General features: G+C 42.1%; 5 protein-coding genes across 9 annotated transcripts; 1 reads left to right on the top strand and 4 right to left on the bottom strand.

Moving 5' to 3' along the window:
* Positions 1 to 28,017: 28,017 nt before the first annotated feature.
* Positions 28,018 to 34,257, bottom strand: LOC139408642 (UDP-xylose and UDP-N-acetylglucosamine transporter-like). Of its 2 annotated transcripts, none has more exons than XR_011634309.1 (10): positions 34,008 to 34,257; positions 33,660 to 33,773; positions 32,119 to 32,221; positions 31,935 to 31,984; positions 31,578 to 31,659; positions 31,286 to 31,346; positions 30,594 to 30,703; positions 30,219 to 30,294; positions 29,538 to 29,871; positions 28,018 to 29,229 (listed from the first exon to the last, which is right to left on the bottom strand). XR_011634309.1 is itself a non-coding variant. In XM_071152797.1 (10 exons), the coding sequence occupies exons 1-10, from the start codon at positions 34,133 to 34,135 to the stop codon at positions 28,963 to 28,965; spliced, it is 1,050 nt and encodes a 349-aa protein (XP_071008898.1). In that variant the 5' UTR covers positions 34,136 to 34,250; the 3' UTR covers positions 28,018 to 28,962. The 2 variants fall into 2 exon arrangements, 1 of the variants encoding a protein (XP_071008898.1); XM_071152797.1 differs by having other exon boundaries at positions 28,018 to 29,212; positions 29,796 to 29,871; positions 34,008 to 34,250.
* A 345-nt stretch (positions 34,258 to 34,602) lies between these two features.
* LOC139416547 (vesicle transport protein GOT1B) lies at positions 34,603 to 46,341 on the top strand. The gene is made up of 5 exons (XM_071165298.1): positions 34,603 to 34,833; positions 38,296 to 38,387; positions 44,424 to 44,602; positions 44,865 to 44,946; positions 45,245 to 46,341. The coding sequence occupies exons 1-5, from the start codon at positions 34,809 to 34,811 to the stop codon at positions 45,281 to 45,283; spliced, it is 417 nt and encodes a 138-aa protein (XP_071021399.1). The 5' UTR covers positions 34,603 to 34,808; the 3' UTR covers positions 45,284 to 46,341.
* Positions 46,342 to 53,611: 7,270 nt separating this feature from the next.
* LOC139408635 (L-lactate dehydrogenase B-A chain-like) lies at positions 53,612 to 64,946 on the bottom strand. Of its 2 annotated transcripts, none has more exons than XM_071152783.1 (8): positions 64,877 to 64,946; positions 61,696 to 61,832; positions 60,947 to 61,064; positions 60,526 to 60,699; positions 59,875 to 60,048; positions 57,246 to 57,363; positions 55,896 to 56,019; positions 53,612 to 55,702 (listed from the first exon to the last, which is right to left on the bottom strand). In XM_071152783.1, the coding sequence occupies exons 2-8, from the start codon at positions 61,822 to 61,824 to the stop codon at positions 55,535 to 55,537; spliced, it is 1,005 nt and encodes a 334-aa protein (XP_071008884.1). In that variant the 5' UTR covers positions 61,825 to 61,832; positions 64,877 to 64,946; the 3' UTR covers positions 53,612 to 55,534. The 2 variants fall into 2 exon arrangements, with proteins under 2 accessions (XP_071008884.1, XP_071008874.1); XM_071152773.1 differs by lacking the exon at positions 64,877 to 64,946 and adding an exon at positions 62,385 to 62,538 and having other exon boundaries at positions 54,196 to 55,702.
* A 587-nt stretch (positions 64,947 to 65,533) lies between these two features.
* Positions 65,534 to 86,158, bottom strand: LOC139408628 (solute carrier family 25 member 3). Of its 3 annotated transcripts, none has more exons than XM_071152748.1 (8): positions 85,824 to 86,158; positions 85,404 to 85,567; positions 82,025 to 82,149; positions 78,079 to 78,258; positions 75,471 to 75,652; positions 71,457 to 71,629; positions 67,125 to 67,235; positions 65,534 to 66,179 (listed from the first exon to the last, which is right to left on the bottom strand). In XM_071152748.1, the coding sequence occupies exons 2-8, from the start codon at positions 85,549 to 85,551 to the stop codon at positions 66,019 to 66,021; spliced, it is 1,080 nt and encodes a 359-aa protein (XP_071008849.1). In that variant the 5' UTR covers positions 85,552 to 85,567; positions 85,824 to 86,158; the 3' UTR covers positions 65,534 to 66,018. The 3 variants fall into 3 exon arrangements, with proteins under 3 accessions (XP_071008849.1, XP_071008840.1, XP_071008860.1); XM_071152739.1 differs by lacking the exon at positions 82,025 to 82,149 and adding an exon at positions 78,605 to 78,732 and having other exon boundaries at positions 85,824 to 86,096; XM_071152759.1 differs by lacking the exon at positions 82,025 to 82,149 and adding an exon at positions 78,605 to 78,732 and having other exon boundaries at positions 85,364 to 85,567; positions 85,824 to 85,871.
* Positions 86,159 to 102,599: 16,441 nt separating this feature from the next.
* On the bottom strand, positions 102,600 to 110,450 carry LOC139408623 (lamina-associated polypeptide 2-like). The gene is made up of 6 exons (XM_071152727.1): positions 109,816 to 110,450; positions 107,871 to 107,985; positions 105,830 to 105,988; positions 105,471 to 105,583; positions 105,183 to 105,286; positions 102,600 to 104,975 (listed from the first exon to the last, which is right to left on the bottom strand). The coding sequence occupies exons 1-6, from the start codon at positions 110,044 to 110,046 to the stop codon at positions 104,582 to 104,584; spliced, it is 1,116 nt and encodes a 371-aa protein (XP_071008828.1). The 5' UTR covers positions 110,047 to 110,450; the 3' UTR covers positions 102,600 to 104,581.
* Between the last annotated feature and the right edge of the window lie 33,729 nt (positions 110,451 to 144,179).

Genomic DNA, 144,179 nt, shown 5'->3' with positions numbered 1-144,179 from the left:
CTAAGGAAGTCTCTAGATTTTGCTCGCCTGAAGTAGAGTATATTGTGATAAATTGCAGGCCACACTACTTGCCTAGAGAGTTCTCAGCTATACTTTTGTGGCTGTTTACTTACCACCACAATCAGATGTGGGCACTAAGACCGCACTCAGTCAGCTGAATAAGGAAATAAGCAAACAGGAAACCACTCACCCAGAGGCGGTGCTCCTAGTGGCCGGAGACTTTAATGCAGGGAAACTTGAATCAGTTCTACCAAATCTCTATCAACATGTTAAATGTGCAACCAGTGGGGGAAAAACATTCTAGATCACCTGTACTCCACACACAGAGACGTGTACAAAGCTCTCCCTCACCCTCCATTTGGTAAATCCGACCACAATTCTATCCTCCTGATTCCTGCTCACAAGCAAAAATTAAAGCAGGAAGCACCAGTGTCTATAAAAAATGGTCAGATGAAGCAGATGTTAAACTACAGGACTGTTTTGCTATCACAGACTGGAACATGTTCAGGGATTCTTCTGATGACATTGAGGAATACACCACATCAGTCACTGGCTTTATCAATAAGTGCATTGAGGACGTCGTCCCCACAGTGACTGTACGTACCAACCAGAAGCCATGGATTACAGGCAACATTCGTACTGAGCTAAAGGGTAGAGGTGCCGCTTTCAAGGTGCGGGACTCTAACCCGGAAGCTTACAAGAAATCCCGCTATACCCTGCGACGAACCATCAAACAGGCAAAGCGTCAATACAGGGCTAAGATTGAATCATACTACACCGGCTCCGACACTCGTCGGATGTGGCAGGGCTTGCAAACTATTATAGACTACAAAGGGAAGCACAGCCGTGAGCGGCCCAGTGACACGAGCCTACCAGATGAGCTAAATAATTTATATGCTCGCTTCGAGGCAAGCTTCACTGAGGCATGCATGATGAGAGCATCCGCTTTTTCCAGACGACTGTGTGATCACGCTCTCCGTAGCCGACGTGAGTAAGACGTTTAAACAGGTCAACATACACAAGGCTGCGGGGCCAGACGGATTACCAGGACGTGTGCTCCGGGCATGTGCTGACCAACTGGCAGGTGTCTTCACTGACATTTTCAACATGTCCCTGATTGAGTCTGTAATACCAACATGTTTCAAGCAGACCACCATAGTCCCTGTGCCCAAGAACACAAAGGCAACCTGCCTAAATGACTACAGACCCGTAGCACTCACGTCTGTAGCCATAAAGTGCTTTGAAATGCTGGTAATGGCTCACATCAACACCATTATCCCAGAAACCTTAGACCCACTCCAATTTGCGTACTTACTTACTTTATTGTCCCCATGGGGAAATTTTGTTGCAGTGTCATGTACACATTTAAAGTGGCATTTAAATACAAAACAAAATTGACAATACAACTTTCATAGCAGTTACGTACCAAAAAATAATAATAATAAGAAATAAGAAATAAAACATTTAAAAAAAAGAAAAGACTAGGCTGCTGGCCTTACGAAGTCGATGGGAACATTCGCCCGAGCTATTTAGGAGGGATATCACACCTGGCACAAATGATTGTCTCGTTCTGTTTTTCCTGCTGAGGGGTGCCCTATACCTGCGCCCAGAGGGGAGTAGTTCAAAGTCCAGGTACAGGGTGTGGCTTGGGTCTAAAATTATTTTGTGAGCCTTACGGACGGCCCTGACCTTAAAGATCTCATCCAGGCCTGTCTGTTTGACTCCAAGTACCTTGCTTGCTGTGGTGATAATCCTTCTCAGCATATTTCTCTGGCTGACAGTGGCATTGCCAAACCAACAAACAATACAAAAAGTTAAAATACTCTCAATAAAAGATTTGTAAAACAGAGTCAATATAGTACAGTCTACATTAAAAGGTGTCTGTCAGTATGGGAACTAGTACAACTATTAGTGTACAAGATGTACAGCAGTGGGGACAAAACACCTCCCTGAGGAGAGCCTGTGTTGGTATTGCGTATATCCGACACGTGGGGACCTATTTTGACTCGCTGTGAGCGTTGGCTCAGGAAGTCCAACAGCCACAAAACCAGCCCCCCCATCTAAGGAGAAGTCCCAAATGAGTCTCTGTGCCAGAATGTAAGGCTGGATGGATTGTGTTGAAGGCAGAAGAAAAGTAAACAAACAGAACCCTGACATGGGATTTAGCACCCTCTAGATGTCTATAGACCATGTTAAGGAGGGTAAGAATGGCATCTTCAACTCCTCTGCTAGGCTGATAGGCAAACTGAAATGGGTCGAGGAGCTTCTGGGTGACACTGAGAATATGACTTTTCACAATTTTCTCAAGGCATTTCATTACTAAGAATGTCAAGGAGACAGGGCGGTAGTCATTCAGCACAGAGGGATTGGATGCTTTAGGAATTGGTATAATTATTGATTTTTTCCACAATACTGGCACGTGTTGCTGGTCGAAGGAGGATTTGAAAATGTCTGTAAAAACGCCAGCCAATTTGCTCAGCACAGTGCTTTAACACATGTCCACTTATTTTGCCTGGGCTTTTGTATGCGTTATATCCCCTGAACAACTTTAAAACATCAGATTGTTTAACAACAACTCTCTCAAACATTTGTAATGATGCGTCCATTTGTTTTACCTCCGACACAAAGTTGTCTGATTCAAATCTTGAGAAGAAAACATTCAGTTCATTAGCCATGTGCTGGCCCTCATATCCCCCAAGGTCAGCACTGTTTTTTCCCCTGCCTATGTGGGGGGCACTATAGCCATGGATTTAATCCCTTGCCAGGCCACCCTTGCGTTTCCTGAGGAGAGGGTCCTCTCCACCCTTTGCTTGTACGCCTCCTTGTCCACCAGTATCTGTATTTTTATCTCACGTTGTACATCTCTTAAAGCCTGTCTATCACCCCGAGCATAAACTGGTCTTCTTCCTATCAAGTAGTGATTTTAGATGTTTTGATACCCAAGGCTTGTTGTTAGGGAAGATTTTACAGGTCTTAGTAGACACAACTGACTCAACACAGAAGTTTATATAGCCCGAAATCACATCTGTGAGTTCATCAAGATCAGAGCTGCTGTCCTCAAATACCTCCCACATAGTACAGTCAAAACACCCCTGGAGACCAAATACCTCCCATATAGTACAGTCAAAACACCCCTGGAGACCAAATACCTCCCACATAGTACAGTCAAAACACCCCTGGAGACCAGATACCTCCCACATAGTACAGTCAAATCACCCCTGGAGACAAGTGATACTGTTGTCATTCCAGATCCAGATTCTCCCTCTCCAGGAGCCGGCAGTAGGTTGGCCTGAGGTAGTTTTAACTGTGGGTTTCTCCCTCTCCAGGAGCCGACAGTAGGTTGGCCTGAGGTAGACCACATCGTGGTCTGATGTCTCCAGGGGAGGTCTGGTGGTGGCAGAGAAAGCCTTTGGTATCGTCCCATAGCACAAATCAAGAGTCTTATTTTTCCCGGTGTGACATTTCACATACTGATGGTATGTGCGCAAGACTTTGTGCAAGGTACAGTTGTTAAAATCCCCTAAAATAAATTTGGGTGCGTCGGGGGAAATGGATTCCAGTTTCTGTGACAGATTATAAATCATCTCTGATGCCTTTACGTGTATTATATTAGCTTTAGGTAGAATCTACACATCGGTAACAAACAATTGGGGGAACTCACAGGGCAGATAGTAAGGCTCGCAGTGACACAGAAAGCAGTTCAATGTCGGGGGTACAGAATCTCTCTCTTACCAGGATCCATTTACACCACTGGTCCCTGACAAGCAGGCAGACGACCCCTCCGTGAAGTTTCCCTGTGACTGTCAGATCACGGTCTGCTCTGACCAGAGTGAAGCCGGCCGGCTCAACTTCTCTGTCCGGGACTCTGCCATCCAGCCAAGTCTCAGTAAATGCCAGCAAACAGGCCTCCCGATATTCGTGTTGGAAGCGCAGATAAGCTGACAAATCATCTGCTTTCCACCTCAGTGACTGGGCATTAATCAGCAAGGGAAGTTTGTTCTTAATTTTTTAAGTCTTTGTCTGATTCCCCCGCGTTTTCCACGTTTGCATTTGGGTTTGTAATCCACTCGCAGACAATCAGGTATTAGATAGGCCATTGGGATATCCATCGCGTTTGTGTTTGAGTTGCATTGTAGTAAGAACTCCCTGCTCTATTGGATTCCGCTGCCAGCAGCGTTTTCATAACTTAGTCCGTTCGTAGCGGGTATGTACACCATCAACAAGATCAGTCAAACACCCCACCACTGTAAATCCATGGTTGGCAAATTGTTTGTAAGCTAAGTGTACAAATTAAAAACAGAAAATAACGCCACACCAAACGTCACACTTTACAGAGCTGCGCCCCCACACCTCTCTCTACCTCACACACACACTCTATTGTCATCAGGAGCAGGTGTACCGCCCAAACAGGTCCACAGATGATGCAATCTCTATTGCACTCCACACTGCCCTTTCCCACCTGGACAAAAGGAACACCTATGTGAGAATGCTATTCATTAACTACAACTCAGCGTTCAACACCATAGTACCCTCAAAGCTCATCACTAAGCTAAGGAACCTGGGACTAAACACCTCCCTCTGCACCTGGATCCTGGACTTCCTGACGGGTCACCCCCAGGTGGTGAGGGTAGGTAGCAACACATCTGCCACACTGATTCTCAACACTGGAGCTCCCCAGGGGTGCGTGCTCAGTCCCCTCCTGTACACCCTGTTCACCCACAACTGCATGGCCAGGCACGTGTCCAACACCATCATTAAGTTTGCAGATGACACAGTGTCAACACAACAGTGCCTGAACACCGACAACGTCGAGACAGCCTATAGGGAGGAGGTCAGAGACCTCCTCCCTATAGGTGGGGTAACATCTCACAGCAAGAACTGGCGTATCTGGTGCAGTCCATGAGGAGGAGATGCACTGCAGTACTTAATGCAGCTGGTGGCCACACCAGATACTGACTGTTACTTTTGATTTTGACCCCCCCTTTGTTCAGGGAAACATTATTCCATGTCTGTTAGTCACACGGTTGTCTCAGTTGTTGAATCTAATGTTTATAAAAATATTTACAAGTTATGTTTGCTGATAATAAACACAGTTGACAGTGAGAGGACATTCTTTTTTTGCTGAGGTTACATTAGCATACAGTGCCTTCAGAAAGTATTCTGACCTATGGCTTTTTCCCACATTTTGTTGTGTTACAGCCTGAATTTAAAATGGATTATATTCATATTTTGTGTCACTGGCTTACACACCATAACCCATAGTGTCAAATTGGAATTATGTTTATCAAAATATTTACAAAATAATAAAACATGAAAAGCTGAGATGTCTTGAGTGAATAAGTAGTAAACCCATTTTGTTATGGCAAGCCTAAATAAGTTCAGGAGTAAACATTTACTAAACAAATCACATAATAAGTTGCATGGTCTCACTCTGTGTGCAAAATAGTGTTTAATGATGATTTTTGAATGGCTATCTCATCTCTGTACCCCACACATACAATTATCTGTAAGGTCCCACAGTCTAGCAGTGAATTTCAAACACAGATTCAACCACAAAGACCAGGGATGTTTTCCAGTGCCTCATAAAGAAGGGCAGCTATTTATAGATGGGGGAAAAATCTGACAATGAATAGCCCTTTGAGCATGGCGAAGTAATTAATTACACTTTGGGCGCTGTATCAATACATCCAGTCACTACAAATATACAGGCGTCCTTCCTAACTCAGTTGCCGGAGAAGAAGGAAACTGCCAATGGTGACTTTAAAGCAATTACAGAGTTTAATGGCTGTGATGGGAGAAAACTGATTGTTTTAACAACATTGTAGTTACTCTACAATACTAACCTAATTGACAGAGTAAAAAGAAGGAAGCCTGTACAGAATAAAAATATTAAAAACATGCATCCTGTTTGCAATAAGGCACTAAAGTAATGCTGCAAAAAATGTTGCAAAGAAATTCACTTTTTGTCCTGAATACAACATTTTATGTTTGCGGCAAATCCAATACAACATATTACGGAGTACCATTCTCCATATCAAGCATAGTGGTGGCTGCATCATGTTATGGGTATGCTTATAGTGTAATCTTTAAGGACTGTTTTTCAGTATAAAAAATAATTGGAATGAAGCTAAACTCAGGCCAAATCCTAGAGGAAAATCTGGTTCAGTCAGGTTTCCACCAGACACTGGGAGATGAATTCACCGTTCAGCAGGACAATAACCTAAAACACAAGACCAAGTCTACACTGGAGTTGCTTACCAAGAAGACAGTGAATGTTCCTGAGTGGCCGAGTTACAGTTTTGACTTAAACTTGCTTGAAAATCTATGGCAAGACTTGAAAATGATTGTCTTGCAATGATCAACAACCAATTAAAAAATAGCTTGAAGAATTTTGAAAATAATCTAGGTGTGCAAAGCTCTTAGAGACGTATCCAGAAAGACTCACAGCTGTTCACCTGCCTCACCTAAAGCCTATTATTGTGGGAAATTGCTATAGACCAACAAGTGCTAACAGTCAGTATCTGGATAATATGTGTGAAATGTTTGATAATGTATGTGATATCAACAGAGAGGTATTTGTTCAGGGTGACCCAAATATTGACCGGCTTTCAAGCTTCAAACTGTAACCAGTCCCTGAAACCAGGTTCGGGATATCATATACCACGATACAAACAGGAATGAAATCATCCAAATATATTGATCACATCTTTACTAATGCTGCAGAAATCTGCTCTAAAGCAGTATCCACATTTATCTGATGTAGTGATCCTAATATGGTAGCCATCTAGGAAAACCAAAGTTCCAAAGGTTGGGCCTAATATAGTGTATAAGAGATCATACAAGAGGTTTTGTACTGATTCATATGTTGAAGATCAGTTAATATTGGCTGGTATGTTGTGTGTAATGAGGAGCAACGAGACACTTCACTTGACATATTTATGAAATTGCTTATTCCAGTTACTAATAAAAATTAATCCATTAAGAAAATGTCTGTAAAAACTGTTAAATCCCTGTGGATTGATGAGGAATTTAAAAATTGTGTATGGTTGAGAGGGACAAGGCAGAATGAATGGCAAATAAGTCTGGCTAAACAGCTGATTGTCAAATGTACTTTAAACTGAGAAATCATGGGACTAAACTAAACAAAAAGAAGATGAAACTGTGATATAAAACAAAGATAAATTATATAAAGAAGCTTAGCAAAAAGCTTTGGAGCACCTTAAATTACATTATGGGCAAAAAGTCAAACTCCTTCATTGAATCAGATGGCTCATTCATCACAAAACCCACTGATATTGCCAACAAACGCTGAACCTATCCATCCATAACAGACCAAATTATGGAATACATTGTAATTTTGAATTCCGTAAAGTGAGTGTGCAAGAGGTACATTTTTTTACTGTTGTCTGTCAACAATTACAAGCCAGCTGGGTCTGAAAACTTGGATGGAAGATGACTGAGGGTGATAGTGGACGATATTGCCACTTCTATTTGCAATCTCTTCAATCTAAGCCAACAGCAAAGTGTGTGCCCTCAAGCCCGGTGGAGGGCTGGGCGATATGGACAAAATATCGTATCACAGTATTTTTTTTAAAATGTTGTCGGTATGGAGGCTTTTGACGGTATTTTGTGTTTTTGAATAATAAAAGTAAAAAATGTGCTTTATGAGTATATCGTGTCCCTAGGGTGGCAACACATGCAGTAAGTCAAACGTTGGGACACACCCACTCATTCAAGGGTTTTTCTTCATTTTGACTTACTATTTTTACTATGAACTTATCCTCTGCAGAAGAAGTAACTCTGGGTCTTCCTTTCCTGTGGCGGTCCACATGAGAGCCAGTTTCATCATAGCGCTTGATGGTTTTTGCGACTGCACTTGAAGAAACTTTCAAAGTTCTTGACATTTCCGGATTGACTGACCTTCATGTCTTAAAGTAATGGACTGACGTTTCTCTTTGCTTATTTAAGCTGTTCTTGCCATAATATGGACTAGGTATTTTACTAAATAGGGCTATTTTCTGTATACCACCCCTACCTTGTCACAGCACATCTGATTGGCTCAAACACATTAAAAAGGAAAGAAATTCCACAAATTAACTTTTAACAAGGCATGGCTGTTAATTGATATCCATTCCCCATGAAGCTGGTTGAGAGAATGCCAAGATTGTGCAAAGCTGTCATCAAGGCGAAGGGTGGTTACTTTGAAGAATCTCAAATATAATACATATTTTGATTTGTGTAGCATTTTTTTGGTTACTACTTGATTCCATATGTGGTATTTCATAGATTCGATGTCTCACTATTATTCTACAATGTAGAAAATAGTAAAAATAAAGAAAAACCTTAAAATGAGTAGGTGTGTCCAAACTTTTGACTGATACTGTATATATTTATTATTTCATTATTAGATTTTTTTTCCTACCTCTTAGGCCCAAGGGCTTCAGCCCTGGTAATCCCCTGAATTAATCCGTCCCTGTAAATAATGGAGTCATACATACTGATGGAAGCATAATTATATTTGGTGTACTAACAAATTAGAAGTCAATACAGAATGTAACTTCAAACAGTAAGAACATTATTAGAAAACCACTCAAAGAACACTTGTCATTGTACCTACCGTATACACAGACAAACACATGCAACAACACACTATGTCAATTTCTCACTTTCTTAACTATGGCTTGGTCCGTTTCCATGAGCTGCTATTCTACCTTCCAGAACACTGATTTCATATGGTGCTAGAACAGCGAACACACATCTAAACCACCATAGGAAACCAGCTTCTGGGGGGAGCAATTTAGTGTTTTGTTCAGTGTGTATGAGGTCATTCAACTTGTCTTCATTCTACCAGAAGAGGTCACTGTCTGCACATAGGTGTTGTAGGCTATTTGTGGTTTGAAGAGCAATGCGATGGATGGCCTGGCGTGAGATCAGCTTGTTACGAAAGTAGGATGTAGGGAAGTCACAGGTTACCTAGGTCACGGGTTGGAGAGAGAAAGAAACTGTCCTTTATCTCATTTCACTTGTGCATGCATGTCTGTCACATTCAAAAAAATTAACAGCAGAGGTTGTGGTCTGGTCTAATGTAGAATTCAGAAACCAAATCCTTAGTGATAAAAAACAACAACATGAACAGGGAAACAAGGAGGATGGGGTCTTGGAGAAATTCCGCAAGCTTGCACTCTAGCAATACAGTTACAGTGGGTAGTATTTCTTACATACACACAAGAACAGGCTACAGTTGACTTCCAACAGGAGGGTGAAGCAGTACATGGATATTTTGAAAGTTTGCACTTTAGCAATACAGTTGGCAGTATTTTATACATCCATACAAGAGTACAGCTTCCCTGAAGAGGAGAGAGGTCCAGCACAGTACCGTTGCAGCATCAGCAAAGCAGGGCAGGAAGCTCTGGGGTGTTTGGGAGGTCTTCGCCTGCGAGGAGTAAGAGAGAATAGAAAAGAGAGTGAGTTTGTAAGAAAGAGAGGAGTTGTGTGTTATAGTGAGAGTCTATTAGCCTTAATGCAAGCATGCGGATGAGGGTTGTGTTGAGAGCGTGGGCACTGTCTTCTCTTTCTGAAAGTGATATTTCTATGACTTTGAGTCACGTTGCGCTCACATCCCAACTAACAACATGTTCCCACATCTTTAGAGTCTCATTGGGTCATTAACTAACGTTTTCATAGGAATGTTCCCGCGATGTGCAAGAGACCATTCCCTTAATGTCAAATAAAACCTACCATGGTTCCATCAGAACTTAAAGATATTCATGTTCTAGATATGTTTCATGGGAACATTGACACGAAGTTCACCAAGGGGTGCAGGAGGTAGTGTCGTTTTTTTTGAGTCAGGATATTTGGTGGTGTCAGAATGAGGGGATAGTCAGGGTCTGTGGAAAGGGAACTATAGGTCTCGAGTTGACTTTGACAGTAATCTCTGCCATGAAGGTGGTTAGTAATTTGCCTTGTGACTCCTATAATGTGTTCCCAACTACCTCCCATGTGAGATGAGTATGGGGTTGTTGAAGATCTACGTACAACCTTGTCCACTCAGGTACCTGTCTATCTTATCATTGCCATTGTTTGAGTCAATCGTGAGCTCTTTACAAGTACCAACAAAGTTGCCACTGGGTACACACTGGTTGAATCAATGTTGTTTAAACTTATTTTGTCAACGTATTATGACATGGAATCAACATGGAAAATACATCGGATTTAAAAAAAGTCATAAACCAGTGCTTTCATCTAATTTCAACCAGCATTGTAAACATTGAAATGAGGGTAAAACTTCAACTTAAATACATTGACTTAACCTGACTAACAGGTTGTTACATTAATCGAATTTCAACATAATCATCAGAACTACTGTATGTATATATTGAAATTGTGGTGAAAATTCCACATAGAAACATTACAAATCTTTTTTTTAATATTCATTATATATTAGGTAGTTGAAATGTCAAATGTTATATCTGATTAATCTTTGTTTCAATGTTGATAGTAAAATGGTATGTTTGAATCGATGTAATTGTTCCAACGTCATGCCATCAACTTAAATAAAGAGATATATTGAAATGCCAGTCCAACTATTCCTGCCTGAACAGTGACTCCTACTGGTATATGAGGGGTAATGTACTTCAGTTAGAACAAGTCTACTGTCCAGATGCCTACTGCTATGTACCCTGCTTAGCAAACAAGCTAAGTGTACATTTCAGCTGAGCCATCACGTCAACACATGTAGACATTGATCAGCATCCATACTCATTTTGTGTAGACTACTTAAATAACATTGAATAGTTGAAAGTAAATCCTCTAACTTCTCTTAAACAAGTTGTATGTGAAAGTACATTCTGAGTGAGGTCGGGTTTATGTAGGCTACATTGACATCTAATTTGCCCAACAAAGGACACCAACATGTCAATGTGTAGCTAGGTACAAGACCGTAACTAGGGTTTGAGTTTTAGTGAGGTCCGGAAGGGAGCTCATTTACTGCCTTGCAGCTAGGTACAGGGCCGTAAACCAGGGTTTTAGTGAGGTCCGGAAGGGAGCTCATTTACTGCCTTGCAGCTAGGTACAGGGCCGTAACCAGGGTTTGAGTTTTAGTGAGGTCCGGGAAGGGAGCTCATTTACTGCATTTATATAAAATTTAAAACCCTTAAAATGGGTTTGAAAAACTTCTTAAAACTTTTACTGAATGTTTCAATAAGACTTTCTTAATAACACTGCTAAAGCCTTAGATCGCTGCACCACTCGGGAGCCCATCATCATGGTAACCACATGCCCCATAGTGAGTAGTGTCTATCTGCGGACCGCATATCTGGGGGGTGCGGAGTGTGGGGCATGGTGTGTAGTGATGATCGACTACACACCGCGTCCAACAAGTAGTGCCATGCGAGAATTGAATTGATTACACTTGCTAGCTAGCGACTCGGGAAAGCAGTGCTCGCGGGAGCGGCATGTAGTAACCGTAGTCCGCAGACAGACATTATTGGCCGAGGCTGCCTGCTAGCAGTGAGTCTCTTTATTTTAGATGGCAGTGAAGTTCTATTTACAAATAAAGTCATTGGGTCGGTGTCCATCTCAAACCACTCTCTTTCCCAAAATGGACACAAAAAGCTTTACTTAATATAAATTGTCAAACAACTCTCCCCCTCCTCTCCTCTCATTTAATATGCAGACACAGCATCATTTCCCAGCCTTGCTTCCCTCAGGAATACACACTCACGGAGAGAGAGACTTCAGGGAGTGCGTTTTCTGTCAAATGGGCCTGTCTCGGTGGATCCAGGCCCATTCTGTGATATCTACAGACATTTTAGAGCAAACCTACCAGCTCCGCGTTGCTTTCTCCTATCAAATGTCAACACTTCAACTGAGACGTCAAAGCGGCGGCCGCACCATGTAATGGAAATGATTCACTCCATTCTACTGACAGAGAAAGCAATCACGGGGCTATCATTGGGCTGGATCAGTCAATATAACAACATGGATTTCTCACTCTGTGTTTTTAACTTCAACGGACAGCTTCAGAGCAAACCCGGGCTGTGACCATGTAAAGCAGATTGTAAAGCCCATATGTAATGATATTAACCATCTACATAGAGAATTCATGACATTACGAGATGCAGAAAACATGCAAAATACCTATCAAATAAATGGGGAAAATGCCCAAGGGCATTTCCTAGTATTTGATGTATGGGCCAGCCAAGTGTCCTCAGCTGTACAGTAGGTACGGACACTAAATGTGAGGACAGTAATGTATGGATGGGAGTCGTTTATAACTAACTATACTGTCTCGGAGTTAAGCTACACACTGAGAGAAAAGCCAATTTGTAGTTACCCGCACTACAGATCAGTGACGATACAGACAGAGGGACCCTCTCCACATATGGGATAGAAGTGACAGAATGAGGCTCGCCACTCTGAGGAAGAAAAATAGCTATAAATATGCACAGCCAATGTAGTACAAGATCCAGATGTGTGGTCACCTAGCACTTCCATTAGCTATGTGGATACAAGAGAAAGAGACAGAGAAACAGAGAGTCAAAGTGAAACTTACACACGTCACACACACACACACACACACACACACACACACACACACACAATGCACAGTGAAACCAGAGTCTGAAAGTGACGCACAGAGAGCGAGAGTGAGAGAGCGAAATACTGAAAGTGAAACAGACACACACAAACACTGCTTACACACACACACACACACACACACTCTGGTGTCTACAGTACAGTGCATGACAGATGCCCAGTTAGTTAGCGTGCTTGTCAGAGCATGCACAGAGAACATGAGATTGATTTACAGTCTTGTGGCTTGACTTCTGCATGCACTATGTGTTTCAAAGATCTACTTAACTACACAAACACACTTTATTCTACCACTATTATATGAGCAGGAGGCTGAAGAAATTTGGTTTGTCACCAAAAGCACTCAAACTTTTACAGATGCACAATCGAGAGCATCCTGTCGGGCTATATCACCGCCTGGTACGGCAACTGCTCCGCCCACAACCAAAAGGCTCTCCAGAGGGTAGTGAGGTCTGCACAACGCATCACCGGGGGAAAACTACCTGCCCTCCAGGACACCTACACCCCCCGATGTCACAGGAAGGCCATAAAGATCATCAAGGACAACAACCACCCGAGCCACTGCCTGTTCACCCCGCTATCATCCAGAAGGCGAGGTCAGTACAGGTGCATCAAAGCAGGGACCAAGAGACTGAAAAACAGCTTCTATCTCAAGGCCATCAGACTGTTAAACAACCACCACTAACATTGAGTGGCTGCTGCCAACATACTGACTCAACTACAGCCACTTTTATAATGGAAAAATTGATGTAAAAATGTATCACTAGTCACTTTAAACAATGCCAGTTTTATGTTTACATACCCTACATTACTCATCTCATATGTATATACTGTACTCTATACCATCTACTGCATCTTGCCTATGCCGTTCTGTACCATCACTCATTCATATATTTTTATGTACATATTCTTCATCCCTTTACACTTGTGTGTACAAGGTAGTTGTTGTGGAATTGTTAGTTAGATTACTTGTTGGTTATTACTGCATTGTCGGAACTAGAACCACAAGCATTTCGCTACACTCGCATTAACATCTGCTAACCATGTGTATGTGACAAATAAAATTGTATTCGATTTTGATTTGAGTTACTACGTCTATAAAAAATAAAAACAACAGACAAACAGTTATTATAAATTGATCAACTATAAATGCTGAATCTTCCTGAAAACACAAGCTACTTTTAGATGACACAATATAACAACGTTATTGAACTTAACATACTTGTTATGACGGTGCATTTCAGTTTTGCATTTATAGTCTTGAATAAAAAAAAGTTACATTTACACAAGCACCTCTCTATACCTGTTTAAAAATCGCCCACGGTGAGCCATATGGTGTCCCGCAGGCATCATCTCCATGCTGCCTGTGTTGCTGTGCTGTCCGGTTGTAAGGAGAGGAGCCCAGCCACCCAGCCTATCCATGAAGATATACTATACTGTAGCTTCCAGAGTCCTCATGTCTGTCTCTATACAAGCCCACAGAAAGAGTAGGGAATAGATGCCTTGAGCCGTAGCTACCAGAGAGACTGTACTGCTAGCCTGTCTCTTCCTCTCTCTGCCTTCCCCTCTAGCTTTCTTCTTTGCCTTCCTGTCTCCTTTCTCCCCGACTTCTTTCTCCTCGTTCGGTCTGCCTTCCTCTCCGCCTTTTCCTCGTCAGTGTGAGGGTGTGATCTGTTCATCCAGTACTCGCGCAGTCATTCTTACACGGAGTCAACAGGCTTTGCCGCACACTCTCTTGCTCTCTTTTATCAGTCTCTCTCTCGCTCTTACGCGCTCTCTCTCTCTCTCTTTCTTACTTACTCATACACAAATACGCGTATACACACACACACACACACAAATACGCGTACACACACACAACCATACTCTCTACATAGTGACACCGTATCTTATCCTCTATCTCATAAACAAACAAAGGAAATACATACTCACTTTGTCACACACATACTTTTAGAATCACTGCCGGTACACTTGAAACAGAGTCTGAAACTCTCACAACGCAGTGCAATTCATCACATGGTGGAATAGTTGTCAATCAAAATATGAGCATTGTTTAGGTGAAAGAGATGTATATACACTACGTGGCCAAAAGTCTGTGGACACACCTTCAATTTCTGGATTCGGCTATTTCAGCCACACCCGTTGTTGACAGGTGTAGAAAATCGAGTACACAGCCATGCAATCTTGAAAGACAAACATTAGCAGTAGAATGGCCTTACTGAAGAGCTCAGTGACTTTCAACACGGCAATGTCATAGGATGCCACATTTCCAACAAGTCAGTTCGTCAAATTTCTGCCCTGCCAGAGCTGCCCCAGTCAACTGTAATTGCTGTTGTTGTGAAGTGGAAACGTCTAGGAGCAACAACGGCTCAGCCATGAAGTGGTAGACCACACAAGCTCACAGAACGGGACCGCCGAGTGCTGAAGCGCGTAGCATGTAACGCGTAAAAATCATCTGTCCTCGGTTGCAACACTCACTACCGAGTTCCCAACTGTCTCTGGAAGCAACGTCAGCACATATACTGTTCGTCGGGGGCTTCATGAAATGGGTTTCCAATGCCGAACAGCTGCACACAAGCCTAAGATTACCATGCGCAATGCCAAGCGTTGGCTGGAGTGGTGTAAAGCTTGCCGCCATTGGACTCTGGAGCAGTGGAAACGTGTTCTCTGGAGTAATGAATACAGCTTCACCATCTGGCAGTCCGACAGACAAATCTGGGTTTGGCGGATGCCAGGAGAACTCTACCTTCCCCAATATATAGTGGCGAAGGTAAAGTTTGGTAGTAGAGGAATAATGTTCTGGGGCTGTTTTTCATGGTTCGGGCTAGGTCCCTTAGTTCCAGTAAAGGGAAATCTTAACGCTACAGCATACAATGACATTCTAGATGATTCTGTGCTTCCAACATTGTGGCAACAGTTTGGGGAAGGCCCTTCCTGTTTCAGCATGACAATGCCCCCTTGCACAAAGCGAGGTCCATACAGAAACGGTTAGTCGAGATCAGTGTGGAAGAACTTCACTGGCCTGCACAGAGCCCTGACCTCAACCCCATCGAACAACTTTGGGATGAATTAGAACACCGACTGTGAGCCAGGCCTAATCGTCCAACATCAGTGCCCGACCTAAGTAATGCTCTTGTGGCTGAATGGAAGCAAGTCCCCACAGCAATGTTGCATCATCTAGTGGAAAGCCTTCCCAGAAGAGTGGAGGCTGTTATAGCAGCAATGGGGGACCAAATCCATATTAATGCCCATGATTTTCGACGAGTAGGTGTTCAGATATTTATAGGAATTATCAATGAGGGACACTTGTTGAATTATATACACCCACCACTACTTACACTACAGACCCAGTGACTTTCATCATGTTGAAACCACACAGAAGGGGAAATTCCTGGGAAGACGTAAGAGGAAGCAATGGGATCCATGTGGTGAAAGTTAGCAGGTGAGTGGGAGAGACTAACAGGACCGGAATCCTGCTCCAACATTCCAATCATGTGACAGGAAATATAACTAATGGCAGCTCTGGCTGTCAGACCAAAGGCATGGTAACACACACCCACACTGCACGCACACACACACACTTCCAAATGTACATGCTTCCCACCGTTCCTGTGGTCTGAGTCAGCTGACCACACGGTGAGTCGCTTCCCTCTCCCTTCCTCTCCTCGTTTCATCTCTCCATCTCTGCCGTGCTGGAGCCAAGGATGTGTGGGCTGAGTCAGAGCTACCCGTAATAACCCCTCACCCAGATTGGCCTCCATCACCATCATTCATTCATCCACACACTACTACCATCCATGGCACCACACCTCATCCCCTTCACACCACTACCAAGTGTCAGAATCAGGATTTAAGACCTGGTTTCCTGGACACAGATCAAGCCTTATCCTGGAAGCATGTTCACTGGAGGTGGGAAATTGTTTCATTAAGTTTAGCAGCCCACGATCTATCTGTCAATCATCAGTGACAACCCATCAGCCTCCAGTGGGAGAGTTCCATTGTCTGTGTACCTACACCCCCTCCTCCTCTCCCTCTGTGTGTGCGCTTTGGGTGGCTGGTGTACCAAAAACAGTCAAAACATGCCCCACCCAAACCCGTTACCCGACATCCTGACCATCCCTCCCTCTGTCCAAAATACAAACCAGCTGCACTATCTGGCACCTAGGAAGGGGAACGTTCAATTCTCTCTCTATTACACACGCACGCACACAGTGTTACTTGGATTGCATTGACATTTCCCTGTCCGTCTTTGACACCCACTTGTGATCTGTTCAAAATGCATGTTCATTCAATCGGTCCAAATCACTCAAACAAATATCATTGAACATACAATAGCACATTCCACCCGGTGTCTATTCCACAAGTCTATGACGTTAAAATGCCAATTTACTCTGTTCCATTTGACTGCGCAATCCACTGTCTCATCAAGTTTAAAACTTGATCTCCATCTAGACACCATCTCACACTTCTTTTAGACTAACATTTAGTTTTCAACAGCAGAGATTTGTATAAACCTTGCAGTCTGTCTCTCAGACATTTGCAACATTGTTTCAATATTCAAATTCGATTTCCAACTGTCCCATAGTAATGAACATGTAGGGGTCGGGAGTCAGGACTACAGAGAGGCAGGCAGCGTTTCTCAGCCAGTTGAAATCATGAATCAGCTGGCATCATTTTTATGGATATATACAAAAAAAATGTATATTGGAAATAGGTAAAACGAAACGAAGTGCACCTAGTTTGCGGTCTTTCCAGCTTCAGTTTGAAGTTATTGTGTAGTTATGTTGTTGGCTAGCTCCTCTGAACAACAGTGTCCTAACGAGAGAGCATATTTTCTATGCCAGGTGAAATCGTAGCTCATTAGCTCATTGTTATGGATGTATCCAAATAAATGTCTCTAGAAAACAGCTTAAACAAATACAGCTACTTTTGTCATTCTGTCTGCACTGTTTGACTTAACTAAGTTAGCTGTAGTTGGCAAACTAGCAAGTGTAACAGTATAACTTTATACCGTCCCCTCGCCCATACCCGGGCGCGAACCAGGGACCCTCTGCACACAACAGTCACCTGCGAAGCATCGTTACCCATCGCTCCACAAACGTTGCGGCCCTTGCAGAGCAAGGGGAACTACTACTTCAAGGTCTCAGAGTAAGTGACGTCACCGATTGAAACGCTATTTAGCGCGCACCACCGCTAACTAAGCTAGCCGTTTCACATCCGTTACACTAGCAAGGGACAAGAAAGTTGCCAGCCAGTATGGCAATAGAACATTTAGAACAAACGACTGGGTCGCGTCTTAATGACCAATAGAACAAACGGCCAGTCGGCTTGGGTAGAAACCATAGATTTGTTTCAGGACTATATCTTGTGGAAGGATAAAATAGTATGAAGAAATTCACACAAAAAAACGTTTTTAATTAAAATTAAAAGTTGGTAACCCCTTGTATTAAAGTGATAATGCCCTCGAAGCCGGTGTTTGGAGGATATACAGCCCTTAGTTGCCTGAACACATGACATTTTTGACAATGCTTTTTTCTGATAAAAACTAGTTCATTGCAGCCCAGTTTCATAATATTACCATATGTCCCAGCTACTTGCCATAGTTTTGAAGTAATCACAAAAAAAACAGGCCTTCATTTAGGGCATTTTTCACCCTGCCAGCTCCTATTAGTTCACCGTGGCACCAACTCGCCTTCCAAACGTTCTTTTCCCAGCCCATTGTTCTATGTCACAATGCCTGCTTCGCTATTGTTGGCAATGAGACCTGCCCATGTTGAACCAATTGCTGGTAGTTAAAACATCAACAATAACTTTCTCATGGAACTCTGAGCCCGTCCCATTGTTTCCTATAGGGGGAAATATAGGTATATCTTGTAATGTGTATATTTTTTCCTACTTCCTCGTTATGCAGACATAAGCACACTTGGCATCATTGAGGTGCGGATGTTTACTTTTAAAGTTTTGTCCTAAGAACAGTGTGTAGTGGTAAAATAAAAAGGGATACATTTGTTTTGTGCCATTTAGGCTAAATGGAATTCTTAGCATCACTCCAGTCAGAAGTGCGAATGTTAGATTCAATTCATTTGCTATGGCCTCGTGCTAGTGTTCCAGCTCATCCAACATTATTTTGCCATTTTTCAGCCTTGGGTGAATTTTGACTCATTCTATTATCCAGCCTACCCTTAGCTGTGGTATATTGGCCATATATCACAAACCCCCGAAGTGCCTTATTGCTATTATACACTAGATGATTTTTTGACAGGGGGTGCAGGAGTTTTTTTGTTGCCTGATTTAGATATGTTTCTGCTTAAAATGTCTGACATTTTGGTAGGCTATTTGTCAGCCAACTTGTCTATAATTAGATACATGCACATTCTCTTGTCATTATATGTTGCCCTAGAAGATTAAGTAAACCCTTGCTCACCAGAATAATGTCAACAATTCTTAGAATGAATGCTTCGATCTAGGTGTTAACAGTAAAGTTATTCTTTCGCGGAGCAAAGATGTTTAGGGACCGGGGAGAAAATGCAATAACAAATAAAACTGGAAAGAATTTCTATGCAAAATATCTAAATGACAACAGTCTGAAAGGTTTTAAAGAAATAGAAAGCTGTGAAAACGACCCAACATGTTTCTTATAAGATTTCAGTTCGGCATGGATGCATATTTTATGTGGTTGAAATACTATCAGCTTTTATGATGCTGATACAGACAGCACCTCTACAGAAGGTATCTAACTGAGCATTCGCATTCACTCGAGGCTGAATTAAATAAATATTTTTTTCTCCACTCGAGTCAAAATTTTTGCATTTGGTGTATAATTTTACTAAAAGAAATGCTTAATTCTGAAGGAGTTAATAATTAGGCTATGTGAGAAGTTATAAACCTACAGTCAGTGTCCAGATTTCAGTTTCCATTTAACTCATCTGAACAGTAGGCTACAGTTCCCTTGACATGACAGAGTCCTAAGTCCCATCTTGTGATTGTCAAATTTGTATAGCAGTATATATGTTTTTTTTTCCTGCAACGGCCAACTACAACTACCGCAACGCTGCTGTATTTTTCACACTCAACAGTTTCCTGTATGTATCACCTAAAGAACATTCAGCCAACTTGACAACCGTGGGAAGCGTTGGAGTCAACATGGGCCAGCATCCCTGTGGAACGCTTACGACACCTTGTAGGAGTCCATGCCATGACAAATTGAGGCTGTTTCGAGGGCAAAAGGGAATGGAACTCAATATTCCTAATGTTTTGTACTCTGTATTTAGTTATCAAGAGATCTCTCAATAATAATTCTCACAATAGCACAATGGTAGTAGTAGTCAGTGACACATCAAAGCTAAGCAGGGCTTGGATAAAACCCCGTGGATAGATCAACTCTCCAGTAGGAGGTGCTGTCTAATCTATTGTTTTCTTCTGATAGTGGATATAATGTTGAAGATATGACGTTGTTTCAAAGGTACAAATTCAACATATTTTATAAGGTTTGTCTATGTTGAAAATTGGTTACAATAATAACATATTCCTGTGCTTGAAATTCCACCCTCAAAAACAAGTTGATTACTTTTTTTATATTTTCTGTACAGATTCCACGTCACAATACATTGAGAGATGACGTCGAAACAATGTTGACACAACCAGTTTGTGCCCAGTGGGAAGGGCCAAGACACTACTCATGTATCCATTCAAAATGAGCTCTGGTGTGTGAACACATTCGACAGAAGAAGATAATGACAATAATGAATTGTATGTTTTTACCAAAAATGTTATATGAAGATTTAACATTACCCAGTTTCTGTTGTTACAAATACTGATGTAATTCTAGGAGTAGGTTTGAAATCTAGCTACGGCATACATCTTACATTCCTGTACATTCCTGAAACCTTACATCTGAGTGAGCAATCAGGTCAGCATGTATGAGGGGATTTCCAATCTCCCATACAACTTGAGTAACAGCAGGTTCTCCACTGGCCTTTATAAACAATTCACACAAAGATAATGTACTGTTCACTCTCTCGCACACAAACACTATACACACATAATACACGGGTGTGCACTAATACAGTTACTTCAAACATACCAGTCAGAATCCCTTTGTACAAACACAACAAAGCCACAGAGAAACACTGGTAATTGTGACCACAGCTTCCTCTCAGAGGAGGAGTAGACTGACGTCAAGTATGGTTTGGTTTTAGATTTACAGACCACACTCTGGTTTAGTGTTTTGCTCTAAATCTGCAGTGTACTTTCCCCTTCCTCCTGTGCTGCTCTCACTACCTCTACTAGGCTGCTGTACATCTCACTTGTCCCACCTTCTATGTCTATTTCCTTCCATCTCACACGTGTGTACACACACACTCTCTCTTCCTCTTTGATGAGGCATTGAATACCACCACTCACAAACACACAGACCTTTAAAAACATAGACCTATGACACAGACTTGATGGCATACATATACACAGATAGACACTCTCCCATAAGCATACTGACAAGACAGAGACATGCCCTGATATCTCACTCTCTGTAGGAGGCATGGCAAAGCGTCATTCAATGATTGCCAATATAAGTGAGTTTAATGCAACTGGAGAAGTGAACTAGTGATGGTTGAGAGATGAGTCGACCTGACTCAGTATTTTAGTGGTGGATATGTGACCAGGCTACTGAGGCCAGCACAGTGCAGCTTGGCATGGTTTGGCTCACTATTGTGAAAAGGGTCTAAGAGTGCCCTCTACTGGTGAAAGAGCATAGTGCAGTCAAGTACCAGAAGACGTTTTGAGAAACTCTGTAGATACAGGTCGACATCGAACACATCTACCAGCCCGTCAAAGTCACTATGCTCAGTTGTACAGTGCCTCAGAAAGCATTCAAACCCTTTGAGTTTTTCCACATTTTGTTGTGTTACACCCTGCATTTAAAATTGATTAAATTTAGATTTTTTTGGTCACTGGCCTACACTCAATACCACATAACGTCAAACATGGATTTATGGTTTTCAAACATTTTACAAATTAATAAAAAATGAAGAGCTGAAATGTCTTAAGTCCATAAGTATTGACCTCCCTTGTTGTGGCAAGATTAAAGAAATTCAGGAATAAAAATAGTCTTAGTCTTAACAAATCACATAAGTTGCATGGACTCACTCTGTGTGTAATAATAGTGTTTGTTATTTTTCAATGACTTCCTCATATCTCTGTGCACCACACATACAGATAATTGTAAGGTCCCTCAGAAAGAGGAGTGGGAGGCCCCCTGTGCACAACTGAGCAAGAGGACAAGTACATTACAGTGTCTAGTTTGAGAAACAGACGCCTCACAAGTCCTCAACTATCAGCTTCATTAAATAGTACCCACAAAACACCAGTCTCAACGTCAACAGTGAAGAGGCAACTCCGGGAGGCTGGCCTTCTAGGCAGAGTTCCTCTGTTCAGTGTCTGTGTTCTTTTGCTCATCTTAATCTTTTATTTTTATTGGCCAGTCTGAGATATGGCTTTTTCCTTTGCAACACTGCCTAGAGTGCCAGCATCCCGGAGTCACCTCTTCACTGTTGACGTTGAGACAGGTGTTTTGTGGGTACAATATAATGAAGCTGCCAGTTGAGAGCTTGTGAGGCATCTGTTTCTCAAACTAGACACTAATGTACTTGTCCTCTTGCTCAGTTGCGCACTGGGGCCTCCCACTCCTCTTTCTATTCTGGTTAGAGCCAGCTTGCGCTGTTCTGTGAAAGGCGCTGTACGAGACAGCGTTGTACGAGACCTTCAGTTTCTTGGCAATTTGTCACATGGAATAGCCTTCATTTCTCAGAACAAGAATAGAATGACGAGTTTCAGAACAAAGTTCTTTGTTTCTGGCCATTTTGAGCCTGTTATCGAACCCACAAATGCTGAGCGCTCCAGATACTGATGCTCCAGATACTCAACTGGTCTAAAGAAGGACCGTTTTATTGCTTCTTTAATCAGAACAACAGTTTTCAGCTGTGCTAACATAATTGCTAAAGTTTTTTTTAAAGTTATCAATTAGCCTTTTGAAATGATACATTTTGATTAGCTAACACAACGTGCCATTGGAACACAGGAGTGATGGTTGCTGATAATGGGCCTCTGTACGCCTATGTAGATATTTCATTAAAAATCAGCCGTTTCCAGCTACAATAGTCATTTACAACATTAACAATGTCTACACTGTATTTCTGGTCAATATTATGTTATTTTAATGGACAAAAAAATGAGCTTTTCTTTCAAAAACAAGGAAAAGTCTAACTGACCCCAAACTTTTGAACGGTATTGTACATAAAGGAGAGTCAAGGGTGGTGTTCCTATTCATATTTGAAAACCATTCATACAATAATAAATGTAAGCAAAACAAGAGAAAACATTTAAACTTCTCTAAAGATCATATCTATGAAGGAATTAACTTTCTGTATACATGCATACTGTTAGGGTACATTATATTCTCTTTATCCCTCTCCACATATGCCTTGACCTTACATCCAGTGTGTGTGTATGTCTATATGTGTGTCAGTCCTTGCCCTTCTCTAGTGATATAAACACAGAAGCCTAGTGAGTCATAAAACCAATGAAGGCACAAGATAAACAAACTCTCTCCCACCCACACACACACACACACAGTAATAATAACATGACAACCAATTTGAAACCTCTGTACGTGTCTACAACAAATGCTATATTACCATATTCCCAAATCAAATTAGTTAACAGCCAGCACACAAGTTTCCAAAGTGCGCAGCTAACAAAGACATCCCAAAAAGCTGATATGACAACAATGTGTGGCACAACACAACAATGAGCAATTGCAACGGTTCAGCATCATTATTAAATCATAAAACAGGTAGGCCTATGAATAATGCGACACAACTGACTGGATGGCGTGAAATAAATACTGCTCCACGATTGAGTTATTTACACTTTAAATCACACCTCTTTCTTTTATTTATACACAACATGACCAAAAGTATGTGGACACCTGCTCGTCATACATCGCATTCCAAAATCATGAGCTTTAATATGGAGTTGGTCGCCCCTTTGCTGCTATAACAGCATCCACTCTTCTGGGAAGGCTTTCCACTAGATGTTGGAACATTGCTGCGGGGACGTGCTTCCATTCAGCCACAAGAGCATTAGTGAGGTCGGCAATGATGTTGGGTGATTAGGCCTGGCTCGCAGTCGGCGTTCTAATTCTTCCCAAATATGTTCGATGGGGTTGAGGTCAGGGCACTGAGTAGTAGTGTTCTCCTGGCATCCGCCAAACCCAGATTTGTTTGTTGGACTGCCAGATGGTGAAGTGCGATTCATCAATCCAGAGAATGCATTTTGAGTGCTCCACAGTCCAATGGAGGTGTGCCTTACACCACTCCAGCCAACGCTTGGCATTGCGCATGGTGATCTTAGGATTGTGTGCGGCTGCTTGGCCATGGAAACCCATTTCATGAAGCACCGGACGAACAGTTCTTGTGCTGATGTTGCTTCCGGAGGCCGTCTGGAACATGGTAGTAAGTGTTGCAACCGAAGACAGACAGTTTTACGCGCTTCAGCACTTGGCAGTCCCTTTCTGTGAGCTTGTGTGGCCTACTACTTTGCGGCTGAGTGTGGTTGCTCCCAGATGTTTTCACTTCACAATAACAGCACTTACAGTTGACCTGGGCAGCTCTAGCTGGGCAGAAATTTGACAAACTTACTTGTTGGAGAGGTGGCATCTTTTGACGTTACCACATTGAAAGTCACTGAGCTCTTCAGTAAGGCCATTCTACTGCCATTGTTTGTCTGTGGAGATTGCATGGCGGTGTGCTCGATTTTATACACCTGTCAACAACCGAATCCACTAATTTGAAGTGGTGTCCACATACTTTTGTATATAGTGTAGATAAAAACGTTCACCGCGGGTATTCGGAGTACTTCAGCCCTGGAATTGTATCTGCGCAACATGATGGGGAATGCGGACGTTGGGCAATGCCCAAGTGTCAGAGCCGTGTGGCAAGGGATGAAAACACCCTCCCTTGGCAAGAAAAATATGGCGCAGCGTCAATTCCACGAGTCACACTATAGTCTAGAACAATTTTCTTATAGATAATTTAATAAAACAAACAAACAAACATATCGTTGGAACACCGATGTTGAAGCTACAATAAAATACAACATATTAGCCTACTTTCAACGTGCTTATAATAAAACATGCACCGCACTTCAGCATCAAATAATAAACCAACTGGATAACTGTAATAATTTGACTTACATCACCAAGATTCAGCCATCGGGTTCAAATAAGAAAAGTCAAACTTGCATAATGTTCCTTTTAAACGAGAACGAAAGCAAAGTGCGACGCTTGGGTGCAGGTGTCTGGTCTCCCCGCAGGCGGATGAGGCGCGAGCATAGACAGACACTTCGCTTTATCGTATTTTTTCTGTCATTGTGCCCATCGTGAAAACTTGCGTCTTCTTTTTTGAAAACTTAAAGCGACCTTCCAAGTGGCAGAGTAGAAATGCAACAGATAGGTAGTCTACAGCAGGGCCGTCGGAAAACGTTATTGCGAGGCGGCACTTATGACTTAATTTAACGGGCAAAGTGCTGTTTTTTTATACCATTCTTTTTATGATTTGTCAACTCGCCCAGAATTTCTCTGTCCTTCACATCAGAGTGCTGCTGCAGGCTCTTTGCGTGTCTTGAGCAATCAGATCCTCTAAAATCGCAGGTCGCGCGGTGCGCGTGCGTCCGCGTGCGCCATCGTGCGCAAATTGATTTTGTCTCCACACAGCAAACATGATCATGATAGGCAAATTGAAATACCAAAACAAACTCTGAACCAATTATATTATTTTGGGGACAGGTTGAAAAGCATTAAACATTTATGGCATTTTAGCTAGCTAGCTTGCAGCTGCTAGCTAATTTGTCCTATTTAGCTAGCTTGCTGTTTGTCCTGGGATATAAATGTTGAGTTGTTATTTTACCTGAAATGCACAAGGTCCTCTACTCCGACAATTAATCCACACATAAAACGGTCAACCGAATCGTTTCTAATCATCTCTCCTCCTTTCAAGCTTTTTCTTCTTTGGAATTTATATGCCGATTCATAATAAGGTGTATTACCGCAACCGACCGACCAACCTCAGTTCATCTTTCAATCACCCACGTGGGTATAACCAATGAGGAGATGGCAAGTGGGTATATGCTTCTTAAAGTCAATGAGGAGATGGGAGGCAGGACTTGCATCACGTTCGGCGTCATAAATAGAAGCAACTTCTAAATAAAATGTTTAAATCAATTTGCGCATGATGGCACACGCGCGTCCGGTTTGGGCATGGTGTAACGCACAACCCACAAAGCTCAAGGCGAGCACTCCACTTTCCTCCGGTATTTACCATCTGGCAGTCCGGTGGACGAATCTGGGTTTTTACGGATGCCAGGAGAACGTTACCTGCCCTATAGTGCTAACTGTAAAGTTTGGTGGAGGAGGAATACTGGTCTGTGGCTGTTTTTCATGATTCGGGCTAGGCCCCTTAGTTCCAGTGAAGGGAAATATTAATGCTACAGCATAATATGACATTATAGATGATTCTGTGCTTCCAACTTTGTGGCAACAGTTTGGGGAATGCCCTTCCTGTTTCAGTATGACAATGCCCCCTTGCACAAAGCAAGTTCCATACAGAAATGGTTTGTCGAGATCGGTATCTAAGAACTTGACTGGCTTGCACAGAGCCCTGAACTCAACCCCATCGAACACCATTGGGATGAATTGGAACACTGACTGTGAGCCAGGCCTAATCGCCAAACATCAGTGCCCAAACTCACTAATGCTCATCTAGTGGAAAGCCTTCCTAGAAGAGTGGAGGCTGATATAGCAGAAAAGGAGGGACCAACTCCATATTAATGCCTATGATTTTGGATTGAGATGTTCGACTAGCAGGTGTCCACATACTTCTGGTCATGTAGTGTATGTGGTAGGCTATGCATTAATTTGTGGATGTCCATCACCCATTTAATTTGTTATGTTATGAATTACAATTCGTATTATATGTTACGAATTTAAAAAACGTACAATATGTTACGAGTTTGCAAAACAAAGTATATGTTACAAATTTGCAAAACCTATGATATGTTACGAATCTAGCTAGGTGGCTAACGTTAGCTAACCTAGGGGTTAGGGTTAAGTTTAGGATTTTGGTTAAAGGGTTAAGTACAGGTTTAGTGTTAGGGGAAAGTTTAGCTAAAATGGTTAAGGTTAGAGGAAGGATTAGCTAAAAGGGTTAAGGTTAGGGGAAGGGTTGTTTGTGATGAGATTCGAACTCACAACCTTTGGGTTTCTGACACTGAGTAGTAACTACTTAGCAAACATGCTAAATGTACCATATCTCACAAATTTACAAAATGTATGTTACTAAATCTAGCTAGGTGGCTAATGTTAGCTAGCTGGCTAACGTTAGCTAGGCTAGGGGTTAGAGGTTAGGGTTATATTTAGGAGTTAGGTTAAAGATCAGGGTTTGCTAACATGCTAAGTAGTTACAAAGCAGCAAAGAAGTAGTAAGTAGTTAAAAAGTTGCTCATTAGCTAAAATGCTAAGGTCTGTGTTGAGATTCAAACTCGCAAAGGTTGCTAGACGTTTGCGTTATAAAAAGGGTTAAGGTTAGGGTTATGCCTTGATCACACCGACAGCGTCATTGAGCAAAATGGTACGCAGCATCCTCTGGATATGTGTGCAACAAAAGTTCAACATTCACCTTTTGCTACCATTTCTGTCAAGCCGTCACGCATACAATTTGATGTGTACAATAAATCTAATGTATGCACCACATGATAAAAAACTTACATCTGGCAAATGTTTAACAACCATACCTGGTGCAAAAAGACTCCTTTATTATTAAGACTGCCTTTGCAATGCAATGCTGCAAGGCAACCGCAGCACTCCATTGGGGAATTAACATAGTTTGGTGTACCAAAATACAAAAACGCTGTCGGTGTGATTGAGGAATTAGGGGAAAGGGTTATCTAACATGCTAAGTAGTTAGAAAGCAGCAAATAAATAGTTGAAAAGCTGCTAACTAGCTAAAATGCTAAAGTCCCTAATGAGATTCAAACTCGCAACCTTTGGGTTGCTAGACGTACACCTTATACGCCCACACATCCACCCCAACCAACTGCACTACTTGCCTTAAATAACCATCTGTCTTATGTAACCACACCAAACGTAACATATCATGCTAATTTGAGTGTCCCCAGATTTACATTTGCTATACTATGTCTAGTTTATGAGACCAGGCGGAGTCTACTATGCACATTTTCCTTTTGACCAGGGTACATTAAGTGCATTTCACTGAAACTATTACGTAAGTACAATATTTTCCTTTTAATTGTAAGTGGGTCATTGTATGTAAATATACATACAGAAATATTATGCAATACAATGCAAAGGTATAGGGTAGAACTTTTTATTTCAGTAGGTTGAGAATTAATGGTGCAGTGGTTTTTTAATGGTTTTGGGGGTTTTTCAAGACAAAGTTGCTGGACCTGCCAAGTACTATTTTGAAAGGACAAATATCCTCCTGAGCAAATATTCCTACAATAAAATCTGAGCAAGTATCATATTCAGAATACATGAAAATAATACTTGTAACTTTTGTATTTCACTAACATCAGTTTTTATAACATTGAGGTGGTGAACTCACTTTTTGTCATTTAGTATTTCAAAATTATGCTAATCAGAGTACAGTAATATGTTTTGTCCATATACCGGTATAATCGTTTTTCTGGTGTTCAATTACATGTTGACAAACACATACTTTTGAGTCACAGCTCAGCAAAACTCATATTTAGCAAAACACCTAAATAAATACAGCTCACCAAACAAACTAACAAAACAGTAGGGCATCTCCATACAATCAGTTTAGCAAAAATCTTGCCTTGACTTATTCAGTCAACAAGGTTGTTTTTGTCAAGGTTAAGTGACAAACCTAGTGGGAAGGCTTTTTTTCTAAGGTAATTGTTCAAGCAATGAAAACAATGCATTTTTTATGATGATTCTATTAAAAAACAACCTGCTCCTACTGCAACTGCAGTAGAGAGCGAGGGGGGAAACAGGCTCCAGAGTGTGCAATCACACCCACAACAAATGTAGTCCCGTATACACACACAACAGTGCAGTCAAAGGCACTCTCTTGTGACGTTGGCTCTATCTCAATTTGTCTTTCTGTGATTTCCTGCATCCTCTCACTTCTACTCCTTCTCAACCATATTGGAGGAGAAGGTCTCAGGTCCCCCCTCCGTGGATCCTCTTCTCCAATTATTTTTGAGGCAAAGAGAAAGGATGCAAGAAATTGACAAAAGTGCTGCGTATCACTCCGCCTTCTTTACTGCATATTACTACGTCTTTTTCTTCTTCAGATTTTCACTTCCTCTTAACGCCGTGCAGATGCTAGTCCAGACCTCCGTGTAGATCAGGGTGCCCAGGAAGACGACTCCAGTGCCCACCCAGTGCCAGGCGGTGAAGGGATTCTTGAAGAAGAGGATGGAGATGATGAGGCTGATGAACTTCCTCAGAGTCACCACCAGGGTTACGGTGAGAGAGGCACACTCTGTGGTCAGGATGAAGACACCACGGATGCACACGTATCTGAGGAGGGTGAAGGACTGGTAGAGGATGATGGTATATGTTTCATAAAAACTGGTCTAAAATGTGTGTGTGTATGTGAGTGAGAGTGAGTGTGTTTGCATTGCAATTTGTAAGGTGAATGTGCATTGTCTTGTAGTATACAGAGATGTCAGTAACAGTTTGTTAGCAGCGTTGTAAAAAAAACTCTGGATTAGTCTAATTTGTTTCCAATGGGATGAATTCCCCTCCAAGCATGCCAATTTGTGTTCAGTGACTACTCATATAGTGTTTACTGTGAAAGTGAGATTTTACAGGAGCTGAAAGAAAAACAACTTCCAATCCTTACCGTGGCGGCAGGCAGGTAGTCGCTGGTTCGAATACCCGAGCCGACAAGGTGAAAAATCGGTCAATGTGCCCTTAAGCAAGGCAATTAACCCTACTTTGCTCCAGGGGTGCCGTACTACTATGGCTGACCCTGTAAAACAACACATTTCTCTGCATCTATCCTGTGTATGTGACAATAAAACATGATTAAAATGTTTTATTTGTGTGTAGTGACTACACACAAATACAGTATTCACTGTGAAAGTATTGTAAAGGATACTGTGTAATGACGTTCAGCAGTAGGTACAGCCACAACACCGGCACAGCCTGGCCAATCACAGGAACCTCTACAGGAGCTGGAAGACAAATGTAAATTAGGCTACAGCCCAACTCTGGACAATGTGAATTCAACATAACATTCATAACATCAGTGAGCAAAGACTAGCCTGGTCCCAGATCTGTTTGGGCTGTCTTGCTAACTCCTATGGTTATTGTCAAGACAGCCCAAACAGATCTGGAACCAGGTTAAGCAAAGACACCAACAGACATAACTATAAATTATTGAGGTTAGTGAAGCAATTTCCCATTAATCCTTCAACTGGGATTTCTGAAAAACCTGGAAACTTTGCAACTCTACTCAATGAGGAGGATACTTTGACATGTTTTCATACAAAACTTTCCTACAAGACTGTATTTAACTCACTGCTTTGACTGAAGAGGACACAGTGGTTGTAGATGTCTGAGGACAGAAGCAGGAACCCAGGCAGAGGCAAGCAGTGCTGAGAGAGCAATGACACATATTACAACTGCAGAGAAGATACATATATAGAGTAAAGTATACATATAAAACACCCTATTATCAATGCACACAACACTGAAAATGCAGACACTTGGTTTGCACCAAATATAGATCAACAATTGTAGGGTGGCGCATTACGTTTGGTGAGAAAAGCAAAGCTTGAATATCCCCATTGTCAGGGGATAAATTACAATTACTTTTGTGAGTTACTTTGCCTTTCAAGTATACAACACCTGACAGGTTTGGAATGCATACAGGAGTTTTGGGGTTGACACGTACATTATAGAAGAGAGCCTCCTTGGAGTGTTTGCCATACTGCTTGTATAGGGTCTCCTGGAAAATGCCCATTCTCGCAGACATGAGCAGTGCAAAGGTCAACATGGCGATACCTAGAAGAACAACAACAAACCCAGAAAATCAGTTATATCATGATTGAGAAACAGATACTTTAACCATACAGGGAGAGGGAGACAGTTGTCGGTTGTTGGTCTGTACAGTAGGGGGCCGTTTGTTTGTTTGCTGACTGCAGTCATTTTCACCCATTTCTACATGTAGAATCGGTTTGCAAAATGACTGCCAGCCCTCTGTTCAGAGGTGCTAAGTACTCTCGGCTGGCAGACACTACAATCCTACCGGTGTGTCCGTGCCTTAAGCTTGTATTAATGATTGCATTAATCATTGCCAGGTTAAAATGGGAATGGGGTAGATTATGCACTAAGGACTTGCAAGTCCCGCAATTTCCTATAAATATGTATGCAGGGTTTGTGTGATAGTCAGAGTTGTGTGCTCTTATTTCAATCCATTGTCCACCCTTTGTCAACAACAGTAACAATCCGTGTCCAGTTCTCAGATAAAGGTAGTCCCAACTAGTCGAGGCAAGGTAAAGATCTTGTTATCAAAAAATGCAAGTCATTCTGGAACAAAGAAATCTGGCTGAGAAGACTCCATGTAAAAGTTCATGTAAGACTTACCTATCAGCCAGTGCAGGAAGGCATATACACCTTGATCATCTGAGCCCTTAGTACCTACATTCTGAAAAGTGGAAAACAGAGATCACTAAATAGCAGGAAATGTAACCGCACAAAAACTTACTGAATATTTCCCTGTACAATATGAACAAATATGTACTGACTACTGTATATGTATAACAGATTGTAGTAGCTGTAACAAATGTGTAACAACTGAGCTACTAGACATTGCAGCTGCAAATGGAAACAAAGTGTGTGGTTGAACAGAAACATGTTAATATTATGAAGAGCTCACCACTTGTTTGGCGGACATGATGGTGCATATGAAGATGCCCAGAGACACCATCGCTACGGAGAGATATTTACTCATTGAATACCTGCAGGGAAAAGATGCTGTACATAGTTTCAGAACCTCCTTATAACTAGACCAGGCCAGACATTTTAGGCATTTCAACAGCAGCCATCATGATCATGCAAAATAGTGACAAAGGCCGCAATACATTCCTCTGATGCTATAGCTCATGCTGCAGAAAGGCAAAGGTAGCCTATTCATTTGGCTAACAAATTAATAACATCTCTAGAGTAACAGTAACATGTTAACATGGTAAGGGTTTGTAAGACAGCCAAGTAAAGAGAAGTTATGCGGGGATACCTTTTCTTCAGAATTATTATACCCAGGATCATATTAGCTATTAACGATCCCTGTGAAGATATAAGCACAACACAAGGCATTTGTCAATCAAGAAGGGATATTATTAGATGTTGGTAATAAGTGGTACTAAAAGCATCAGATGTTGAGTTAAGAACCATCAGAACATTTATAACGGTATACTTACAGATCTGAAGATCATGTGCAGAGGCATAGCGATGTTGAAGTTGAGAGCATAGTTGTTGATCACACTGACTGTGAAGAACATGGTCACCATGATTACATAGTTGCTATTAAGAAGAAATAAACACAAAGGTTGAAATGAAAACTGTGCTTCTCATCCCTGACAGGACAGGGAGAAAGACGGACAGACAGACAGACAAGCAGACAGACAGCTCAATAATTCCATCATTGTAGCTACATTCTCATACATTAGGCCAGGTGTTCCCAAAAATGTTCAGCATTGGGGAATATCCTGTGCCCCCCCCACCCTCATGCTCACGCCTCGTCTATTTCTATAGGCACAAGCACTGTTCATGACACAAACTGTTCACACCCCTCTTTTGCAGGTTTAAGCTTATTTCCTGCAATTCTACACATTTTGTCAAGGTGGTGCAAAGAAAATTGTGCAGTTTTAAAGCAAATTTTCTTGCAATTCTACAAATTTTTCCATGTCTAATGTGTATTCATGTGATATTTGAGTGACTAAAAAATTACAACAATATCTATGGGCTAAAAAAACTCTATAAAAAAACATTAGCTGATATGGGCTAGTTGATCTGAACATTTCTGACAAGTTATAAATAGCTCTCCAACAGTGGCGGTCAGTGCCATTTATTAGGAGGTAGGCCGATTTTTATTTTCATGAGCATTCCATTATTTCTATTACAGCATGTTGGATGACTGTCATTCATATTCCATTCACCCAGTTCAACATAACATCAATAGGTTTAGGCTACTACATGTTACTAAAATTTTCCCTATTCCCATCATGAGTTTGCTACAACGAGTATAACCGATGTGAAATGGCTAACTAGTTAGCGGGGTGCGCACTAATAGCGTTTCAATCGATGACGTCATTCACTCTGAGACCTTGAAGTAGTTGTTCCCCTTGCTCTGCAAGGGCCATGGCTTTTGTGGAGCGATGGGTAACGATGTTTCGAGCGTGGCTGTTGTCTATGTGTGCAGAGGGTCCCTGGCTCGAGCCCAGGTAGGGGCAAGGAGAGGGACGGAAGATATACTGTTACACTAGTCTATGAATGAAAGTTTACGAAGTAGGTGCACACAGGTCGAGAGAAAAGTTCTCCAAGGTATGCAAAGACTAACATGACAAGAGGAACTGATGATGTATTTCGAAATTGCACCTTGTCCATTTTACTATTACAACTTTCAAGAATAAATGTAATGCCGGACTGAGTTCCTTTAAAAAGGAGGGGGACCGCCGACCCCAGGTAGCCTGGCGGGTAGGAGTGTGGGGCCAGTAACCGAAAGGTTGCTGGATCGAATCCCAGAGCTGACAAGGTAGAAATCTGTCATTCTGCCCCTGAGCAAGGCAGTCAAGCCACTGTTCACCGGGCGCCGGAGACATAGATCAAGGCAGCCCCCCACACTTCTCTGATTCAGAGGGGTTGGATTAATGCGGAAGACACATTTCAGTTGAAAGCATTTAGTTGTAGAACTAACTAGGTGTCCCCCACAGTTTGGGAACCACTGCATTAGGTTACCTACCTCATAGGGATGGCTGGTTTCTTTCTTCCAAAGTTCGTCTCGAAGATGAACCCCTCCAATGCAATGAAGGCAAATTGAGCAAAGGTCACAATGTTGCCACATCCTGGGAACTCTCTGGGAGTAGGAAAAATATATAAAAGTGTACATGAATATCGTTAATTATTAGGAAATATGCTAGCCTAAATATTAGATTATTGGATATTAAGCATTGCAGCATCTTAGCTAGGCCTATATAAACTTGTTCTTTACAGAATGCATAACATTTCTAAAGATGTAGCTAACCTCATTCAACCAAGCTAGTAGCCTAGTTGTCAATAGTTGTTGAGGAGTTCAGAGTTGATCACTGACCTTACAAGCGTTTCCAGAAACACAACATTGCTGCAGCACCCAACAAAAACAAGAAGTACTGCAAAAATGGTACTCATGTTTGCAGTTATTGGGAGAAAATAGCCTACGAGTATTCCTAACGAGGACATTGTGTAAACACGGAGGTTTTCTGTTCTAATTATGTATATTTTTTAAACTAATCGAGTATTTTCTTGAACACGTCACCGGCTGCACTCTTCCGGATTGCCTACGCATGGATGTTGTAGTAGCTATATTTTTCAAGCAGAGAACCACATTTCCCATAAAGATGGCGATGTAACGTTAAAAGAAATCACAGTTGTATTGAGTCCAGGCAGAATTGTGTTGGGGTTAAGGATACATAGTAGCAAAATACATATCCACAACAGAGAGGAAGAGGCAAAGCGAGAGGGTTCACTCTCGACAAAATTTGTCCAAAATAAACCAAATGTGTTTATATGGGCTTATCTGGGACCTTGTCGCCAACCTTCCCATCTTTGGGACAACGACTCCAATTGTTAGGGCGGAGACATGGGCATCTCGTCATTATATACAGATCTCTGTTCACAAATAGCAACACACACACACACACATCCCCCCCATATCTTGACTTTTTAATCACAACTAAATCTCTACGCAGCACCGCGCAGAACTGTTTCCCGTGAACGTGTCATTTGAGCGTGAATGCATGAATCACGAAGAAGACGTGGCGCCAGCTTTTCCTCTGCTTCAACAAGCTACCGCTATCTAACGATTATTGAATGAGCACAAGTGATTTTCCAATCGCTACCCTTCCCGACAAAAATGATTTCTCTAACAGATTCACAGAGTAAGACCTTTGAATTTATAAATGACATGTTTAAATCGTTGTTGTATCTTCTCTTTGTGAGCAGTCCTTCAAGCTAGCCAGGTTGAATGAATGGGATCAGTTGGGCCCATCGCCCTGTTTTATGAACGACCTATTATGAACTTATTTCACTGCTAGTTAAATCATGGGCGATAGCTAGTTACCTACCTACTCCTGCTCATAAAGTAACGGATGGGCAGACAAGAAAGAGTATATGGATGGATGCTTTAGGTGACAATCAATGTCAATGGAAACAATGTATCTAGTTAGACTTTAATGTATAACATGTAAATAACATGATTAAGTCTACCTCTGATAAGCTTCCCAGTTAAGCATAAAAAACAATCAAGCAACCTAGAAAAGTGCTAAAAATAGCCCGTATTAACATATATAGCCTAAGAAACAAGGTCCATGAAGGCAATAACTTGCAGATGACATTCATATTCTGACTATCTCTGAAACTCACTTAGGTAATACCTTTGATACAGTGGTAGCAATACATGGTTATAACATCTACCGAAAAGACAGAAATGCCAACGGAGGCAGTGTTGCAGTCTATATTCAGAACCACATTCCTGTAAAGCTTAGAGATTATCTAATGTTAAATAATGTTGAAGTAATATGGCTACAGGTTCATCTGCATCACCTAAAACCCATTCTGGCGGGAAGCTGCTATAGACCACCAAGTGCTAACAGTCAGTATCTGGATAATATGTGTGAATTGCTTGATAATGTAGGTGATATCAACAGAGAGGTATATTTTCTGGCCGATTAAAATATTGACTGGCTTTCATCAAGCTGCCCACACAGGAAAAAACTTTGAACTGTAACCAGTACCTGCAACCAGGATCAGGTTGTCAGTCAAACTACCAGGGTAGTTACAAACAGCACAGGAATTAAATCATCAACATGTATTGATCACATTTTTACTAACACTGCAAATATTTGCTTTAAAGCAGTATCCAAATCCATAGGATGTGGTAATCGCAATAGGAAAACCAAAGTTTCAAAGGCTGGCCCTTATATAGTGTATAAGAGGGCATACAATAAGTTTTGTAGTGATTCATATGTTGATGATGTAAAGAATATTTGCTGGTCTGTGGCGTGTAATGAGGAGCAACCAGACGCTACACTTGACACATTTATGAAACTACTTATTCCAAATACTAATAAGCACGTACCCATTCAGAAAATGACTGTACAATCTGTTAAATCACCTTGGATTGATGAGGAATTGAAAAATTGTATGGATGAGGCAAAGGTATGGCAATTAAGTCTGGCAGCCCAACTGATTGGCAAACGTACTGCAAATGAAGAAATCATGTGACTAAACTAAATAAAAATAAACTACACTATGAAACAAAGATAAATTATATAAAGAATGATAGCAAAAGCTTTGGGGCACCTTAAATTAAATTTAGGGAAAAAAAGACAACTCGGCTCCTTCATTTATTGAATCAGATAGTTAATTCATCACAAAGCCCACTGATATTGCAAACTACTTTAATGACCTTATCATTGGCAAGATAATAACATTTAGGGATGACATGCCAGCAACAAACGCTGACACTACACATCCAAGTATATCGGACCAAATTATGAAAGACAAGAATTGTACTTTTGAATTCCGTGAAGTCAGTGTGGAAGAGGTGAAAAAATGGTTGTTGTTTATCAACAATGACAAGCCACCAGGGTCTGACAATCTAGATTGAAAATTACTGAGGATAATAGCAGATGATATTGTCGCTCCTATTTGCCACATATTCAATTTATTCCTACTAGAGAGCGTGTGCCCTCAGGCCTGGAGGGAAGCTAAAGTCATTCCGCTACCCAAGAATAGTAAAGCCCCCTTTACTGGCTCAAATAGCCGACAAATCAGCCTGTTGCCAGCATTTAGTAAACTTCTGGGAAAAATAGTTTGACCAGATACAATGCTATTTTACAGTAAACAAATTGACAACAGAATTTCAGCATGCTTATAGGGAAGGACACTCAACAAGCACAGCACTTACACAAATTACTGATGATTGGCTGAGAGAAATCTATGATAAATAGATTGTGGGGGCCGTCTTGTTAGACTTCAGTGCAGCTTTTGACACTATTGATCATAGTCTGCTGCTGGAATAACGTATGTGTTATGGCTTTACACCCCCTGCTATAATGTGGATAAAACGTTACTTGTCCAACAGAACACAGAGGGTGTTCTTTAATGGAAGCCTATCAAATTTAATCCAGTTAGAATCAGGAATTCCCAAGGGTAGCTGTTTAGGGCCCTTGCTTTTTTCAATTTCTACTAATGACATGCCACTGACTTTGAGTAAAGCCCGAGTGTCTATGAATGCAGATGACTCAACACTATACACGTCAGCTACTACAGCGACTGAAATGATGGCAACACTCAACAAAGAGCTGCAGTTAGTTTCAGAGTGGGTGGCAAGGAATAAGTTAGCCCTAAATATTTCTACAACTAAAAGCATTGTATTTGGAACAAAACACTCACTAAACCCTAAACCTCAACTAAATCTTGTAATAAATCACGTGGAAATTGAGCAAATTGAGATGACTAAACTGCTTGGAGTAACACTAGATTGTAATCTGTCATGGTCAAAACATATTGATACAGTAGTAGCTAAGATGGGGAGAAGTCTGTCTATAATAAAGCGATGCTCTGCCTTCTTAATAACACTATCAACAAGGCAGGTCCTACAGGGCCTAGTTTTGTCGCACCTTGACTACTGTTCAGTCGTGTGGTCAGGTGCCACAAAAAAGGACTTAGGAATATTGCAATTGGCTCAGAACAGGGCAGCACGGCTGGCCCTTGGATGTACACAGAGAGCTAATATTAATAATACGCATGTCAATCTCTCCTGGCTGAAAGTGGAGGAGAGATTGACATCATCACTACTTTTATTTATGAGAGGTATTGCCTTGTTGAATGCACCAAGCTGTCTGTCTAAACTACTGGCACACAGCTCAAACACCCATGCATACCCCACAAGACATGCCACAAGAGGTCTCTTCACAGTCCCCTAATCCAGAACAGACTATGGGAGGCACACAGTACTACACAGAGCCATGACTACATGGAACACTATTCCACATCAAGTAACTGACGCAAGCAGTAAAATTAGATTTAAAAAACACCTTGTCGAAAAGCGGGGACTGTGAAGCAACACAAACATTGGCACAGACACATGCATACACACACATACGATAACATGCGCACTATACATACATATAGATTTAGTACTGTAGATTTGTGGTAGTGGTGTAGGGGCCTGAGGGCACACAGTGTGTTGTGAAATCTGTGAATGTAATGTTTTAAAATTGTATAAACTGCCTCAATTTAGCTGGACCGCAGGAAGAGTAGCTGCTGCTTTGGCAGCAGCTAATGGGGATCCATAATAAATAAAAATGTATTGACTTCTAATTTTGGCTCCACAGAAATCGGGATGGGGTTGACAGGCTTTGGCGTGTTCTTCCTCTTCTTTGGGATGATCCTGTTTTTTGACAAAGCTCTTCTTGCCATTGGAAATGTGAGTTATAGCCTACTACATAATCATAATGTTTGCGATAGATGCCCTGCTACATGTATGTGCACCTCCTTTTTTCACGAGAATGATCCCAAATGTACCCCTTATCGGCTGTTTACGTTTTACTCATTTAGCAGACGCCCTTCTCCAGAGCGATTTATGTGGCTGCATACTTTTTCATATTTTTTTTCCCCCTCAAACTGGTCCTCCGTGGGAATTGAACCCACAACCCTGCCGTTGCAAGCGCCATGCTCTACGGGACTGGCGTTTTCACTATAAAAGCAGCCAAACCCTAACGACGCTGGGAGAATTGTGCGCCGCCCTATGGGACCAATCACGTCTGGTTGTGATAGACTGGAATCGAACCAGGGTCTGTAGTGACGCCTCTAGCACTGAGATGCAGTGCCTTAGAGTGCTGCGCCACTCAAATCAAATGTTATTTGTCACATGTGCCAAATAGAGTGAAATGCTTACTTTACATGCCCTTAACCAACAATGCAGTTTTAAGAAAATATTTTTTTTTGTAAGACATAAGAATAACAAATCATTAAAGAGCAGCAGTAAATAACAAAAGCGGGGCTATATACAGGGGGTACCGGTAAAGAGTCAATGTGCGGGGGCACCGGTGTCGAGGTAATATGTACATGTAGGTAGAGTTTTTAAAGTGACTTATGCATAGTTAATAACAGAAAGTTGCAGCAGCTTAGAAGATTAGATTTGTAATGCAAATAGTCTTGGTAGCCATTTGATTAGATGTTCAGGAGTCATGGCTTGGGGGTAGAAGCTCTTTAGAAGCCTCTTGGACCTAGACTTGGTGCTTCGGTACCTCTTGCCATGCGGTAGCAGAGAGAACAGTCTATGATTAGTCACTTGAGTTGTGATATCGTGGAGGATTTTTATTTTATTTCACCTTTATTTAACCAGGTAGGCCAGTTGAGAACAAGTTCTCATTTACAACTGCGACCTGGACAAGATAAAGCAAAGCAGTGCAACACAAACAACACAGAGTTACACATAAACAAACGTACAGTCAATAACACAATAGAAAATAAATATAAAAATCTATGTACAGCGTGTGTAAATGTAGAAGAGTAGGGAGGTAGGCAATAAATAGGCCATAGAGATGAAATAATTACAATTTAGCATTAACACTGGAGTGATATATGTGCAGATGATGATGTGCAAGTAGAGATACTGGGGTGCAAAAGAGTAAGAGGGTAAGTAATAATATGGGGATGAGGTAGTTGGGTGTGCTATTTACAGATTGACTGTGTACAGGTACAGTGATCAGTAAGCGATCAGTAAGCTGCTGTAAATGACATCGCCGAAGTCAAGGATCGGTAGGATAGTCAGTTTTACGAGGGTATGTTTGGCAGCATGAGTGAAGGATGCTTTGTTGCGAAATAGGAAGAAGCCTATTCTAGATTTCATTTTGGATTGGAGACGCTTAATATAAGTCTGGAAGGAGAGTTTACAGTCTAACCAGACACCTAGGTATTTGTAATTGTCCACATGTTCTCGGTCAGAACCGTCCAGAGTAGTGATGCTAGTCGGGCTGGAGGGTGCAGGCAGCAATCTTTTGAAGAGCATGCACTTAGTTTTACTAGCAATTCAAATCAGTTGGAGGCCATGGAAGGAGTGTTGTATGGCGTTGAAGCTTGTTTGGAGGTTTGTTAGCAGTGTCCAAAGAAGGGCCAGATGTATGCAGAAGGGTGTCGTCTGCGTAGAGGTGGATCAGAGAATCACCTGCAGCAAGAGCGCCATCATTGATATATACAGAGAAAATAGTCGGCCTGAGAATTGAACCCTGTAGCAGCCCCATAGAGACTGCCAGAGGTCCGGAAAACAGGCCCTCCGATTTGACACACTGAACTCTATCTGAGAAGTAGTTGGTGAACCAGGCGAGGCAGTAATTTGAGAAGCCAATGCTATTGAATGCAATGATTGACAGAGTCGAAAGCCTTGGCCAGGTCGATGAAAATGGCTGCACAGTACTGTCTTTTATCGATGATATCATTAGGGACCTTGAGCGTGGCTGAGGTGCACCCATGACCAGCTCGGAAACCAGATTGCATAGCGGAGAAGGTATGGTGGGATTCGAAATGGTCGGTGATCTGTTTGTTAACTTGGCTTTCGAAGATTTTAGAAAGGCAGGGCAGGATGGATATAGGTTTATAACAGTTTGGATCTAGAGTGTCTCCCCCTTTGAAGAGGGGTATCTCAGACAATATGAAAGAGAGGTTGAATAGGCTAGTAAAAGGGATAGCAACAATTTTGGCTGATAATTTTAGAAAGAGAGGGTCCAGATTGTCTAGCCCAGCTGATTTGTAGGGATCCAGATTTTGCAGCTCTCTCAGAACATCAGCTGTCTGGATTTGGGTGAAGGAGAAGTGGGGGTGGGGGGTGCTGCAAGTTGCTACAGGGGGTGCTGAGATGTTGGCTGGAGTAGGGGTAACCAGGTGGAAAGCATGGCCAGCCGTAGAAAAATGCTTATTGAAATTATCGATTATCGTAGATTTATCGGTGGTGACAGTGTTTCCTATCCTCAGTGCAATGGACAGCTGGGAGGAGGTGCTCTTATTCTCCATGGACTTTACAGTGTCCCAAAACATTTTGGAATGAGTGCTACAGGAAGCAATTTTCTGTTTGAAAAAGCTAGCCTTAGCTTAGCTTTCCTAACTGACTAATTATATTGGTTCCTGACTTTGTTGCATATCGAGGGGGCTTTTCGATGCTAATGCAGAATGCCACAGAATGTTTTTGTGCTGGTCAAGGGCAGTCAAGTCTGGGGTGAACCAAGGGCTATATCTGTTCTTAGTTCTAAATTTTTTGAAAGGGGCATGCTTATTTAATATGGTGAGGAAATTACTTTTAAAGAACGACCAGGCATCCTCAACTGATGCGATGAGGTCAATATCCTTCCAGGATACCCGGGTCAGGTCGATTAGAAAGGCCTGCTCGCTGAAGTGTTTAAGGGAGCGTTTGACAGTGATGAGGGGTGGTCGTTTGACCGTGGAACCATTACGCATGCAGGCAATGAGTCAGTGATCACTGAGATCCTGGTTGAAGACAGCAGAGGTGTATTTAGAGGGCAAGTTGGTCAGGATGATATCTAAGAGGGTGCCCATGGTTACGGATGTAGGGTAGGACCTGGTAGGTTCCTTGATAATTTGTGTGAGATTGAGGGCAACTAGCTTAGATTGTAGGATGGCCGGGGTGTTAAGCATGTTCCAGTTTAGGCCACCTAACACTACGAACTCTGAAGATAGATAGGGGGCTGTCAATTCACATTTGGTGTCCCAGGCACAACTGGGGACTGAAGGGGGTCTATAACAAGCGGCAACGGTGAGAGACTTGTTAATGGAAAGGTGGATTTTTAAAAGTAGAAGCTCAAATTGTTTGTGCACAGACCTGGATAGTATGACAGAACTCGGCATGCTACCTCTGCAGTAAATTGCAACTACGCCCTTTCTGGCTGTTCTATCTTGACGGATAATGTTATAGTTAGGGATGGAAATTTCTTCCTAAACTAGGATTCAGACATGGCTAGGACATCCGGGTTGGCGGAGTGTGCTAAAGCAGTGAATAAAGCAAACTTAGGGAGGAGGCTTCTAATGTTAACATGCATGAAACCAAGGCTTTTACGGTAACAGAAGTCAACAAATGAGAGCGCCTGGGGAATGGGAGTGATGCTGGGGGCTGCAGGGCCTGGGCTAACCTCTACATCACCAGAGGAACAAAGGAGGAGTATGATAAGAGTACAGCTAAAGGCTAAAAGAACTGGTCGTCTAGTGCGTTTGGAACAGAGAGTAAAAGGAGCAGATTTCTTGGCGCGGAATAATAGATTCAAAGCATAATGTACAGACAAGGGTATGGTAGGATGTGAGTACAGTGGAGGTAAACCTAGGCATTGAGTGGCGATGAGAGAAGTTTTGTCTCTCGAGGCACCATTTAAGCCAGGTGAGGTAACCGCATGTGTGGGGGGTGGAACAAAATGGCATATTGAGCAGGGCTGGGGGCTCTACAGTGAAATAAGACAAAAATCACTAACCAAAACAGCAATAGACAAGGCATATTGACATTAGGGATAGCAGTCCAATATGCTCTGGGTTGATATCGCGCTGTGCAGACTGGTAGGAATTGGCCAGGCTGAGGCTGGCTGATGTCCGAGTTAACGGTGATGACCGCTAGTAGTGGTTAACTGACTACTAGCTAGTAGCTAGTTAGCTGGCTAGCTTCTGAAGTGGGTTCTGGTTCAAAAGTAGGAAAAATAGCAGATCCATACCACATTGGGTGAGGTGGGTTGCAGGAGAGTATGTTCAGTCCGTAGTTGGAAATGAAAAATATGTACAAATTGTATACAAAGAATACGATATAGATGAGACATTTTCAGCTGCCCCTTTAAGGTTACTGTGGTAACGGGGCCATTCCAGTCATCACGTGCAGTGCCTGTGAGAATCTGAGGGACGGGGCAAGTTAAAGCGGATCACTTTTGGTCAAGTAATTGACACCACCTTTCAGAGTGTGTTGCATTATGGTTATAAAAATTGTCCGGCTTGCGACTACATGTCGACTCCATGAACTTTACAAAAATCATGAAGTTGCTTCTCACCAACGGCACCATGCAGCAGCCATCACCTGCATTGTGTGGGGCACAATTTGCCAAAATGCATTATGGTGCGTTTGTTTGACTCACGTGAGTGTGGCAAAATACATGACTAAAACAGGAACCAACTTTGTCATATCTTAAAGCTACAGGTGATACAAATGAAAAGTGATATTTGAGACCTTTCTAGTCTAACCAATGAATTATACACACGCTATGATTCCAGTATATTTCTAGGGTATAGAAAAGTTTATTTTGACATTTATACAGACAGACATTGATAAACAATAGCAGCTATGTTGACACTGCCATGTTGATCTGAGCCTAGCCTAACTACATTGTCAGACTTTCGGCTGTGGCAGATGCACCTCCCCTGATTTCACTTCTTGACTTTCGTCTACAGTGGGTTGCTTTCGCCTTACCACTCAAATGAGCCCACACTCTTTTCACGCCACTTTGATTACAAAGGGATTTTCATAGCCGGTTAGGAGAGCATTTTCCCTAACCTTAACCTCAGTCTCCTAACCTGCTATGTTAATTATCCTAATCTGCTACATAAATTATCCTAATCTGCTATGAAAAAGGGGCGTGAAATTAGCGTTTCCCGAGAATCTGATTAGTAGCCGAGGACGTTTCTTCTTCGCTAGCACTAGAAGCAAACTCAAACATTTAAAAAAACTAGTATGTAAAGAAAATGTAAATAGCCAAGAAACAAGAGGACAAAGTCTCACTTTAGTAAGCTTTTGAGTAAATTAGACCCATTTTATGCCTGTGCGCATTTCTTCTAAAAACAAATCTTTCAGCACTTTACTCACAGTGCGCACGGCCCCTCAGCCAGGCAGTGTTGCTGTGCTAGGTGAGATATAACGTTACGATTCATAGTTCTTTGTGCAAATACCAAAAATACTTTGAAAACAGCTACTGCAGCATTTATTTTTCTACAGTATAAATCATAACTCGCATGTGCTCATATTTGACTTTTGAATATTCTTATGAAATGCTCACACTATAGATCCCTTAGTGTGACCACCTGCCAATGTGGCTGGTAATTAGATATTCTACCTGCCAATGACAAAATCTGTTCATTTTAGGCCCTGGTTGTGGAGGACTTTTGATTCTGTTGTATTGCACTGCCTACTAAGCTACAGTACTAGTACTATCAGTGTCTCTGAACAGACCACTGTTTTAGGACTTGTCTAGGTGGTACGTGTCCTCCAGTCGTTTACATAGCTAAATTAAGTGAAATGACATACTGTACTGCACTAGCCTTGCATCCAAAATGCTTTCCATACTAAGTTTCACCGTTGAAGTGAAACGGCAGTGCGATTAAGCTAAATCAATTTGGATGCCGCCAGGCTAGTAGTGCAGCATACTGTCATGGGATTCTAAAAATCCTCTAACCTTTATTTCTCACCCCTGTGTTTGTGTGTCAGATATTGTTTGTAGCAGGCTTGTCCTTTGTCATCGGCTTGGAGCGTACCTTCAAATTCTTCTTCCAGAGACACAAATTTAAAGCCACAAGTTTCTTCTTGGGAGGGGTGCTGGTGGTTCTGATTGGCTGGCCTATCATTGGAGTGGTGCTGGAGATTTATGGATTCTTCCTCTTATTCAGGTCAGTTGGGTCTGAAATGGACAGTTAGCCAAACATTTGAACCAACTTATTTTTTGGCCATGTTTTTTTCTTGATTCCCTGTTTCCTCTCTCTCTCAAAACCTCAGAGAAGCAAGGAGAACATTGGAGGAGGAACCTCAGATCTTCTCCAATGCTCTCCTCGCTTCCCTCTAACATTTTGTGAAGTAGGTGAGGGAACAGGATTTGAAAAATCAAGAAATACTTTTGAGATTCACCCCAAATGTCACTCTTCTCTTTCCCAGGGGCTTCTTCCCAGTGGCAGTAGGCTTCATCAGGAGATTGCCTGTCCTCGGGTCCATACTGAACCTCCCAGGGATTAGTGGAGTAAGTATCTCAAGTTCCATGTGTAATACCATGTGTAATGTGATAAAGTTCATAGAATTACCAAAGTCAGCTGTTTCCGGCTCTTTGCGCCTTGCACCGTTGCCCTTTGTCTCCAGGGGCAGGTTTTCTACACACAAATTAAGCCTAGTCCTGAACAACAACAAAAAACACTTTCAATTAAGATTATTAATTGAGCTTGCTTTTTAGTCCAGGACTAGGCTTAATCTGTGTCTGGCGAACCACCCTTAAATGACAAAGATTGTGGTTTTCTGATAATACATTTGTATCTTTTTTTCAGTTTGTGGACAAAGTCGGCGAGAGCAACAATATGGTATAACAGTGAACATCTTTGGATTGGAGGATATGAAATGGCTTTACTCTATTTATAATAGTTTATGTTGGTGACTTTTCTCTACTGGTCAACTACTGGCCAAGACTACCCCCATGTTAAAGGTCAAAGCTGTGAATCAGAAACCTCTTTCTGTTCAAAGGAAAACAATGTTTCTTTGGGCAGGCATATGAATACAACTGGTATCGTAAAGTTTCCTTTGACGGAAATGGTCTCATAACCTGGTTGCCATCGATGGACAATTGTTACTAAGGGACTACTTTATTTCAAGGCCCAATGGGTGAATTTGGCCCTTTTTGTGTCACTACCCGTTCCTGATCGACTGATTATGATGATTGACGTGACTGAACCAACCACTGGATTGGACATCGCTAAGGAGGAGAAGTCTTGAATCTGTTACAGCAGTCTTTCTTCTAGAATGTTGTTCTGGAATGTTGTCTGTACAGTCAGAGAAGTGTTTTGGTTACCTTGATGAAGAGTTTCTGGAATTTTTGTATGGCTGTTTAGAGTTGTGTTACACCTGGGTACTGTTCAGGAGGATGTAGCTTTACAGAACATTCAGATATTGTGTAGAACAGATATGATTGTCAGGTAGTAAATTATGTCAGCTGTATTTATTCCATTTCTATCTGCAATGTTCAGAATGTTTTGCATCATTAAATACTAAGCTGTTGAAGATGAATTGCCCTGTGCGCACAACGGGTCACAAATGGGTACATTCATTTAAGCTAGTCCAGGACACCAGGTGAGTTGAATTTACACATTTTAAACTATTCCTTCCTAAAGTGAAAATGTCCACCCACCTGGGGCACTGGGCGAGCTAAAACGAATGCATCCAATGCTACAGATGTCTCCACAACCCAGATAGTGATGGTCTCACAGCAGCTGGGGTTTGTCACTTTCTACTTAATGTATTAAGAGGTCTGTCAGAGAGATGTTTTACTCAAATGTATCTTTTGTAAATACATACTTGAAATAGTGTGTTTTAAAAACAAATGCCTGACTATTTTTTTTAACACAAAATTCAGATTAAAATTCAGTTGCCCGTTATTTTGGTTACCATGACTACAATAACATATTTGTGACTTAGGAGGAGGGGTCTCAAAGGAACATAGGGGTTTAAAGTGTGTCAGTCCCCAGATCTCAACCCAATTCAACACTTATGGGAGATTCCGGGGCGGCACCTGAGACAGTTTTCCCCATCATCAATAAAACACACAATTATGGAATTTCTCGTGGAAGAATAGTGTCGCATCCCCCCAATAGAGTTCCAGACACTTGTAGAATCTATGCTAGCCTCTGGTTTTCAGGGGATTTAGTTTCAGGCTTTCCCCCCCCACCTGGCTACGTTAAGCATTGAAGCGGTTCTGGTGACCCGTGCTGGCTCAAATGCACTATTAAGACACTTGATGGTTCCTTTATTTTGGCAGTTACCTGTAATTTGAAATCGGACATTCAAGGAATTGTCAAGATTTGCAAATTGAACACAGACAACCTGTGAAAACAATCATCCACCTGCCTCAATGCCAATGTATTCATTCTGAGAAAATACGAATAGGAAATAATTATGGGGGGGGGAATCTAACAAACATAGGCCACATTGATCAACCGCCCTTAGGTCCACACATTCTCAAACAGAAACGTGTCTTCCTCGTCAAACTAACGATGCCTTCGGGGTCAACTAACAGGCATTCACACCGAGCGAGTAGGAAACATTTTTGGTCTCGTGCACCAGTGTACAGAGCGGTTAGAATACACCCCCGTGATCATTAGGAAGAACACACTGTAATCCATGTATAACACGCATGCTGTGAAAGAGAGCTACCCGGCTCTACGTATTTGCTGACCTAGAGTTGACACTCAAAGGGAACTTAATTACTACACATTGACAAAGTATATGGGGATGAAAATGGGAAAGGTAGGTTCTGTAGAAGGAAATTAAAGGCAATGAATATACTGTACCTATCCCAAGAGCAGTAATAAAGGATTGTATGAATATCTTCTCTGAACGTTTACAGGTTACAAGCTATACAGAGGCAACATGCATAATAACAGTCAATCACGGACTACAGGAAGAAATCCAGCCCAGTCACGGGCCAGGATGTCTTGCTCCCAGGCAGACTAAATAACTTTTTTGCCCGCTTTGAGGACAATACAGTGCCACTGACACGGCCTGCAACGAAAACATGCGGTCTCTCCTTCACTGCAGCCGAGGTGAGTAAGACATTTAAACGTGTTAACCCTCGCAAGGCTGCAGGCCCAGACGGCATCCCCAGCCGCGCCCTCAGAGCATGCGCAGACCAGCTGGCCGGTGTGTTTACGGACATATTCAATCAATCCCTATACCAGTCTGCTGTTCCCACATGCTTCAAGAGGGCCACCATTGTTCCTGTTCCCAAGAAAGCTAAGGTAACTGAGCTGAACGACTACCGCCCCGTAGCACTCACATCCGTCATCATGAAGTGCTTTGAGAGACTAGTCAAGGACCATATCACCTCCACCCTACCTGACACCCTAGACCCACTCCAATTTGCTTACCGCCCAAATAGGTCCACAGACGATGCAATCTCAACCACACTGCACACTGTCCTAACCCATCTGGACAAGAGGAATACCTATGTGAGAATGCTGTTCATCGACTACAGCTCGGCATTCAACACCATAGTACCCTCCAAGCTCGTCATCAAGCTCGAGACCCTGGGTCTCGACCCCGCCCTGTGCAACTGGGTACTGGACTTCCTGACGGGCCGCCCCCAGGTGGTGAGGGTAGGCAACAACATCTCCTCCCCGCTGATCCTCAACACTGGGGCCCCACAAGGGTGCGTTCTGAGCCCTCTCCTGTACTCCCTGTTCACCCACGACTGCGTGGCCACGCACGCCTCCAACTCAATCATCAAGTTTGCGGACGACACAACAGTGGTAGGCTTGATTACCAACAACGACGAGACGGCCTACAGGGAGGAGGTGAGGGCCCTCGGAGTGTGGTGTCAGGAAAATAACCTCACACTCAACGTCAATAAAACTAAGGAGATGATTGTGGACTTCAGGAAACAGCAGAGGGAACACCCCCCTATCCACATCGATGGAACAGTAGTGGAGAGGGTAGCAAGTTTTAAGTTCCTCGGCATACACATCACAGACAAACTGAATTGGTCACACTCACACAGACAGCATCGTGAAGAAGGCGCAGCAGCGCCTCTTCAACCTCAGGAGGCTGAAGAAATTTGGCTTGTCACCAAAAGCACTCACAAACTTCTACAGATGCACAATCGAGAGCATCCTGGCGGGCTGTATCACCGCCTGGTATGGCAACTGCACCGCCCTCAACCGTAAGGCTCTCCAGAGGGTAGTGAGGTCTGCACAACACATCACCGGGGGCAAACTACCTGCCCTCCAGGACACCTACTCCACCCGATGTCACAGGAAGGCCATAAAGATCATCAAGGACATCAACCACCCGAGCCACTGCCTGTTCACCCCGCTATCATCCAGAAGGCGAGGTCAGTACAGGTGCATCAAAGCTGGGACCGAGAGACTGAAAAACAGCTTCTATCTCAAGGCCATCAGACTGTTAAACAGCCACCACTAACACTGAGTGGCTGCTGCCAACACACTGACACTGACTCAACTCCAGCCACTTTAATAATGGGAATTGATGGGAAATGATGTAAATATATCACTAGCCACTTTAAACAATGCTACCTTATATAATGTTACTTACCCTACATTATTCATCTCATATGCATACGTATATACTGTACTCTATATCATCGACTGTATCCTTATGTAATACATATATCACTAGCCACTTTAAACTATGCCACTTTGTTGACATACTCATCTCATTTGTACATACTGTACTCGATACCATCTACTGTATCTTGCCTATGCTGCTCTGTACCATCACTCATTCATATATCCTAATGTACATATTCTTTATCCCCTTACACTGTGTACAAGACAGTAGTTTTGGAATTGTTAGTTAGATTACTTGTTATTACTGCATTGTCGGAACTAGAAGCACAAGCATTTCGCTACACTCGCATTAACATCTGCTAACCATGTGTATGTGACAAATAAAATTTGATTTGATTTGATTTGATTTAATGCAACAAACTATTAAGAACAATATATACATGCCACACAACTCACTTTGGGCATGCAAACCATCCCACAAGTTCAGAGATATGAGTGAGTCCAGTTGTTGATGGGCAAAGACAGAGATGTTGCTCTGCCACTGCTTGAGGTGGACTGCATGTATTGGGTAACCTGTATACTCAAGAGGATGGGCAGATGTCCGTCCCCCTAGTAACATCCCTAATAACCTACCAGGACACTGTCACACAGGTCAGTAGCCCCATTTATACCTGGTTCTAACTTGCATAATTTGTCCTGACCTTGTCGACATTCTGATTGTCTACTCCTGTATAAAAATGTGGACACAATAAAGGACACACTGTGATGAGAACATCGTGCCCACCTTTCTGAGGTAGTCAAGACGCATGTCTGGATATCTTGCAAGTGTAGACATATCTACACAGAGAAATAATTTAAATCCTCATTATTCCACCCCAAAATTGACAGGTGGCACCATTGACTGATTACATCAATATGTCTTACAATAAATACATTGTTTCAAAGGAATAGCTGTGAAATAATTTGCATAAAGGAAGGGACCAGGATATCTGGTCACAATGCAGAAACAGTGGACGGATAACAGACACATTTTAATACCATGTGTAGACACATTTATGGAAATGTGGGCACAATCCGAATGTAGACAAGATCAGGACAAAGGACCCATGTTAGCACCAGGTACAAACAGGGCTAGAGCGTTTGCAAGGCAGGTTTATGGTACCCCCTAAACTCTAAGACTCTGGTTGTGGGGGATAGGGAGTGGAGTGGGCAGCTCAGGATTGTGAGGTGCTGAAAACAGTCACCAACCTTCAGAGAATTCGTAACATGCTCTGTTTTCTATGTAATGAAACCCCTGTGTTCAGAGAGGTCGAAACATCACATCTTAGTGCCTTTCCAAGACGCAGGGAAGAGTTGGTCCGGAAGAAAAAAAACGTATTTGTAAACTTTTAACTCTGAATCAGATATTTTGACCCGGTGGATGAACTTTGTGTCTAGAGTGATGACAGTTTGAACAGCACCTCGCTGTTAGCGCACGGTGGCTTACATATTTACGCACGAGGTGTGAAGTAATGTCCCCATATAATACCCAGTTCATGACTAATGGGGACCAGGGACAGTCAAGACAGTTAATAAGAAGCCATCGACTTGTACGGTCGTGGCCAAAAGTTTTGAGAATGACACAAATATTAATTTCCACAGTTTGCTGCTTCAGTGTCTTTAGATATTTTTGTCAGATGTTACTATGGAATATTGAAGTATAATTACAAGCATTTCATAAGTGTCAAAGGCTTTTATTGACAATTACATGAAGTTGATGCAAAGAGTCAATATTTGCAGTGTTGAACCATCTTTTTCAAGACTTCTGCAATCCGACCTGGCATGCTGTCAATTAACTTCTGGGCCACATCCTGACTGATGGCAGCCCATTCTTGCATAATCAATGCTTGGAGTTTGTCAGAATTTGTGGGGTTTTGTTTGTCCACCCGCCTCTTGAGGATTGACCACAAGTTCTCAATGGGATTAAGGTCTGGTGAGTTTCCTGGCCACGGACCCAAAATATCAATGTTTTGTTCCCCGAGCCACTTATCACTTTTGCCTTATGACAAGGTGCTCCATCATGCTGGAAAAGGCATTGTTCGTCACCAAACTGTTCCTGGATGGTTGGGAGAAGTTGCTCTCGGAGGATGTGTTGGTACCAGCCTTTATTCATGGCTGTGTTCTTAGGCAAAATTGTGAGTGAGTCCACTCCCTTGGCTGAGAAGCAACCCCACACATAAATGGTCTCAGGATGCTTTACTGTTGGCATGACACAGGACTGATGGTAGCGCTCACCTGGTCTTCTCCGGACAAGCTTTTTTCCGGATGCCCCAAACAATCGGAAAGGGGATTCATCAGAGAAAATGACTGTTCCCCAGTCCTCAGCAGTCCAATCACTGTACATTTTGCAGAATATCAGTCTGTCCCTGATGTTTTTCCTGGAGAGAAGTGGCTTCTTCGCTGCCCTTCTTGACACCAGGCCATCCCCCAAAAGTCTTCGCCTCACTGTGCATGCAGATGCACTCACACCTGCCTGCTGCCATTCCTAAGCAAGCTCTGTACTGGTGGTGCCCCGATCCCGCAGCTGAATCAAATTTAGGAGACGGTTCTGGTGCTTGCTGGACTTTCTTGGGTGCCCTGAAGCCTTCTTCTCAACAATTGAACCGCTCTCCTTGAAGTTCCTGATGATCTGATAAATGGTCGATTTAGGTGCAATATCCTTGCCTGTGAAGCCCTTTTTGTGCAACGCAATGATGACGGCACGTTTCCTTGCAGGTAACCATGGTTGACAGTGGAAGAACAATGATTCCAAGCACCACCCTCCTTTTGAAGCTTCCAGTCTGTTATTCTAACTCAATCAGCATGACAGAGTGATCTTCAGCCTTGTCCTCGTCAACACTCACACTTGTGTTAACGAGATAATAACTGACATGATGTCAGCTTGTCCTTTTGTGGCAGGGCTGAAATGCAGTGGAAATGTTTTGTTGGGATTCAGTTCATTTGCATGGCAAAGAGGGACTTTGCAATTAATTGCAATTCATCTGATCACTCTTCATAACATTCTGGAGTATATGCAAATTGCCATTATACAAACTGAGGCAGCAGACTTTGTGAAAATTAATATTTGTGTCATTCTCAAAACTTTTGGCCATGACTGTAGATGCAAATACCATATTTAGTAGAGAGCAATTGAAGAAAGACATCATATAGAAATTAAAGTAAGTAAACTATTTGCCTAAATATAGGGATAATGATGTGCTTTGATATACTGTATCGGAGAACTCTTCGAGGCTTAATGCATTATTGAATGTTATTTTCATTAATAACCGGTGGTTGAAAGTGTAACAAATGGCATGATTATTCTAATTCTCATTTTGTAGGAACATGTACCCTTTTACGCATGTATATTGGTTTGCTAGGGTGCTTTTACAGTAGCATACAAATATTTTCCTCAAAATACATAATGATATAAAGACATTCTATTGTTAGTTCCGACCTCAACGACTCTTTTGCTCCCCCTACTCTTGGTTACATTAATGTCTCATCCTTGGAGCGCGCCCCAGGTAACCACATTTTACGCGCATTCTACAGAAAAACTATCATTGTGGTTTATTAAAAGTGCATTGAATAGAAGTTACAATAACATCTATTGTCTGTACTTAGTTTCAGCGGATAAACTGGACTCCTTGGGCGATACTGTACGCGCGTAAAAAAAAAAGCGCGCGTAAAAAAGAGCTCTCTCTTTTTAAGCATAAAGTGATTGTGTAACGTCTACGGTTGTCCTTATAGTTAGGAAATACAATTGTGTGCATGTGTTCCAATAAGTAGTATGTAGTGGCCTTGTGGTTAGTGTCCGCCCTGAGATTGGTATGATTTAGCAAAGGGATCGAACTCCCAAAGACTGTAAAAGTGGGACCCAATGCCTCTCTGCTTGGCATTAAGGAGAAAGATTGCTGGTTAGGCCCTGCGATAGATTAGCGTCCTCTTCAGGGTCAAGATGCGTCGCGCTACAGAAACAGGAGATGAGCCGTTCCAGGCTCGTTTGTGCAAGGATAATTACATTATTGTTGCCAAATTTATAGAAATTAAAGGGATTTTGATAACTATGTGTAAAGAGTGGTCCACCAGTTGTATGAAAGGTTTAGCAAAAATATTTAAAAAGGACAGTCCATGTATGGGTCCCAATTTGATAGAGCGAGGACACCATCGTTTCATATCAGAGGGCAGAAAAGGCGACGCTTTACAATTAGGTGAGCAATGAGCATGATTCTCTCCCCGTTGTAGCGTCCTCCATACACATTTGTCCCATCATTTCAAATCAGCTGAATATGTGTGTAATGTATGTGTCTCTATACATTATATCGCTCGATATGAGTCGTGTGTGTGTGTTGTCTCTTTAGGGACCCGCAGTGAAAACACAGATTGGTCTCCGGTTGCATCAGCTCTCCTAAAACTTCTGTCATACATTTGTTTTCTTTCCGGTCAGGGAAAACTCAGATCTATATTTTCAAGACCAACCAATGTGGAAAACCAACTGTTGAACGATGATTTGTTAATGTGAGCATCTTTATATGTTCTGTTGATGCATCTAATACCAATTTGTTATTTTTGAGCTCATTGAATCAAATTGTATTCCATAACTTGCAGCAAATGTAATTTATTAAGAGAAATCATGTAATATAGAAATATTTGATAGTCCAATTGTATTGACACCGTCTTCCACTGGAGTCATTTTTAAAGGGGCTTCCCCTCAAAAGTAAACACTGACAGGTGATTAGAAGACGAAAAAAACATGTCTTAGGCTACTTACAGTAACTCTAGTGACACAGGACTGTCACGCCACCATAATTAACAGCAGTAACACCACTCTGAACACCATTCGGACCCACTTTACCTTAGTCACACGATGTTTACATTCTCCTCACTGTGAGAGGTTGCCACACTGATGTGGGATGACATGACAGACACGTTTCTACTGGCCAGACTGAGGGCACATGGTGTGTTGTTAGAACAAGTACTGTGACACTCCAGTACATAAGGCAATGTTTGACACCTGAGCATAAATGGAAAAAAAAACTGTTGCTGCACATAGTATATTGTGTTTGTACATGCATGTATGACATTTTCATGAAAATACAGAAATTATGCTTTAAATCTGAACCAAATCAATTGTTGATTAATAATGGTTTCAATCATTCTGAAAACAAAGATTGAGGACTTTGGAATGAACAACAATAAACACCTTTATTTTACACATCCAACATGATTAACAACCCTTAAATAACCCTTCACTTTAAAAAGGGAAAAATTACTGAAGCATTTGATGATCCCACATCTGAATGACACATGGTTTTTATATAGCCTAGCACTTTTCCATGTTTTTATGTAGCGTTTTTTCAGGGAAACAAAGACGCTTCAATCTGCACCTTTCCCAGTTAAGCAGCCATGTGCAAAGTGAGCCTAACACCTAATGCTCTTTACCATGAGACCAAACACCCAGATGCCAGGAAAGCTATGAAGATTACAAGTGTATAAGATAACAGCAGTGACACTGAAAGTGTATTTTTGGAACCTGTGTCATTTTTTAACTGTGTGGCTCAGTTGTTAAAGGGCAACTGCACGTCCTGATTATCTCTCGTTTTAGATTTGGTTCATTAGAAATGTTAGTCAAATAATTTAGCCAATTAGCTTCAGCCAGCTGGTGTGCGACTATGGCAAAATTGGATTCTCTTTGGATAGCCTATCTCCGGGGCTAGTTATGGACTGTCAAACAAATGACAATGTAAAATACCATATTTTCACGTTGAACACCGTTTAGTTTTCTCATCAAATGCTTTCAATACATGTCTATACATTTATTTAAATTATAATTAGTTTGAGGTTTTTAAGTCATTGACATTTTTAGCTATTGGAATTTTAACATATTGGCCCATGTGCATTGTGTAATTTACTAATGGTCCCTAACTAGACCAATATGGATATCCAAAGTAAACCCACATTTACCATAGGCATTAAGATTGGATCATTTGCAGCTTCACCTCCCAAATTGATGATTAATTGTGTGCTGCCAGCTGTGGGCAGGAATGAAACAAACCCAACCTTCATTTACGTTGTGATGCAGTCACGACCACAAGTCACAACATTTTGGACCAAAATTATCCCATTTACACTTTGTAGTAAATTTGCCACATAGGCAGTTTTATAAATGAGAAGTTGTTTTTTGGGGGCAGTTGCTCTTTAAGAGCGAGGCTAGCAATGCAAAAGCTGTGGGTTTAATTCCCACACAGATCAAAAACACATATTAGAACTATATGCAATCACTGTACTGTAAGTCGCTTTACATAAAAGCGTCCGTCTGCTAAGTGGCATATGTTGAGTAATAGGTGATAAGGAGAGTTGGGGCTATGTCCCAATTATCTCTCCTTTCTCCCAAAGTGTGCACTTGATTTTAGATTTGTGGGAAGTAGTGAACGAATGCACACTAAAAGGAGAGAGGAGATATTATTGGGACACACCCTAGGGGTTGAGTGGAATGTGGCGCCCCTTGGTGTTCTGTTAGCGTTGCTACACGTCAGTCAGGTCCTTCTGGATGTCCCACAGTGTGTCAGCACTCTGTTTTATCTGGCCGATCTCGTCGTCCGTCAGGGTCATGTTGACCACGCTGGCCACGCCCCCAGCATTCAGCACGCACGGCAGGCTCAAGTAGACCTCGTCATCAATCCCGTACATGCCCTGTCGAGCAACGGCATCATCTCCTTGAGTTTTGTGCATAGGTGTGTACATGTTTATATGCCTGTTTGTTTATCTGTTACATATCTGTTGTGTAAGCATTTACATACAACAGACTGTGCGTTGTCAAGGAAGTGGTGTGAGAAGGCACACGGCCAAGTGTGCATACAGTACGTGTATGGAGTGTGTCTCTCACCTTCACCATTGTGGAGACAGGGTGGATCCTGCTCATGTTCCTGATGAGGCTCTCAGTGAGGTCAGCTACACTCAGGCCAATGGCCCAGTTAGTATAGCCCTTCAACTTGATCACCTCATAGGCACTGGAACACACAATTAAATTTTTTTTATTTGAGTAGCTTTGAGGTTTGAGAAGCGTGCCAGTAACCAGACGGTTGCCAGTTCAAATCCCAGGGCTGACAGGGGAAAATCTTGTGGAAGTGATCAGACTGCAGTTGTGCCCTTGGGCTCAATATATTCAGGACTCCATTACAGTGAGAGAGAGCCAAACTACAGGTATGAGAATGACTCAAATACACTGAGAAAAAAGGGTTCCAAAAGGGTTCTTCAGCTGTCCGCACAGTATAATTTGTTTTGGTTCCAGGTAAAATTCCATGTAGAACCCTCTGTGGAAAGGGTTATACATGGAACCCAAAACGGTTATACTTGGTGCCAAAAGGGTTTTACCTGGAACAAACAAGGGTTCTTCAAAGGGTTCTCCTATGGCAGCGTTCCCCAAACTCGGTTCTGCGGACCCCAATGGGTGCATGTTCTGGTTTTTGCCCTACCACTACACAGCTGATTCAAATGATGAACTCATCATCAAGCTTTGATTATTTGAAATCAGGTATGTAGTGCTGGGGCAAAAACTAAAACGTGTATCCCTTGTGGTCCCCAGGAGGACTGAGCTTGGGAAACCATGTCCTGATGACTCCTGGCTGTCCCCAGTCCACCTGGTTGTGCTGCTGCTCCAGTTTCAATTATTCTGCCTGCGGCTATGGAACCCTGACCTGTTTACCGGACGTGCTACCTTGTCCCAGACCTGCTGTTTTCGACTCTCCCTCTACCGCACCTGCTGTCTCAAACCTCTGAATGCTTGGCTATGAAAATCCAACTGACATTTACTCTTGAGGTACTGACCTGTTGCACCTTCTACAACCACTGTGATTATTATTTGACCCTGCTGGTCATCTCTGAACATCTTGAAGAACAATCTGGCCTTAATGGCCATGTACTCTTATAATCTCCACCCGGCACAGCCAGAATAGGACTGGCCACCCTTCAGATCCTGGATCCTCTCTATGATTCTTCTAGGGAGTTTGTCCTAGCCACTGTGCATTGCTTGCTCTCTGGGGTTTTAGGCTGGGTTTCTGTATAGCACTTTGAGACATCTGCTGATGTAAAAAGGGCTTTATAAATACATTTGATTTGTCCTATGGGGACAGCCAAAGAACCCTTTTAGGTTCTAGATTACACTCTTAGGGGGAAAAAGTTTTTACAACAAAAGTAGAGGTAATAGTTTGTGTTGGTACGGTGCTGTGTACATTACCTGTCAACCACCTGTTTGTGAGTCTCCTTCCAGTTCTCCTGGTCAGCATCAGTACCGATGTCAGGGTTCAGTGTCTGCAGGTTGACACCTGCTACGTTAGTGCCGCTCCACACAGGGACTGGAACACACACCCACACACACACTTAACCTTATTACCCGTTATCTCCTTTAAAGGCCCAGTGCAGTCCAAAAAACGTGATCCTGTGTTTTATATATATTTCCACACTGAGGTTGGAATAATACTGTGAAATTGTGAGAATGATGATAATGCCCTTTTAGTGTAAGAGCTGTTTGAAAAGACCACCTGACATTTCAGCCTGTTTTGGTGGGAGTGAGTTTTGGCCTGCCTAGTGACATCACCAGGCGGTAAATTAGTTAATAGACCAGTAAGAAACCTCTGCCCATAACAGCTAGTTTTCCCCTCCCACTCACAGACAGTCCTAGAAAATTATTGCTAAGAAGCTATTTTGGACCATTTTAATTAAAAACAATTACAGAAAAGGTACTTAATTGATACCCAGAAATGATTTGATATTGAGATAAAAAAAATAGCTGCATTGGACCTGTAGGACCCAGACAGCCCAGATTAACAGATCTCTGTCCCTCACCTTTATCACAGTAACCCTCAAGAATGGGGGGCTACTTATAGTCTAAGAATTCAGTACACATTTGAATGGAATACATACGTTTTCAGACTTCCTGAGTGTGTATTCGTTAACACTTTTTTGGTTACTACATGATTCCATGTGTGTTATTTCATACTTTTGATGTCTTCACTATTATTCTACAATGTAGAAAATAGTAAAAAATAAAGAAAAACCTTGGAAAGAGTAGGTGTCCAAACCTTTGACTGGTACTGTACGTATGTTTGTGTTTATGGTTAATAATTAGGACAAATAAAATACAAAAAAAAAATATATATATATATATTTGAAATTCTTCAAAGTAGCCCCCCTTTGCCTTGATGACAGCTTAGCACACTCAACCAGCTTCATGAGGTAGTCACCTGGAACGCATTTCAATTAACAGGTGTGTCTTGTTAAGTTAATTTGTGGAATTTCTTTCCTTAATGCGTTTAAGCCAATCAGTTGTGTTGTGACAAGGTCGGGTGGTTTACAGAAGATAGCCATATTTGGTAAAATGGCAAGAACAGCTCAAATAAGCAAAGATAAACGACAGTCCATCATTACTTTAAACATGAAGGTCAGTCAATCCGGAAAATGACAAGTTTCTTCAAGTGCAGTCGCAAAAACCATCAAGCGCTATGATGAAACTGGCTCTCATGAGGACCGCCACAGGAAAATGAAATACCCAGAGTTACCTCTGCTGCAGAGGATAAGTTCATTAGAGTTACCAGCCTCAGAAATTGCAGCCCAAATAAATGCTTCACAGACTTCAAGTAACAGACATCTCAATATCAACTGTTCCGAGGAGACTGTGTGAATCAGGCCTTCATGGTCGAATTGCTGCAAAGAAACCACTAAAGAACACCAATAATAAGAAGCAACTTGCTTGGGCCAAGAAACAGGAGCAACGGTCATTAGACCGGTAGACAGCTGTCCTTTGGTCTGATGAGTCCAAATTTGAGATTTTGGTTCCAAACATCCGTGTCTTTGTGAGATGCAGAGTAGGTGAACGGATGATCTCCGCATGTGTGGTTCCCACCATGAAGCATTGAGGAGGTGGTGTGATGGTGCTTTGCTGGTGACACTCTCAGTGATTTATTTAGAATTCAAGGCACACTTAACCAGCATGGCTACCACAGCATTCTGCAGTGACACGCCATTCCATCTGGTTTGCACTTAGTGGGACTGTCATTTGTTCTTTAACAGGACCATGACCCAAGACACCTCCAGGCTGTGTAAGGGTTATTTGACCAAGAAGGAGAGTGATGGAGTGCTGCATCAGATGACCTGGCCTCCACAATCACCAGACCTCAACCCAATTGAGATGTTTTGGGATGAGTTGGACTGCAGAGTGAAGGAAAAGCACCCAACAAGTGCTCAGCATATGTGGGAACTCCTTCAACTGTTGGAAAAGCATTTCAGGTGAAGCTGGTCGAGAGAATGCCAAGTGTCAAAGGGTGACTACTTTGAAGAATCAAAATATATATATATTTTAAATTTTACCCCCTTTTCTCCCCAATTTCGTGGTATCCAATTGTTAGTATCTTGTCTCATCGCTACAACTCCCGTACGGGCTCGGGAGAGATGAAGGTCGAAAGCCATGCGTCCTCCAAAACACAACCCAACCAAGCCGCACTGCTTCCTAACACAGCGCACAACCAACCCGGAAGCCAGCCGCACCAATGTGTCGGAGGAAACACCGTGCACCTGGCGACCTGGTTAGCGCGCACTCCCTAACCCGGACGACGCTAGGCCAATTGTGCGTCGCCCCATGGACCTCCCGGTCACCGCCGGCTGCTACAGAGCCTGGGCACGAACCCAGAATCTCTGGTAGCACAGCTCTAGACCACTGCGCCACCCAGCTGTTTAACACTTTTTTGATCTTCACATGATTTAATGTGTTATGTCATAGTTTTGATGTCTTCACTACTATTCTACAATGTAGAAGTACCCGTCAAAGCTTTTGACTGGTACTGTACGTATGCACGCACGCACTCACTCACCACTGGTGTCTCCGTGTTCTCCCAGGATCCATCCGTTGAAGCTGGTAGCATGGATGCCCAGTTTTTCGGCCATCAGGTAACGGAAACGGGCAGAGTCCAGGTTGGTGCCGCTGCCGATGACACGGTGCTTGGGCAGGCCGCTCAACTTCCAGGTCACGTAGGTCAGCACATCAACTACAGCCAGGGAGAGATTTCTGGGGTTAGACTTCCATAACAAGTCATTGGATGAACACTACTGTATCTGGTGTGTGAGTTTGTATCTGTGTTAGTGTGTATCTACGTGTGTGTAACTGGGATGTGTAAGCGTTTGCAGTAAGTGTGTGTAGGTACTACAGTATATGTAGGTGTGAGTGTCTGCAGAGCCATATATTTACATATCTAAATAAATGGCTCTGAGTCTATGGTGTATGTGTGTGAGAGTGTACTTGGTGTGTGTATATTTAGGTGTGTATGTACCAGTGAAGGCTGGTGGGAGGAGCTATAGGAGGACGGGCTCATTGTAATGGCTGGAATGGAATGGAGCCAAACATGGTTTCCATATGTTTTATACCGTTCCATTAATTCCATTCCAGCCATTACAATGAGCCCATCCTCTTATAGCTCCTCCTACCAGCCTCCACTAGTATATACAGTATGCATATGTGAGTGTACCTGGGTTGGAGACCACGATGATGATGCACTTGGGGGAGTGTTTTATGATCTGAGGGATGATGTGTTTGAAGATGTTGACGTTCCTCTGAACCAGGTTCAACCTGCTCTCTCCCTCCTGCTGACGAACGCCTGCAGTTACCACGACGATACGAGAGTTCGCCGTCACAGAGTAGTCTGACCGTGGGAGAATATCAAATCAATGAGAGTACTGTATATCATTTGTGTCTAGTATTTCTTTCAATAATTTGTCATATCATTAATAGAATGCATTCATACATTTCCCTTTCACCCTTTTCCCATCCCCCCTTCATAGACTTCCCCTCTCAGTGAGAGTACTTAATTTAACACACAGACATTTGACATGCAGATTGTGTCCATCTTGGTTTTATGGTTTCCTGGTGCCCAATTGCTACACACTCACCTTTGCTGGCGACTATCTTGGGCGTTTTGAGGAAGAGGCTGCCATGCTGCAGATCCATCATCTCTCCCTTCAACTTGTCCTCCATCACATCCACCAAGGCCAGCTCATCAGCCAGCTCCTGGAGAGAGAGAGAAAGAGAGGGGGGGGGGGGTAAGATGTGATGAATGTACAATGACTGTGCAGTTATTCTTTCCACCTTGACTTCACCATGATGGGCATTTGGAGAATAAAACTATATTTCAACCATTGACCCATAATGTCTTTGCGTGACTTCAAAAATAAGATACTCCTAAAACTCATTGGCCACATTGCTGCAGCTGTCATCCCGAGAAATAATTATGTTGGTAAAACTGCCTAGGAATAACACCCTCTTCATAACAGATTATAAACACAATTATAATCCCTTCTGAGCTAATATCAGTCTAAGCAATGGTAGTCAATTACACATATTCTGCATGTGCATGTCTAAAAACCTGTTTTATAGTTTAGCAACAAAGTACTGAACATTATAATAACACTGTAATAAGGAGGGAATGGATGGACGTGTAGTATTGAGAGAAGATCAGTAGGCAGAGAGTAAGCTTGGCCTGAGACATGACAGTAGACTCCTATGGCATCTAAGGAGTCTACAGCCATGTCTCAGAGTAAAGAGTAATCCAGTGTCAATGCAGTAGACTAAACACCATAATACTGTAGCTCTAGGGGGTAGTAATCTGACAGGAGTATAAACACAGCAGGTCTGGTCTTACCCTGAGCAGGATACTGACAGCACAGGCCATGCCGACCTGGCCGACCCCCACCACTGTCACCTTGTTCCTGGCAGGCTCAGGTGTCCCACTGAACAGGGGAGTGATGAGCTTCTGAAGGATAGAGGCCATGTTCAATGCTATGAAGAGAGAAAGGGGAAAGAGGTGGAGAAACAGAAGTGGTCTTTCACATGTCCAAAAACATACGACAAAATGGTAATGTGTTTGCTTTCCTTTTCCTCTGTAGCTTCGTTGGTAGATCGTGGCTCTTGCAACGCCAGGATAGTAGGTTAGAGTCCTGGGACCAACCATACGTCATTTTTTTTAAATGTATGCTAGGATGAATGTAAGTCTCTTTGGATAAATGGCATACATTATAAACCCTATCAACCAAGCTGGCCAAACACGTTGGTCGACCTTGGTAGGGTGAATGTAGGTTTCACTAAATAAGTAATGCATTCATGAAAAACAGCCTGCGTTGCTTTAAAACGGCAGGCTGGCAGCACTGCACGGAGATTACGGATGAAGGTTAAATACATTTGATTCTACAGCTCGTAGTCCTATGTGACTTTCACCTCCTACACCCATTTCTTACACACACACACACCTGAGCCCCAACCCTTATAACCGAGCAGAGCTGATCCTAGCAGGACACCCTGAACTTCCCCAGGTATAATACAACAAATACTTGCTTTGTTTGACGATGCTCCGAGCTGCGAGGTATAAATACCACCATGTAATCAACATGTCAGACTAGACGAGAGCTACGGTGCCTTCCCCCTGCACCCACAACACCTCACACAACGGCTGTATCCAAATCCAGACAGGGCAGGTGTGAGGAATCAGATAGGTGAGCTGCAGCACTGCAATCAGTGCATGTGACACAGGCCTAAATTGAGGGTGCACTACAAAAAGCGCCACAGTGACAGCACAGAGCTCTACTGTAGTTTGCTGCTGCTCTCCCTCTCCCCGCTGTGCTCCAACGGCTCTACTAATCGGATGCCAAATTTGACTGCAGACTGTTAAAAAGGAGTTATCCTGTAATCCTGTAATGTCACAGGCTCCATCTGGTGCATTTGTCCTGCTTCTCTGATGACTATAGACGATATGTATCCAGTATATGGGCAGTGCTAAACAAACGGGGATATATGCATAGCGCATAATGTGTTATGAAGGTTTTATTCCTAGACAGTGTTACCAAAATAATTATTTCCCGGGATGACAGCTGCAGCAATGTGGCCAAATTAGGAGTAACTTGTTTTTTAAATCATGCAAATACATTATGGATCAATGGTTGAAATAAAGCTTATTCCTCAAATGCCCATAATGGTGAGGTCAATGTGGAAATAATTAAGTACAGGGTGGTGCCGCAAAATTGTCAATCTATTACAAGTGAATGTTGAATGACATCGTCCTCCAGTCACGGCGTGCATAAATACATTGAGCGATAATGCGCTTGATCCTTATCCGCTTGGCAAGGTCATCCGTGTAGGCCAGGAACAATAGATTGTTTCCATTATAATATTTTGGATTACTAGAAAAACAAATATAATTGTCCATGCCGTAAAGATGATACTAGGCAGGCCAATACAATAGTCAGATGAATGAGAAGGGACGAACACAGTTAAATTTGCGCAATCCATAATCTCTTGGGCATGGCAGGTCGCCAACACATTCAATTTCAAATCAGTCCCACTTTCGCAAAGCAGACAGACAGTCGTTCCATCTTCGGTCAATCTGCTAAATAGACAATTTGGCCGAGGGTAGACGACATCGGAGATCAAAGTAGGGGATAAATTGGCAGAGACGCATAACTTTAAATAGATACCCAAAGAATATGACGAGGCGCGAGTACATATTTGAATCATAAACTTTATACACAATTTTAAGAGTATTTTATTTGGATAGGCTAGAAAATTCTAGAATGCGATGCGAATTTTATTTAGGCCTAACACAAATATTTCAACATCTCAGCCTATTTCATCTGGGTTTATAATAATTAGCTTTAGTCTATTAATAATCACCACAACTTTATAAAGCACGATACACTAATTGTCCATAACATGACATCCAAAACTAATTTGAAGGAAAACATCTTCAGTACACACATCCCTTTTCCTTGATAAAAAATTGCCCTCTGTCTCAGAGAATGTACCGCATGGGATTCTGGTTGCTCTTGTCAATACGTGACTGCCTTGTCCCAGGCGGAAGCTGTTGCCCAAGAGTAATGGATGCGACAATTAAGCAGTGCGGTAAAGTACTTAAGTAAAAAAATACTTTGAATTACTACTTAAACAGTTTTTTTGCAGAATCTGTATTTGACAACTTTTACTTCACTACATTCCTAAAGAAAATAGCGTACTTTTTACTCCATACATTTTCCCTGACAAACAAAAGTACTTGTTACTAGCATGTCAGGAAAATGGTCCAATTCATGCACTTATCAAGAGAACATCCCTGGTCATCCCTATTGCCTCTGTGGCACTCACTAAACACAAATGCTTGGTTTGTAAATTATGTCTAAGTGTTGGAGTGTGCCACTGGCTATCTGTAAAAAGAAAAAAAGGAAAATGGTGCCTTCTGGTTTAATATAGAGGATTTTAAATTATTTATACTTAAGTTTATTTTAGCAATTACATTTACTTGACACTTAAGTATATTTGAAACCAAATACTTTTGCTCAAGTATGATTTTACTGGGTGAATTTCACTTTACTCAAAAAGTTATATTAAAAAGGCATCTTTACTTTTACTCAAGTATGACAATTGGATACTTTTTCCACCACTGCAATTAAGTAGCCTTAAGATAGTTACACCTCACATACCTTGTGTACTGTGTTCAAAATTCAATGTTCCTGTTGCTTTTTACCAGTCCTTCTGTATTAGCTTTTTTCTTGCCAATCAATGACATGGCAAGACCTTAATCAGTATACCACGATTAATCAACCAATAGCCTAAATATCCAGGGTCAATAGGCGGATTGAAATTGCATCAGTGCATCATATAGGCTCAGGTAGCCCATGTACAAATGGGTATTGCACACCATCATCATTGGTTAATAGTGCATGCTTCACATACTTCGACACCCAAACATCAGACACTGGTTATTGGTATTGGACCCTCTCACCACTGCTCTTTCACTTGTTCCAAAATTCAAATTAAAGTATATTTACAGTAAGTCTTACCCTTGGCTTGTCGTCTTCTCTCCTAGTCCTCTCTCCTTGCCTGCTGCCTCCTGAGTGCAGGTAATCAACTCTAAGCCCTAAACTTCCATCCCCCACAGGAAGTGTACTGCCGCTAACGGGTGACCTGACATGTCAGCTGTTCATGTACTTCATCACCATAAGACACTCTTTCAAATACCAAAATGCTGTCACCTCATCTGTACTGATCTGAAAACCCACCCTAATGATGAACGCCCACCAGTTTTCACCTGTCAAGCCTTTTACAAATCAGTGCAGAGGAAGGAGTCAACGGATTTGTCTAGGGACTCATCTTTCTGAAGGATTCAATCCCCTCCTGGATCAAGATCCCAGTTGTCTAAGTTGTTTTGAGCAATTAAAAATGGAACGCCTTGTGCGCACTTCCGGTAATACCGTATACCCCGTATGGTACACAAACCGGTTGAAAATCTAGATACCACCCAACCCTATAAATATGTAGTTTTAGGTGATGGTGCAAAAAAATCTGACTGTTGAAAGTCTTATCAGAACCTCATATTTAAAACAGATAACTAAAATCACAACTACTGGCAATGGTCAGTCTGTAAAGAGGCATCTAAAGTGGAATCAAAACATTACCTTCCTTATCAGCCACAATCCTTGAAAAACAAGACAAAACACTGTTGTTTCCACATTTATTAGAACATTGACCAACTATGGTGGGGTGTTAAAACCTGATTGCATTCATGTCGTAGTCTTTCCTCTATACCCCCACAGGGGGGAACCATCTTCCCTCTTATCTTTTAGTATGCCTAATGAATCATTACCAATGACCAGTTGGGCTGGGGACAATTACATTTCTATTCAATCAATTCAGGAAGTAAACTGAAATTCCAATTACCTTCCATTCAATTAAGAACATTTGCATTTAAAATTAGAATTGAAGTTTACGTCTAGAACTGACACGGAATTCAAATTGAATCAACCCCAATCCTGCTGATCAGTAGCCCAGCCCAGGGTAGGTGGCTATGACTATAGCAGGTAGAGAGCGGTGTGCTAGGCGGTTGTTAACTGAAGGATGTGTTTGATAAGGCCGCTGTCTTACATCTTTTGATAAGGCCGCCATTTTGAATTGCTATTTGTTGATAAAGCCGATATTTGTTTCGTTACTCGGTGAGGCCAAGCTTCTTCTTGAGGGACTCGGGCATCTCTGGGGGAGGGGGACGGGGCAGGCGGAAGTAGACCTTCACAGAGTCGTAGATGAACCACTGCAGGGCGGTCAGGGTACCGATCATGATGATACGGGCCACCAGACCCTTCCACACACCTGAGAAGGAAGGACGAACAGAGGGAAGAAAGAGCAAGATAAATAAAGGCAAACTGTTTAAACTCCGATCAAATTGAGATATTTGAATATCCCATTACACCATTTAAAAATATCAAAGGTCAACAACTAATGATGGTTACTCTGAGACAGGTGGTAATAGGTACTGCAAGTCTGCACTGGTAGTATTCGAGTGAGGCTGCCAGTGCAGGTAATGGGCTGGGGAGCAGGTAGACTGTTCGCACAGGCCATTGACTCAAGCAACTGTCCAGCCAGAAAGCTGCCTGGGGCACCTGGGCTGGAGCTGCAATCAGCCCTCAGAGAGAGATCTAAGGAGTGTGTTGGAAACCTCAGTGTTTTTACTGCAAAGTTAACACCATCAATCTACATTCTAAACCAGTGGTTCTTAACTGGTTGTGCCTCAGGACCCAAATTCAACCAGGTTGTCTCAGTCGCAAACCAATATTTGCGTTGCGAAAAAAGGCCATAAAAATAAATAAATCCAGATTGTGTTATGCCATGATAGTAAATGTGACAATAATATGACAAAGGAACAACATTCCCACCTTTTTCATTGTCAATAATTCAATTTTGCCCATATTATTGATTAAGAATGTTAATAAGCTTACTGGTTTGAGACCACAAAACCAACTAAACAGCGCTAATAGTTCCATATTAAAAATACTGGGATTGAAGTAAAATTGCTCAGGGATTTAATTATTCAAAAATCTAGGTTCATTATCATTTCTAAAAACGTTCTACCTGGTTTTAGTTGTTTAAATTCAATGAGCATTTTAAAATGTTTATTTAAAATCAGACACCCATTCAAAACCTCCATTTGGGTCGCAACCCATCAGCTGAGAATTGCCGTTCTAAAAACAGTTAGAATGGGCAATAGGATAGCCCGCCTTCTGTCTGTAGAACTTCTGGAAAGAATCCAGTACTCACCTTTGGGTCCGAGTTTCTTGAGTACTCCGATGGCGCTGCTGCCACTCTCCTTGTTCAGTACAGACACCACAGAGTCAGCAGGGTGAGACACAATGGCACAGAACACACCAGCTGAAGGGGAGAGAACAAACACCAGGGATGTGATCAAGACAACATAGGAAATCTTGATTTTGACTAGGGCAGCAGTCTCAAACATACAGCCAAATATGGCCTGCTAACAGATTTAACGTGACCAAATTATTTTTTTATGACCATTTCTTCAATGATTTTAAATGCAGTTCATCCACCAACAGTGCATTCGGGAAAATATTCAGACCCCTTGACTTCTTCCATTTTTTGTTAAGTTACAGCCTCATTCTAAAATGGATTAAATAGAACATCAATGTACACACCCCCATAACGACGAAGCGAAAACAGGTTATTTGTGTGCAAATGTATTAAAAACACAAAACAGAAATATTCAGACCCTTTAGTATGAGACTCAAAATTGAGCGCAGGTTTTCATCCTGTTTACATCCTTGAGATGTTTCTTCAACTTCATTGGAGTCCACCTGTGGTAAATTCAATTGATTGGACATGATTTGGAAAGGCACACACACACACACACACACACCAATCTATATAAAAAGTTTTCAGTTGACAGTGCATGTCAGAACAAAAACCAAGCCATGAGGTCGGAGGAATTATCCGTACAGCTCCGAGACAGGATTGTGTCGAGGCACAGATCTGGGGAAGGGCACTAAAAAAGGTATGCAGCAATGAAGGTCCCAAAGAACAGTGGCCTCCATTCTTAAAAATGGAAGAAGTTTGGAACCACCGAGGCCCGGCCAAACTGAGCAATCGAGGGAGAAGGGCCTTGATCAGGGAGGTGACCAAGAACCCGATGGTCAATCTAACAGAGCTCCTCTGTGGAGATGGGCGAACCTTCCAGAAGGACAACCATCTCTGCAGCACTCCACCAAATCAGGCCTTTATGGTAGAGTGGCCAGACGGAAGCCACTCAGTGAAAAACACGACAGCCTGCTTGGAGTTTGCCAAAGGGCATCTGAAGGACTCTCAGACCATGAGAAACAAGATTCTCTGGTCTCATTAAACCAAGATTAAACTCTTTGGCCTGAATGCCAAGCGTCACGTCTGGAGGAAACCTGGCACCATCCCTACGGTGAAGCATTGTGGTGGTAGCATCATGCTGTGGGGATGTTATTCAGCTGCAGAGACTAGTCAGGATCAAGGGGAAAGATGAACGGCCCAAACAGAGATCCTTGATGAGAACCTGCTGGCTTCGAGACAAGTGTCTGAATGTCCTTGAGTGCCCCAGACAAAACACAGACTTGAACCCAAATCACTGGAGAGACCTGAATTATTTTATTTAAAAAAAATGTCACCTTTATTTATGTAGGCAAGTTACTAAAGAACCAATTCTTATTTACGATGATGCCTACCCAGGCCAAACCTGAACGATGCTGGGCCAATTGTGCACCACACTATGGGACTCCCAATCACAGCCGGATGTGATACAGCCTGGATTCGAACCAGGTACTGCAGTGACACCCCTTGCGCTGAGATGCAGTGTCCTAGACCACTGCGCCACTCGGGAGCAACGCTCCCCATCCAACCTGACAGAGCTTGAGAGGATCTGCAAGAATGTGAGAAACTCCCCAAATACAGGTATGCCAAGCTTGTAGCATCATACCCAAGACTCAAGGCTGTAATCTCTGCCAAATGTGCTTCAATAAAGTACTGAGTAAAGGGTCTGAAAACTTATGTAAATAAGGCTGATTAATAAATTGGCAAAAATGTCTATTGTTATGGGGTATTGTGTGTAGAATGAGGAAAACTATTTAAATCAATTTTATAATAAAGGCTAACTTAAATGTGGAAAAAGTCAAGGGTCTGAATACTTTCTGAATGCACTGTAAAACTGCAAATGTCTCTCTGCTCCATGGCAAAAGACTCATCCAAGTTGTCAGACCTTGGTGGCTTGTCATTGTTGATAGACAATTTTCACTCCACACACACACACACACACACACACACACACACACACACACACACACACACACACACACACACACACACACTACAGAATTCAAAATGACAATGCTCAACTTTCATAATTTGATCAGTTATACTTGGATGTGTAGTGGCAGCGTTTGTTGCTGGCATGTCATGCATAAATTTGCTACTCATCAAAAAAATCATTAACCTAACTGACAACATTACACATCGACAAATATTCTTTACATCAATAACATAGGAATCACTACAACATTTATTGTACAACCTCACACTATATTAGGCCAAGCCATTGGAACTTTGGTTTTCCTAGATTGTGATCAATACATTCAATCGATTTGGACACTGCTTTAAAGCAAATTTCTGCAGCATTATTAAAGATGTTGAGGATTTCATTCCTGTGCTGTTTTTAAATTACCCTGGTAGGTTGACTGATAACGTGAACCAGGTTGCAGGCACCAGTTACAGTTTGAAGCTTTTTCTTGAGTGGGCAGCTTGATGAAAGCCAGTCAATGTTGAAAAACACCCACAAAATATACCTCTGTTGATCACATACACTATCAAGCATTTTACCAATTATCCAGATACTGCCTGTTAGCACTTGTTGGTCAATAGCAGTTTCCCACCAGAATGGGCTTTAGGTGAGGTAGATGAAACTGTAGCCATATTACTCCAACAGTATTTAACATGATCTTCTAAGCTTTACAGGAATGTTATTATTAATATAAAATGGCAACCCCTCCACCTTTGGCATTTGTTTTCTGTAGATGATTAAAACATTTATTGCTACCACTGTATCAAAAGGCATTATCTGAGTTTCAGAGATCGTCAGAATGAAAGTCATCTGTTACTAGCAAATTATTGATTTCATGAGCTACATATGCTACATATGTTAACGTGGGCTATTTTTTTAGCACTTTCCTGGGATGCTTGATTGTTTTTGTTGCTTTACTGGGAAGCTTAACAGAAGTAGACATGCTCATGTTATTTATGTTAGTGCAGGGTGAGCTGCACACAGTGGACTTCCTACTAACGGCACACCACCTCAGTGCTAACAGCATAACTCTGGTTCATAGGCACATGATTACTGCATACAATAGCTGTAGGATCTGTAGAGGCATTCAGGGCAGTTAGAGGGCCATAAATTAGGTTACTTACATTGGGTCTTCCAACACCCCTGGGATAATGTACATTTGCTGAAGTATAATGACAACTCAGTGACACAATGGTAGGGATTAACTGAGCTGGGGTCATTGACAAGTCATTGTCTCATTGCAACCTTATAAGGCTGTGAAAGGATCCAGGAACCCAAATGACTTGTGAATTCCATCCTCCTTATAAAACGAGTGTTTCAAGAAGGTATCAAAATTGTCAATAAATGTTACCCCCACAGAGCTGCAAGTCTCATAGTTATGGAGGGCTAAAAATCTGCTGAAATGTTCAATCCCACGATTTAGGCAAGGGCACAGGGCCAGTTATTATGGGGCATTTGTTGGGGTCAAGCAGAGACCCAATCAGTTCATTAAAATCCATCTTCAGCTGTTATGAGCTGCCCTTCATAGTTCATGTGGGATTCAATTACACTATGATAGCCAACATTTCCTGATGCAGGTTTAAAATGTTTGAGAACAGCTTATTGATGTCCTGTACTCGTGGATAGCAGAACATTTTTGCTCCAGGGACTGAGACGTTTCTTACCATTGAACTACCCAATTTAACAGCTGGAGAAGGGGATGGAGAAATCCGCCCATTCCCACCCCTCACATAATCCGTTGAACCTTTCACAGACCCAGGAGAAGCAGGATAGCAAACACTTTAAAAAAAAACTTTAACTAGGCAAGTCAGTTAAGAACAAATTCTTATTTACAATGACAGCCTACTGGGGAACAGTGGGTTAACTGCCTTGTTCAGGGGCAGAATGACTGATTTTTACCTTGTCAGCTCAGGGATTCGATCCAGCAACATTTCAGTTACTGGCCCAATGCTCTAACCTTTAGGCCACCCCAATCAACAAAATAAAAAACTTAGGAAACAGGAAGAAACAGGTTAAGGCGCAGGAGGTATCAGAGTTTGTGACTTGGTTGGCCCCTCCCAACATTTTGCTTAGGGCCCCAAAAGGCTAGGGCAGGCTCTGACTGCATGTCTAGGTATGGATATGGGTAACCAGACACAAGCCAGTACGGCTCCTCATGTTGATTTTTTTTGTGGCCCCCACCAAAGTTGCTGCCCATCCCTGACCTATATGGTTGTAAATCTGTTAACATACCTATTCATCTACCATTTTCAATAAACTTCTATCCAGCATTGTGGACTCACCGATATATCCTGCCACGAAGGTGACAACCAGCTGTTCAGACTTGGAGCATTCAGCACGGGGCTTGGGGACCACATGTTTGTACAGCAGCTCTACGGTCCTCTCGAAGCAGGCAAACTTCATCATGGTGTAGGGGATCTGCCTCATCCACAGAGGTACCACACCCTTGTAGAAACTAGAGAGGACAGAGGAAGAGGTGGAGCAAATGAGTGACTTGTTGGTTTCATTGACATTTCCCACACCAGGATTAAGCCTAATTTGGAACTATATTAAAAATAAATCTTAGATTATTTGCCCATATCGTGCAGCCCTATGTGGCAGTGTGGAAATGACCTCAATTGAGCAGTGGTGTAAAGTACTTTAGTAAAAATACTTTCAAGTACTAAAGTCATTTTTTTTGGTATCTGTACTTTACTATTTGACAACTTTCACTTTACCCCTACTTTATTCCTAAAGAAAATACTGTACTTTTTACACGAATTGCACCCTTTTCCCTGACACCTAAAAGTACTCGTTATATTTTGAATGTTTAGTAGGACAGGAAAATGGTCCAATTCACGCACTTGTCAAGAGAACATCACTGGTCATCTACTGCCTCTGATCTGGAGGACTCACTAAACACAAATGCTTTGTTTGTAAATTGTGTCTGAGTGTTGGAGTGTGCTCCTCGCTAGCGTAAATAATCATTTTTTTAAAAAAGAACATGATGCCATCTGTTTTGCTTAATAAGGAATTTGAAATGATTTATACTTTTGATACTTAAGTACATTTTATCAATTACACTTACTTTTGATATACTTATGTATATTTAAAACCAAATACTTAGACTTTTACTCAAGTAGTATTTTACCGGGTGACTCACTTTTACTTGAATCATTTTCTTTTAACTCATCTTTACTTTTACTCAAGTATGACAATTGGTTACTTTTCACCACTGAAATTGAGTGCAAGAAATGCAGAAATGATTGAAGTGCTGAAAATGGTTTTGACTGAAGTTCAATTGAACAGTATTTTTTTTAACCTTTATTTAACCAGGCAAGTCCGTTAAAGAACAAATTCTTATTTTCAATGATGGCCTAGGTACGGTGCCTTGTTCAGGAGCAGAGTTTTACCTTTTCAGTTCGGGGATTCGATCTTGCAACCTTTCGACTACAAGTTCAACGCTCTAACCACTAGGCTACCTGCCACCCCGATATAAAACAATCAGAATGGAGAAAGACTCATTGAAATCACTTAGAAAGTATGTGTTGCCACCCTAGGATCACTTCTACAAATGTATAACTTTTATTATTCAAAAACTAAAAATACTGTCATATTTTCTTTTTAAATACTGATGTAATATTTTGGCCATATCGCCCAGCTATTCATTTTTTGGGCCAATTTTAACAATGAAAAAGCTTTGTCTAAATTAGCCATGTTACTTTATTACACACAAGGATATACCATGACATTTGAAATGCTTAGTTTAATAACACGACAAACTTTAGAATGTAGTGTGTGTGTACGGCACATTGAGCTACTGATGCTTCAGACATGTGGCTAAGCTCATATTCTCTCATGGGGTACGGGGTTGTGTTTAACATGAAAAGTAATTTACCATCATAGTGCATTTAGCTCTCCGGTCAGCCTTGACAACGGTATACTATTTTCCCCACTTCCAACAGTGATCAATGCAAAACACCATTTCATTTTTTTATTTTTTATTTTTTTTTAAACAGAATTCATTCTGAATGGCGAACATCAAACTTCTCTTTCAATGGCAATAGTCAAGCAAATAACTGCTGGTCTCATGGTAATTAACCGTTAATTAACATACACATTTAGCATCTCCTGTCTTCCACACATAGCCTACAAGCCACTGTTGCAGTCCTTTGGAACTTCTACATTTGGAAAAAATCTAATAAATCCATGTCATATAGCCTAAAATCACAAACAATCCTTTATTTTAGACAGGTCTAAAGAAACATGATGAAAATGTAGTCTATTTCAGAAGAACAGAACTCTGCGTAGTCCTTATGTTAGGCTCTGATCCAGCTATGCCATTTCGCTGTGGGCAACACTAATTTAGCAGACAATATTTGATTAGAATTCCGTGGCATTATTTTATAGCATGAAGAATACAATTTAACATAGCTGAACAAAATAAAAATAATATTTTCTCCAAACCATTTGAGGAAGTGCGCACATGCGTCTATTCTGTGTTGAGCGGTTAACAAATAAACAGGTCCTCCTATATGCTTCATTTAGAGTTATTTATGTAACTAGTCCAACATTTGTATAAACTGTTCTGATTTTTAATACAAATTAATAAAACCACTAGCAAACCTGTTTTAAGCAATCAGCCTGATGCAACAGATGAGAATATTTAGCTTAAAATGTTGATAAACTAATATGCTATTTCTACACATTATAAGCGCAGCAATGCGCACACGGCAGTAGGATATATGCGCGACTGTTCCATAAGCAGGATAACACCATTCTCAAAACTAACCACAAACACGATTATGCATGTAATGCTTTTATTATAAAAGGTGCATTTTTATGGTGAAAATGAATCATCCCCAAACTTGAAACTCACATGCTGCGTATGTATGCCAGTTTGGCTCGACACCCTTTGTAAAGCGGATAAATGTGTTTAATTTTAAAGACGTTATTTGGCCACTTTAGTTGTGATAGAAACCTTAAAAACATATAGGCCTATGGGCTAGTCTACATGAGGTGTGCGATGATTTTAAAAAGTTGCAAAAAAAGCATGCACTGTTTGCCTTAAGCCGGGCATCATTCACAAGTGATAGGTTAATATTGTCACCCACCAAACTATTCTTGATTTAATCTTGTCTTTACATATACTAAATAATATATGCGTTACATTTCTTTTGATTTAGAATGGACCATTATCATGCACCTGTCTTGAAACAGGGACAGCGGGAAAAAAATACATATCTATGCACTTAAATAGCGAATGGATAACGCTTTTCCAATGGTTCATTTTCATGCCAGCCAGGTAGACTGCACTCCTGTTTTAAAGAGAAGCAATGTGCTTAATATTAGGAAGGTTGAGAAATCAAATATAGCAGGTCTAGCCTATAGAAAGCTGATGGGATCCTCTTTTTAACAGAGGAATGTTGCGCAACATGAGCTCATTTGAAGTGTTTAATTTTATTTTCGATTACATTGGCATTTATGTCAGAGTGAGTAGAGAGACAAAGTGCGGTGTGCCAGGCAGTTAGCAAGTTTGGTAGGCTACTTATGACCATCAGCAGCATCAGAGCTTGGAGAAGCATAATTACTGTTACTAAAAACGATAACATTGAATTTGACTGCCATCATGACCGATGGTAATACGGTCACTGTAACAGCCCTAGGTGCACCTTGTGCTGGGGACAGTAAAAGGCCACAAAACAAACTGCAGTTGTGTCACAACAATGCCACAGATGTGTCAAGTTGAGGGAATTTACAATTGGCCTGATTACTACAGGAATGTCCACCAGAGCTGTTGCCAGATAATTAAATGTTCATTCCTCTACCTTAAGCAGCCTCCAACGTCGTTTTAGATCATTTTGTAGTATGTCCAATTGGCCTTACAACCGCAGACCATGTGTAACCACACCAGCCCAGGTCCTCTAGATCCGGCTTCTTCACCTGCAGGGATCATCCGAGACCAGTCACCCGGATAGCTGATGAAACTGAGTGTTTCGGTCTGTAATAATAATGCCCTTTTGTGGTGGAAAACCCATTCTGGTTGGCTGGGCCTCGCTCCTAAGTGGGTGGGCCTATGTTTCAGCCCCTGCCCAGTCATGTGAAATCCATAGATTAGGTCGTAATTTATTTAATCAGACCGATTTCCTTATATGAACTGTAACTCAGTAATATCTTAGAAAATTGTTGCATGTTGCATTTATATTTTTGTTCAGTATAGTACTTCACTGATTATACAAATCCAGACCAACATCAAAGGGTTACGGCTAAGCAGAAGGTAGTGAAATGTGACCGGCTGATTTAGTTGGGATACTCACGCCCAGATGCCCTCCTCTGCGAACATCTTGGGGGCACACTGTCTGAGGTTGCTGGCGTAGCCAGGGCAGGTCTGGATACGTACTTTACACGCCTCCATAGGGGCCAGGGCGATGTCAGCAAAGAACTCAGCACTGGCAGACGCAGCCAGGTAGAGGGAGGTCCTCCACAGATAGGTGTTTTCCTGGGGAAGGCAGACTGGGAGGTTAGGAGTTGAAGACGAAGTGTACACCCCTAGACACAATGTAAATCATAATGAGTTGGGAGGAGATGAACAACTATTCTTCAGCTCTTTCTCAATTCATCTTTACTTGATTGCCTTGCTTTCTCTCGCCTCGCCTCCTTTTCAAAGCGTATTATTAAAAGGTCTGATACAGTTGGTGTCAAGGAGATAGGATGCGATGAATCACGGAACAACTCATTGAGATGGAGCCTTTCTGTGCCACTGATGACAACCTTATTTCAGTATTAATTAATTAGCTGGAACTGGGAAGTGTTTTGGTTCGAATGGTAACATCGACTTCAACGGCGTGAGGCTGCGAGAGGATTGCGGAGATAGCAGAGGCCCGTAGTGATGAGAACTACTACTCTGACAATTACAGATGTGTGATGGGATTTCTGGTGCCAGCAGATGTACCCACCTGGGTGATGCCCTGACTACACATTGGTAGTGCAGAGCAGTTATTATAAAAACAATTACAGGGCAGATCAGATTTAACATAGAAGCTCAAATTTAATCTTCTGCATCGTTTCCAATCCCCCATACTGTTTAGTAAAATAAAATATTTGTAAAATGTATTTTCCTTTATTATTTGCCCCCAACCCTTTCCCTAATTGGAGTGAACTAACACACATAGGCTTCTACAGCCAGCTTATACACTGCATTCGGAAAGTATTCAGACCCCTTGACTTTTTCCACATTTTATTACGTTACAGCCTTACTCTAAAAATAATTACATTTCTCTCCCCCATCTATCTACAAACAAAACCCTGTAATGACAAAGCAAAAACAGGTTTACATTTTTCAAAAAAACGACGGAAATATGACATTTACATATATATTCATAACCTTTACTCAGTACTCAGCAACTTTGGCAGCGATTACAGCCCAGAGTCTTCTTGGGTATGATGTTAAAAACTTGGCACACCTGTATTTGGGGAGTTTCTCCCATTTCTCTCTGCAGATCCTCTCAAGTTCTGTCAGGTTGGATGGGGAGTGTCACTGCACTGCCATTTTCAGGTCTCTCCAGAGATGTTCGATTGGGTTCAAATCTGTGCTTTGGCTGAGACATTCAGAGATTTGTCCCAAAACCACTCCTGCGTTGTCTTAGCTGTGTGCTCAGAGTCATTGTCCTGTTGGAAGGTGAACCATCTGAGGTCTTGAGCAGGTTTTCATAGTGGATCTCTGTACTTCGCTCCGTTCATATTTCCCTCGATCCTGACTAGTCTCCCAGTCCCTGCGGCTGAAAAACATCCCCACAGCATGATGCTGTCACTACGCTTCACTCTAGGGATGGTGCCAGGTTTCCTCCAGAAGTGACACTTGGCATTCAATCTTGGTTTTATCAGACAAGAGAATCCTGTTTTTAATGGTCTGAGAGTCGTTTAGGTGCCTTCTGGCAAAGTTCTCCTATCTCCACAGAGAAGCTCTGGAGCTCTGTCAAAGTAACCACCTGCTTTTTTAGACAGCTCAAGGAAGAGTTTTGGTAGTTCCAAACTTCGTCCATTTAAGAATGGAGGCCACCGTGTTCTTGGGGACCTTCAATGCTGCAGACATTTTTTGGTAACCTTCCCCAGATCTGTGCCTCAACACAATCCTGTCTCGGAGCTCTACAGACAATTCCTTTGACCTCATGGCTTGGTTTTGGCTCTGACATGCGCAGTCAACTGTGGGACCTTATTATAGACAGGTGTGTGCCTTTCCAAAGCATGTCCAATCAATTGAGATTTACCACAGGTGGACTCCAATCAAGTTGTAGAAACATCAAGGATGATCACTGGAAACAGGATGTACCCGAGCTCAATTTCAAGTCTCATAGCAAAGGGTCTGAGAACTATGTTTTTTTTTTTTTTAATACATTTGCAAAAATTCTAAAAACCTGTTTTCACTTGGTCATTATGGTGTATTATGTGTAGACTGACAATGAAAAAAAGGTATTGAATCCATTTTAGAATAAGGCTGTAATGCAACAAAATTTGGCTAAGGGGAAGGGGTCTGAATACTTTCCGAATGCAATGTACATACTATATACATTTTACGGACACAATGTATTTTACAACAGTTATTGTTATCTTCTATTTGCCATATATTTGTAACTGTGCTGTTTCACAAAAGTTCTGAAACAGACCACTTCAGCTCCACTCAACCCCTCCAATCTATATCTTAACACCATCCAATTTGTTCTTATATAGTGTAAAGCAGTGTTTCACAAAAACGGTCTGCGAATACCCGCAACATATTTTTGTGTGGCCCCGGACAAGCATCCTGAATCTAACCCCATGAGAAGCTCGAACAGGTGTTTTTTTCTGTGGCTACACCATAGTGCAAATTAAACAAAATAAACCATTAACATTATTTTCATAGTCATCAATTACTTAGTAACGACTTACCTCTCCGATAAAGTCGCTGTAGGTGATCTTGAACACCTCATAGAAGCCAAACTTGCAGAGACCCTGCATGGAGTAGCCGATGAAAGTAGGAGCCCAGCCCTTAGCCAGCCCCCGCATGCCATCCTCCTTTATGGTGATGGAGAAGCCCTTGAAGATGCTCTTGTACTTGTCTGGGTCCACCTAGACAACACATTCAAAACAGATTGGTTAATGGATGTGAACTAGTAGTAGTGGTTTTGAGGGGGGAAATAATACTTGGGAGGTCCTTGTAAAGAAAATGCACTAAATACTACAGAAATACACAACACTACAGGGCCAGCCATACCACTCAATGTTTTATCACTTTACAAGGGTTGGGGCAAATTACATTACAATTCAGGAAGTAAATTGAAAAGGTACATCTACAATAGAATTTCAGTTTTACTTCCCGAATAGAAATGGAATTAACCCCAACTCCGCAATGTATACATTATTCCAGTCCAGTACACTCATTACAGCTCAGAGAGACATTAGCTGAGATACAGACCTGCAGACGGCACTTGACCAGGTCGAGGGGTACGACTGCCGTGTGTGTAATCCCACAGCTGAGGATGCCACCGAAGCCGCACAAGGCATAGTATTTCATAGAGCCAAACTCGCAGCTAATATCAGAATCTAGAGCAGACAGAACACAATACAAAACAGACAACACACCATGCACTTAGATAACAAAGGGAGCCATGCTAGGAATTGGAATTTCTCACACCACAACGTTAGCAATCCTGCCAAGGCTTGCAAACAGATGACAGACTGTTTGGTCAAGTATGTTTTCTAGGCCAGCGATTCTGAACTAGTGGGTCAAAATGAGGATTTGAATGCGCTGGTGTCTAAATTAGTCAAATATATATATATATATATATATATATACACTCCAGTCTGAACTTGAACAACTTAAACCAGGTAGAACGTGTAGAAATGTTTTTATTAATCTAGGGAAATCAGTTAAAACCAAATTCTTATTTACAATGACAGCCTTTCCCGGGCCAAAACCCAACAACGCTGGGCCAATTGTGCACCGCCCTATGGGATTCCCAATCACGCCCAGTTGTGATACATGCTGGAATCGAACCAGGGTCTGTAGGGACACCTCTAACACTGAGATGCAGTGCCTTAGACCGAGCCCCTTACATCTTTAATAACTTAATCCCTGAACAATTTTTCTTCAATCACAATATACACTGCTCAAAAAAATAAAGGGAACACTTAAACAACACAATGTAACTCCAAGTCAATCACACTTCTGTGAAATCAAACTGTCCACTTTGGAAGCAACACTGATTGACAATAAATTTCACATGCTGTTGTGCAAATGGAATAGACAACAGGTGGAAATTATAGGCAATTAGCAAGACACCCCCAATAAAGGAGTGGTTCTGCAGGTGGTGACCACAGACCACTTCTCAGTTCCTATGCTTCCTGGCTGATGTTTTGGTCACTTTTGAATGCTGCCGGTGCTTTCACTCTAGTGGTAGCATGAGACGGAGTCTACAACCCACACAAGTGGCTCAGGTAGTGCAGCTCATCCAGGATGGCACATCAATGCGAGCTGTGGCAAGAAAGTTTGCTGTGTCTGTCAGGTAGTGTCCAGAGCATGGAGGCGCTACCAGGAGACAGGCCAGTACATCAGGAGACGTGGAGGAGGCCGTAGGAGGGCAACAACCCAGCAGCAGGACCGCTACCTCCGCCTTTGTGCAAGGAGGAGCACTGCCAGAGCCCTGCAAAATGACCTCCAGCAGGCCACAAATGTGCATGTGTCTGCTCAAACGGTCAGAAACAGACTCCATGAGGGTGGTATGAGGACCCGACGTCCACAGGTGGGGGTTGTGCTTACAGCCCAACACCGTGCAGGACATTTGGCATTTGCCAGAGAACACCAAGATTGGCAAATTCGCCACTGGCGCCCTGTGCTCTTCACAGATGAAAGCAGGTTCACACTGAGCACATGTGACAGACGTGACAGAGTCTGGAGACACCGTGGAGAACGTTCTGCTGCCTGCAACATCCTCCAGCATGACCGGTTTGGCGGTGGGTCAGTCATGGTGTGGGGTGGCATTTCTTTGGGGGGCCGCACAGCCCTCCATGTGCTCGCCAGAGGTAGCCTGACTGCCATTAGGTACCGAGATGAGATCCTCAGACCCCTTGTGAGACCATATGCTGGTGCGGTTGGCCCTGGGTTCCTCCTAATCCAAGACAACGCTAGACCTCATGTGGCTGGAGTGTGTCAGCAGTTCCTGCAAGAGGAAGGCATTGATGCTATGGACTGGCCCGCCCGTTCCCCAGACCTGAATCCAATTGAGCACATCTGGGACATCATGTCTTGCTCCATCCACCAACGCCACATTGCACCACAGACTGTCCAGGAGTTGGCGGATGCTTTAGTCCAGGTCTGTGAGGAGATCCCTCATGAGACCATCCGCCACCTCATCAGGAGCATTCCCAGGCGTTGTAGGGAGGTCATACAGGCACGTGGAGGCCACACACACACTACTGAGGCTCATTTTGACTTGTTTTAAGGACATTACATCAAAGTTGGATCAGCCTGTAGTGTGGTTTTCCACTTTAATTTTGAGTGAGACTCCAAAGCCAGACCTCCATGGGTTGATAAATTTGACTTCCATTGATCAAAATCACACAAAAATGTTGTCAGCACATTCAACTATGTAAAGAAAAAAGTATTTCATAAGAATATTTCATTCATTCAGATCTAGGATGTGTTATTTTAATGTTCCCTTTATTTGTTTGATAGATAGAGAGAGCGCGCCATTAGCAGCACCAGTTTGGTTGATTTTGTGATCTAAAATCAGTGTGTTTATTAACATTCCTCATCCAGAATATGGGCAAAATTGTATTATTGACAATGAGGTAGGAATGTTGTTCCCTTGTCATATAATTACTACATTTAATATCACCATAGCATGAAAAATCGTTCCCCAGATTGTATTTTGCCGATTATTTTTCGTGATGTGAATATTGGGTCGCAACCAGACAGCATTGTTCAATTTGGGTCCAGCGGCAAAACCAGTTGAGAACCACTGCTCCAGGCCGTCCTCCTGAATGTGTATGCTGGCACAGTGGATAATTATTTCTGCCCGAAACTTCTGAGTGGTATTAACATACGAATGAATTCATGTTAATTGCAAGGTGATGGTGAGTAATATCAAAAACAAGGCACGAATACATAATATGTCCAATTTATTCCTGTACTCACACCAGGGCCTGCATTTATGGCTTTGAGATCATAATATACAAGATTACATGGATGGGGGGGGGGCGTGGAGCATGATCCTAGATCAGGAATCCTACTCTGAGAAACTTTATGAATACAGGCTCAGGACACCAACATTAATTTAGAAAACTTCCCCTGCAAGTATGGTAGACTTAACTCCAGGCTGGTTTTTAATAAGGAGGATGTCCTGTCCTAGCCTGGAAATTGTCTGCAGTTGTTGCTAAGCTAAAGGTCACTGCCGTTGAATGGATGTGGGTACAATATCAAATTGCTGATTGGGCACAGAGAAAGGGCAAGTGCAGTCTGAGGTCATAGATTAAAGGACAATGTATTAATAAAATGCACCTTCAAGTTCTGTTAAGGCTCAGACTTCACTCCCTCCTGTTAATGTTTTAAGCTGGTTCACAGCTCACTTGACCCCCTTTGACTTATTTATTATAGCTCCTAGTGGAGCAAAGGACCTAAACAGTCTCCAGCTCAAACATGCAAATGAAATAGGCCTAATGATAACAGGTTAAATTTATTTCAGCAAATTAGTTGTAACTCAAAATATTCCTGCAAACTTATTTGTGTGATCTTAGTCTTGGTGAAAGTCAGTTATTTTGGATGATGTCGTCTTGTGGTGAAATCCACAGCACAATATCCATTCCATGCCATGCAACCACTGGCGGGCCAACAGACCTGCAACCTGCACTTGACGAGGTCAAGGGGCACCAAAGCTGTGTGTGTGGTACCACAGCTCAGGATCCCACCGATGCCACACATAATTAAATAATGTGAGGAGCCAAACTCACAACTGTCTCCCTCTGAGGAAAAGAAAGAATTGGGGTTCTTTCACAGATGTAAGGGGGAACAAAATGTGTGCACTGTAATAGTAGGCCTACTCTTTAGTAGGGTAGTTGATGCATAGACCTGACATCATAAAACATTCAGTTCAACTCAGTGAAGACCATAGCTGTGTTCAAATACCCATACTAACATAATGTATACTACATACTTAATGTATATACACTACAACAATAAGTTCATTTTAGTATACAGTTGTGGCCAAAAGTTTTGAGAATGACACAAATATAAATTTTCACAAAGTTTGCTGCTTCAGTGTCTTTAGATATTTTGTCAGATGTTACTATGGAATACTGGCAATGGACACAAAATATCGATGTTTTGTTCCCCGAGCCACTTAGTTATCACTTTTGCCTTATGGCAAGGTGCTCCATCATGCTGGAAAAGGCATTATTCGTCACCAAACTGTTCCTGGATGGTTGGGAGAAGTTGCTCTCGGAAGATGTGTTGGTACCATTCTTTATTCATGGCTGTGTTCTTAGGCAAAATTGTGAGTGAGCCCACTCCCTTGGCTGAGAAGCAACCTCACACATGAATGGTCTCAGGATGCTTTACTGTTGGCATGACACAGGACCGATGGTAGAGCTCACCTGGTCTTCTCCGGACAAGCTTTTTTACGGATGCCCCAAACAATCGGAAAAGGGATTAATCAGAGAAAATTATTTTACCCCAGTCCTCAGCAGTCCAATCCCTGTACCTTTTGCAGAATATCAGTCTGTCCCTGATGTTTTTCCTGGAGAGAAGTGGCTTCTTCGCTGCCCTTCTTGACACCAGGCCATCCTCCAAAAGTCTTCGCCTCACTGTGCATGCAGATGCACTCACACCTGCCTGCTGCCATTCCTAAGCAAGCTCTGTACTGGTGGTGCCCCGATCCCGCAGCTGAATCAAATTTAGGAGACGGTTCTGGTGCTTGCTGGACTTTCTTGGGCGCCCTGAAGCCTTCTTCACAACAATTGAACCGCTCTCCTTGAAGTTCTTGATGATCTGATAAATGGTTGATTTAGGTGCAATATCCTTGCCTGTGAAGCCCTTTTTGAGCAAAGCAATGATGACGGCACGTGTTTCCTTGCAGGTAACAATGGTTGACAAAGGAAGAACAATGATTCCAAGCACCACCCTCCTTTTGAAGCTTCCAGTCTGTTATTCAAACTCAATCAGCATAACAGAGTGATCTTCAGCCTTGTCCTCATCAACACTCATACCTGTGTTAACGAGAGAATCACTGACATGATGTCAGCTGGTCCTTTTGTGGAAGGGCTGAAATGCAGTGGAAATGTTTTTGGGTGATTCAGTTCATTTGTATGGCAAAGAGGGGCTTTGCAATTAATCTGATCACTCTTCATAACATTCTGGAGTATATGCAAATTGCCATCATACAAACTGAAGCAGCAGAATTTGAAAATTAATATTTGTGTCATTCTCAAAACTTTTGGCCACGACTGTACTGAAAAAGAATGGATTTAAATACGCTTTTTTGCCAATGTTTCCTGACAACGTGTGTTGCGCGTTCGTAAATCATCAGTTATTCTGTGCTCTGGTACACTCAGATGAAAGTTCTGAAATCAGAGTAGATAGCCAGAGAGAATTTACGAATGCACCCTAATGTCCATTGAGAACACAACTATACCACTTAGCTAAGAATGACGGGAATAATGACATCAACAAACGTTGGGTAGTTAGTTAGATAGCATATAGTTAATATACTGGCAAGTTTGATGTATTAGTTGCCAACTAACATTAGGTAGCTAGCTAACATACCAGTACATACTGCTGTAATGATATGCTGTTTCATAAGGATAGCGTAGCTAACAAATTGATGCCAACATAACGTGTAAGGTAAAAGTCATTTCTTTAGTACATTGCCCAACATTTGTCATAATTAGTTAAAACAATGAATTTGTATCTGCTCGTTGGACTTCGGCTGCATATTTTCTTTAAATCTCAAAACGATGTGAATCCACACCCTTTTTGTGAATGATTTCATTATGGGCCCTAAAAGCACAAAATATGTCCCCTGTTTGCATACTTCATACTTTGGCGAATGTAGTACGACATCCGGGAACTTTTGGTATACTAACTATATCCAATAAGCATACTATATAATCAATTTACGTCACAAATATGAGTATTCAAACACAGCTTATGTCTTTTTCTAGTACTGGGCCTTTCACAGGTGCCTCGTATTCTATTTAAGCTGATAAATTGTGTGGATACAGAGCGAAATCACCTTCATGACTGCGTTAAAATACTGTCTAACTACATGGACTCATGTGAACTGTAAGTCAGACTTATCTGATGATAGTAAATAAACTGGTGGTAAAATGGTATCCTATCTGCCTCATCTATTTGAGTGTGTCAAGTTTCATTACAAACACCACACATGAATCACTAACTGATAGTCAGTATATGGTAGCCGCTGTAAAATAAGCACAGGCCTACATAAAGTCCATAATTTGAGACCTTTAGTAATTGGGAGACTTCCAAACTCACATGGTAAGGCGATAACATAACACCCAATGCAGAAACTATACTCAAGTCTTATTTCAACAATGACATTTGCCCCTATGTGTTAGTCAACTTTTTTGTAACTAAGAAATCCTAGGCTGTTGCAGTATTTACTTGGTGAAGGACTACCTTTGCCAGGGACATAACGTTAGTTAGATAATATTACATTAGGCCTAATATAAGGTTGTACTGCATGTGTAGGTAAGTAGCTTAATTCAGCATAAAGGGGGCTGAGCCTTAGAAATACTTGCCATTTTCTTCGTTAGCTTCCTATTCAAATTCTCAAGATTTTTCTGCAGACTTGAAGCTAGATAGTAATAATTTGCACTGCCAAAGTTACTGGCCTAAAAAAAACGTTGTCCTTGCCGTGTCCTCTGCAGGGCCCCTGCTCAAAACGAAGTAGTGTCTAGAATGGGTTTGCGCAGAGGCCAAAAGCAAAGCAAAAGACGGCTTCGAGCACTATGGTGCCAGATATTCAGATAAGCTAACATTTATTGGTGTGTAATCAATCACCAATGACTTTATTTAGCTATATACGAAGGTAATCACTGATAAGCAGAGTGATAAAAACCCATCCCACACTGGACGAACGTTAGTGGTTGGCAACATTTGCAACTCAATTAGGGTCAGCATTCTAGCTAACGTTAGGTGGTTAAACGCCTAACTTACCCAGCTCGGTAGCATATCTAGCATGCACCACTCGGCTTACCCGCCACTGCAGCGGCGGCCAGCGTGCGTTTGCTTAGTCCATGTTCGGCAGCAAGGTTTTGTGACGGTTCCTCGACTTTTTGTAGCGTGAACAGCGGTGCGCTGAAGGGGTTCGCCCGCGCCAACTGTGTCAGCGAGTTGGGGTGCATTGTTCAGTACGGGTGGCTGTGGGGCATAAATAAAGACAACGTGGTTAGCTAGCTAACAAAACAATGACAGTGGCTGAAACGAAATGTATACGTCTGTCTAGGAATCCAACTAGCGAACTCTGGAACGTAGCTAAACTAGTTAGCCAACATTTGCTAGCTTCCCTTTGTTCTCTAAACCAATATTGTTGTTTTTAGCAATGTCTTTAACCAATACAAATGTTACTGCACGCAAAGTATAAATTCGCAAGAAGTTAGCTACGCATTTTCCTCACCAGCAGGCTTTCAGTCGCAAAATGGCGCGGCCGTCCTTCACCATCGGCGAATCTTAGAGGTCGTGAGGGTACTTACTTGACTGACAATAGTCAGCTGAGATAGAAAGATGTGAGTTTTATTGATTCATTTAATCTGGTAGGCTACACATTCAGAGCTAAAAGTTGAATTGCCGTATAGGCCGACAGACAAAGAGAACAAAATAAAAGTAGACAACAATTGAGTAGATTAAAACAAAGAAATTGATGGAGATGAAGCCAGCTTCATTCTTCTTTGGGGTTTATGGCGAACTACAATCAAAAGGTGTAGGTAGTGTCGCTACCAACTGGAAGGGGATAACAAAAATAGAAGTAAATTCCATACTTCCATACGGGGAAGGGACATTTAACATCAATCCCCATACACTACAAAAAAAAGAGATTTCCAAAAACATATACATTCCCACTCATTAATTTTAAAACGAAAATACCCTGCTCAGGCTCTGGTGCCTGAAAAGGTGGGAACGCAGGAAATAGTGCTTCATGGAGTAAATAAACCCAGAAAAGAGTTCAACTGCAGAAACAATTATGTTCATCCTTTGTGACTTGCTTTCAATTTATTGCTTCTTTTTTTTTGTACCTTTATTTTACTAGGCAAGTCAGTTAAGAACAAATTCTTATTTTCAATGACAGCCTAGGAACAGTGAGTTAACTGCCTGTTCAGGGGCACAACGACAGATTTGTACCTTGTCAGCTCGGGGATTTGTAATGTACACACATGTACATACAAAATCTGATATTTTCTACAAATCACTTACATTTCAATAGCTCTTCATCCACGTGACTTAGCCACCTCATATCAACTGCCCATCATTCCTTTTATAGAGGCATGTTGCATACCCTTTTGTTCTCATAAAAATATTCCATTATTTAAATATTTTTACAAACTCACTTAAAATTATTCAACGGCACCTTGACAATGTAATATAGACACATCAAACCAACTTTGGAATGTATAGAGGGTAGGAACACACATCGCACACCCATTCGTTTTCTATAGATAATTGTTTTATTTATTTGACCTTAAACCAACTTTGTGTTGTTCAAAGGGCAGGGACACACATTGCACAACCTTTTGTTTTTCCCATAAAGCAACATTAGAGCCTTAACTCTCTGACTACCTCAGTTTCTCACAAGGGTTGGAGGAACTGGTTCAGGGAACAGAAAATAAGAAATAATTCAATCATTTGAGGAACAGAACCTGAACTGAAAACCAAAGTGATCTATACTTTTCTGGAACATAACCGTTATTTTAAAGCATGGGAATTGGTTAATAACTTTCTTTAACGTTCCAGGATTTTTTCCCCCAATCTCACAAAAATCACAACAAAGCACCCTCACTCTGTCCCTCAGAAACATATTCCAGCATCTGCTCTGGCCCATCGTTAAACCAACGCGGGAGTTCAAGGACATTCAAAGTTCCTCCATAGAAGGCGCTTCTCTGTAGGTATAATTCTGTGGGCCTAATTCAGATAATGCATGTCATTCCTCCATAATCCTCTCTCCTCACCCACAAAATGTCAGTTGCACTGTGTGTGTTTGTCTTTCATTATGATTAAACAATGCTGCTACGACAAATACAATTTGCTCTTAAGGACTTTCTTATACAGATTGTATCGCTCACCCGCTCCACAGAAAGCTGTTCTATCTGCACTGATTGGTTTAGCAATTTAATGTCAAGCTAAATGTACAGTGTAAAAAATGACCCACGGGTTTAGTAAATATTGCAAAAGAAAATCAATCATTTGTACTTAAAATAATAGGATCCTGGTTTTACTTACGTTTTTGAATATAGTACTTAATTTATGTGTTGAAAAGGACTGGCATTAGCAAATAAAAATCCAAGATAATATGCTGCTAAATTTGAAAAAATATTTCTAAGTAACAACCAACAACTTAAAAATATGATATTCAAAGGATCATTATTATGTTGGACTGACATGCTACATATTGTTCTGAACGTCATTTGTGCTTGGAACAGACGTCTTCTTGATCTTTCTCCTCTGAAATGGCCATGCCGCTGTTAAAAACCAAATCATAACTTGGAATATAGTTTGGAGCTCTACACACATTTTCCACGAAATGTCGAAAATATTTGTGGAAAACGTTCAATAATATTCTTCAAGTACGATAAGCTTTTAGCTAGCTATATTGCCAGAGTACGTCATATATTTGCACGTTGATAAGATGTGTAGTTAACGGCCGTGATGTCTGTAGCTATTGGTGGGATTGCTAGTAAATTAGCAGTGCATTTACACGCCTCAGCGCTGTTTCTAACCGTCGTCATTTTTGTGTACGTTTTATATTAACCGAAATAGCTATGTAAAATATTAGCTACCTAGCTTACCAAAAAAAATGCATCGTCAATAAACATTACAGTAAAACTGAAAACATGGTGCCCCTGAAATTTAATGTTTGCCTGCTAGGCAAGCTAGCCAGGCATACCAGCCAGGCAGAGAGTGGAACGAACAATACCTAGCTAGCTACACCTGTCCTTGCAGAAACCTTCGTGTTCTGCATGTATTCACAACATGTTGAAGGCAGCACTGCAAACGTTGACCTTGTGCAGTACTTATCTAGTCAATAATCGAACAGCCAAACTAGCTAAATGTAATAACTGGGCTGGCTAGTAAAATAGATAACAAGAAGCTCTTCCAAGTCAGCTAGGATTGCGATGTTTCCATTTTTTAGCTAGCTAGCTATTTAAAGCTTAAGCCATTAGTTTTATTTTCCTGACATTGTCATAGATTTTAATAGAACTCCTCTTTTTTAGGAATAGGTATTCATGTATTCAGACGTTCCTGAGTACTGATACAGAGCTCATTCTCGAGGCAGCTAATGAAACACACATGAAGGATGGAACACTACTCAAATCTGTCTGAAAGGATCTTGAGCACACTCAGGTACAAAATACAGCTGAATGAAAAGAGTCAATGTAGGTAAAAAAAAAAATGTATATTGATTTAAGTATTTTGTGTTGTCTTAACCTAATATTCTAATCTACAATTAAATATGCATTATAGATTAGTCTGAACATTCTCACTCTGCACATGCTTTGGGAGAGGGTTCCCAATTGCATTCTGGCTCTCAGATCATATTTTGTCCTATTCAGAAGATGTTTTTCTCTCTCATTAAGGAAGAGTTTGGAAGAATTGCAACTGTTGCTCTTGAGTCCACCTTTATGCAGAAGCTGGACGAATATACACCACAATTATTGGACTTGTTTAAATCAAGAGGAGGTGCTCTAAAGGAGGACATGCAGAACATCCTTGAAGTCCTGTACGGGGTATGCACAGTAACACCTTCACAATAGTATATAGGTTATACTGTATGTATTTAATGCCGGTATTAAATGCAATTATTTGTATAACATCATATTACAGTGCAACACCATCTAGGAAAGAAGAGATAGTGTGATCTGTGGCCTGATCATATCCCCCGGCGAGAGAGTTGAAGACCTTATCACAGAATACAAGGTAAAGGTTTTATTTTTGTATTCTTATTTATCTCTAAATTATATGTCTTCCTTTCTTTCCCTCTCTCTCCTCTCAAGTTGCACAGTTAATCTAGTAGCCTAGTCTGTTATTTCTTATTTTTTTCACTCAGGATGCTGACAACACCATGATCCGAGAGGACCTCGTTCAGCATGTGATGGTGTCATGTGATCAAGGAGCACTGTGAAGGATCTGCATCGAAGGAGCAGAGGTCCTGGCTGGTATTCCCAGTCTTACACAGTCATGTAACTTGCTTATGGGCCTCAGATTTAAGCCATAGATAAGGTACCCCAAAGAACTGAAGTATACCTTTTGAGGTGGTCCAACAAGTATTCTTTGAACTTGATGATCTTAGGACATGGGTCCAAGCTCTAAAAATGAAGTTACTTGTTTTCAGAGATATCTAAAGATATGAGAACTCTCAAATGGCCACTCACAAACTGTGGTCTAAACCCTACTCAGTAAGCTGAAAAGCTAGGTGGTATAGGAGCTACAGTTTACATGATGCTCTTTGCCAGGTGAAGTCATTTGTGAATTCCTGTTTAAAAAAACTTTGTTATAAAACTTACTCCATATGCACTAGTGGATATCTGAGTTTTTTTGTCAGGTGCAATCTATCTGGATGTAACTTTACCTAAGGAGGCAAGGTATAGTTATACCCAGAATGCTTACAGATGATTGTCATGGCTGGCTGAAGGACCAAAGTGCAGCATGGTAAGCGTACATTTTCTCTTTATTCAAAAATGACACCGACAAAACAAAGAACAAAAACCAAACCGTGAAGCTTTGGGCTATGTGCCCTGAACAAAGACAAAGTTAACTTCCCACAAAACAGGTGGGGGAAAAGGGTACCTAAGTATGGTTCTCAATCAGAGACAACGATAGACAGCCTTTGATTGAGAACCACACCCGGCCAAACACATAGAAATAGAAAATCATAGAACATAGACTGCCCACCCAAACCACACCCTAACACTGTTTTTTAGCATATTCCCTTGTATAGAAATAATATTTTTTTCTAAATGATCCCAAGTATATTGAGGTAACAATTTGCATCAGCTTTTAAGTATAGTTGTTAGTATATATTTGAGTAGTAGGAACCCAATTTAAATACATTTTACTAACCTGAGTACCACAAGTAACTGAGTAAAAAACATTTGTAGATAAAACAGAATATCAATCACGATACTGAGTAAATTCAGCAAATTAAACTTGCAATATTAGTTCTGTAACTGATTACATTAAGTATCTGAAACTTAGTTCTGGGACTTGAAGGACTTAAGCAGGTAAAGAAAAACAGTTCTGAACCTGATAAAATTAAGTTGAATGAAACGGACACCTCACAAGTCCTTAACTGGCAGCTTCAATAAATAGTACCCGCAAAACACCAGTCTCAACGTCAACAGTGAAGAGGCGACTTCGGGATGCTGGCCTTCTAGGCAGAGTTGCAAAGAAAAATACATATCTCAGACTGGCCAATAAAAATAAAAGATTAAGATGGGCAAAAGAACACAGACAGAGGAACTCTGCCTAGAAGGCCAGCCTCCCGGAGTCGCCTCTTCACTGTTGATGTTGAGACTGGTGTTTTGCGGGTACTATTTAATGAAGCTGCCAGTTGAAGACTTGTGAGGCGTCTGTTTCTCAACCTAAACACTCTAATGTACTTGTCATCTTGCTCAGTTGTTCCAGCTTGTGCTGTTCTGTGAACACAGCGTTGTACGTAATCTTCAGTTTCTTGGCAATTTCTTGCATGGACTAGCCTTCATTTCTTGAACAAGAATAGACAGACGAGTTTCAGAAGAAAGTTCTTTGTTTCTGGCCACTTTGAGCTTGTAATCGAACCCACAAATGCTGATGCTCCAGATACTCAACTAGTCTAAAGAAGGCTTCTTTAATCAGAACAACAGTTTTCAGCTGTGCTAGCATAATTGCAAAATAATTTTCTAATGAACACTTAGCCTTTTAAAATGGTGAACTTGGATTAGCTAACACAACGTGCCATTGGAACACAGGAGTGATGGTTGCTGATAATGGGCCCCTGTACGCCTATGTAGATATTCCATAAAAAAATAGCCGTTTCCAACTACAATTGTCATTTACAACATCAACAATGTCTACACTGTATTTCTGATCAATTTGATGTTATTTTAATGGACAAAAAAATAGCTTTACTTTCAAAAACATGGACATTTCTAAGCTACCCCAAACTTTTGAACGGTAGTGTATTTGAGTTTCATACACTAAAAGCGAAGTATATTGTACTTAAAAAATCCTCCTTGATTTACTTAAAAGGCTGATGTTTACCTACATTACCTACATTTTTTTAAGTGAAAGGGGCACAATATTTTTTACAGTGTAAAAGAAATGCATATTTCAGAGGTTTAAAAAGGAACAGAAAGGAACAATATAAAATGGTACTCCTTTGGGTTCGAACTGGTTCACAACTTCATTGTACTGGTTGAAAACAGTGGAACGGAACGAAAAATAATAATGGTTCTGTTCAGAACAAAACAAGTAATTTTGGTTCTCAGTGGAGGCTACTGAGGGGAGAACAGCTCATAATAATGGCCGGAACAGAGCAAATGGAATGGCATCAAACACCTGGAAACCATGTGTTTGATGTATTTGACACCATTCCATTGATTCTGCTCCAGTCCTTACCACAAGCCCGTTCTCCCCTATTAAGGTGGTTCCAATCCCTGGTTTTACACAACAATAAGATTTTCTGCTCTGCAAATTTAGACTGCCATGTTTTGGGCATTATGAATAGTATTGTGTTGAACAGTTTGTCAGATTGTCACCTCTTACTTGGACTGCTGCAACGCTCATCTCCATAGCCTTGCTGTCAACCCACTTCAATATGTTCAGAATTCTGTTGCTTCAGTGCTCACCCTGAAGGGTACACCATTTTGGTTAAGGGTACACCGTTAAGGCAAAATCGTTTTGCAGCCATTCTGATGGGCTGGCAGGGGAGAGCAAAATATAGTGTTCTCCCTCCTCTGGGTCCTTATCTGATGTTATGGTATAAAGTAAAGTATGCAACTTCTCACCATTGTGCATATTGTCTGAATGCTATTAAACCTTCAAAAGTCCATTGTTGTTCGATTTATCCTTGGATCCTTTATTTTACACCACTGGAAATGAAAACTTCCCTACATCTGCACCAAAACCTGGGAAAACATCACATCCACTCTCCACCGCTCACCTACAAACCTCTCCATGTCCTGGTTCTTTCTTACCGCTCTTACATTCTGCACACCTAAATCCCCTGTCACTCACTTTACTCATCTGACTCAGGTTCCCTTATCACCCCCAACACCAGACTCCTGGTCACTGGGAACCTTGTCTTCAACACCTTCAGCTCAGCTGCTCTCAACTCATTTGCGTATTTAAAACCAGACTCGCAAGATATCTCTTCAGACAGCACCTATGTTGCCCTCCACTCAGCGCCTATAGTTTTAATTTCTTTTTAAATGTTTTGACTAGAACCCAACACTTTGATCATATTACTCCAGTGCTAGCCTTCATGTTAAGGCCAGGGCTGATTTCAAGGTTTACTGTTAACCTACAACGCATTGCAGGGACTTGCTCCTATTTATGTCTCTGATTTGATCCTGCCATACATACCTACATGTATACTACAGTCACAAGACCCAGGCCTCCTTATTGTCCCTCAAATTTTGAAGGATGGTCTTTTATGGGATGGTCTGCAGATCCATTTGAGAGAAGCAGGTTTGGTCTCAACCTTTAAGTCTTAACTGAAGACTAATTTCTTCAGTAGGTCCTATGATTTAAGTGTAGTCTGGCTCAGGGGTGCGAAGGTGAACGGCAAGGCGGTGGCGAGAGGAACCACCCTTGCTGTCTCTGCCTGGACAGCTCCCCACTCTCCTGGGATTCTCTGCCTCTGACCCTATTACGGAGGCCAAGTCACTGGCTTGCTCACGCTCTCCCATGCCGTCCCTATGAGGGCGCATCATGTCATGCCAGGCTTTGTTCGCTATGCTCGACTCCCTTGGGTGGGTTGAGTCACTGATGGATTCTTCCTGTCCGGTTTTGCGCCCCTTATGGCTAGTGTGGTGTAGGAACGTAAGCACAATGACTAACGCTAGCACAATGCGTTAGCACAACGGCTGTAAGTCTACAGGAACAGTTAGCTCAAAAGCTGTTCCTGTTCATCCGAATCTGGGAAAGTAGTTTAAATGGCTTTATTGACAATGTCTCATCCTATTCATTTAACATGGAGAAAAGTACAGTCATTGGAGCTGATTACAGAGTTTTTTTCTGTATAGAAAATTGTTAAGCGGGTCATCTAAGTCACGTGTCAAACTCATTCCACGGAACTCCCCTCACCTTGGTGTCTAGGTCTTAATTGAAAGGAAAAAACAAAATCCAGCAGACATTAGGCCCTCCATGGAATAAGTTTGACACCACTAATCTAAGTGGTAATTTTCTGGATGGAAAAAGACCAAAACCAGAGAGAAAGCATGCAGCGAAGATATTGAGTATTGGGACAGTGACAAATATTTGATTGTTTTGGCTCTGCACTCCAGCACTTTGGATTTGAAATTATACAATGACTGAGGTTAAAGTGCAGACTGTCAGCTTTCAATTGAGGGTAATTTCATCCATATCGGGATAATTAAGGCACTTTTTGTACATAGTCCCACCATTTTAGAACTAACAAATCAAAAATTAAAGCTAGACAGTCAGGGAGAATTGAAAATAGCAAAAACCGGGCATTCAGGCACATGCCCATTGGTTTTGTTATGTTTGAGCAGAGGAGCACAGCATTAGCCATGGTGAAATGCATAGTATTGCAGGAAATTAGCTTTAAAACTGCAAAAATGGACTCCCAGCTCCAAGCTAAACTGTTTAGAAATTGCTGGAAATAATCTTTACAACGGCAACATTTTCTCTAGCCTGCCAAGTTGCCTTTATAGCTAATATAATATGTTAAGAGTTTACTCTTCCAATGAAATGTGGGGAGGTCAAAATAATGACATTGTCTACCAAATCTATTCACTTTAAAATGTTGATTACTTCTACTTCATATTAGCATTCACCTGATGATAAGATGTCAAAGATGGACCTTCCTGATATATGGGTGCATGGCACGAAACCCGGATGTTTTGGTTAAGGAATAAGGCAAAATGGCTCGATCCCGGATAAGGACATTGGCATTGCTGATTACAATGTCTTTTGGTGTGACAGACTGAAAAAGTGGGAGGGATGGCTATATATGTGAAATCAATTATTGTTGCATCATGCTCTTTAATTAAATTTAATTCCTTCCAAAATGCAAGCTTTTGGTTATAGATGTGGCCATAAGCCAAAAAACAAATGTATCTGTTGCAGGGATTTATCCCCCATGATTTTCTATAGAACTTTCAGATCTTGTTATGAGAAAACATGCCTGGGCCAAGGCTACAAAAACGGACTCTATAGGCAGCTTTTCAGGCAATTGACGAAATAGATGCAGTTCCTCAGTCAAGAAATCCTCACTCACTAAATCTAGCTACTAGCTAAGTTATACAGTATCTCAGACTCTGCTGATGATCTGTCTACATTTTGGAAAACAGTTAATGCACTGAAGTGTGGAAATTCCTTTTCCTTGCCTAAGCAAATTGTGTCAGACCCTGGCATCACTACTGAGAAAAATGAGAAGTGATGATTTTAATAAGCATTTTTTCTTGGCAGGCTTTTTTATCTGAAATAAATTGTGGTTTAATTGACCATGTTCAGCCAGTTGACTGCCTGCCCCTCTCCCCCAGCCTCCAGTTGGCTCGATGGAAGTTCTGTCAACTTCTAGTGCATCTTTGTTTTCATTTCAACAACTTTCTACTTGTGAAATGCTAGACGCTTTGCACAAGATTGATGTAAAAATCCACTAAGGCTTGATCCTTTCATGCTGCAGCAGAATAGCGCTGGAGTGAATAGCGCAGTTTTACGGGCTCCTGACCTATTGTGCGCGTGGGGGGGCTCTGCACACATAGACAACAGCCACCCTCGAAGAATCGTTATCCCAACCATCTCACATCGATTTTGCATATTTTTTATACTGAATGTTATCAGATCTTCAGCCAAAACCTTATATTAGATAAAGGGAACATGAGTGAACAAATAACCCAACAATTACATACTTACTTCATTTATTTCATCAACAAAGTTATGCAATTCCCTGTGTGAAAAAGTAATTGCCCTGTTACACTCAATAACTGGTTGTGCCACCTTTAGCTCCAATGACTCCAACCAAATGCTTCCTGTGATTGTTGATCAGTCTATCACATAGTTGAGGAGGAATTTTGTCCCACTCTTCCATGCAGTGTGATTTGTGGGTTTTCAATCATGAACTGATTGTTTCAAGTCCTGCCACAACATCTCAATTGGGATTAGTTCTGGACTTTGACTAGGCCATTCCAAAGCTTAAAATGTGTTGCTTTTTTAGCCATTTTATGTATACTTGATTGTGAGTTTTGGATCATTGTTTTGCTGCATGACCCAGCTTCAGCTTCAGCTCACAGACGTATGGCCTGAAATTCTCCTGTAGAATTCGCTGATACAGAGCATAATTCATTGTTCCTTCTATTAAGGCAAGTTGTCCAGGTTCTGAGGCAATAAAACATCCCCAAATGTTCACACTACCATCACCATGCTTGATCGTTGGTGTAAGGTTCTTACTGTAGAAATGCTGTGTTTGGTTTTTGCCAGGCGATCCGGACCTCTGTAATTTTTGGTCATGGCTATAATAATAATATATTCCATTTAGCAGATGCTTTTATCCAAATTCTTAAAAAAATGTATATTGTTGTAATTTTCCCCCCTTTTTCCTCCCAATTGGTAATTACAGTCTTGTCCCATCGCTGCAACTCCCGTATGGACTCGGGAGAGGCAAAGGTCAAGAGACATGCGTCCTCCAAAACACGACACTGCCAAGCCGCACTGCTTCTTGATACACTGCTCCTTGATACACTGCTCATTTAACCCAGATACAAGCTGTATTCGAATACTCATACTAACCGTGCTATTTGTGACGTGATTTGAGTATATAGTATGCTTATTGGTCATAGTATGGATAGTTAGTATGCCAAAAGTTCCTGGATGTTGTAAATATTCATAAAAATACAAAGTATACAGGCAGTGTACACTGTTTCCGTGCATTTAGTGCCCATAATGCAATTCTTCAGAAAATGGGCATGGCATCACAACGTTTTCAGATTAGAAGAAAATGCGTTCGTATGGAAAACATGTTTTGTGATTGTAGTGAAAGATGGTAGGGTATTTTTTTTTCAAGCAAAGTATATGGGAGTTGTACTCCAGTCCAATAGGTGGCGCTCTCCCTCTCCCTCCTTTTGGCAAATCTGACCATATTTATATCCTCTTGATTCCTGCTTACAAGCACCAGTGACTCGGTCAATAAAAAAAGTGGTCAGATGAAGCAGATTCTAAGCTACAGGACTGTTTTGCTAGCACAGACTGGAATATGTTCCGGCATTGTTACGATGACATTGACACCCCCAGGTGTTAAGGGTAGGTAACAACACATCTGCCACACTGATCCTCAACACTGGGGCCCCTCAGGGGTGCGTGCTCAGTCCCCTCCTGTACTCCCTGTTCACTCATGACTGCACGGCCAGGCACAACTCATTAAGTTTGCAGACGACACAACAGTGGTAGCCCTGATCACCAACAACGACGAGAAAGCATATACGGAGGAGGTCAGAGACCTGGCCGTGTGGTGCCAGGACAACAACCTTTCCCTCAACGTGATCAAGACTAAGGAGATGATTGTGGACTACAGGAAAGGAGGACCGAGGACGCCCCCATTCTCATCGATGGGGCTGTAGTTGAGCAGGTTGAGAGCTTCAAGTTCCTTGGTGTCCACATCACCAACAAACTAACATGGTCCATGTGTAACAGTATAACTTTAGACTGTCCCCTCGCCCATACCCGGGCGCGAACCAGGGACCCTCTGCACACATCAACAACAGTCACCCACGAAGCATCGTTACCCATCGCTCCACTAAAGCCACGGCCCTTGCAGAGCAAGGGGAACTACCACTTCAAGGTCTCAGAGCAAGTGACGTCACCGATTGAAACGCTATTTAGCGCGCACCACCGCTAACTAAGCTAGCCGTTTCACATCCGTTACACATGCACACCAAGACAGTCATGAAGAGGGCACGACAAAACCTATTCCGCTTCAGGAGATGGAAAAGATTTGGCATGGGTCCTCAGATCCTCAAAAGGTTCTAAGGCATCATCGAGAGCATCCTCACTGGTTACATCACTGCCTGGTATGGCAACTGCTCGGCCTCTGAACGCAAGGCACTACAGAGGGTAGACCGTATGGCCCAGTACATCACTGGGGACAAGCTTCCTGCCATCCAGGAGCTCTATACCAGGGGTTGTCAGAGGAAGACCCTAAAAATTGTGAAAGACTCCAGCCACCCTGGTCATAGACTGTTCTCTTTGCTACCGCGGTACCGGCGTGCCAAGTCTAGGTCCAAGAGGCTTCTAAACAGCTTCTACCCCAAGCCATAAGACTACTGAACATCTAATCAAATGGCTACCCAGACTATTTTGCATTGCCCCCCCCCCCCTCTTTTACGCTGCTGTTACGCTCTGTTATTATCTATGCATAAGTCACTTTAATAACTACCTACATGTATATATTACATCAATTACTTTGACTAACCGGTACCCCCTGTATATAACCTCACTATTGTAATTTTACTACTGCTCTTTAATTATTTGTTACTTTTATTTCTTATTTTTCTGTAGGTATATTTCTTAAAACTGCATTGTTGGTTAAAAAGGGCTTGTAAGTAAGCATTCCACTGTAAGGCCTACACCTGTTGCATTCGTTGCATGTGACAAATAACATTTGATTTGATTTTAATGCAACATTTATTGGATACCAACTGCCGTTAAACCTCATCGAAGAAGAATCATTCAGTCCTCATGAAAATCACTACAATCAAGGTCCTTTAGCTGTCACACATATTGGCTACACTAGCTAATGTTAGCTACTTTTGCCACACTGCAAACAATGTAAATGTTACCTGTATTGTATTAAGATAATGAAGTTGAAATGTCATGTGACAAATTCCATGGAGAATAAGAACACCTCCTCCCAGCTGCCCATTGCACTGAAGATAGGAAACACTGTCACCACTGATAAATCCACCATAATTGATAATTTCAATAAGCATTTTTCTAAGGCTGGCCATGCTTTCCACCTGGCTACTCCTACCCCGGTCAACAGCACTGCACCCCCCACAGCAACTCGCCCAAGCCTTCCCCATTTCTCCTTCTCCCAAAACCGTTCAGCTGATGTTCTGAAAGAGCTGCAAAATCTGGACCCCTACAAATCAGCCGGGCTAGACAATCTGGACCCTTTCTTTCTAAAATTATCTGCTGAAATTGTTGCCACCCCTATTACTAGCCTGTTCAACCTCTCTTTCGTGTCGTCTTGAGATTCCCAAAGATTGGAAAGCAGCTGCGGTCATCCCCCTCTTCAAAGGGGGGGACACTCTTGACCCAAACTGCTACAGACCTATATCTATCCTACCATGCCTTTCTAAGGTCTTCGAAAGCCAAGTCAACAAACAGATTACCGACCATTTCGAATCTCACCATACCTTCTCTGCTATGCAATCTGGTTTCAGAGCTGGTCATGGGTGCACCTCAGCCACGCTCAAGGTCCTTAACGATATCTTAACCGCCATCGATAAGAAACATTACTGTGCAGCCGTATTCATTGATCTGGCCAAGGCTTTCGACTCTGTCAATCACCACATCCTCATCGGCAGACTCGACAGCCTTGGTTTCTCAAATGATTGCCTCGCCTGGTTCACCAACTACTTCTCTGATAGAGTTCAGTGTGTCAAATCGGAGGGTCTGCTGTCCGGACCTCTGGCAGTCTCTATGGGGGTGCCACAGGGTTCAATTCTTGGACCGACTCTCTTCTCTGTATACATCAATGAGGTCGCTCTTGCTGCTGGTGAGTCTCTGATCCACCTCTACGCAGATGACACCATTCTGTATACTTCTGGCCCTTCTTTGGACACTGTGTTAACAACCCTCCAGGCAAGCTTCAATGCCATACAACTCTCCTTCCGTACAAGTAAAACTAACTACTTCTAACTACTTCAACCGATCGCTACCTGCACCTGCCCGCCTGTCCAACATCACTACTCTGGACGGCTCTGACTTAGAATACGTGGACAACTACAAATACTTAGGTGTCTGGTAAGACTGTAAACTCTCCTTCCAGACCCATATCAAACATCTCCAATCCAAAGTTAAATCTAGAATTGGCTTCCTATTTCGCAACAAAGCATCACTCACTCATGCTGCCAAACATACCCTTGTAAAACTGACCATCCTACCAATCCTCGACTTTGGCGATGTCATTTACAAAATAGCCTCCAATAGCCTACTCAACAAATTGGATGCAGTCTATCACAGTGCAATCCATTTTGTCACCAAAGCCCCATATACTACCCACCATTGCGACCTGTACGCTCTCGTTGGCTGGCCCTCGCTTCATACTCGTCGCCAAACCCACTGGCTCCATGTCATCTACAAGATCCTGCTAGGTAAAGTCGCCCCTTATCTCAGCTCGCTGGTCACCATAGCATCTCCCACCTGTAGCACACGCTCCAGCAGGTATATCTCTATAGTCACCCCCAAAACCAATTCTTTCTTTGGCCGCCTCTCCTTCCAGTTCTCTGCTGCCAATGACTGGAACGAACTACAAAATCTCTGAAACTGGAAACACTTATCTCCCTCACTAGCTTTAAGCACCAACTGTCAGAGCAGCTCACAGATTACTGCACCTGTACATAGCCCACCTATAATTTAGCCCAAACAACTACCTCTTTCCCTACTGTATTTAATTAATTAATTAATTTAGCTCCTTTGCACCCCATTATTTTTATTTCTACTTTGCACATTCTTCCATTGCAAATCTACCATTCCAGTGTTTTACTTGCTATATTGTATTTACTTTGCCACCATGGCCTTTTTTTGCCTTTACCTCCCTTATCTCACCTCATTTGCTCACATTGTATATAGACTTGTTTATACTGTATTATTGACTATATGTATGTTTTACTCCATGTGTAACTCTGTGTCGTTGTATGTGTCGAACTGCTTTGCTTTATCTTGGCCCGGTCGCAATTGTAAGTTCCCAGTTGTTTTGAATGCTGCAACAGTCTACTAAATCAATGGGGAGAGGGGAGCATGCATGGCAAGCCGGCAGCACAACGCCCGGGCACAGTGTCGTTCCCACTTGCCCAGCACTGCAATGCAGTGCCTTAGACCACTGCGCCACCCGGGAGGCCCCTGGAAAGCACTTTTAAAGAACAACCAGGAATCCTCTACTGACGGGATGAGGTCAATATCATTCCAGGATACCCGGGCCAGGTCGATTAGAAAGGCCTGTTCGCTGAAGTGCTTTAGGGTGCGTTTGACAGTGATGAGGAGTGGTCGTTTTACCACAGGCCCATTACAGACACAAGCAATGATCGCTGAGATCCTGGTTGAAGACAGCGGAGGTGTATTTAGAGGGCAAGTTGGTCTGGATGATATCTATGAGGGTGCCCCATGTTTACAGATTTAGGGCTGTACCTGGTAGGTTCCTTGATAATTTGTGTGAGATTGAGGGCATCTATCTTAGATTGTAGGACGGCCGAGGTGCTAAACATATCCCAGTTTAGGTCACCTAACAAAATGAACTCTGAAGATAGATGGGGGGCAATCAATTCACATATGGTGTCCAGGGCACAGGTGGGGGCTGAGGGGGGTTTATAACAAGCAGCAACAGTGAGAGAGTTATTTCTGGAAAGGTGGATTTTTAAAAGTAGAAGCTTGAATTATTTGGGCACAGACCTGGATAGTATGACAGAACTCTGCAGGCTAACTCCGCCCCCTTTGGTAGTTCTATCTTGATGGAAAATGTAGTTGGGGATGGAAATTTCTGAATTTTTGGTGGCCTTCTTAAGCCAGGATTCAGACACGGCTAGGACATCAGAGTTGGCGGACTGAGCTAAAGCAGTGAATAAAACAAACTTAGGGAGGAGGCTTCTGATGTTAACATGCATGAAACTAAGGCTTTAACGGTTACAAAAGTCAATAAATGAGAGCACCTGGGGAATAGGTGTGATGCTGGGGGCTACAGGGCCTGGGTTAACTTCTACATCACCAGTGGAACAGAGGAGGAGTAGGATAAGGGTACGGCTAAAGGCTATACGAACTGGTCGTCTAGTGCATTCGGAACAGAGAATAAAAGGAGATTTCTGGGCGTGGTAGAACAGATTCAGGGCATAATGTACAGACAAGGGTATGGTAGGATGTGAGTACAGTGGGGGTAAACCTAGGCATTGAGTGACGATGATAGAGCTTGCATCTCTGGAGCCACCAGCTAAGCCAAGTGAGGTTTCCCCATGTGTGGGGTTTGTGACAAAATAGCTATCTAAGGCATGTTGAGCTGGACTAGGGGCTCTACAGTGAGATAAAACAACAACTAACCGAAACAGCAGAAGACAAGGCATATTGACATTAGAGAGGAATGTGTAGCCGAGTTAGCTAATAGTTTTGACTAATTGCAGTTTGTGACAAAATAAGCTAGTATACACCATCGAAACAGCTGTGAAATCTATTTTCCATAACCAACAATATTGTTGTTTCAGCTGTTTGAAGCTGGTGTACAAAACCTAAATGAAAAAGATAATAACGCTAGTCACTGTGACGTCCAGATGTTGAAGAATATTGTAAGTTCTCTCCCTCGCCCATCGAAGTAAGCATACCTTTCTTATGAAAATTGTAATCAGTGCCTGGCTGTTGTTGCCAGCGTAACTAGTTGGCTTGTTCAAAGTCTAAGTTAAGAGTGAGTGTGACATCCCTTTGGCATACTCTTCTTTCACCTTTCAGTTGGATGCTTAATCTCACTCTGCATGCCTGTCTTCAAATTCTGTTGAAATGTTCTCAAACGAGCATTCAGAGATGTTTTTAAGCATGCGACCAACTGGGTTCGACTGTGGGTGTCTGCACAGTGCGCACCACAAGACTGTTCACCAGCTGAACTAAATCCTAGGCATTACCGCAGAGAGCCAACACAAGTCTTCATGTTGAGAGAAGGGTTCTAATAATCGTCATCAACAGATAGCACAGTAGCTGTCTTCTTTTCTCAGATGACCAAGAGTATGGAATCTCCTCATTAAAGAAAACTATGGGGAGAGAATTGACTTACCACATTTATTTAATGATATTATCTATTAGAAATAAAAACAGATAAAAACCTTAACCCCACAATATACTTTCATCCTTGCTTGGGAAGCTAGCTGCTTGATCAAAGTCAAAAACATTTCATCTTTAATATATTCACTTGTGTAACAAGTAAACAAAGAGGTTCAGATTTAGGATAGCACTTTAAAAAAAAGCGACATCCTACTTTCACCTATGGTACTTTATTTTCCTACAATAAAATAATAAAAAAGTTCACAATTCACATTTGAAAAATACGGAACAAAATAAATAACAGTTTTTTCTTCTTTTTTTTCAAACAGTGTGGACGAACATGTCAACTTCTTTACAAGTGAATGTCAGTAACTGGTCAACATAAGTTAAGTGGCTATCACTTTTGTCATTAGTCTCCTCGGGTAATTATTGTCCCCATTAGTATTACCTCTGCTATCAAGATGAAGTATACAAGAGGCAAACTCTATTTGAGTTTTTGACTCATTAAAATTAGAATAGGATCATGAGCCATTTACTTGCTCAACTTTATTTAGCAAAAATAGAATTCTTCCAAGATCCGTAGCAGTATGTATGGAACCATTAAGAAGGGCTGTGTGGATGCACTAAATATAAAGACAGCAGAGTCCCAAGGTCGTGTTCATTCGGCACCACATGGAAAAAAACACAGAATCAGAGAATATTTGTCCAATAAGGACTACCCACTTGTGTTTTCCTGTTTCAAAACTTTTTGCTACGGTGAGCATGCCCTTTAGATAGGACTGAAGGATCTTGAATCTTCAGAGCAACAAAGCACTAAAGATGAAACACAAAGCTATACTGGGATTTGGTCATCACAGACTGATGAGCCATTCAACTACCAGACCACTTACTGCTAGACAGGTCCTAAATCTGCTTTTGCTGTCTTGCCAACTCGTCCTGACATTGACCAAGAGAGTTGGCAAGATAGCACATACAGATCTGGGACCAGGCTTACTTACTGCAGTTCATCTCTCCAACAGCTTTTCAATGTACTGATGGCTCTACACGAGCAGTTTAAAGACAACTAATAGTTTTAGCAATCAAACTCATAGTTTATAGCGTGAAAAAGGGCTTCTCCTCATTCAGTGACAAAACCTTATTTAACACTATTGGACAGTATTATGACTCCTCGCAGCAGTGATCCAATTAACTTAGAGCAAATTAGAATAGACCTGAGCATCATTCAATTCATAGTTTAAAAACATTATTCTACATATCTCTATTATTAATACTACAGTGTATATTCAAAATCCATACAGAAATACTTGTAGATATTTCCGTAATCAGTAGCAGGGTTGGGGTCAGTTCCATTTCAATTCAGGAAGTGCACTCCAATTCTCATTCTCTCCAAAGTTTTTTATGAGGAACCTTTGGAATTTAGTCTACTTTCTGAATTGACTGGAATTGAAATGGAATTGACCTCAACCCTGGCACTATGCAAGTTCTAACAGTGTGCCTGGCACAACAGACACCCCGAAAACTACAACCATGTCCTTCAAAAACTACAACCATGCATGTGACCTGTCCTCGCAATATCACATGGGAGTTCTATCTACACACATAAGTGAAAAATACACACAAAGAATGCACAAAATGCACTTCACACTATGATTAAAAACAACTTAATAAAAACTAGTCTATTCAGACTGTCATGACAAGACAGTGCTGGTTTGTTTTACAAGAAGCTGGTGTTGGTTAGGTTGAATGCCCTTCCTTTCTCTCCTTAGCGGGGACGAGGAGAAGTGAACAAGGAAGGGACAGGGTGAGACAGTCTACCAGCCCAGATTAAATGTCAGTCAGTCCTCCAAGATGGTCAACCATGAATAAATAGATGAAGATGGGGTTGGTGACCAGATGAAGGGGGGTATTTTGACCTCTATTGGACAGCCTGGTAAAATAGTAGAAAGAATTATAATAAAAGAGAGCAGGGTGGAGTAGGTGTATTGCTTACTTGCCTCCACCCTCAGCTCCTGCACTTTGGCTGCTGCTGGCCCCGATGCCCAGAGGCACAATCACATTATCGACCACGGCATCTACCACCTTATCAACCGTGCTATACAGGTGAACCTTGGCGTCGTTTATCAAACCCTTGACGGACTGGACCTGATCTGCATCAAGGTGCTGGATGACGAAGTAGATGGAACCGGCTACAGTGATGAGCACCATGAGCTTTAGTAGGACAGAGAGGAATCCTGGCCTGGCCCGTTCTGAGCCCAGGGAGCTGCACTCAGAGTGAGACTCTGTGTAGATGGAGCGCTCCAGGAGAGACTTGTTCAGCCAATAGTTGCTGGGTTTCACCGGTCGGCCAGCCGCACCATGGATCGATCTCCTGCATGTGGCGCTGGGGAGAGAGGAGGATTAGAGGATAATGTGACAAAGTAATTTCTGACAAGTCATGTTTAACAACTGCTGTAAAGATTTTACTGGTAAGTGCCCCTGTGTTCTTGGAGCCATACATGTAAAAAAAGATCAGGAGATGGGATCTGTCTTAGTTTGACCAAAAGTGAAAGGTTTCACATACTAGTGATAGGGCCTAAAAAGGTCTTACCTGATGCCTATGGGTGAAAGGATCTCATTAGCGAGAATCTCCTCAACATTCTTCCCCGTCTTCTTAGGGGTCTGGTCACCAGTTGCTAGACTCTCATCCACCACCTGTGAACATTGACAATGACAACAGATGATTGAGAGGTTGAGGTTTCTGGGTGTAAGATAAGATTATTTACATATGTGCTGAACTGTCTTGCTGTTGAAGACGAATGCTGTTTTAATGTGAAAGCTCTGGTGAGTGTGATTTTGCATTGTATTTACTTAAATCAACTTGAACTTAAAGGCTTACCTTGTTGCGCCGTCTGCTGCTGGTCCTGATGGTGACAGGAGTCTTCCCTCTGCTCATCACAGACTTATCCACAACAGCAGCTGGCTCTGGTTCAGGAGCAGCTGTAATCTCATCTGACAGAGGTAAAGCGAACACAAGTCAGCGAGAATCAAGGCATCTAAACGGAGTAAAAAAGGATCCATTCCATTTCTGAAATTCCAATTTCCTCATTGCTTTTCAGTTTAGGCCTACTTCCTGAATTGAAATTGAAACCAACCCTGAATTAAATCAAATCAAAATGTATTAGTCACATGCGCTGAATAAGTGTGCTGCTTAATTAATGGTGCAGGTTCTTGTGCAGTTATAATATCTCATTTCACCTTCCTCCTTGTCACTGTACTGGTCAGAGAGTGTGTTGCCGTTCTGGTTGCCGTCTGCCTTGACTGCTGCAGCGGTAACAGTGGCAGTCTCGGATAGGCTAGGGGCCTCATGGGCAGGTGTATCCAGTTGCTTCTTCTCATAAAGAATGTGAGTGCCGCCTGAAGACAAGGGGAAACAAGTTAGAAGTGAAGGGGGTTACATTTAGTCAAGGATCTCTCACTGACTGTTTGAGTCTGTTGGTGCATCTCAATTGGAGGTCGACCGATTAATCGGAATGGCCGATTAATTAAGGCCGATTTCAAGTTTTCATAACAATCGGAAATCAGTATTTTTGGACGCCGATTTTGCTTCTTTTTTTTTTTACACCTTTATTTAACTAGGCAAGTCAGTTAAGAACACATTCTTATTTTCAATGACGGCCTAGGAACAGTGGGTTAACTGCTTTGTTCTGGGGCAGAACGACAGATTTTTTACCTTGTCAGCTCTGGGATTCAATCTTTCAACCTTACAGTTAACTAGTCCAACGCTCTAACCACCTGCCTCTCCTTGCACTCCACGAGGAGCCTGCCTGTTACGCGAATGCAGTTGAAGCCAAGGTAAGTTGCTAGCTAGCATTAAACGTATCTTATAAAAAAACAATCAATCAATCATAATCACTAGTTAATCACTAGTTAACTACACATGGTTGATGATATTACTAGTTTATCTAGCGTGTCCTGCGTTGCATATAATCGATGCAACGCTGGGGGATGATTTAACAAAAGCGCATATGCGAAAAAAGCACAATCGTTGCACGACTGATTATGACATAACATTGAAGGTTGTACAATGTAACAAGAACATTTAGACTTAGGGATGCCACCCGTTAGATAAAATACGGAACGGTTCCGTATTTCACTGAAAGAATAAACGTTTTGTTTTCGAAATGATAGTTTCCGGATTTGACCATATTAATGACCAAAGGCTCGTATTTCTGTGTTTTATTATGTTATAATTAAGTCTATGATTTGATATTTGATAGAGCAGTCTGACTGAGCGATGGTAGGCAGCTGCAGGCTCGTAAGCATTCATTCAAACAGCACTTTCGTGCGTTTTGCCAGCAGCTCTTCGCAAGCATAGCGCTGTTTATGACTTCAAGCCTATCAGCCTAATGGCTGGTGTAACCGATGTGAAATGGCTAGCTAGTTAGCGGGGTGCGCGCCAATAGCGTTTCAAACGTCACTCGCTCTGAGACTTGGAGTAGTTATTCCCCTTGCTCTGCAAGGGCCGCGGCTTTTGTGGAGCGATGGGTAACGCTGCTTCAAGTGTGGCTGTTGTTGATGTGTTCCTGGTTCGAGCCCAGGGAGGAGCGAGGAGAGGGACGGAAGCTATACTGTTACACTGGCAATATTAAAGTGCCTATAAGAACATCCAATAGTCAAAGGTCAATTAAATACAAATGGTATAGAGAGAAATAGTCCTATAAATACTATATTAACTGCAACCTAAAACCTCTTACCTGGGAATATTGAAGTCTCATGTTAAAAGGAACCACCAACTTTCATATGTTCTCATGTTCTGAGCAAGGAACTGAAACGTTAGCTTTTTTACATGGCACATATTGCACTTTTACTTCTCCAACACTTTGTTTTTGCATTATTTAAACCAAATTGAACATGTTTCATTATTTATTTGAGGCTAAATGTATTATATTAAGTTAAAATAAGTGTTCATTCAGTATTGTTGTAATTGTCATTATTACAAATAAAATATTTTTTTTTATTTTATTTTTTAAATCGGCCGATTAATCGGTATCGGCTTTTTTTGGTCCTCAAATAATCGGTATCGGTGGTGAAAAATCATAATCGGTCGACCTCTAATCTCAATAGTCTAAAGTGGCTTCCTCTCCTTGTCTCCTTCACATCATCTGCACAGATGTACAAGAACTGATGAGGTGAAAGCTTATTTTCTCAGATCAATGCAGATGAAGTGGCAGGGGGCAAGGAAAGGAGAGGACGCCATTTTAAGACACACCCTGAGTAAAACATAAGGAAGACTCACCAACTATGGGTCCAACATTGACTCCATGCTTCAACAGCTCATGTTTTAAGCCTGCATCTGTAAGGTCTGTCACTTTCACTTCTTCTGACCGAGGCTTGTCAGTCCTGGTGGCTTTCTGTGGATGGATGGATTATGGGTGTCAATTCATAGACCTGGGTAAAAAGCTTATCTAGAGACTGAAGATGAACCTATCTCTGTTTTAACTAAGATTATCTACAAAGAACACAGACATTAGAGAACCAGTAAGTAAAGCCCTATTCAGATAGGATTCGTTTTACTGGGGGAGGTCTGGTAATGTAATTATGTGCACGAGCACAAAACACCACATCTGTAATTTTAGTCCCGCCCGAATCTGCCATCTCAGTCGTTTTTACATGGCAGGAGAGTAATAATTCCAGCCAGAATAACCTAGTGTTTTTTGGCAAAGTCCAAGGTCCTCTGAAAATACTAGTCCAGTGCAAATCGACATCCCTGTTTTATGAGAGAAATGCCTGTGTTTGACAGGTGTTAATCACAGTTTGAGCAAGAAAAGAATAACTGATTCGATAAATCGAAACAAGTGCTGCCTATATGCTATATATGAATGGCCTACATGCACCAACTTTCACAGTGAATGCTTTTGTTTACGTTTCGTGCGTATGAATTGTATATAGCCAAATGAATCAGTAAAAAATATTGTGCTTATTTAATGCAACCCTTGCTGCTAATACATCGCAAAGCAGCACAAAACTGATCTAAACATTTGGAAATGAGAAGTTAACTTTCTCATCCATGGCCTTAAAACGCATCTCGAATTAACTGTTTAGCTCACATCCAAAGGCTGGGAGGCATTTAGGACGTACTGCGTATTGATTATTATGACACTATACCAAAGATGTTTTGGTATGGTTTAGAAACCAAGCTCGAGTTATCAGTGTGGCACTATCAGCTGGACATGTTGAAATATCTTCATGCCTAGAATAAATCCCTGTAGGCTTCCATCATAACTGTCAATTTATATATATATTTTTTAAAGTAAGAATTCCAGGGGACAGTTTGGAAAAAAACTAATCCCGTCCGAAAGGTTCTCTGGAATAAAAGACATTCTGGAGTAATAATAACATAATAACCAACGTTCTCTCATAATACTAGTCCTGTGTGAATATGGTTTAAGAGGCCTCTATGGGAACGGTGTCCCCCCCACGGGACGGTTGAGCTAACGTAGGCAAATGTGATTAGCATGAGGTTGTAAGTAACAAAAACAAAACCAGGACATAGACATATCTGATATGGGCAGAATGCTTAAATTCTTGTTAATCTAACCGCACTGTCCAATTTACAGTAGCTATTACAGTGATATAATACCAAGCTATTGTTTGAGGAGAGTGCACAATTATGAACTTGAAAATGTATTAATAAACCAATTAGGCACATTTGGGCAGTCTTGATACAACATTTTGAACAGATATGCAATGGTTCATTAGATCAGTCTAAAACTTTGCACATACACTGCTACCATCTAGTGCCCAAAATCTAAATTGCGCCTGGGCTGGAATAATACATTATGGCTTTTCTCTTGCATGTCAAAGATGATCTAATGTGTTATATTCTCCGACATTAATTTCAAATTTCCACAAACTTCAAAGTGTTTCCTTTCTAATGGTATCAAGAATATGCATATCCTTGCTTCAGGTCCTGAGCTACAGGCAGTTAGATGTTGGTATGTCCTTTTAGGCAAACATTGGAAAAAAGGGTCAGATCCTTAAGACGTTTTAAGAGGGAAAGAAACAGGAAGGGGGATATTTAAATGAATAACATTCACGTTATATGGAAAGGTTGCTCTCGGTCAGATTAATGGGCTAATGGAAAGGCAGCAATCATTTAACACAGGTACCTAGTAATTTCATGCGTTACACAATCAATTCATAGCACTGTAATGACCAATAATAACATATTCATAACTTACTCTTCCAGAAAGACTCTTGTTGGAGACTATAGGGGTAGGTAGTTCTTCATCACTGGAGAACATGTCTGTAACTGGACTTTTCTGGTTCAGAACGGTCAAGTTCTTCAAGTACAATTGAACATATACATGTTTCTTCTGCTCGGAGACGGGAAGCGGCACATTGTTGGCCGTGAGCTCACTTTTGAGTTTATCCTTCGTGAGAACTGACGGATTTTCGAGAAATTCCGCCATGTCCGTTTCCTTTCTCGTAGATAAAAACAGTATGCGGGTGTAAATTAGCTAGGTAAATTCTTAAATTGAGCAGTTAGCAAGCTCGGTCGTAACAACAAAGGAACGTGCAGAGTTGGAAGTGTCGGTAAACGAAAAGACTGGTGCCCAGCAACGATTATTCAGCTATCATGAGCTAGCTATCCGATTCAACTTAACGTACTTATTATTATTTTTTATCTTAGAAATATTCACTCTCCATCGCGTGTCCCGGCTGAGATTGTTTGGTTAAACTACAGCTGCACTGTGATGGTATATTGAAACCGAACAAGTACATACATATTCAAACTATTTAAAGAACGATATTAGCTAAAAACCCGGACCCTTTTTTGTTGTTGCTGTCTGTCCGCGGCATAGTCCACGACCGTATATCAGGCAACAAAGAGGAGAGGTATTGGACGTTAGACCCCAAGAAACTAGATGGTGATTGGTCAGTCTTGAAAAAAACAAACGCACCCCGCCACAAAGAAAGAGCCCAGTGGAGCCTGCAACATCCGTTGGCGTAATCGACAGTCAAAATATAGTATGTTGAATTCTGTCCGGAATTTCTGGATTTCTGCCCAGATGGATATTGGCATAGTTAAAAGTACTTTATAATTACATTTCCAATGTACATTTTCAATGTCATAACACGGATGAAACTGCACCCCCATCTGAAGATGGCAGTGTTATCCACCATATGGTCGCCTGTAAGTATTCGTGGAGCGCAGGCCATTAAGTACTTCACATTTCACAGACCATAAGCGACAAAGGAAAGCTGTTACTATAAACAGTGTTACATTAAACATTTCAAACATTGTTTGACACAGGCGTACATTGGAACATTATTAACATTATGTACAAGCTGGTCAGATCGTTCTGAAGGATACATTATAAATAAAGTTAAGAGGTCACTAAGGTTCTTTTCAGACATTATCTCGCACTGAAATGTCCATGACCAATGTGATCTGCTGGCTGCTGCATTTCCAGGCAGAATGTATGCAGCCATTTCTTTAGAGAGAGAGAGAGAGAGAGAGCAGAGAGGTTCATAAAAATATATTTCTGACCACTGTCTGGCTGGTCCTTGGGGCATGACAGGCTTTTAAACTCTGTGGTGGTGAGGACCCTATATGTTGCCACAGTGATAGGGGTTTGAGGTGCCAGATTGTTGCCTCCTACTACCTGACCTTCAACTAGACCTGGTCTGTGTCCTAAATGGGCTATGGTCAAAAGTAGTGCACACTATACAGGGAATAGGGTGCCATTGCCTTGCCTTTCTGGGATGCCGCTGCAGCAGAAACCAAGCAATGGATCCCCTGCCCACCTCAGACCTCAGCCTCAAACCACACAGAATACAGTGCTTGAAGTTTATAGTTCAGGTTTTCCATAGCCGACTTGCCAATGGAGTGTAAGCGAACATTTTTTTTGAGCCCTTGAGAAACACCTCTTAAGCTTTCTTTGTATGTCATTTACACAGAAAACATGTGGCGGGCCAAGAATCATAGTAAGTGCCTCAAGCATAACAGTCGTGCCCTCTGAAAGATGATCAAAGCGGAGACTGCAATTATCAACGATCACATGTTTTCAAAATGAGTTAATGTAAAAATGAAATACCAGGCCTACAGTACTATGCAGAAACGGTGTGAATAGCTAATAATATATATATATTTTTGGATCAATGTTTATAAACTCTCAAGGCTAGATAAAGATTTTGCAATGGTATTAACTTTTTTGAAACTTATAGAACTAGGCCTCTATATAGAGTCAATAATATATACACTGTAAAAATAATATATTATACAACAGGTGAGTCTAATCCTGGATGCTGATTGGTTAAAACCGCATTCCAGCCGGTGTCTATTCCACAAGTTACCACCGGCTAAAGCTATGATGTTGAAATCCCTATTTATTCTCTTCCATCTCACTGCACAATCCACTGTTTCATCAGCCCAGCCAGACAATTTATCAACTTGATCTCCAGTGTAAAAAGCTTTTAGACTAGCAATTGGTTTTCAATAGCGGAGATCTGTATAAACCGCAAGGTTAGCGTAGACTGCTGTCTGTCTCTCTGACATTTGCAACATTGTTTCAGTATTGAAATTCAAGGAACGCGTAGGGAGGGGTCGGGAGTTGGGATGACAGACAGGCAGGCAGCTTTTCTCAGCCAGTCTAAATCATGAATCAGCATAATTTCTATGGATATATACAAATACATGTCAATAACAAAAAAACAGGTAAAAAACAAATGAAGTGCAGCTAGTTTGCATTCTTTACACCTTGAGTTTGAAATGATTGGGTTAGCTGTGTTGTTGGCCAACTACTCTGAATAACAGTGTCCAGACGAGAGAGCACATTTTCTATGCTAGGGTGAAATCGTGCATCATTAGCTCATTGTTATGGATGCATCCAAATAAATGTCTCTAGAAAACAGCTTAAACAAATGCAAATGCAGCTACTTTGTTGTTATTCTGGCTGTACTTTTTGACGTTACTGTAAGTTAGCCGTAGTTGGTTAACTAGCAAGCAAGGGATAAGAACGTTGCCAGCCAGTATGACAATAGAACATTTAGAACAAACGACTGGGTCGCGTCCATAGATACAGAACAAAAAGACTTAACGACTGGGTCGTGTCTCCAACCGAACTGATAGAATGAACGACCAGCCGGCTTGGATAGTAACCCTAGATTTGTGTTGGGACTATATCTTGTGGAAGGATGAAATACTGTGAATAAATTGATAAAAAATTAAGTTAATGAAAATATGTAAATCATTATTTTAATACTCTTAGTAACCAGATGTATAGAAGTGATAATGCCCTTGAAGCCTGTGTTAGGAGGATACATTGGCATGGTTTGCCTTGACTTTGTCTTGGGCACTTCTCACTTAAATATAGCCAAAGAAACTTACAGTCATGCATGCATACATTTTACGTATGGGTGGTCCCAAGAATTGAACCCACTATCCATGCCCTACCAACTGAGCTACAGAATTCAATAGACATGTCATGACCCAATTAAATTCTAGAAGAGTCTCTGCACACTTAGATCAAAACAAATGTAATTTAATAATGTTCCAGGCAGCTTTCAGACACAAGACCTTCATCTCAGCATGCAGAGCATTTGATTGTCACCATTTAGCCTTGTCAATGAACTTGTTTGGCACCAAACTACAAGAGATGTTTAGGCTCTCCGTGGCCTAAATATTTCTGTATATAGACAGTTTGGTAACATTCCACTTAAAGCCTTTAGATATAATGCATTATGTATATACAGAAGACTTGTCATGGGCTTTTATGACCCCCTTATAACCTGTTGTTATCATCTTATAATGGTCCTGGCTCAAAGCCATTTGGAGTCAGTCAAAGAGAGGCATAACATTATTATAAGCCTTGTGAAATGACTTGTGTAGTCTTTTCTAGATAGCCCAGATAAGATTCGCATACGCAGAAAGTCAAGAATGTAACACATTCTATAATCAAGAATGAAACAGCGTGATGGGTGGGGACTTGGTAGAAGTCACAGAGGTCTGAAATCCCAACTCGAAGATCCAAAGTTCCTCTAAAAATAGATGTTGTATCATTTGGAAAAACATTTAACACAAGACTCCAGTTTATCTTGGATTTGAAACATTTCTGAATCCCAATCGAGCCAACTGCCGCCGCGGGAGGAGTGTAGGAAAAGTCAACCTTTTACCAACCAGTGAATGTGTCTGATCAAATTCCACTGACACAACAAAATAAATACTGGTGAAATTGATTGAAGATGTGAGATTTCAATGGTCTTAAACTTGATGATGAAAGCAGTTTTATATGTTCAATGCATGGAGACAGCCAGGTAGATTGCATGAGGAATTGAGTTTACAGGTGAACAAAATTACATTGTGTGAGGCCACATTCTTTAGACAATGTTAATTAATTATGTGAGTAACCAAGAGGTAGTCTACTAAACTTACTTCAAACATGTTTTTCAGTATCCCAAAGCTCCCAGTTCCCGGGTTTGATTAAATAGTCCCCTTGTGTGATCTTAATCCTGCCTGGGTGGGTTCAAAAAGTTCCAACAGTTCCGTGACACTGGATACACAGTCAAAGTGTGTGTGTGTGTGTGTGTGTGTGTGTGTGTGCCATTATACAATAACTGAATCAGAACCGTTGGGTGGTTGGTTGGTGGGACAGTTTCACTGCCCCCTGCACAAACCTACAACAACAATCTCCTTAATGCACTGAGGATGTTATTCATAACTGCCAAGCTAATTAAGATCAGCCCCTCTGTCGTTTCCTGTTCCAGAGGGAGGGACAAATGGAGGGAGAGGTGGAGGGATGTAAAGGAGGGTAGGATGCGGGTGCTAGGCGCTCTGTGTTTCACAGGAGCTGAAGAGGAGATTTGTGTGTCCTGGCCTATGAACAGTCAGCCAGCCGTCCATCCATCCAGTAGTGCTGCAGCTCAGTCCGCTCACACAGTATATTTTTTGTCTGTTGACAAAAACACTTAGTTGTGGACATTTCTCTCTGCAGGGGAAACTGAGACTCCTTCTCTTGGCCCCTCTGTTGATGCCCATTTGGCTCTCCACGTACTGGTGCCATAACAACTAAGTACTCCATATATTTGCATTATTATTATTGGATTTTTTTTCCCGTTTTGTTTGGCTGTCGAACACAGAAAACACAGCCATGTCCGTGCGTACTGCCTGGACTGCTTCAGTTCAGACAAATTTGAGGTGAACTGTCACGCTTCAAAATGAATGACAAATATGTTTTTAAAATCCCTGTCGAAGCCGCTGACGACTCATGGCATTTTAGGTAATTTAGAGGAAAACTTCATGTTGACCCAACATCTACCCAATATGTAATAGAGTCATATCTAATTAATACTAAAGGTCAACACAACCTTAATACTGTACATATTCAAGATCTAGGGACATATTCACAAGTCTCAAAGTGCTGACATTGGATCAGTTTTGCCTTTTAGATCATAATCAATAAGATTACATGGACAGAGGGGATCTGATCCTAGATCAGCACACACTCGGAGACACTTTTTGAATATGGGCCCTGAAACTACCTCTGAATCACAACCAACATCCCAGTAGATGTTAGTACAGGAGTTAGAACTTTCAACCCCGTAGATCTTTTATCCTACTTGCTGTAATTTAAGAGATCATGGGCACTATGTGCATAGCTAAGCAGAGCCCATGCCAGGAGAGCTACTATGCTGCACGCCAAACACAATCACCAGCCCAGCAGCCCTGCACAAGCAGAAATCCATCCTGTGTCCCCCAGCACAGACCTGGCTCTCTGAGACAAGCTTAGGGCGTTTACCCTCTCAGCGTCCCTCAGCAACTCTACATCTGCAGCACAGTTAAGGGAAGGTTTTCTCCGGGCAACAAAACCACCCTGCAAAGTGAACGATTCCTTGTTTAGGCAACAGCTGATATAGTATCCATAACTAAAGAGCTCTCAATGAAATTCTATGGGCCCTATTGTCGAGGGTGACAAGTAGCCTAGCGGTTAAGAGCAAAAAGCCAGGAACAGAAATGGTAGCTGGTTCGAATCCCCGAGCAGACTAGGTGAAAAATCTGTTTATGTGCCCTTGAGCAAGGCACTTGCGCCTATAAATCACCCTGGATAAGAGTGTCTGCTAAAATGTAACTGTTCCTGGACACATATACTATATACAGTGCATTCGGAAAGTATTCAGACCCCTTGACTTTTTCCACATTTTGTTACGTTACAGACTTATTCTAAAACTGATTAAATAGTTTGTTCCCCTCATCAATCTACACAACCTACCCCATAATGATAAAGCAAAAACAGTTTTTTAGATTTTTTTGCAAATGTATAAAAAATAGAAAACTGAAATATCACATTTACATATGTTTTCAGACCCTTTACTCAGTACTTTGTTGAATCACCTTTAGCAGCGAGTACAGCCTAGAGTCTTCTTGGGTATGACACTACAAGCTCGGCATACCTGTATTTGTGGAGTTTCTCACATTCTTCTCTGCAGATCCTCTCAAGCTTTGTCAGGTTAGAAGGGGAGCGTCGCTTCACTGCTATTTTAAGGTCTCTCCAGAGATGTTCGATGGGTTCAAGTCCGGGCTCTGGCTGTGGCACTCAAGGACAGAGACTTGTCCCAAAGCCACTGCTGCGTTGTCTTGGCTGTGTGCTTAGGTTCGTTGTCCTTTTGGAAGGTGAACCTTCACCCCAGTCTGAGGTCCTGAGCCCCCTGGAACAGGTTTTCATCAAGGATCTCTGTACTTTGATCTGTTCAACTTTCCCTCGATCCTGACTATTCTCCCAATCCCTGCCTCTGAAAAACATATCCACGGTATCTTGGTTTCATCAGACCAGAGAATCTTGTTTCTCATGGTCTGAGTGCTTTAGGTGCCTTTTGGCAAACTCCAAGCGGGCCGTCATGTGCATTTTACTGAGGAGTGGCTTCCATCTGGCCACTCTACCATAAAGGTCTGATTGGTGGAGTGCTGCAGAGATGGCTGTCCTACTGGAAGGTTCTCCCATTTGCACAGAGGAACTCTGGAGCTCTGTCACCTTCCTGACCAATGCCCTTCTCCCCCGACTGCTCTATTTCTCTGGTTGGCCAGTTCTAGGAAGATTCTATGTGGTTCCAAACTTCTTCCATTTGGGGACCTTCAATGCTGCAGAATTATTTTGGTAGCCTTCCCCGGATCTGTGCCTCGACACAGTCCTGTCCTGGAGACATGCACTGTCAACAATGGGACCTTATATAGACAGGTGTGTACCTTTCCAAATCATGTCCAATCAATTGCATTTACCACAGGTGGACTCCAATCAAGTTGTAGAAACAACTTGGGACTCCTGTGTGGCACAGCGGTCTAAGGCACTGCATCTCAGTGCTAGAAGCGTCAACACATACCCTGGTTCAATCCCGGGATGTATGACAACCGGCTGTGATTGGGAGTCCCATAGGGTGTGGCGCACAATTGGCCCAGCGTTGTCTGGGTTAGGGGAGGGTTTTGCCGGGGTAGTCCGTCATTGTAAAATAACAATTTGTTCTTAACTGACTTACCTGGTTAACTATTATGCCTAGTCCTGGGCTATGAAGCTATTTCAATGGAGACTGAGCATTGCACATTTTATTGAAATTGTACATCATATTTGTAAGCAACATAGCATTAAAATGGTCAAGGGTCATTCAGACAAATATAGTTGAACCTGTTAAACCTTCAATGAACAAACGTAAAGTAATATTGCTGACCTACATGGTTTAACCTAGTCACGAACCCAGTTGACCATACATAGCCTAATCCTGTGGCTGACTGACACGGTTAAACCGGGTGGCCGCCTGCCTGGCCGGTAACTCAGGATCAGGATGAACAGAGAGAGGGTAACTCGACAGGTGACTGCCAGACTCTTGAATGAACAGGAAATAAATATTTCCGTGCTTAACTTGGCCCAGGAACCTCAGTCAGGCAGGGCAAGCCGATCTGCTTCTGCTCAGTTTCCCTGTCCTACCCACCGGCCCGCCTTGCATGGTGGAATGAAGACCGTTACCCAACCAACCGCCCAGCCCCGGCGATGCCTGGAAAAGCCAAAGAACCAAAGAGCCAGAGACTTTTCTCAAAAGACTCCTGTGCTGTGATGTGCAGGTGGCACTGGCATGCCCTTTGGCTCTGTCCGTTTCCCTTTCTCTCTCCATCCTTTCTCCATCCTGGATGTCTGGACACTGAGCTCATTGGCCTGGCACAGCAGCCCTTCACCGGAGCAGCAGCCCTGGGTTCAAATACTATTTGAAATACTTTCAAATACTTTATCGATGCTTGATTGAGCTTTCCCGGCACAATGGAACCAATAGAATAGCGTCAAAACTGTAAACCTCGTCCATCTGGCACTGCAGGCAGGCAACAGCAAACATTCAAATATTTCACCTAGTACTTGAAACCAGGTCTGCCGGGCCGGCAGCCTGTCTACCAGAGCAGGCCACTCGTCGTTCTGGAGTCTGGAGCCTCACTGTACTGTTAACTTTACCTAATAAATCAACCAGCAGAAACCTTCAACAGCACTAACAGTCACATAGGGCCAGATCGAGGGACATGCCAACACCTCAATGCTTTAGCATTTCACTGTAATTTCTGTCCGAGCTTGATCCTCAATTGTTTTATCAAGCCATGAAGAGTGGATCTACAATAGCTGACAATAAGAGACTTGTCTTGTCTGAATGGGGACCTTTGCCTATGTATAGATGGAGAGGAAATACAATCTTTTGGGCAACAGCCCCAAAACATCACTGCTCTAGAGGAGATCTGCATGGAGGAATGGGCCAAAATACCAGCAACAGTGTGTGAAAACCTTGGGAAGACAGAAAACGTTTGACCTCTGTCATTGCCAACAAAGGGTATATAACAAAGTATTGAGATAAACTTTTGTTATTGACCAAATACTATTTTCCACCATAATTTGCAAATAAATTCATTAAAAATCCTACAATGTGATTTTCTGGATTTTTTTTCTAATTTTGTCTGTCATAGTTGAAGTGTACCTATGATGAAAATTACAGGCCTCTCTCATCTTTTTAAGTGGGAGAACTTGCACAATTGGTGGCTGACTAAATACTTTTTTGCCCCACTGTATATAGATGAATATATAAATAAATACAAAGACAAATCGTCCGATATTGGTGTTCTGGTAATGGAAAGTTGAACTACAGAGAGAAACAGTTGCTTTTGACTACAGCAAAGTTGGAAAATTATCATATTACTGCTTTTTCAGCAAAACAACAAATTGTAATTCAGCATATTGTGAAATAAAGAGAATTGTCTGTTTTTTTCGCTGGGTTTACACTCAAGGCCATCAATGGTCTTGCCAGTTTTGTCACACACTTTAAATGTACTTAGTGCAATGCACTTTGACAATGTACTTAATACAAATGTAGGCCCTACTAAGACAATGCTCGCTTACTCAAAGGTATTCCTCAGAACAGCTCCAGTCTAGCCATTAGCTTTCATTCAGCTCAGAGCTGTCTCAAGCTCAAGCAATGTGTAAAAGCAGGCAAACACACGCTCTGGTAAAACAGCCTGGCACTTTGCCTCGCTATTATTTTATTGATGTAATCCTGAAAACTGAAACCTTGCGTTCCATCTATATACTGTTTGGACATGCCCCTCTTTAGTTTAGCGCTGACCTCTTTGTACCATAGAAGAAGTGTATGTCAGTGTTGGTGTCAGTTATAATGGGATTGGGTGGAGATAGGCCTACGACAGGAATTGACAGGTGTTGTTGTCATGTTTACTTGTTTTTTTCTCAGTCCAATGACCCTCCTCATGATAGGTTAAGTGTTGGGAGTCCGTGGCAGTCATATTATTGCATGGTTTGCATGGTTTCTTGTAGTAGTGTGTATGGTTGCCAATCTGCCAGAGGCCTATCGATGATCTGAAGCCTCACAGCGAGCGAGGTTCATCCGTGCCAGCGGTTAGGGGACAGATGTGCCAAAGTCTACTGGGTTTGGCACGGTCTTCACCCCCTGGCTTCCAACACCCACGTATCCAGCTGAGGTACAATAATTTGACACCTCTTCAGCAGCAGGATCCTTTAGCATGACAACCATGGCTTTGTTTTATATCCCGGCCTGCATTTTGAACGCAAGAAAAAAAATGACAGTCAGCAACATCCCAACTGTTTTTTATCCACTTTTGGAATGCAATTGCAAGTTCACTTCGCTCCCCCACCCTCCATCTCTCTCCATCTCTTTTATCCCTCCCTTTTCCTATGTGGGATTTAACGTACACTTTGTGGTAACCTTGCTAAATTATCTGCTTTTTTTTCTACGCTCTCCTCTGCTGAATAAAGGGTTTGTTTCTCTATGTCTTGCTGGTTAAGAATTCAACGACAGCTCGCTACTTCTGGCATTAAGCAGTCCTGGTGCTGCTGGTGCCAGTGGTGAGTTAACTGACACCACTGCACTTAGACTAATGTCAGTGAGTGAAGAGAACACACCAGCCATCACCCATGAGGTAGTGTACGTAGGTAGGCTACCTACTCACCTTGGATTGGAACAAGCTCCCAGGCCAAACTCAATTTTAAATATCCCATCAGAGCTGAGAAACTATGCTTAGGAGAGGAGCTGCACCAGAGGGCAACTGTCTGCAGTATAAACATGTGTTTACAGGTGAATGCTGCGAGAAAAAACATCTACACCATCACCAGTCCACCACCGTGTGCAAATCAAATCACCACTCAAGCAGCAGAGTGCAGAGTCCCACAACGTCTCACCTCACCTCCTCTAGTCTTAAACCCGCCCGTCTCAATAGAAAACTAAGCAGAACACTTTTTAAGAATGAAGGGTTTTTGTTTTTCAGTTTGTTGCTAAATATAGTCTCCGGCAGTCCAGGCTGCCCAGTGGGAGATGACTAAGCAAGCAGGTACCAGAGCCATGTTCAACAAAGATGAGCCCCAGTTCCTGCCCAGTGCCCGACGGGTGGCGACTGCTGGTCTTCCCTTTTTGGGTCCGTCCCAGATGGCACCCCATTCCCTGTGTAGTTCAGAGAACATAGGGAAACCCATATGGCTCTGGTCAAAAGTAGTGGGGTGAGGGGTGACTAACAAGCAACCCTAGTTGCTAGGGGGATGGGAAGGGGGGAAAACATGGTTTCTGAGAATGGGGGTGGGGACATGTTGGCTGCGTGGGGTTGGGGGAATGGGATGGAAGGTTGAGGGTGAAGGCCCACTTCTTTTTTGTTTTCTTCTCCTGTATATATTTAATTCATTATTACTTCAACTTTAAAATATGATACAATGGTCAATACTTCTTTAGTTATGTACCTTTAGTAATGTTTATTTTTATTCTATTTTATACTTTGTAGTTATGTACCTTTTGTAATGTTTATTTGTATTTCATGTTTCCTTCTTACGAGCGGCAGCTCACAGGTACAGTGAAATAATTAATTGAATATATAAACTCAGCAAAAAAAGAAACGTCCTCTTCCTGTCAACTGCAAACTTAACATGTGTAAACATTTGTATGAACATAACCAGACATCAACATCTGAGACATAAAATGAACAAGTTCCACAGACATGTGACTAACAGAAATTGAATAATGTGTCCCTGAACAAAGGGGGGTCAAAATAAAAAGTAACAATCAGTATCTGGTGTGGCCACCTGCTGCATTAAGTACTGCAGTGCATCTCCCCCTCATGGACTGCACCAGATTAGCCAGTTCTTGCTGTGAGATGCTACCTCACTCTTCCACCAAGGCACCTGCAAGTTCCCGGACATTTTTTGGGGGAATGGCCCTCGCCCTCACCCTCCGATCCAACAGGTCCTAGACGTGCTCAATGGGATTGAGATCTGGGCTCTTTGCTGGCTATGGCCTAACACTGACATACCTGTCTTGCAGGAAATCACGCACAGAACGAGCAGTATGGCTGGTGACATTGTCATGCTGGAGGGTGATGTCAGGATGAGCCTGCAGGAAGGGTACCACATGAGGGAGGAGGACGTCTTCCCTGTAATGCACAGCGTTGAGAAGGCCTGCAATGACAACAAGCTCAGTCCGATCACCGCCCCAGACCATGACGGATCCTCCACGTCCAAATCAATCCCGCTCCAGAGTACAGGCCTCTGTGTAAAGCTCATTCCTTCGACGATAAACACGAATCCGATCATCACCCCTGGTGAGACAAAACCACGACACGTCAGTGAAGAGCACTTTTTGCCAGTCCAACGACATTGGGTTTGTGCCCATAGGCGACGTTGTTGCTGGTGTCTGGTGAGGACCTGCCTTACAACAGGCTTAGAAGCCCTCAGCCCCTCTCAGACTATTGCAGACAGTCTGAGCACTGATGACGGGATTGTGCGTTCCTGGTGGAACTCGGGCAGTTGGTTTTGCCATCCTGTACCTGTCCCGCAGGTGTGATGTTCAGATGTACCGATCTTGTGCAGGTGATGTTACACGTGGTCTGCCACTGCGAGGACGATCAGCTGTCCGTCCTGTCTCCCTGTAGTGCTGTCTTAGGAGTCTCACAGTACGGACATTGCAATTTATTGCCCTGGCCACATCTGCAGTCCTCAAGCCTCCTTGCAGCATGCCTAAGGCAAGTTCACACAGATGAGCAGGGACCATGGGCATCTTTCTTTTGGTGTTTTTCAGAGTCAGTAGAAAGGCCTCTTTCGTGTCCTAAGTTTTCATAACTGCGTCCTTAATTGCCTACCGTCTGTAAGCTGTTAGTGTCTTAACGACCGTTCCACAGATGTTCATTAATTGTATATGGTTCATTGAACAAGCATGGGAAACAGTGTTTAAACCCTTTACAATGAAGATCTGTGAAGTTATTTGGATTTTTATGAATTATCTTTGAAAAACAGGGTCCTGAAAAAGGGAAGTTTCTTTTTTTGCTGAGTTTATGAACGGAATATTAATTTATATGAATTTAAATATTGTACCCCCCCAACAAAAAAAATACACATCCAGTCATAAAAATATAAATAAATTGTGTACTGCTTAGGTTGCGTTTACACAGGCAGATATTTTTTCCCACTAAATTGGTATTTTGACCAATCACATCAGATCTTTTTCACAGCTGACCTGTGAAAAATATCAGAAATAGGCTGCCTGTGTAAACGCAGCCGGAGGGATAGGGTGCTATTTGTGATGTACATCTTTCTCTTATGCACCGACTGTTAAGTATACACTGCAATCCTGCAGGTTGGTGTGGCAGCGAGCGAAAGGACTCACTGTGCAGTTAGGACAGTTAGTTACACACAGCTTAATGTGTTGTCTTTCCATCTCCTCCAGAGCCCAGACCTCCACCCCTCAGTCTCTCCCCGGCCCCATTACCTGTCACTAAGGCCTGGGGTCGAGGTACAGGCAGCATGCAATGACAGACCTTGATGTAGGGTCTGATCCCGGGACCCTGCTGGGCTGAGAAATCATGGTGGGAGCAGTGTTGGACCTTGGCTCTCCTACTTACTCTACCGCCCAAACTGCAGGCTTAGATATCCAATTCAAGGAAAGTTGGCTAATTGTGATAATGGCTGCCGTTTTACAGGTTCCTAACCATCTGTGCTATTTTGTGTGTCTACCATCCTTTCTATTGGTCAACATGCAATCACTGGAAAATAAACTGCATGGTCTCCGCTGGAGACTATCCTACCAACGGGACATTAAAAACTGTAATATCTTATGTTTCACCGAGTCGTGGCTTAGCGATGACATGGATAATATTCAGTTGGCTGGGTTTTCTGTGCATCGGCAGGACAGAACAGATACACCTGTTAAGACGAAGTGTGGGGTTGTGTGTCTATTTGTCAATAACAGCTGGTCTGCAATGTCTAATATTAAGGAGGTCTCAAGGTATTGCTCGCCTGAGGTAGAGTACCTCATGATAAACTGAAGACCACACTATCTATCAAGAGAGTTTTCATCTATATTTTTTGTAGCCGTCTATTTACCACCACAAATTGATGCTGGCACTAAGAGGGGTGGCAGGTAGCCTAGTGGTTAAACCGTTGGGCCAATAACCGAAAGGTTGCTAGATTGAATCCCCGAGCTGACAAGGTAAAGATCTGTCGTTCTGCCCCAGAACAAGGCAGTTAACCCACTGTTCCTAGGCCGTCATTGGAAATAAGAATGTGTTCTTAACTGACTTGCCTAGTTAAATAAAGGTTACATGAAAAACTTTTTTTTAAGTATTGGAAAGTGTTCAGACCCCCTGATTTTTTCCACATTGAGTTACGTTACAGCCTTATTCTAAATTGTATTACATAGTTTTTCCCCCTCATCAATCTACACACTATAGGTTTAATTGCTAACCTACAAAGCATTACATGGGCTTGCTACTACCTATCTCTATGATTTGGTCCTGCCGTACATACCTCCACGTATGCTATGGTCACAAGACGCCGGCCTCCTTTTTGTCGCTAGAATTTCTAAGCAAACAGCTGGAGGCAGGGCTTTCTCTTATAGAGCTGAATTTTTATGGAATGGTCTGCCTATCCATGTGAGAGACGCAGACTCAGTCTCAACCTTTACGTCTATACTGAAGACTCATCTCTTCAGTAGGTCCCATGATTGAATGTAGTCTGGCTCAGGGGTGTGAAGGTGAACGGAAAGGCCAGAGAATCGTGTTTCTCGTGGTCTGAGCGTCCTGTAGGTGTCTTTGGCCAACTCCAAGCGGGCTGTCATGTGCCTTTTACTGAGGAGGGGCTTCTGTCTGGCCACTCTACCATAAAGGTCTGATTGGTGGAGTGCTGCAGAGATGATTGTCCTTCTGAAAGGTTATCCCATCTCCACAGAGGAACTCTGGAGCTCTGTCAGAGTGACCATCGGGTTCTTGGTCAACTCCCTGAACAAGGCCCTTCTCCCCCTATTTCTGGACGGGTGGCCAGCTCTAGGAAGACTCTTGGTGGTTCAAAACTTCTTCCATTTTAGAATTATGGAGGCCACTGTGTTCCTTGGGGGACCTTGAATGCTGCAGACATTTTTTGGTACCCTTCGCCAGATCTGTACCTCGACACAATTCTGTCTCGGGGCTCTACGGACAATTCCTTTGACCTCATGTCTTGGTTTTTGATCTGACATGCACTTTCAACTGTGGAACCTTATATCGACAGGTGTGTGCCTTTCCAAATCATGTCCAATCAATTGAATTTACCACAGGTGGACTCCAATCAAGTTGTAGAAACATCTCAAGGATGATCGATGTAAACGGTTTGCACCTGAGCTCAATTTCGAATCTCATAGCAAAGGGTCTGAATACTTATGTAAAGAACTGTTTTCACTTTGTAATAATGGTGTGTAGATTGATGAGGAATGTTTTGATTGAATCCATTTTACAATAAGGCTGTAACGTAAAAAAAAATGAAAAGGGGGAAGGGGTCTGAATACTTTCCAAATGCACTGTACATGTCACGTTCAAAGTATGATATCTCAAAGCAAAACCAGAGTTGCCAGATCTTCTGATACCATCATTGGTCCACAACATGCTGTAACTTGTGCATCAAAGATTTGGTATTTATAACAGTAAAATAGAACTAGCACTTAATCCAGAATTGAAGGTACGGCATATTTTTTCCAGAATACCCTGTAGCCTACATTAAACATGGAAGGCTAACATGTTATTCAAAAGCCTTTATGTCAAAGTAAATAAGTCAAACAAACAAGAGGACAGGCCTAATTGACAAAATGTTTGAACCCAGGAATGCTATAAAGACCATGGTATGAGTCTGCCAGAGAAAACACTTGGGTACATGAGCGGCAAATCAGAAGCACTTGCAAGGGAGAGGAATCAAATAGCGATCAATTGATTGAACAAAGCAGCTACTATAACTGAGACAGGATTTCTGATTGGCATGCCCCTTAAATAGTCATTGGTTACATGGCTAGTCTTCGATCCAATGGAAGACAGCTTCAAGATATGTACAGCTAACTGCCAAAATAAAGTTAACACCAACAAGTGACTTAATGGGGCGCTGGGCCACCAGAATAGCTTCAATGCGCCTTGGAATAGATTCTACAAGTATCTGGAATTCTTCCACGAGAAATTCCATAATTTGGTGTTTTGATGGTGGTGGAAAATGCTGTCTCAGGCGCTGCTCCAGAATCTCCCATAAGTGTTCAACTGGTGGCTGTGACATACACACACACACACACACACACACACACACACACACACACACACACACACACACACACACACACACACACAAGGCATTTTTATACATGACCCTAAGCAATTAAAACTTCTTGGTGACAGGGGGCAGTATTTTCACGTCCGGATGAAATGCATGCCCAAATTCAACTGCCTGCTACTCATCCCCAGAAGATAAGATATGCATATCATTAGTAGATTTGGATAGAAAACACTCTGAAGTTTCTAAAACTGTTTGAATCATGTCTGTGAGTATAACAGAACTTATTTAGCAGGCGAAACCCTTAGGACAAACCATTCAGATAAAAAGAAATTGAGGTCACTCTCTTTTCAATGGGTTTTCATTGGGAATCCAGATTTTTGCAGTTCCTACCGCTTCCACTGGATGTCACCAGTTTTTAGAAATTGGTTGAGGTTTTTCCTTTGTGTAATGAAGAAGTAGCCCTGTTCAGAACGAGGGTCACTTCAAGTGTACTGTTAGATAGGTGCGTGACCAGAAAGCTAGCTATAGTTTGTTGTCCTCCTGTATTGAACACAGATCATCCCGTCTTCAATTTTATAGATTATTTACGTTAAAAAATACCTAAAGTTGTATTACAAAAGTAGTTTGAAATGTTTTGGCAAAGTTTACAGGTAACTTTTGAGATACTTTGTAGTCACGTTGCGCAAGTTGGAACCAGTGTTTTTCTGGATCAAACGCGCCAAATAAATTGACATTTTGGATATATATCGACGGAATTAATCGAACAAAAGGACCATTTGTGATGTTTATGGGACATATTGGAGTGCCAGCAAAATAAGCTTGTCAAAGGTAAGGCATGAATTATATTTTTATTTCTGCGTTTTGTGTCGCGCCTGCAGGGTTGAAATATGCTTTTCTCTCTTTGTTTACGGAGGTGCTATCCTCAGATAATAGCATCGTTTGCTTTCGCCTAAAAGCCTTTTTGAAATCTGACACGTTGGCTGGATTCACAACAAGTGTAGCTTTAATTTGGTATCTTACATGTGTGATTTCATGAAAGTTTGATTTTTATAGTAATTTATTTGAATTTGGCGCTCTGCATTTTCTCTGGCTTTTGGCCAGGTGAGACGCTAGCGTCCCACATATCCCAGAGAGGTTATCTCAGGATGGAACCACACCTGTGTGGAAGCACATGCTTTCAATATACTTTGTATCCCTCATTTACTCAAGTGTTTCCTTTATTTGGCAGTTACATGTATATGCTTTGTTTTAAACCTCTTAGATGTAAGTTTTCAGGTACAAATTGATCTGTGGACACCGTAGACCGAAATGGCTTGCAATTAAGTGATAGCCCTGATTCGCATAGACACAGTAGTATTTCTGAGCCTGTAAGATGTGAAGTCTGAAACCACTTGAGCTGGGATGTCCCTCCTACTATTTAATTCGCTCTTCTGACTGTCCATCAACTCCTGGCTGAACAGTACATAGCAGCCACTGACAAAGCACTTGCCTGCAATCGCTACACCGTAGCGCAGCAGGGGAGAGTGGTTTCATCCCAGTAGTTTCATCATTAGTAGTTATTGTTGATTGCCCTCATGATAAATTCTTACTTTTGGGGATTACGTAGATGACATTTTCAATGACATTTATACTGAACAAAAATTTAAACGCAAAATGCAACAATGTCTAAGATTTGACTCGATTACAGTTCATATAAAGAAATCTGTCAATTTAATAAATTCATTAGGTCCTACTCTATGGATTTCACATGACTGGGAAAACAGATCTGCATCTGTTGGTCACAGATTCTTTTTTTAAAAAAGGGTAGGGGTGTGGATCAGAAAACCAGTCAGTATCTGGTGTGACCACAATTTGCCTCATGCAGCGCAACACATCTCCTTCGCATAGAGTTGATAAGGTAAGAAGAGAGAAGCTTTTCAAATTCTTTTTTTCTTCTCATTATTCCATGAGGCAAAGTTGCTGCTCCTTGTTTCACCTATGGATAATAAGAAAACAATCCGCTGAGAGCTCTGTGTGTCATTGCAATGCTCCCTGTTACACATGGAGTAGGGAGATCATAATTGGGTCTGTAAGTAAGTCTCAGTGGCTGGGCTACCTGTAAAGGACCTCAGGGTGGCGATTAGCAGGGCTGTAGCTTTCTGAGCTTCTTAGTGGTACAGGAAGAAGGATTTACGGTAACTCTCAGACAAGCGTTAACAGCTTGGACTCCTGGCAAAGCGGCCATATTGCCCCTGGCCGGGCATCAAACCCACTAGTCCTGAGGTCCAAGAGTACCTATACACAAAACCCCTCGCACTGGCCTGGGATGTGTGGATGATAAATCGGCCAATGTTTAGTGGCATGCAGAACAAATAATATTGGCCTTGCTGGGGAAATCAATTTGTATGAATTCACAGTGAGAATGCTGTATGCATACTTACTGGGTGGTTTGATCTGATTGACCTCTTTTTTTGTAATTGACATAGTGTGCATCCCAAATACCCCCTATTCCCCATTTTACCCAGAGGGCTCTGGTCAAAAGTATGACTGAAGTAAAAGATCCCAGAAATTTTCCAGATGCACAAAAAGCTTATTTAAAAAAAAATGTAATGTATAAATGTGTTTACATCCCTGTTAGGGAGCATTTCTCCTTTACCAAGGTAATCCATCCACCTGACAGGTGTGGCATATCAAGAAGCTGATTAAACAGCATGATCATTACACAGGTGCACCTTCTGCTGGGGACAATAAAAGGGCACTCTAAAATGTGCAGTTTTGTCACACAACACAATGCCACAGATGTTTCAAGTTTTGAGGGAGCGTGCAATTGGCATGCTGACTGCAGGAATGTCCACCAGAGCTGTGGTCAGAATGTAATCTTAATTTCTCTATCATAAGCCACCTCCAATGTCATTTTAAAGAATTTGGCAGTACGTCCAAACGGCCTCACAACCGCAGACCACATGAATGGCGTTGTGTGGGCAAGCGGTATGCTGATGTAAACATTGTGAACAGAGTGCCCCAACTTCAGACATGCAGCAATGTTTTTTTTGGACAGCAGTGGCTTCTTCCATGGTGTCCTCCCATGAACACCATTCTTGTTTAGTGTTTTACGTATCGTAGACTCGTCAACAGAGATGTTAGCATGTAACAGAGATTTCCGTAAATCTTTAGCTGACACTCTAGAATTCTTCTTAACCTCAATGAGCATTCTGTGTTGTGCTCTTGCAGTCATCTTTGCAGGACAGCCAGTCCTAGAGAGATAGCAACAGTGCTAAAACTTTCTCCATTTATATACAATTTGTCTTATCGTGGACTGATGAACATCAAGGCTTTTAGAGATACTTTTGTAACCATTTCCAGCTTTATGCAAGTGAAAAATTCTTAATCTTAAGTCTTCTGAAATCTCTTTTGTTTGAGGCATGGTTCACATCAGGCAATGCTTCTTGTGAATAGCAAACTCAAATTTTGTGAGTTTTTTTTAAGGCAGGGCAGGTCTAACCAACATCTACAATATTTTCTTATTGATTGGACTCCAGGTTAGCTGATTCCTGAGTGCAATTAGCTTTTGGAGAAGTCATTAGCCTAGGGGGTTCACATACTTTTTCAAACCTACACTGAGAATGTATAAATTATGTATTCAATATAGACAAGAAAAATACAATAATTTGTGTGTTATTAGTTTAAGAACACTGTTTATGTCTATTGTTGAGAAACAGACGCCTCACAAGTACTCAACTGGCAGCTTTATTAAATAGTTCCCGCAAAACAGCAGCCTCAACATCAACAGTGAAGAGTTCCTCTGTCCAGTGTATGTGTTCTTTTGCCCATCTTAATCTTTTCGTTTTATTGGCCAGTCTGAAATATGGCTTTTTCTTTGCAACTCTGCCTAGGCCAGCATCCCAGAGTTGCCTCTTCGCTGTTGATGTTGAGACTGGTGTTTTGCAAGTACTATTTAATGAAGCTGCCAGTTGAGGACTTGTGAGGCGTCTGTTTCTCAAACTGAACACTTGAATGTACTTGTCCTCTTGCTCAGTTGTGCACCGGTCCTCCCACTCCTCTTTCTCTGGTTAGAGCCAGATTGCGTAGTTCTGTGAAGGAAGTAGTACACAGCGTTGTACCAGATCTTCAGTTTCTTGGCAATTTCTCACATGGAATAGCCTTCATTTCTCAGAACAAGAATAGACTGACAAGTTTCAGAAGAAAGTCATTTGTTTCTGGCCATTTTGAGGCTGTAATTGAACCCACAAATACTGATGCTCCAGATACTCAACTAGTCAAAAGAAGGCCAGTTTTATTGCTTCTTTAATCAGAACTACAGTTTTCAGCTGTGTTAACATAATTGCTAAATCCTTTTCTAATGATCAAGAGGGCCTTTTAAAATGATAAACTTCAGTTAGCTAACACAATGTGCCATTGGAACACAGGAGTGATGGTTGCTGATAATGGGCCTCTGTACGCCTATGTAGATATTCCATAAAAAAAAATCAGCCGTTTTCAGCTACAATAGTTATTTACAACATTAACAATGTCTACACTGTATTTCTGATAAATTTTACATTATTTTAATGGACAAAAAATGAGCTATTCTTTCAAAAACAAGGATATTTCTAAGTGACCCCAAACTTCAAACGCTAGTGTAGATATACATATATATACATAAATAAATACAAAAAAACTAAATACTGCAGAGTTTCCTAAGAGCTTGAAGCACGGCAGCCCTATCCGTTGGCGCCATTTTACATTTTCGGTGAACTGTCGTGTCAATTTAAAACATGCACAATAACTGTAAGCGGGGCGGGGGCTGTAAGAGGGGCGGGGGCGTATGCCTTATGACTAACGTGACATGGTGCGATGAAAGAAACATACAGGAACTCAAATCCTTCTGTTCACCTGATTTAGAATTCCTCACAATCAAATGTAGACCGCATTATCTACCAAGAGAATTCTCTTCGATCATAATCACAGCCGTATATATCCCCCCCCAAGCAGACACATCGATGGCTCTGAACGAACTTTATTTAACTCTCTGCAAACTGGAAACAATTTATCCGGAGGCTGCATTCATTGTAGCTGGGGATTTTAACAAGGCTAATCTGAAAACAAGACTCCCCAAATTTTATCAGCATATCGATTGCGCAACCAGGGGAGGAAAGACCTTGGACCATTGTTACTCTAACTTCCGCGACGCATATAAGGCCCTGCCCCGCCCCCCTTTCGGAAAAGCTGACCACGACTCCATTTTGTTGATCCCTGCCTACAGACAGAAACTAAAACAAGAGGCTCCCACGCTGAGGTCTGTCCAACGCTGGTCCGACCAAGCTGACTCCACACTCCAAGACTGCTTCCATCACGTGGACTGGGAGATGTTTCGTATTGCGTCAGATAACAACATTGACGAATACGCTGATTCGGTGTGCGAGTTCATTAGAACGTGCGTTGAAGATGTCGTTCCCATAGCAACGATTAAAACATTCCCTAACCAGAAACCGTGGATTGATGGCAGCATTCGTGTGAAACTGAAAGCGCGAACCACTGCTTTTAATCAGGGCAAGGTGTCTGGTAACATGACCGAATACAAACAGTGCAGCTATTCCCTCCGCAAGGCTATCAAACAAGCTAAGCGCCAGTACAGAGACAAAGTAGAATCTCAATTCAACGGCTCAGACACAAGAGGCATGTGGCAGGGTCTACAGTCAATCACGGACTACAGGAAGAAACCCAGCCCAGTCACGGACCAGGATGTCTTGCTCCCAGGCAGACTAAATAACTTTTTTGCCCGCTTTGAGGACAATACAGTGCCACTGACACGGCCTGCAACGAAAACATGCGGTCTCTCCTTCACTGCAGCCGAGGTGAGTAAGACATTTAAACGTGTTAACCCTCGCAAGGCTGCAGGCCCAGATGGCATCCCCAGCCGCGCCCTCAGAGCATGCGCAGACCAGCTGGCCGGTGTGTTTACGGACATATTCAATCAATCCCTATACCAGTCTGCTGTTCCCACATGCTTCAAGAGGGCCACCATTGTTCCTGTTCCCAAGAAAGCTAAGGTAACTGAGCTAAATGACTACCGCCCCGTAGCACTCACATCCGTCATCATGAAGTGCTTTGAGAGACTAGTCAAGGACCATATCACCTCCACCCTACCTGACACCCTAGACCCACTCCAATTTGCTTACCGCCCAAATAGGTCCACAGACGATGCAATCTCAACCACACTGCACACTGCCCTAACCCATCTGGACAAGAGGAATACCTATGTGAGAATGCTGTTCATCGACTACAGCTCGGCATTCAACACCATAGTACCCTCCAAGCTCGTCATCAAGCTCGAGACCCTGGGTCTCGACCCCGCCCTGTGCAACTGGGTACTGGACTTCCTGACGGGCCGCCCCCAGGTGGTGAGGGTAGGCAACAACATCTCCTCCCCGCTGATCCTCAACACTGGGGCCCCACAAGGTTGCGTTCTGAGCCCTCTCCTGTACTCCCTGTTCACCCACGACTGCGTGGCCACGCACGCCTCCAACTCAATCATCAAGTTTGCGGACGACACAACAGTGGTAGGCTTGATTACCAACAACGATGAGACGGCCTACAGGGAGGAGGTGAGGGCCCTCGGAGTGTGGTGTCAGGAAAACAACCTCACACTCAACGTCAACAAAACTAAGGAGATGATTGTGGACTTCAGGAAACAGCAGAGGGAACACCCCCCTATCCACATCGATGGAACAGTAGTGGAGAGGGTAGCAAGTTTTAAGTTCCTCGGCATACACATCACAGACAAACTGAATTGGTCCACTCACACAGACAGCATCGTGAAGAAGGCGCAGCAGCGCCTCTTCAACCTCAGGAGGCTGAAGAAATTCGGCTTGTCACCAAAAGCACTCACAAACTTCTACAGATGCACAATCGAGAGCATCCTGGCGGGCTGTATCACCGCCTGGTATGGCAACTGCACCGCCCTCAACCGTAAGGCTCTCCAGAGGGTAGTGAGGTCTGCACAACGCATCACCGGGGGCAAACTACCTGCCCTCCAGGACACCTACACCACCCGATGTCACAGGAAGGCCATAAAGATCATCAAGGACATCAACCACCCGAGCCACTGCCTGTTCACCCCGCTATCATCCAGAAGGCGAGGTCAGTACAGGTGCATCAAAGCTGGGACCGAGAGACTGAAAAACAGCTTCTATCTCAAGGCCATCAGACTGTTAAACAGCCACCACTAACACTGAGTGGCTGCTGCCAACACACTGACACTGACTCAACTCCAGCCACTTTAATAATGGGAATTGATGGGAAATGATGTAAATATATCACTAGCCACTTTAAACAATGCTACCTTATATAAATGTTACTTACCCTACATTATTCATCTCATACGCATACGTATATACTGTACTCTATATCATCGACGGTATCCTTATGTAATACATGTATCACTAGCCACTTTATACTATACTATGCCACTTTGTTTACATACTCATCTCATTTGTACATACTGTACCCGATACCATCTACTGTATCTTGCCTATGCTGCTCTGTACCATCACTCATTCATATATCCTTATGTACATATTCTTTATCCCCTTACACTGTGTACAAGACAGTAGTTTGGAATTGTTAGTTAGATTACTTGTTATTACTGCATTGTCGGAACTAGAAGCACAAGCATTTCGCTACACTCGCATTAACATCTGCTAACCATGTGTATGTGACAAATAAAATTTGATTTGATTTGATTTGATTTGATTAAGCAAAGGTATCAGTTAGAGATGAAATGGAAGAGCTTGCAGGGATTTGTAGTCTTGCATGATGTCTACTTTGATGCTAATTATTATTTTTGAATGTGAGAGTAAATATAGCCTAATATGTCGATAAAAGTCACCTTGTCTGAGACAGATTTACGTTTACACAAAAAACACAGCCCTTATTTTAAGTGTTTCTAAAATTCCCTATGGAAAAATTGAATGGTGGAAAAATTATTGGAACCATTCCCTGTTTGACTGCTAGGTTTTATGGGTATTACGACACCTCCGCTGTGGGGCTCTATACCCCGAAACTAGAATAGTCCCGGTAAGCAAAAGACACTGAAAATATGTCTAAAATACATATTTTCCTGACATTTAAATCAGGTTCATTTTCAGATCGGAATTAAAGTTGAAAAGACGCAATTAAAAGATGTCTAAGTTTGGACCAAATCACTGCCTGTCCATACCGGACCAAATCTGAACAAAACATAGACGTCTATGATTGGTTCAGATTTGTTCCGGACTGAACTAAAAATTCAACATCCATCATCTGGGAAATCAAGGCCTGTGGACCGCACCAAAAATAGGCGCCTGGTCCGGACAGGACCAAAAAAAGCATTGAACCGTGCTTACTGGGGTGTAGCCTACAGTGCCAATCTGCAATGGAATTTTATGAATGCCCATCCATCTGGTAGGCCTACTGTTTGTAAAACAGGACTTTGTGTTAGCTTTATTAGTCCTGATTCCCGTGACTAATCTATTTGGCTACCTATTTGAGTATCAGCTGCCAAAGGTTATTTGCAATGAGAATCAATATGTTTACCCAGCTGGGAAAAACAGAAGTATTTTATTTTTTCACTATGATCAGCTCATCACAAATGGACAGACACAAACTTGAAACAACTGATCATGACAATTTAGGCCATGGGGTGAAATTCCTGCTTGTGTGTAGCCTAAATGTCAATTCAATATCGTCTGTTTTATTTTGACCTGTCCCGTTTTTAGGATATGGTGTATGTTAATTAACTTTTGAGGTCATATTCTATGAGAGGTGCAGGAGCTCAAGCAGTAGAACACTTGAGGGGTCGGAACTCAACTCCGGTGAGCTCCTGCCCAAGTCAAGCACAAGAGGGAGTAGATCTACTTAAACATTCGGAGCATTAATAGCTGTATGTTACGGTGACTTTTGTGTTGTTTATGGTGAAAATGCTAATCAAACATTCTGATGTCGGTAATTGTGTCTTTCCGTCCCTTCCAATAAAAGTGTACTATCCCTGTAACTCAATTCACTGCTTTTTAAATGTAAAAACAATGATTTAGGGCCAAATTTGAGCAAATTCCAAAATAACAAACGTTTCCAGCACCATAGAATCTGTGTTTATTACGCTCTTGTCCAGGTCAATATTGACAATCCGGAGTTCCAATGCGGCAATTGTTTGCTAGCAGAGGATTACAGGAATGAGGTGGCTATGCTTAGCAAACAAATCTCAATTATGTGTGAACTTATGGAGAAAACGCAAATAGTCATTTTCTCGTTCTCAACTCCTATGGCTGGACGCCGCTCGGGCCTGATTAATATTTCCCCACCTTGTCATCTGTACCTATCCAAATGGCCTGTGCTACCTGGCCTGTGCTATCTCCATCTGCTTCTCCTCCTCCATCCAGTAGTGGAGTAGACGGACAACTGCCTGAACATTGTTCCAATCAGCGCTGGTCCCATGTCACAAGTCATGGAAACCGAAGGCAGCGGCATGCTACTAAGCGGACGGGAGTGACTGCAAGAGGGTCAGAGCAGATTGACATAAGAAATATCTTTGCTGCACTGGTGCATGATCTACCTGCGCCTTCATTGCTGGGTTATCCTGTGTCTGCAACGGCTGTGCTGACTCCAACTACGCTGACTCCAGCAGCTGCTTCGTCATCGAGTTCAGCTCCTTTCCCTCTCTCTGGATCTGACAGGGCACTGCCTGCTGTTGGAGGTCTGCACCTATCGCCGGGAGCAACGTGTATACACTATCCTGCTTCTCCTGGGTCCATGAAAGGTTCAATGAATTGTGTGAGAGGTAGCAACGGGCGGATTTCTCCATCCCCATCTCCAGCCATTGTATTGGGTAGTTCAATGGTAAGAAATGTCTCAGTCCCTGGAGCAAAAATGTTCTGCTATCCAGGAGCATTAGTGCAGGACATCAAAAAGCTGCTCCCAAACATTTTAAACTTGCATCAGGAAATGTAGTCTATCATAGTTCATTTGGGATTCAATTGCATTATGAAGGGCAGCTCAGAACAACTGAAGATGGATTTTAAAGAACTGATTGGGTCTCAGCTTGACACCAACAAATGCCCTGTAATATCTGGCCCTGTGCCCTAGCTAAATCGTGGGATTGAACGTTTCAGCAGACTTTTATCCCTCCATAACTGGCTACCAGACTATTGCAGCTCTGTGGGTGTAACATTTATTGACCCTTTTGATACCTTCTGGAAACAAAGCTCATTTTATAAGGAGGATGAGACTCATCCAAATCATTTGGATTCCTGGATCCTTTCACAGTGTTATAAGGCTGAGTTGAGACAATGACCCAAGCCCAGCTCAGTTAATCCCTACCATTGTGTCATTGGAAGACAATGTAAGTAACCTAATTTATGTTCCTTTAACTGCCCTGAATGCCTCTGCTGATCCTACAGCTATTGTATGCAGAAATCATGTGCCTATGAACCAGAGTTAAACTGTTAGCAATAAGGCGGACTGCCCTAGTAGGAAGTCCACTGTGTGCAGCTCACCCTGCACTAACATAAATAACATAAGCACGTCTACTTCTGTTAAGCTTCCCAGTAAAGCAACGAAAACAATCAAGCATCCCAGGAAAAGAGCTAATAAAAGCACACGTTAACATATGTAGCTTATTAAGAAACAAGGTTCATGATATTAATATTTTGCTAGTAACTGATTACATTCATATTCTGACAATCACTGAAACTCACTTAGATAATACCTTTGACGATACAGTGGTAGCAATACATGGTTATCACATCTACAGAAAATACAGAAATGCCAAAGGTGGAGGTGTGGCTGTTTATATTCAGAACCACATTCCTGTAAAGATTAGAGAGGATATCATGTTAAATACTGTTGAAGTAACATGGCTGGCTACATGTTCATCTGCCTCACCTAAAGCCCATTCTGGCGGGAAGCTGCTATAGACCACCAAGTGCTAACAGTCAGTATCTAGATAACATGTGTGAAATAATTGATAATGTATGTGATATCAACACTGAGGTATATTTTCTGGGTGATGTAAATATTGACTGGCTTTCATCAAGCTGCTCACTCAAGAGAAAGCTTCAAACTGCAACTGGTGCCTGCAACCTGGTTTAGGTTATCAGTCAACCTACCAGGGTTGTTACAAACAGCACCGGAATGAAATCATCAACATGTATTGATCACATCTTTACTAATGCTGCAGAAATGTGCTTTAAAGCAGAATCCAAATCCATCGGATGTAGTGATCACAATATAGTAGCCATATCTAGGAAAACCAAAGTTCCAAAGGCGGGGCCTAATATAGTAAATAAGAGGTCATGCAACACGTTTTGTAGTGATTCCTATGTTGTTGATGTAAAGAATATGTGTTGGTCTATGGTGTGTAATAAGGAGCAACTGTAAGGTTCTGTATTTATTTTCTTAGTCAACCTTGTGGTCTATTTTGTTGTGTTCTTGAACATAGCCCTGTTTCTTTGTGTTCTTGAACATAGCCCTGTCTTTAATTTTTGTTCATTGATTTCACCTGTCTTAGTTACTCACCTGGTCTCATCAGTTCCTTATTTTAGTTCAGTTCATTCTGTTTGTGCCTTTGTGAGGTATTGTCAGTTTTGAATCTACTAAGCCTTTTCCTAGCTCATTTGTGAGAACCAGCCTTCAGTCCCAGTTTTGATTCACCTGCCTCTTTGCCTACCTGTGTATGACCATTGCCTGCCTGTGACCACGATTCCTGCCTTCAGCGAAGGCAAAATAAACACCTGTCACGCTCTGTACTTGAATCTACACCTTTTTCTCCCTGAGTTTTCATGACAGCAACCAGATGCTGCACTTGACACATTTATGAAATTGCTTATTATAGATACTAATAAGCATGCACCCATTAAGAAAATTACTGCCAAATCCTTGTGGATTGATGAGGAATTGAAAAATGTATGGTTGAGAGGGATGAGGAAAAAATAATGGCAAATAAGTCTGGCTGCATTACCGATTGGCAAACATACTGCAGATTGAGAAATCATGTGACTAATCTGAATAAAAATAAACTATGCAATGATCAAAGATAAATTACATAAAGAATGATAGTAAATAGCTTTGGGGCACCTTTGGGCAAAAAGATAAACTTGAATGATTTTCTCATTGGCAAGATTAGCAAATTTAGGCGTGACATGCCAGCAACAAACGCTGACACTACACATCCAAGTATAACTGATCAAATTATGAAAGACAAGCATTGTAATTGTTTATTCTGTAAAGTGAGTGTGGAAGAAGTGAAAAAAGTATTGTCTATCAACAATAACAAGCCACCGGGGTCTGACAACTCAGATGGAAAACAGAGGGTGTCCTTTAGTGGAAGCCTCTTCAACATAATCCAGGTAGAATCAGGAATTCCCCAGGGCAGCTTTCTAGGCCCTTTACCCTTTCATCTTTACTAATGACATGCCACTGGTCTTGAGTAAAGCCAGTGTGGCTATGTATGCGGATGACGTAACACTATACACGTCAGCTACTACAGTGAGTGAAATCACTGCAACACTTAACAAAGAGCTGCAGTTAATTTAAAAATGGGTGGCAAGGAATAAATTAGTCATCAATATTTCAAAAACTAAGAGCATTGTATTTGGGACAAATCATTCACTAAACCCTAAACCTTAACTGGATCTTGTAATAAATCATGTGGAAATTGAGCAAGTTAAGGTGACTAAACTGCTTGTAGTAACCCTGGATTGTAAACTGTCATGGTCAAAACATGTTGATAAAACAGTAGCTAAAATGGGGAGAAGTCTGTCCATAATGAGCTGCTCTGCCTTTTTAACAACACTATCAACAAGGCAGGTCCTACAGGCTATAGTGTTATCACACCTGGACTACTGTTCAGTCGTGTGGTCAAGTGCCAGAAAGAGGGTCCTCGGAAAATTACAATTGGCTCAGAACTGGGCAGCACGGCTGGCCCTAAATTTACACTAACATTGAGTGCTAACATTGATAACATGCATGTAAGTCTCTCATGGCTCAAAGTGGAAGAGAGACTGACTTCATCATTACTTGTTTTTGTAAGGAGTGTTGACATGCTGCATGGGCCGAGGTGTCTGTTTAAACTACTAGCTCACAGCTTGGACACCCATGCATACCTCACAAGACATGCCACCAAAGGTCTCTTCATAATCCCCAAGCCAAGAACAGACTATGCGAGGCAAACAGTACTACATAGAGCCATGGCTACATGGAACTCTATTCCACATCAGGTAACTGATGCAAGCAGTAGAATCCGATTGAAAACACAGATTAAAATACACCTTATGGAACAACGGGGACTGTGAAGAGACACACAAACATACTGCCAAACATACCCTCGTAAAACTAACTATCCTACCAATCCTTGACTTCAGAGATGTCATCTACAAAGTAGCCTCCAACACTCTACTCAGCAAGTTGGATGCAGTGCTCTCGTTGGCTGGCCCTCGCTTCATATTCGTCCCCAAACCCACTGGCTCCAGGTCATCTATAAGTCTTTGCTAGGTAAAGCCCCGCCTTGGTCACCAAGGTCACCATAGCAGCACCCACCCGTAGCACGCGCTCCAGCAGGTATATTTCACTGGTCACCCCCAAAGCCAATTCCTCATTCGGCCGCCTTTCCTTCCAGTTCTCTGCTGCCAATGACTGGAACGAACTGCAAAAATCACTGAAGCTGGAGACTCATATCTCCCACACTAGCTTTAAGCACCAGCTGTCAGAGCAGCTCAAAAATCACTGCACCTATACATAGCCCATCTCTAAATAGCCCATCCAACTACCTCATCCCCATACTGTTATTTATTTTGCTCCTATGCACCCCAGTATCTCTACTTGCACACCCATCTTCTGCACATCTATCACTCCAGTGTTTAATTGCTATACTGTAATTATTTTGCCACTACGGCCTATTTATTTCCTTACCTCCCTTATCTCACCTCATTTGCACACAGTGTATATATACGTTTTTTCCTATTGTATTATTGACTGTATGTTTGTTTATTCCATGTGTAGCTCAGTGTTGTTGTTTGTGTCGCACTGCTTTGCTTTATCGTGGCCAGGTTGCAGTTGTAAATTTTTTAAACACAGAGGCACAGACACACATATACATGATAAGACATGCACTCTACACACACGTACACATGGATGTTGTATTGTAAATATGTGGTAGTTGAGTAGTGGCCTCAGGGAACACAGTAAATGTATTGGGTATAGTGTTATGAAATGTAATATCATGTAATATTTTAAACTGTATATACTGTTTTTATGTTGCTGGACACCAGGAAGATTAGCTGCTGATTACATACTGTAAGAACAAATGCATAGTTACAGTAACCTCAATGTGTTACTCATTTTAAGGCTGAATGTTACATTAATTCGTAAGAGAGCCTTAACTTTAGGCTATTTACTATAATTACAAAGGTAATCTTGAATTGTGTTTGGTTGACAACGCAACCAAAAATCAGCATTTAAAGGTGCTACACATAAGACATTTTTGCATTGTAATTTCAGAAAATGTCCAAAATAAGCAGTACCATTCAAAAGTTTGGACACACCTCAAGTTATTTTTTTATTTGTACAATTTTTTTTACATTGTAGAATAATAGTGGAAACATCAAAACTACGAAATAACACATGTGGAATCATGTAGTAACCAAAAAAAGCCTGGACTCCACAATAACCCAACCTCAACCCAATTGAGATGGTTTGGGATGAGTTGGACCGCAGCGTGAAGGAAAAGCAGCCAACAAGTCCTCAGCATACGTGGGAACTCCTTCAAGACTGTTGGAAAAGCATTCCAGGTGAAGCTGGTTGAGAGAATGCCAAGTAGGTGCAAAGCTGTTATCAAGGCAAAGAGTTTCTAGAAGAATCTCATAGAAGAATCTCATATATACAGTTGAAGTCGGAAGTTTACATACACTTAGGTTGGTGTCATGAAAACAAATGTTTTAACCACTCCACAAAATTCTTGTTAACTTAACAAACTATAGTTTTGGCATAAACACGATGGGACCACGCAGCCGTCATACAGCTCAGGAAGGAGACGCATTCTGTCTCCTAGAGATTAACGTACTTTGGTGCAAAAAGTGCATATCAATCCCAGAACAACAGCAAAGGACCTTGTGAAGATAGTGGAGAAATCAGGTACAAAAGTATCTATATCCACAGTAAAACGAGTCCTATACCGACATAACCTGAAAGGCCACTCAGCAAGGAAGAAGCCACTGTTCCAAAACCTCCATAAAAAAGCCACGGTTTGCAACTGCACATGGGGACAAAGATCTTACTTTTTTGGAGAAATGTCCATGAAACATCTGATGGAACAAAAATAGAACTGTTTGGCCATAATGACCATCGTTATGTTTGGAGGAAAAAGGGGGAGGCTTGCAAGCCGAAGAACACCATCCCAACCGTGAAGCCTGGGGGTGGCAGCATCATGTTGTGGGGGTGCTTTGCTGCAGGAGGGACTGGTACACTTCACAAAATAGATAGCATCATGAGGTAGGAAAATTATGTGGATATATTGAAGCAACATCTCTAGAAATCAGTCAGGAAGTTAATGCTTGGTCGCAAATGGGTCTTCCAAATGGACAATGACCCAAGCATACTTCCAAAGTTGTGGAAAAATGGCTTAAGGACAACAAAGTCAAGGTATTGGAGTGGCCATCACAAAGCCCTGACCTCAAATCCTATAGAAAATGTGTGGGCAGAACTGAAAAATTGTGTGCGAGCAAGGATCCTACAAACCTGACTCAGTTACACCAGCTCTGCCAGGAGGAATGGGCCTAAATTCCCCCATCTTATTGTGGGAAGCTTGTGGAAGGCTACCTGAAACATTTGACCGAAGTTAAGCAATTTAAAGGCAATGCTACCAATACTAATTGAGTGTATGTAAACTTATGACCCACTGGGAATGTGATGAAAGAAATCAAATCTGAAATAAATAATTCTCTCTACTATTATTCTAACATTTCACATTCTAAAAATAAAGTTGTGATCCTAACTGACCTAAAACAGTGAATTTTTACTAGGATTAAATGTCAGGAATTGTGAAAAACTGAGTTGAACTGTATTTGGCTAAGGTGTATGTAAACTTCCAACTTCAACTGTATAATATATTTTGATTTGTTTAACACTTCTTCACCAAACTCCCAGAGTCCAGATCCCCACCTAATCCCGTCACTCATCCAGGACCACTCCTCTCCGACCTGAATCACTATGCCACTCCAACATCAAGAGCAGCCTGCTCTTCCATCACTTCAGACAACCACACCACTCCACCCAGAACACCCGCTCTTCAATGTCCTACGGACAAAGAGCACCCGCTCTCCTACACAAAGAGCACCCGCTGTTCAGCGTCATTCGGACAACCACACCCCTACACCAAGAACACCCGCTCTTCATCTTCCTACAGACAACCACACCCCTACACCAAGAACACCCGCTCTTCATCTTCCTACAGACAACCACACCCCTACACCAAGAACACCCGCTCTTCATCTACCTACAGACAACCACACCCCTACACCAAGAACACCCACTCTTCATCTCCCTACAGACAACCACACCCCTACACCAAGAGCACCATCTCTTCATCTCCCTACAGACAACCACACCCCTACACCAAGAGCACCATCTCTTCAGCCTTTTACAGACAACCACGCCTCTACCTACATACATCGAGCATCATGCTCACCCCTTTACTAAGCTAACTCAACTACCCCCCCCCCCCCCCCCCATTCCCTTTCAATACAATCTGTAAAACTACTGTACTATGTTGAAGGTGTGGTCTGTACCTAATGAATGGTCCCTGGTCAAAAGTAGTGCACTATGTAGGGAATAGGGTTCCAATTGGAATGTGCAGCCTCAGAGTGGTTCTTTGGTGTTACAGTGTAGAACATACCAAGCCTAGCTAGGTCTTCAACGGCACTCAACATGATATTCAGAAGAGCCAGACCAAACATACCAGGGCTCGACCACAGGGTTCGCAGTTGGTAACAGTCGCTGCCCCTCACAGCATATTGTTTTTGAGGGGTGAAACTCAAGCCGGTCATATTGTTAGACTCTGTGTGGTGTTGGGAGGTAAACTAGGAGGAACATCTGTTGTCACCTTTCTCTATGCCTTATTTCCTCTCTCACTTATATGGCTGCCAGGCAGGCAACCTGAGGGACAATGGGACTGGATGGGTGGGAATGATGATGACTGGAGAGAAACATCATAACATGGGGTGGCAACTGCAAATGTAATATGTATGCAATACTAAAAATAAACAGTTACAGTAAATATGATATTTTATTAGTATGAATTTACAGAGACCTTTGTATTGAAAGTCAGTTTGCATTTGTGTCTGCATGCCTGTGTGATAAATCCAGAGTCCGAGCATCATGAGATGGACACTGTGGCATTTATCTGTCTTGTCAGATGTTGTCTGTGACGGGAGAACATCGGGGGTGTATGATTGTACGTGTGTGTGTGTGTGTGTGCATATTGTGTGTGTGCTTGCATTTGTTTGTGCAATCTGTGCCTATGTGTGTGGGTGTGCCCTCTCTGCAGTGGCCCTGTGCTCTGGTCTACAGTTGAGGGGGGCTCAGTCCTCAGTCTCGCCCCCTCTTGCCCCCCACCCTGACCACAAGCAGCCCAAGGTCTAACTGCCTGCTGCCTGCCTCATCTCACTTCCCTGACCTCAGAGAATGGACCCTGGCCAGCTGGACACAGCCTGAAACCCCACACAGTCACCACGTTGCCACCACCAATGGCTGCCCTAGCCTGGCCTGCCACCCGCCACCCCACTGCACCCGACCAACCTATCACCCAAAACATTACCATAAACTTCAGCCACGCTGCCAAAGAACACACAGCACAGCTCAGAGTCAGACACAGTTAGACCCTCTCCCCAAGAAAGGATAGCTCTGTAGTATTGTCTGAGGGACAAGGGTGGGGGGGTTGAGGAGGTGGTTGTGTGTGTGTGTGTGTGTGTGTGTGTGTGTGTGTGTGTGTGTGTGTGTGTGTGTGTGTGTGTGTGTGTGTGTGTGTGTGTGTGTGTGTGTGTGTGTGTGTGTGTGTGTGTGTGTGTGTGTGTGTGTGTGTGTGTGCATGCGTATGTGTGTGTGTGTGTGTGTGCATGCGTGTGGTTGCTGTGTTGGTTCTGGTGGTGGCAGTTTACATGCAGCATAAAAACTTATCGTGCTGTTTTATGTTCTGTGGCTTGTGGTGTTGCCATGGCGTTGGTTGCCTTTGGAACCTCCTGCTGCCACCACTGCTACTGCTGTACAGTTACAGTATATTATTAAACCACTAGTACTGCTACACATACATGACATTATGGCTAAGAAATATGTTATACCCTCGGATATAGATGTTTCTGATATATCAAGTAGTGACTATTGAGTCACTCTTAACCCTTACAAAAAAATATTGCAGTTTTCACACTGCAGTAAAAGTGCAGTAACTGCAGTCGACTGTGGTATTTTGTACGCAGTAATTGCAGAATAACTACAGTGTACTGCAGTTGAACTGC

Source organism: Oncorhynchus clarkii, chromosome 1, assembly GCF_045791955.1.
Source record: "Oncorhynchus clarkii lewisi isolate Uvic-CL-2024 chromosome 1, UVic_Ocla_1.0, whole genome shotgun sequence".
In the NCBI taxonomy this organism is placed as follows: domain Eukaryota; kingdom Metazoa; phylum Chordata; class Actinopteri; order Salmoniformes; family Salmonidae; genus Oncorhynchus; species Oncorhynchus clarkii.
This window is presented reverse-complemented; position numbering and strand designations above follow the sequence as displayed.

What these genes read in the sequence shown, in the direction of transcription:
- LOC139408642 (XM_071152797.1), bottom strand. Translation starts at nt 34,135, where the DNA reads ATGTCCTCGTTAGGAATACTCGTAGGCTATTTTCTCCCAATAACTGCA. An exon ending in TGCACATGATCTTCAGATCT is followed by an intron (nt 31,985 to 32,118) that starts GTAAGTATACCG and finishes ATATCTTCACAG; the next exon opens with GGATCGTTAATAGCTAATAT. An exon ending in TGTCCTCTTCAGTCAAAGCA is followed by an intron (nt 29,872 to 30,218) that starts GTGAGTTAAATA and finishes TTTGTCTTCCAG; the next exon opens with CTCCTGTAGAGGTTCCTGTG.
- LOC139416547 (XM_071165298.1), top strand. Translation starts at nt 34,809, where the DNA reads ATGATTTCTCTAACAGATTCACAGA. An exon ending in CTCTTCTTGCCATTGGAAAT is followed by an intron (nt 38,388 to 44,423) that starts GTGAGTTATAGC and finishes TTTGTGTGTCAG; the next exon opens with ATATTGTTTGTAGCAGGCTT. An exon ending in ACCTCCCAGGGATTAGTGGA is followed by an intron (nt 44,947 to 45,244) that starts GTAAGTATCTCA and finishes TCTTTTTTTCAG; the next exon opens with TTTGTGGACAAAGTCGGCGA.
- LOC139408635 (XM_071152773.1), bottom strand. Translation starts at nt 62,439, where the DNA reads ATGTTGATTACATGGTGGTATTTATACCTCGCAGCTCGGAGCATCGTC. An exon ending in AGAACACGGAGACACCAGTG is followed by an intron (nt 57,364 to 59,874) that starts GTGAGTGAGTGC and finishes TGTGTGTTCCAG; the next exon opens with TCCCTGTGTGGAGCGGCACT. An exon ending in CTGTCTCCACAATGGTGAAG is followed by an intron (nt 55,703 to 55,895) that starts GTGAGAGACACA and finishes GTTGCTCGACAG; the next exon opens with GGCATGTACGGGATTGATGA.
- LOC139408628 (XM_071152739.1), bottom strand. Translation starts at nt 85,551, where the DNA reads ATGCACCCCAACTCGCTGACACAGTTGGCGCGGGCGAACCCCTTCAGC. An exon ending in ACAGCGACTTTATCGGAGAG is followed by an intron (nt 75,653 to 78,078) that starts GTAAGTCGTTAC and finishes TGCCTTCCCCAG; the next exon opens with GAAAACACCTATCTGTGGAG. An exon ending in CTTCGTGGCAGGATATATCG is followed by an intron (nt 67,236 to 71,456) that starts GTGAGTCCACAA and finishes TCTCCCCTTCAG; the next exon opens with CTGGTGTGTTCTGTGCCATT.
- LOC139408623 (XM_071152727.1), bottom strand. Translation starts at nt 110,046, where the DNA reads ATGGCGGAATTTCTCGAAAATCCGTCAGTTCTCACGAAGGATAAACTC. An exon ending in ACAAGAGTCTTTCTGGAAGA is followed by an intron (nt 107,986 to 109,815) that starts GTAAGTTATGAA and finishes ATCCATCCACAG; the next exon opens with AAAGCCACCAGGACTGACAA. An exon ending in CTTTCACCCATAGGCATCAG is followed by an intron (nt 104,976 to 105,182) that starts GTAAGACCTTTT and finishes CTCTCTCCCCAG; the next exon opens with CGCCACATGCAGGAGATCGA.